General features: G+C 38.7%; 1 protein-coding gene across 1 annotated transcript; it reads left to right on the top strand.

Annotated features, from left to right (window-relative positions):
* Nucleotides 1–22720: 22720 nt before the first annotated feature.
* On the top strand, nt 22721–116714 carry MMP20 (matrix metallopeptidase 20). Its single transcript, XM_053705065.1, has 10 exons — nt 22721–22837; nt 27241–27485; nt 67801–67949; nt 77700–77825; nt 77915–78076; nt 79572–79695; nt 87352–87485; nt 89152–89308; nt 101721–101824; nt 116614–116714. Exons 1-10 carry the CDS (start codon nt 22721–22723, stop codon nt 116712–116714), a joined length of 1419 nt encoding a protein of 472 aa, XP_053561040.1.
* Nucleotides 116715–144179: the final 27465 nt, after the last annotated feature.

Consider the following 144179-nt stretch of genomic DNA (forward strand, 5'->3'; position numbering starts at 1 on the left):
CCCTTTGGCCCTAGAATAATGCCCAGTGTTCAGAGGCCACGTACCCCGAACTCGAACAGTTCTGAGGACATAGTTGACTGGCTAACACAGGACACCCAATCTTCTACAGCTTCCGCTCGGAACCTTGACGCACCATCCTCCTCCAGCTTAGCTTCGGGCACCTCTCATGTTACCACTCGCCCGCCTGCCGCCCCCACCAACACTAGCACCACAGCCGCTTCACTTGATCTGTCAGAGGAGTTATTTACACATCAGTTGGAAGAAATGAGTGATAGTGATGCGCAACCATTATTGCCAGAGGATGTAGATAAAAGGGATATGTCTCAGTCAGGCAACATTACACACATGGACGTACGGTGTGATGATGATGATGTTGTACCCGCTGCTGCTTCCTTTGCTGAGTTGTCAGATACAAGTGAAGCGGTTGATGATGACGATGTGTCCGTGGATGTCACGTGGGTGCCCGCTAGAAGAGAAGAAGAAGAGGGGGAAAGTTCAGATGGGGAGACAGAGAGGAGGAGGAGACGAGTTGGAAGCAGGGGGAGGTCGTCGCAAGGAGCTAGTGGCACAGTCAGACAGCATGCATCGGCACCCGGGGTCAGCCAGACAGCACGCCAATCAACGCATGCTGTTACCACCACCAGAATGCCGTCATTGCAGAGCTCAGTAGTGTGGCATTTTTTTATGTGTCTGTCTCTGACAACAGTGATGCCATTTGCAACCTGTGCCAAAAGAAACTGAGTCGTGGGAAGTCCAACACCCACCTAGGTACAACTGCTTTGCGAAGGCACATGATCGCACATCACAAACGCGTATGGGATCAACACATGAGTACAACATACAAGAGTATGAGCACAAACTCAAAGCCGCCATCCTCCTCCTGGTCCAGCATCTTCAGCCACGTCAACCACTGCTGTCCTCCTTGCCCCCTCTCAACCTTCCGCCACTCCGTGTCTCACCTTGAGCAGTTCTTGCTCATCTGCCCACAGTCAGATGTCTGTCAAGGACATGTTTGAGCGTAAGAAGCCAATGTCACAAAGTCACCCCCTTGCCCGGCATCTGACCGCTGGCTTGTCTGAAATCTTAACCTGCCAGCTTTTACCATACAAGCTGGTGGAGTATGAGGCGTTCAAAAAATTTGTAGCTATTGGGACACCCCAGTGGAAGGTACCCGGCCAAAATTTCTTTGCACAAACGGCAATCCCCAACCTGTACGTGATTGTGCAAAATGAAGTAATGGCATGTCTGGCACACAGTGTTGGGGCAAGGGTCCATCTGACCACTGATACCTGGTCTGCAAAGCATGGTCAGCAAAGGTATATCACCTACACTGCGCATTGGGTAAACCTGCTGATGGCTACCAAGCATGGAATGCGTGGCTCTGCAGAGGAGTTGGTGACACGGCCACGACTTGCAGGCAGGCCTGCTGCCACCTCCTCTACTCCTCCTACTGCATCCTCTTCCATAACCTCCTCGGCTGAGTCCTCTTCTGCTGCTGCGTCTTGCTCCACATCAACGGCACCCCCCCAGCTCCCCAGGTACTATTCCACATCCCGGATACGGCAGTGTCACGCTGCATTGGGGTTGACTTGCCTGAAGCAGAGAGTCACACCGGACCAGCACTCCTGTCCATCCTGAACGCACAGGTGGATCAGTGGCTGACTCCGCACCAACTGGAGATTGGCAAAGTGGTTTGTGACAACGGAAGAAATTTGTTGGCGGCATTGAATTTGGGCAAGTTGACACATGTGCCGTGCATGGCACATGTGTGTAATCTGATCGTACAACGCTTTGTGTATAAGTACCCAGGCTTACAGGACATCCTGAAGCAGGCCAGGAAGGTGTGTGGCCATTTCATGCGTTCCTACATGGCCATGGCGCACTTTTCAGATATCCAGCGGCGAAACAACATGCCAGTGAGGCGCTTGATTTGCGACAGCCCGACACGTTGGAATTCAACACTCCTAATGTTCGACCGCCTGATCCAACAAGAAAAAACTGTTAATGACTATTTGTATGACCGGGTGCTAGGACAGCCTGTGCGGAGCTGGGAATTTTTTTGCCACGTTACTGGAAGCTCATGCGCAATGCCTGTAGGCTCATGCATCCTTTTGTGGAGGTGACAAACCTAGTCAGTCGCACCGAAGACACCATCAGCGACATCATACCATTTGTTTTCTTCCTGGAGCGTGAAGAAGAAGAGTTGTGGTCACCATCACCACCAGAAACAGCCTTATCAGCATCGCTTGCTAGACCTGCAGCAACGCTGGAAGAGGATTGTGAGGAAGAGGAGTCAGAGGAGGAATGTGGCTTTGAGGAGGAGGAGGAGGAAGACCAACCACAACAGGCATCCCAGGGTGCTCGTTGTCACCTATCTGGTACCCGTGGTGTTGTACGTGGCTGGGGGGAAGAAGATACCTTCAGTGAGATCACTGAGGACGAGGAACGGGACATGAGTAGCTCGGCATCCAACCTTGTGGGGTCTTTCATGCTGTCGTGCCTGTTGAGGGACCCTCGTATAAAAAGGCTGAAGTAGAATGACCTTTACTGGGTGTCCACACTACTAGACCCCCGGTATAAGCATAAAGTGCCTGAAATGTTACTGAATTACCGCAAGTCGGAAAGGATTCAGCAGTTCCAAAAAAATTTAAAAAGTATGCTTTACAAAGCGTATAAGGGTGATGTCACAGCACAATGGGAATATAACAGGGGAAGAGGTGAAAGTAATCCTACTCCTCCCACACCACGTTGGCAAGGACAGGACGCTTTACAGATGTGTTGTTGATGGAGGACATGCAGAGCTTTTTAAGTCCTACGCATCGCCACAGCCCTTCGGGGTCCACCCTCAGAGAACGACTCGACCGACAGGTAGAAGACTACCTCGCCTTAACTGCAGATATCGACACTCTGAGGAGCGATGAACCCCTTGACTACTGGGTGGGCAGGCTTGACCTGTGGCCTGAGCTATCCCAATTTGTGATAGAACTTCTGGCCTGCCCCGCTTCAAGTGTCCTGTCAGAAAGGACCTTCAGTGCAGCAGGAGGTATTGTCACTGAGAAGAGAAGTCGCCTAGGTCAAAAAAGTCTAGATTACCTCACCTTTATTAAGATGAATGAGGGATGGATCCTGAAGGGACTGACAGTGGGCGATACCTTCAACTAAAAAAGGCCAGATGAGATGAGCTGCCTTGGGATAAAAATGGTCCACACGCTGCTGTATTTTATCTCTGAATGCCGGATGACTTGCGTGACTTATCCGCCACCAACTAGGGTTGAAGCCGCAAAGTTTTAGGGCAGTTTCTGCCTGGGAAACAAACATCAATTTTCCATCTCCCGGTTCCTAAAATCGATGCCATATACACATCCCCTGATAGGGGACGTAACAGGGATTAAACTGATAAGAATAGTACTACTTAACACACCACTCCTATCTGGTGGCACATTACATTGCACGCACAGTGCCGCAAATTTGAAGCAGGAGGACCGACCAAGCATCTTTTTCCATCTCCCGGTTCCTAAAATCGATGCCATATACACGTCCCCTGATAGGGGACGTAACAGGGATTAAACTGATAAGAATAGAACTACTTAACACACCACTCCTATCTGGTGGCACATTAGATTGCACGCGCAGTGCCACAAATTTGAAGCAGGAGGACCGACCAAGCATCTTTTTCCATCTCCCGGTTCCTAAAATCGATGCCATATACACGTCCCCTGATTGGGGACTTAACAGGGATTAAACTGATAAGAATAGTACTACTTAACACACCACTCCTATCTGGTGGCACATTAGATTGCACGCGCAGTGCCACAAATTTGAAGTAGGAGGACCGACCAAGCATCTTTTTCCATCTCCCGGTTCCTAAAATCGATGCCATATACACGTCCCCTGATTGGGGACTTAACAGGGATTAAACTGATAAGAATAGTACTACTTAACACACCACTCCTATCTGGTGGCACATTAGATTGCATGCGCAGTGCCCCAAATTTGAAGTAGGAGGACCGACCAAGCATCTTTTTCCATCTCCCGGTTCCTAAAATCGATGCCATATACACGTCCCCTGATAGGGGACGTAACAGGGATTAAACTGATAGGAATAGTACTACTTAACACACCTTATAATAATGCAGAGAGAGGCAATGCAGAGAGAGGAGTCTGAAGAAGAGGAGTCAGAGGAGGAAGGTGGCTTTGAGGAGGTGGAAGACAAAACACAGCAGGCGTCCCAGGGGGCTTGTTGTCAGCTTTCGGGGACCCTTGGTGTTGTACGTGGCTGGGTGGAGGAAGAGACCTTCAATGACATCAGAGGACAAGGAACGGGACATGGCTAGCTTGGTATCCAACCTTGTGCAAATGGGGAGTTTGCGGTTGTGCAAATGGACTGTTTGCAGTTATTTGCGGTGCGTTAAAGGGACACTCTAGGCCAAAATAAACTTTCATGATTCAGATAGAGCATGTCATTTTAAACGCTGGAAGAGGATTGTGAGGAAGAGGAGTCAGAGGAGGAATGTGGCTTTGAGGAGGAGGAGGAAGACCAACCACAACAGGCATCCCAGGGTGCTCGTTGTCACCTATCTGGTACCCGTGGTGTTGTACGTGGCTGGGGGGAAGAAGATACCTTCAGTGAGATTACTGAGGACGAGGAATGGGACATGAGTAGCTCGGCATTCAACCTTGTGGGGTCTTTCATGCTGTTGTGCCTGTTGAGGGACCCTCGTATAAAAAGGCTGAAGTAGAACGACCTGTACTGGGTGTCCACGCTACTAGACCCCCGGTATAAGCATAAAGTGCCTGAAATGTTACTGAATTACCGCAAGTCGGAAAGGATTCAGCAGTTCCAAAAAAAATTAAAAAGTATGCTTTACAAAGCGTATAAGGGTGATTTCACAGCACAATGGGAATATAACAGGGGAAGAGGTGAAAGTAATCCTACTCCTCCCACACCACGTCGGCAAGGACAGGACACTTTACAGATGTGTTGTTGATGGAGGACATGCAGAGCTTTTTAAGTCCTACGCATCGCCACAGCCCTTCGGGGTGCACCCTCAGAGAACGACTCGACCGACAGGTAGAAGACTACCTCGCCTTAACTGCAGATATCGACACTCTGAGGAGCGATGAACCCCTTGACTACTGGGTGTGCAGGCTTGACCTGTGGCCTGAGCTATCCCAATTTGCGATAGAACTTCTGGCCTGCCCCGCTTCAAGTGTCCTGTCAGAAAGGACCTTCAGTGCAGCAGGAGGTATTGTCACTGAGAAGAGAAGTCGCCTAGGTCAAAAAAGTCTAGATTACCTCACCTTTATTAAGATGAATGAGGGATGGATCCCGAAGGGACTGACAGTGGGCGATACCTTCAACTAAAAAAGGCCTGATGAGATGAGCTGCATTGGGCTAAAAATGGTCCACACGCTGCTGTATTTTATCTCTGAATGCCGGATGACTTGCGTGACTTATCCGCCACCAACTAGGGTTGAAGCCGCAATGTTTTAGGGCAGTTTCTGCCTGGGAAACAAACATCAATTTTTCTGGCTGCTGCTACAGCAGCGGCTGCAACAATACCTGATTTTTCAAGCATGTGTACATGCCTAATTTTTCTGGCCTCTGGTGCTGCACTGTGGCTTCAAAAACCAAACCAAAAAAAAGGCACGTAACAGGGATTAAACTGATAGGAATAGTACTACTTAACACGCCACTCCTATCTGGTGGCACATTAGATTGCACGTACAGTTCCCCAAATTTGAAGTAGGAGGACCGACCAAGAATCTTTTTCCATCTCCCGGTTCCTAAAATCGATGCCATATACACGCCCCCTTTACAGATGTGTTGTTGATGGAGGACATGCAGAGCTTTTTAAGTCCTACGCATCGCCACAGCCCTTCGGGGTGCACCCTCAGAGAACGACTCGACCGACAGGTAGAAGACTACCTCGCCTTAACTGCAGATATCGACACTCTGAGGAGCGATGAACCCCTTGACTACTGGGTGTGCAGGCTTGACCTGTGGCCTGAGCTATCCCAATTTGCGATAGAACTTCTGGCCTGCCCCGCTTCAAGTGTCCTGTCAGAAAGGACCTTCAGTGCAGCAGGAGGTATTGTCACTGAGAAGAGAAGTCGCCTAGGTCAAAAAAGTCTAGATTACCTCACCTTTATTAAGATGAATGAGGGATGGATCCCGAAGGGACTGACAGTGGGCGATACCTTCAACTAAAAAAGGCCTGATGAGATGAGCTGCATTGGGCTAAAAATGGTCCACACGCTGCTGTATTTTATCTCTGAATGCCGGATGACTTGCGTGACTTATCCGCCACCAACTAGGGTTGAAGCCGCAATGTTTTAGGGCAGTTTCTGCCTGGGAAACAAAAATCAATTTTTCTGGCTGCTGCTACAGCAGCGGCTGCAACAATACCTGATTTTTCAAGCATGTGTACATGCCTAATTTTTCTGGCCTCTGGTGCTGCACTGTGGCTTCAAAAACCAAACCAAAAAAAAGGCACGTAACAGGGATTAAACTGATAGGAATAGTACTACTTAACACGCCACTCCTATCTGGTGGCACATTAGATTGCACGTACAGTTCCCCAAATTTGAAGTAGGAGGACCGACCAAGAATCTTTTTCCATCTCCCGGTTCCTAAAATCGATGCCATATACACGCCCCCTGATAGGGGACGTAACAGGGATTAAACTGATAAGAATAGAACTACTTAACACACCACTCCTATCTGGTGGCACATTACATTGCACGCGCAGTGCCCCAAATTTGAAGTAGGAGGACCGACCAAGCATCTTTTTCCATCTCCCGGTTCCTAAAATCGATGCCATATACACATCCCCTGATAGGGGACGTAACAGGGATTAAACTGATAAGAATAGTACTACTTAACACACCACAGCCCTTCGGGGTCCACCCTCAGAGAACGACTCGACCGACAGGTAGAAAACTACCTTGCCTTAACTGCAGATATCGACACTCTGAGGAGCGATGAACCCCTTGACTACTGGGTGTGCAGGCTTGACCTGTGGCCTGAGCTATCCCAATTTGCGATAGAACTTCTGGCCTGCCCCGCTTCAAGTGTCCTGTCAGAAAGGATCTTCAGTGCAGCAGGAGGTATTGTCACTGAGAAGAGAAGTCGCCTAGGTCAAAAAAGTCTAGATTACCTCACCTTTATTAAGATGAATGAGGGATGGATCCCGAAGGGACTGACAGTGGGCGATACCTTCAATTTTTCTGGCCGCTGCTACAGCTGCAACAACACCTAATTTTTCAGGCATGTGTACATGCCTAATTTTTCTGGCCTCTGGTGCTGCACTGTGGCTTCAAAAACCAAACAAAAAAAAAGGCACATAACAGGGATTAAACTGATAGGAATAGTACTACTTAACACACCACTCCTATCTGGTGGCACATTAGATTGCATGCGCAGTGCCCCAAATTTGAAGTAGGAGGACCAACCAAGAATCTTTTTCCATCTCCCGGTTCCTAAAATCGGTGCCATATACACGTCCCCTGATAGGGGACTTAACAGGGATTAAACTGATAAGAATAGAACTATTTAACACACCACTCCTATCTGGTGGCACATTAGATTGCATGCGCAGTGCACAAAATTTGAAGTCTGAGGACCGACCAAGCATCTTTTTCCATCTCCCGGTTCCTAAAATCGATGCCATATACACGTCCCCTGATAGGGGACGTAACAGGGATTAAACTGATAAGAATAGTACTACTTAACACACCACTCCTATCGGGTGGCACATTACATTGCACGCACAGTGCCCCAAATTTGAGGTAGGAGGACCGACCAAGCATCTTTTTCCATCTCCCGGTTCCTAAAATCGATGCCATATACACGTCCCCTGATAGGGGACGTAACAGGGATTAAACTGATAGGAATAGAACTACTTAACACACCACTCCTATCTGGTGGCACATTAGATTGCACGAGCAGTGCCACAAATTTGAAGTAGGAGGACCGACCAAGTATCTTTTTCCATCTCCCGGTTCCTAAAATCGATGCTATATACACGTCCCCTGATAGGGGACGTAACAGGGATTAAACTGATAGGAATAGAACTACTTAACACACCATTCCTATCTGGTGGCACATTAGATTGCACGAGCAGTGCCACAAATTTGAAGTAGGAGGACCGACCAAGCATCTTTTTCCATCTCCCGGTTCCTAAAATCGATGCCATATACACGTCCCCTGATTGGGGACGTAACAGGGATTAAACTGATAAGAATAGTACTACTTAACACACCACTCCTATCTGGTGGCACATTAGATTGCACGCGCAGTGCCCCAAATTTGAAGTAGGAGGACCGACCAAGCATCTTTTTCCATCTCCCGGTTCCTAAAATCGATGCCATATACACGTCCCCTGATAGGGGACGTAACAGGGATTAAACTGATAGGAATAGTACTACTTAACACACCTTATAATAATGCAGAGAGAGGCAATGCAGAGAGAGGAGTCTGAAGAAGAGGAGTCAGAGGAGGAAGGTGGCTTTGAGGAGGTGGAAGACAAAACACAGCAGGCGTCCCAGGGGGCTTGTTGTCACCTTTCGGGGACCCTTGGTGTTGTACGTGGCTGGGTGGAGGAAGAGACCTTCAATGACATCAGTGAGGACAAGGAACGGGACATGGCTAGCTTGGTATCCAACCTTGTGCAAATGGGGAATTTGCGGTTGTGCAAATGGACTGTTTGAGGTTGTTTGCGGTGCGTTAAAGGGACACTCTAGGCCAAAATAAACTTTCATGATTCAGATAGAGCATGTAATTTTAAAAAAATTTACAATTTACTTTTATCACCAATTTTGCTTTGTTCTCTTGGTATTCTTAGTTGAAAGCTTAACCTAGGAGGTTCATATGCTAATTTCTTAGACCTTGAAGCCCACCTCTTTCATATTGCATTTTAACAGTTTTTCACCACTAAAGGGTGTTAGTTCACGTATTTAATATAGATAACACTGTGCTCGTGCACGAGAAGTTATCTGGGAGCAGGCAATGATTGGCTAGACTGCAAGTCTGTCAAAAGAACTGAAAAAAGGGGCAGTTTGCAGAGGCTTAGATACAAGATAATCACAGAGGTTAAAAGTATATTATTATAAATGTGTTAGTTATGCAAAACTGGGAAATGGGTAATAAAGGGATTATCTATCTTTTAAAACAATAAAAATTCTGGTGTAGACTGTCCCTTTAAACGGGGAGTTTGGTCTTTCACTGTGAAGTGGGCGTAACCCTTTCACTACCTGATCGATACAACATCATACCTGATGTTTTAAAGCACGTTATTCCAAACAATTTAGGAATGTTAGGTGATTTATGCCCTTTATGGCTTAAAACCAGACTCTGCATCAACTATGTAATTTTCCATGGGAGTTTTGCCGTGGATCCCCTTCCGGCATGCCACAGTCCAGGTGTTAGTCCCCTTGAAACAACTTTTCCAGAAAGAGTCCCTGTGGGTTTTAAAATTCGCCTGCCTATTGAAGTCTATGGCGGTTCGCCCAGTTCGCCTGTTCGCGAACAGTTGTGGAAGTCCGCGTTTGCCGTTCGCAAACCCAAATTTTTATGTTCGCGACATCACTACTTATATTTAATTTGTGCTTCAATGATACACTGATCAGACAAGAGACTTGCCCACCTGACATCTTAGGTCATGAATGGGCTAAGAAAACAGGTAAATATCCTCATCTAAGCAGGAAAACCTGACAGAAGGTCAAAACTTTGGCACTGAAGTAACCTACGAGGGATTGTTTCCCCCTGGCCAGAAGAGGCCAAAGAACAAAGAGTTTTCCATAAAATGGTATAATTATTCTGTACCTTTCTAAATATGTTCTGCATTTGTAATTTGAAATAATGGACATTAAATTGTCTTTCATGATTTGGATAGAACATGCAATTTTAAACAACTTTCCAATTTACTTCTATTATCAAATTTGTTTCATTATCTTTTTATCCTTTACGGAAGGAACAGAATTGTACTCCTGGCAGCTACCTGAATACATCTAGTTAGCCAATCACTAGAGACAAATGTGTGCAGGCACCAATCAGCAACTAGTGTAGGATATGTGCGTATTCTTTTTCAACAAGGGGTACCAAGAGAATGAATCACATTTGAAAATAGAAGTGAATTTAAAAGTGTCTTAAAATGACATGCTCTATCTGATTCTTGCAAGTTTAATTTTGACTTTCCTATCCCTTTAAATAAATCACTAAAATAAACAGAAGAAATATTTAGACTCCTATATTCTGCTGTAGGCTGACGTTTTGTTATAGCAAATTTTTCATGGTCTATTGGTTAATATTTAAAGGACTATTAAATACAGTCGAACTGTGTATTTAAAAAGTGCATAGTAAAAAGAAAATGCAATAAAATTTACTCCGAACTTTAAACAAGCTGTAGAATTTTTCAAACAACTTTCAAAATGTCCTTCAATTTGCCAGCCCCCTGTATAATGTGACAGTCATCAGCCAATCACAGACTCATATAAATATAAACTGTTAAATCTTGCACATGCTCAGTAGGAGCTGGTGTCTCAGGAAGTGCGCATATAAAAAGACTGTGCAAATTAATAAAGGAAATAAAGGAAGTAAATTGGAAAGTCTACTAAAATAGCATGCTCTATCTGAATAATGAAAGTTTAATTTAGACTGTAGTGTACCTTTAAAAAAATGCACAGTAGAAACTTTAAAAAACACTTATTTGATAAAAAGAAAAGTAACTAATTTTAAACAATTTTATGCTCAAAATGCAGATTTTTATATACAGGCTAATGTAGCACTTCTTGTGGGAGCTGATTTTAAACTAAAGCTACAAAGTGCCTCTATTCATGGGCAAAATATATAAATTTCTGGTATCTTGAGTCTAGGGGCTCAATGATTGAAAGCTCTCTGAGCTGGCGAGATTATTAAACAATGCTCACCAGTCCTTCTATTTCCCTGGTGATCTAAATACATTTTTTACCCTGAAAACAGGGTGCCTCGCTAAGGGTGTATACTGCATTTTCATATGAAATGTGCACAGTAAAATTTCTAATTCTAAACATTATACAAAACAAATATTTGAACCATTCACACAAAAATAAACAGGAAAAAATTGTATTGTTAAGGTGCATCAAAAATCGTAACAAAATTCCTTAACAAAAATTGTATGTTAACAAAAAAGTAAAAATTGTATGTAATTGACACAGGAATAAATCAAATTAAATATTCACAGCGTAAATCGTAATTGTAGTACACTGGATGTGCAAAAAAACACACCGAAATTTTAACGTATAAATACAAAATGCAGAGCGTAATTGTTGTTTTTTCGTAAAATGGGCTGAACATGGGCGTATATATGAAAATGTCTCTCTAATCCCAGCGTAATTCTAAAAAAAGATTTTCGCACTGCAGATATCACAGTTTTTTCTTGACAACTAAAAGGTGGCGAGCTTTTCTCAGAACTCTCAAAATAATTACAACCTCAATAGAAAAACACACACACACACATATATATACAAAAATATAGGTGAATGTAAGATGCTCTATGCAGAAAGCAGCATAATGTGAGTTATATTGGCTGCAGGATTTTAATTTTAATGTGCACCCCTGCTCACTGCTAATTTAACTCTAAGGAGCGAAGTGTCCCTATCCAGCGAGCTCCAATACTTTTAATAGGAGCCATCTCGCCACTCGCAGGCACTGTCCCTTTTTTATGATCATTCCACCGAGGCAGCCCTGCGAGAGTCAGTGAGAAAAAGCAGGCGAAGTTTATATCATTGAGCCCTAGGTATTTAGAACACAGCTGAAAAAGTGGATTGCAATACCAGTAATGATGCCCGCTGTACTATGAAAACATCCAGCAAGTATATAGAGCTGTGATTTTTCACCATGTATAGAGGAGCCCTACTAACAAATGACCTGGGCTCCAATTCCTCCCTTAAAATCTCTAAGAGATTAATAGTTTGCTGCCTACTTAGACGGAACCTTTCATGACTCTAATGCTGTTAAAGGGACAAAAACTCAACAACTTTCTAATTTACTTCTATTATCTAATTTGCTTCATTCTCTTGATATCCTTTGTTGAAAAGCATATCTTAATAGGCCCAGTAGCTGCTGATTGGTGGCTGCACATAGATTCCTCATGTGATTGGTTCACCCATTTGCACTGCTATTTCTTCAACAAAGGATATCTGAAGAATGAAGCAAATTAAAAAAATAGAAGTAAACTGGAACATTGTTCAAAACCGTATTCTTTATTAATGTGCGAGCGGACATGATACAAAGTAGCGTATCATCTCCGCTGCACATCGATATATGTCGACAACATACGCTGTCAGCATTTATCATTGCACCAACAATTCTTGTGAACTGCTGGTGCAATGCCGCCCCCTGCAGATTCTCGGGCCAATCGGCCGCTAGCAGGGAGTGTCAATCAACCCGATTATATTCGATCGGGTTGATTTCTGTCCGCCGCCTCAGAGCAGACGGACAAGTTATGGAGTAGCGGTCTTTAGACTGCTGCTTCATAAATTCTGTTTCCGGCGAATCTTTAGGGGCCTCAAGCTCCATACAAAGCTTGATAAATATGCCCCTTTATCTGAATCATGAAAGAAAACGTTTGGGTTTCATGTCTCTTTTATAGCTCTAGGATAGGCCGCTCCCTCTAAATTTTCACGCAACATTTCCACACTACCGGCCTGTGTATGGTATATTCAGATGGGTCAACATCTCCCAGAACCATGTTCTTCTTTGCATGGATTCTGTAGCTAGCAAGGATCTGCCCTACAGCTAATATCATTCTGCGTCTTCTATAACTGGTACTGGTTGTTGCTAATAATTACAATCTGCACAATTCATTTGGTGTCATGTACTGGTCTAGTCTCAAATGAGTTGGACAGGATTGAGATCATGTTTTGTTTTGTTTGTTTGTTGTTGTTTTTTAAATACAGGCTCTGCAAAAATAATAATAATAATAATAATAATGACTCATGGAGCAGTTCCACCAAAAATAAATATATTCAGCATTAAAAAATATACAATAAAAAAATAATAATTAACAAATGGACAAGATATGGACAGGCAAGAAACCAGAATGAAGTCACAATGACACTATGTACATTGGAGAATAAAACTCACTGATTTTGTGTTGTTGACTTCTACTGTAAAGAGATTTATGCTCTAACAAGATGCACATAGGTAAAAAATATCACCTGTATAAACAGGGCAATCTATCATTTGTTTTAACAAGACAGTTTAATTACTGTGTTTATATAATGTCATTATCAGCATTTTGTAGTTAAGAGAGTTCTGAGAGAGGCCGTCAGTTTTCATACGTTATAATTATGTCTCTCTATAATATATAGGTACAGACGAACCATAAACATCATTTTCTATGTAAATAATATAAATTAACTTGCAGCTGTGATTAACAGTTTTGCAAATGAAGAATAGAAAGTATTAAACTATAAGGACAGCAAATAAATTCAACCTTTAAATAGTATTTCTCCAACATTGGTGTGTCCGGTCCACGGCGTCATCCATTACTTGTGGGAAATATTCTCCCCCACAGGGAAAGGCAAGGAGAGCACACAGCAAGAGCTGTCCATATAGCTCCCCCTCTGGCTCCTCCCCCCAGTCATTCTCCTTGCCGCTCTGAACAAGTAGCATCTCCACGGGGATGGCGAGGAGTTTGTGGTGTTAGTTGTAGTTTTTTATTTCTTCTATCAAGAGTTTGTTATTTTAAAATAGTGCTGGCTTGTACTATTTACTCTACAACAGAAAAGTGATGAAGATTTCTGTTTAAGAGGGCTATGATTTTAGCACAAGTAACTAAAATCCATTGCTGTTACCATGCATGACTGTTGAAACTAGAGAACTTCAGTTGGGGGTAACAGCTTGCAGACTCATCTGCTTCAGGTATGACTAGTCTCCTTCTAACAACACAGGCTAATGCTAGATGACAGTCATTTTTCCCCTCAGGGAAAACGGTAAGCCATTTTTCTTTCACCTCAGCAAAAAAGATAACAGGCTTCCCCTTTTTGAATTTTATGCTGGTAGACACTGTTAGGGGCCAAATCGATTGGTTTTTATTGCAATATCATGGCATATGAAATGTTTTATGAGCTCATATACACTTGGGGACGTTTTTTATTGATCTGGCTTGTTTTAGACACCTAAATCTAGTCAGGAAGGCCCCTTCACTCTAGTGTACTGAGGGAGGAGGCCTCATTTTGGCGCTTCAGCTGCGCAGTTGATTTTCAAGGCAGTGCATGCAGTCTCATGTGAGAGGGTCCTGTGGCTCAGAAAGTGACTCCAGAAGGCTTATTTCTGTGGATGGTTGACCCCTAAGGAAGGTAAAAGCTACAGCAATCCTGTAGCAGGGATTGTGGTGTATAAAAACGGTTAAATCCAACAATTTGCTCCGGTTTGCTTGTTTTAAGAGCTAGAGTCTCCATATTTGCTGTGCTGTGGGGTCCAAATTTCATAAAAATCGGATATTGCCTTCATAGTCTTTTGAACATTCAGAAATAAAGTGTGTCATTTTATTATTTAAAGAGACAGTAACGTTTTTGTTTAAAATCGTTTTTATTGCATTGTTTGCCTGCCTAAATCTGTTTAACATGTCTGGGCCATCAGATAACCTACGTTCTGTGTGTGTAGAGACAAATATGGTTCCCCCTTCGAGTGTTTGTGATGATTGTGCCATAGCGTCCAAACAAAATAAGGACAGCTCTGTTACATTTCATAATGTTGCCCAAGATGATTTATCTAATGAAGGTAGTGGGGATAGTTCTAGATCCTCTCCTTCTGTGTCTACACCAGCTTTGTCCGCACAGGCGACACCTAGCGCGCCAGTGCTTATTTCTATGCAACAATTGACAGCAGTAGTGGATAATTCTATAGCAAATCTTTTATCCAAACTGCCAGCATTTCAGAGAAAGCGTGATTGTTCAGTTTTAAATACAGATAAAAAGGATGAACAATCAGACGCTGATGATGCCTTATCTATTTTACCCTCACATCAATCAGAATTGGCTGTGAGGGAAGGGCTGTCTGAGGGTGAAATTTCAGACTCAGGAAAAATTTCTCAACAGGCAGAACCTGATATAGTAGCATTTAAGTTTAAGCTAGAACATCTCCGCGCTTTGCTTAAGGAGGTATTAGTTACTCTGGATGACTGTGATTCTATGGTAGTACCAGAGAAGTTGTGCAAATTGGACACATTTTTAGAGGTCCCAGTGAACGACGATGCTTTTCCTATACCCAAGAGGGCAGCGAGCATAGTGGATAAGGAGTGGGAGAAGCCAGGTGTACCATTTGCCCCACCTCCTATATTTAAGAAAATGTTTCCCATAATAGACCCTAGAAGGGACGCATGGCAGACGGTCCCGAAGGTTGAGGGAGCTGTTTCAACACTAGCGAAGCGCACAACTATTCCTATAGAGGACAGCTGCGCTTTCAAAGATCCTATGGATAAAAAATTGGAAGGATTGCTTAAAAAGATTTTTGTTCAGCAGCTACGTGTGTTATTACTCTCACTTCAGCTGCGTCCTTTTGGTTCGAGGAACTAGAAAGGTCGCTCCAGAAAGAGACTTCCTATGAAGAAGTCATGGACAGAATTCACGCATTAAAGTTAACTAATTCCTTTATATTGGATGCCGCTTTTCAAATAACGAAATTGGCGGCGAAAAACTCAGGTTTTGCTATAGTAGCGCGGAGGGCGCTTTGGCTAAAATCCTGGTCGGCAGATGTGTCGTCCAAGACTAAGTTACTTAATATTCCTTTCAAGGGTAAGACCCTTTTTGGGCCGGAATTGAAGGAAATTATTTCAGACATCACTGGGGGTAAGGGCCATGCCCTCCCACAGGATAGGCCTTTTAAGGCTAAGAACAAGTCTAATTTTCGTTCCTTTCGCAATTTCAGGAACGGACCGGCTAATAACTCCACTGCCGCTAGACAAGAAGGTAACGCGGCCCAGCCCAAACCCGCTTGGAAGCCCATGCAAGGCTGGAATAAGGGTAAACAGACCAAGAAACCTGCTGCTGCTACCAAGACAGCATGAAGGGGTAGCCCCCGATCCGGGACCGGATCTGGTAGGGGGCAGACTATCTCTCTTCGCTCAGGCTTGGGCAAGAGATGTTCCGGATCCCTGGGCACTAGAGATAGTCTCCAAGGGATACCTACTAGACTTCAAGGGACTTCCTCCAAAGGGAAGATTCCACCTGTCTTGCTTATCTTCAGACCAGATAAAGAAACAGGCATTCTTACATTGTGTAAGAGACCTATCAAAGATGGGAGTGATAAACCCAGTCCCCTCTGGGGAACAAGGTCTAGGTTTTTACTCAAACCTGTTTGTGGTTCCCAAAAAAGAGGGAACTTTCAGGCCAATTCTGGATTTAAAGATATTAAACAAGTTCCTCAGAGTTCCATCCTTCAAAATGGAAACCATTCGGACAATCTTGCCGACAATCCAGCAGGGTCAATATTTGACTACCGTGGATCTAAAGGATGCATATCTGCATATCCCAATCCACAAAACTCATCATCAGTTCCTTAGGTTCGCTTTTCTGGACAAACATTACCAGTTCGTGGCTCTTCCATTCGGTTTAGCCACCGCTCCCAGAATTTTCACAAAGGTGCTAGGGTCCCTTCTAGCGGTCCTAAGGCCGAGGGGCATCGCTGTAGCACCTTATCTAGACGACATTCTAATCCAAGCGTCGTCTCTTTCCAAAGCAAGGGCCCACACGGACATTGTGTTGGCTTTTCTCAGATCTCACGGGTGGAAGGTGAACATAGAAAAGAGTTCACTGTCACCGTCCACAAGGGTTCCTTTTCTGGGAACAATAATAGATTCTGTGGAAATGAAGATCTTCCTGACAGAAGTCAGAAAGTTAAAGCTTCTAAACGCTTGTCGAGTTCTTCATTATATTCCTCAACCCTCCATAGCTCAGTGCATGGAAGTAATAGGACTAATGGTCGCAGCAATGGACGTGGTTCCTTTTGCTCGAATTCATCTAAGACCATTAGAGCTGTGCATGCTCAATCAGTGGAATGGGGACTATACAGACGTGTCTCCCCAAATTCAAGTAGACCAGGTAACCAGGGACTCACTTCTCTGGTGGTTGACCCAGGATCACCTGTCTCAGGGAATGAGTTTCCGCAGACCGGAGTGGGTCATTGTCACGACCGACGCCAGCCTCTTGGGTTGGGGTGCGGTCTGGGACTCTCTGAAAGCTCAGGGTCTATGGTCTCGAGAAGAGTCTCTTCTCCCGATAAACATTTTGGAACTAAGAGCAATATTCAATGCGCTCCTGGCTTGGCCTCAACTAGCGGAAGCCAGGTTCATAAGGTTTCAGTCGGTCAACATAACCACTGTTGCGTACATCAATCATCAGGGGGGAACAAAGAGTTCCTTGGCGATGAGCGAGGTGTCCAAGATCATCAAATGGGCGGAGGATCACTCCTGCCTTCTATCTGCAATTCACATCCCAGGAGTAGACAACTGGGAGGCGGACTATTTGAGTCGTCAGACTTTCCATCTGGGGGAGTGGGAACTCCACCCGGAGGTCTTTGCCCAGTTAACCCAATTATGGGGCATTCCAGACATGGATCTGATGGCGTCCCGTCAGAACTTCAAGATTCCTTGTTACGGGTCCAGATCCAGGGATCCCAAGGTGACTCTAGTGGATGCATTAGTGGCGCCTTGGTCGTTCAACCTAGTGTATGTGTTTCCACCGTTTCCTCTCCTTCCCAGGCTCATAGCCAGGATCAAACAGGAGAAGGCCTCGGTGATTCTGATAGCTCCTGCGTGGCCATGCAGGACTTGGTATGCAGACCTGGTGAATATGTCATCGGCTCCACCATGGAAGCTACCTTTGAGACAGGATCTTCTAGTACATGGTCCATTCGAACATCCAAATCTAGTTTCTCTGCAGCTGACTGCTTGGAAATTGAACGCTTGATTTTATCCAAGCGTGGGTTTTCAAATTCTGTGATAGATACTCTGGTCCAAGCCAGAAAACCTGTGACTAGAAAGATTTACCATAAAATATGGAAAAAATATATTTGTTGGTGTGAATCCAAGGGATTCTCCTGGAGTAAGATTAAAATTCCAAAGATTCTCTCCATTCTCCAAGAAGGTTTGGATAAAGGGTTGTCAGCGAGTTCTCTAAAGGGACAGATTTCTGCTTTATCTGTCTTGTTACACAAACGACTGGCAGCTGTTTCAGATGTACAAGCTTTTGTTCAGGCTTTGGTCAGAATCAAGCCTGTTTACAGACCCATGACTCCTCCTTGGAGTCTAAATTTAGTTATTTCAGTTCTTCAAGGGGTTCCGTTTGAACCTTTACATTCCATAGATATTAAGTTACTATCTTGGAAAGTTCTGTTTTTGGTTGCTATTTCTTCTGCTAGAAGAGTTTCTGAATTATCTGCTTTGCAGTGTAATCCACCCTATCTGGTTTTCCATTCAGATAAGGTTGTTTTGCGTACTAAGCCTGGTTTTCTTCCAAAAGTTGTTTCCAACAAGAATATTAACCAGGAAATAGTTGTTCCTTCTCTGTGTCCGAATCCAGTTTCAAAGAAGGAACATTTGTTCCACAATTTAGATGTAGTTTGTGCTTTAAAGTTCTATTTAGAAGCAACAAAAGATTTTAGACAAACCTCATCTTTGTTTGTCGTTTACTCTGGTAAGAGGAGAAGTCAAAAAGCTACTGCTACCTCTCTTTCTTTCTGGCTGAAAAGCATTATCCGATTGGCTTATGAGACTGCCGGACGGCAGCCTCCTGAACGAATCACAGCTCACTCTACTAGGGCTGTGGCTTCCACATGGGCCTACAAGAACGAGGCTTCTGTTGATCAGATATGTAAGGCAGCGACTTGGTCTTCTCTGCACACTTTTGCCAAATTCTACAAATTTGATACTTATGCTTCTTCGGAGGCTATTTTTGGGAGAAAGGTTTTGCAAGCCGTGGTGCCTTCCATTTAGGTAACCTGATTTGCTCCCTCCCTTCATCCGTGTCCTAAAGCTTTGGTATTGGTTCCCACAAGTAATGGATGACGCCGTGGACCGGACACACCAATGTTGGAGAAAACAGAATTTATGCTTACCTGATAAATTACTTTCTCCAACGGTGTGTCCGGTCCACGGCCCGCCCTGGTTTTCCTAATCAGCTTGAAATTTTTTTCTTTATACACTACAGTCACCACGGCACCCTATGGTTTCTCCTTTTTCTCCTAACCGTCGGTTTAATGACTGGGGGGCGGAGCCAGAGGGGGAGCTATATGGACAGCTCTTGCTGTGCGCTCTCCTTGCCTTTCCCTGTGGGGGAGAATATTTCCCACAAGTAATGGATGACGCTGTGGACCGGACACACCGTTGGAGAAAGTAATTTATCAGGTAAGCATAAATTCTGTTTTTGCATGACCCTTTTTGTTTGATTTTAATATTCAATAAAAGAAAAATATTCCTAAAGGAACAAGAAACCCCAAATAATTATTTCATTATTCAGATAGAGCATACTGTTTTAAACCACTTTTTAATTTACTTCTGTTAATTAATTTGCTGGTTTTTTTTGTATCCTTTGTTGAAAAGCATACCTAAGTAGGCTTAGAGGCAGCAGTGCACTGGGAGCTAGCTGGTAATTGATGGCTGCATATGTTCGCCTCTTATTATTGACTCACCAGATGTGTCCAGCAGGCTTACAGTAGTGCACTACTGTTCTTCTTACAGCTACCTGCTGGCAGTCTCTGCCCATGACTTATAGTCCCTGCTAATGTCCTGTCTGGGCTTTTTTCTGCTAGCCATTACTTGCTACTATGTTCTGCTTACCTGAACTGCTGATTATTACCTACATACTGTGCACAGAATGTCTATAGAATGTGTACCTTGCTGACTGTTCCCATCCTACATATAATGCTAGATTACACTCTTGCACGCAAACTCCCCTCGACATCGGTTCTTTGCGTGCTTCAGAAAGCACGTGTATTACAAGTTAAAAGTAATTGCATTTTTGCTCACTTGCTTTTTTCACACTACCCTATTCTAAAATACAGGTAACTCACCAAAAAAGGATATCTAAAAAACCTGCGCTAAAGATTGTCCTGAAAAGGGCATTTTGTTGGGTATTGCTCTTAGAAGGGCATTTTGCTCTTTTGCTGCCTAAATTTTTTCCCCTATTCTAAAAACAAAAACAAAACAAAAAAAGCCTATCACTGAACCCAAAGATAGTACTCACAAAACTTGCGCCAGTGGTCCTTGTTCATCCCAGCGGTTGCCCATCTTTTTGATGTCCTCTTCATGTGGTCACCTGCCGCACTCTTAATTTTGAATGTGAGGTACTCCCTGTAAATAGGGGCACCCTTGCATTCCTATTAGCTGATTTTCAAATTTAAATCAACCAATAGAACGAAAGCTTTTTCTAGTGGCTGATTTGAATTTTAAAATGAAAATCAGCCAATAGGAATGCAGCAAGGGTACCCCTATATAAAGAGGACATCGGGTAGGAAGATCCAAAAATAAGAAGAAAAGAAGATGAGTGAAGATAGAAGACTGCCACCGGGATGAAGATGGACCACCACCAAAAGGTTGAAGATAGACTGCCGCCACCACATAGGACCCGGATTCAAGTTTGGTGAGTACCATCTTTGGGGTTTGGTGATAGGCTTTTTTGGGTGTTTTTTTTTGTTTTGTTTTTTTGTTTTTTTGGACAGCAAAAGAGCTAAATGCCATTTTCAGAGCAATTTTTAGAGTAGTTTTTTTAGGATAGCCTTTTTGCGGGGTTACTTGTATTGTGGAATGGAGAAGTGTTTTCTTTTGTGAAAAAGAGCTAAATCACTTTAGGATAATGCCCTATAAAAAGCCTTCTAAGGGCTATTGCTATAGTTTGGTATCATTTTAGCATCATATTTTCATTATTTTGGGGGGTTTAAACTGGGGCTTTAGTTTTATAATAGGCAAAATTGTTTTTTGTTTTTTTTTGGCAATTTGTTTTTATTTTCTGTAATGGTGGGTTTTTTATTTTCTGTAATGGTAGCTTTTTTCATGCAATTATTTTTTTTTGGTAAGTTAGAGGGTGTTAGGTTAGGGTGATGGTGGCGTTAGTTGGTTAGGGGGTATTTTGCGATGGGGGTTTATTAATATTATTTTTATTATTATCAGTTATTTGTAAAGTACCAGCTATATAAGGAGAGGAAGGCCCTGCCCTTGAGGTTTAGTGGTTAATAGTGTAGAGGGGTATTTTGCGATGTGGGGGTGTGATGGTTTAGGGGTTAATAGTGTAGTGGAGTCCACTACACTATTAAAGGGATAGGAAAGTCTAAATGAAACTTGCATGATTTAGATAGAGAATGTAATTTTAAGACACTTTTAAATTCACTTCTGTTTTCAAATGTGCTTCGATATCTTGGTATCCCTTGTTGAAAAAGGATACGCACATATTCTACACTAGTGGGAGCTAGCTGCTGATTGGTGCCTGCACACACTTGTCTCCTGTGATTGACTCACTAGATGTGTTCATCTACCTGCCAGTAGTGAAGTGCTGTTCCTTCAGCAAAGGGTAACAAGAGAATAAAGCAAATTTGATAATTGAATTAAATTGGAAATTAGTTTAAAAGTGTATGTTCTATCCAAATCATGAAAGAAAAATCTGCGGTTTCCTGTCCCTTCAAGGGTTTTAGGGATTAATAGTGTAGTGGAGTCACTGAAGACAAAAAAGATATCAAAGATACCTAATTTTACTTAACACATGAATATTAGCAAGTGTGACATTGGGGCATATTTATCAAGCTTGAGGCCCCTTGTTTCAGATGTTATGAAGCAGTGGTCTAAAGACCGCTGCTCCATAACTTGTCCGCCTGCTCTGAGGCGACGAACAGAAATTAACAATACGATCGGGTTGATCGGGTTGATTGACACCCCCTGCTAGCAGTCGATTGGCAGCGAATCTGCAGGGGGCGGCTGGTGCATTCTGGTGCTGACAGTGTATGTTGTCGGCATTTATCGATGTTGTCAGCATTTATCGATGATACTTCGTATCATGTCCGCTCGCACATTGATAAATATACCCCTAAGCCTTTTTATTTGTTGGAATATCTGGAGGTCACAATTACTTAGTTAATAAGCTGACAGGTGACAGTAAAGTTGAATCCTTTATTAAGGCAGGATATAAATGGTCAAGTCCAGAAATTAAGAAACAGCAGAACTTAGACAGAATGAAGCTAAGTTGTTTAAAATAGCATGCTCTATCTGAATCATAAAGGAAACCTTTTTTTGTTTCATGTCCCTTTAAGTGTAATATTCAAGTCTCTTGTAAAGATTTATCAATAACGTTCCAGCCTAGACTAAACCTATAAATCCGCATGTCAGGACACTCACAAGGTAAAATATTTAATGGAAAAAGATACAAAACAAATTGTTGTTGAACATTTAATTCATTGTTTTGAGAATACAAGATGTCTAAAATAAAACTTGATTTATTGCGTTAATTTACAGATTTTACCAAATCAATCCTCTTCTTCCCATGAAGACAACATCATTTTACCAAGTGCTAAAATTATTGTTTTATTTTTTTCCCCTACAATTGTAATACTGTAATTATATACTGAGACGTGAATCATCGTGTTTGTGTTTTCGGATCATGTCTACAGTATAAAAAGCTGAACATCTATTTTTTTTTTCACTTTATATCTTTTACCTCTGCAGACTTCAACATTTTCAATCAATATTTAAAAATGAAGTTTTCTGACTTTTTATGGATTTTATGTTTTTTAATTATTTCTTGGAAATTGTGTTTAGCGGCACCAGCTGTATTTGCACTTTCAAACTGGAAGGACATTTATACTGCCAAGGTTGGTGGGAAATGTTTTTTTTTGGGGGGATGCCAAATAAAGGGGGGGGGGGAGAAAAATGAAATGTAATACACGTTAGTGTTTTTTTATTCCTTTTTAAACACTAATGGTGTTAATGTATTATTATTTGTAAATAGATATTATTTCAAACATTATGTATATAGTATTTGAATACATTGCTTGCAGTCATTTAAAAAAAAATACATATGAAATGATTTGTATGTGAGCATGAGTGTAGTTCCAGTATGTGTCGTCTGATTCTACTTAAAGTGATGGTAAACTCTTCTGCTTTTAAAAAACTGATTTGGGATGTTAGTGATATTTTAGGTGGAGTTTAATTCATCAGATGTAATGAAGATGAGCTATAACTTTTTAATATAGATATGAAATTACCCTTATTCCTGCCGGCCACTTCAAAATATTTCTGTGAGCTAAGGGTTTGAATTGTTATCCAACCAGCACTCTCCCCATATGGCCCTTTTGTTGTAACTAGGGCGCTGATTGGACAACAATTCAAACTGTTAGTTCACAGGAAAAATTGATTTTTGAAGTGGGCGGCTTAGTGCAGGGAATTTGAATTTCATTTTTAAATATTAAAAAGCAAGTTATATCGCAACTTTATTCAAACCTTTATTACAACTAATGAATGAAAATCCATCTAAAATTTCACTAACAGTCCAGATCTAATTTAAAAAAAGGGAGAGTTTACCATTACTGTAATCCAGGTTATCTCAGTCCTTGCTTCTTGTGAAAGGATTTTTTTTAATTCTATTTAATACAGTACTTACAATAAAATAATACATGTTACAATGTTTGTGGTCATAGAAATGCCTTTGCTAGATTTGAATGCAGTCGTGAGTTATTGTACTATGAGTGAAGTTAGCTAATGTTTAATATTTTAACACTTTTAAATTTGTTACATTAAAATAGCTGGATATTTCACAGGTTCAGTCTCAGGAATCTTGTAAATACTAATAACTAATTTCATCATGGATTTAGTTTAAGCTTTTATGTGCTTTCTCAAACATGGCAATGTCACAATAAAACATTAAATATAAAGTTAAAGCTACTTATATTGTATTTAACGTTTAATAGTTCTTTAATATGTATCAATTAGTATTATAACAATTAATTATACATACTTACTTTTAAGTACATTGATGGTTATGTTTGGTTTTGTGAGATCACAAAAATAACAATTGAATATACACAACCCAACTCACTCTTTGAAGAATACTTAGGGTAACTCCCTGTTAGTGAATGCATGACAGAGATTTTATTGTAGCATTCAATAATCAGAGAATTCTATAAATATAGGAATTCACTGCATTCCTACTTGACCACAGTCAACCATTTCAATAAGCATTCAGGTATTTTATTTTTTAAATCCTTTGGTATGTGAATGTCATTAATAAAAATATGTTTAAAATATTTTGATAATTTATTTTTTGTGCCAAATCACTCTTTTGTGAATTATTCATATATTAAATCTGGATTGGCTATGAGTTTGCAGCTCTTTTAAATTCGTATTAATACAGGACAGTATTACAAAGGGGAATTAGTAAAATATGTCACAGTAAAACAATCTCTAAACATTTCTGAATTCCCTGAATATAGAAATACATTTTTTCACTCAAAAATTCATCAGCACAGCTCTGCAAACAAACAGGGATCACTGTATAGAAGCAAACTTTTAGCTGAGAAAACCATCACTTATCTTATCTATTCATATGTTATGGCCATTATTTGCGCTGGCTACTACCAAATAAAGATTATAAGATTTGAGTATTCGTATTACTGACTTTATTATACATCCCCATGATGTCAAATTCCTTTAGCATGTAAGTCCACCTGTCCAGTCGATTTTATGTAAAAAATGGTTTACAGTTTATAGTGATTCAAGGGGCAAGGCCATTTACCCTTATGATTTACAGTTATATAATTGATTTCTGATTATTGTACTCCATAACTGTATATGTACAATTTATGTATATGTATTCTGTTTATTGTACCTCATAACTGTCTACTTAATGATACAGCACTGTGTAATCTGTTGCCGCTTTATAATTAAACGATAATAATAATACTGCTACTACTAATAATAATAATAATAGTAATAATTCTCTCTTTGCAGTATTTGGCTCTTTTAAACAGAGTTTAAATTATCTTTAAGTGAAACAGGCTATGGGTGCTGGACAAGGCAACTAACTCTTTCTAGTCATAAGAAAAAGTCACCTTGGTGCCAACATGGTATATACAGAAATCAGATCTCATAAGAAAATATTCTGAAAATTATTATAGTTCAATAATATTAGTAATGTGCCCCACTGATAATGTAATTTGATGGGAGATGTTGTCCTCAGAAACAAAATATTTTTTCTTTACTAGTAACCTAGTTTTATCATTGTACATGAGAACATTCTGAATAACATCTATGGTCTTCTTATTTTGTAAATACTACAGAGAAATACAATTAATTTTGTCAACAATGTAACATTCATATAATTTTAATGGAACATTACCACTTATAGTAACAATGTATCTATGCTCATACGTTAATTGTATCTCTTGGGGTAATTTGGCTAGTGGATTGCTATATATGAGATAATCATTAGTGTAACAGTCAAATCATTTTTTGTTGTCTAAACTTTTAGAAATGTATCTTTTGACTTCTCTAGGTAATATTCTGTATTTTAGTATAGCCAAACACAATAAAACAATTAAACACTTCTGTGTTCCTCTTCTCATATCGATGGTATATTTGTTAAAAAAAAAAACGTGCTAATCCCTATATATGTGGTTTTAATTTACATTAGGTGTTTGTTTTTCACAATTAAGTTTTTATACTTCTTAGTGAAAATGAATTGTTGGGAAGTGTGTTTATCGTTGAGATGTATTAGCTACTCTTGTGTATTATGAACCCATATATATTTACTGTGTATTTATAGGCACATAAAACCTAGATAGATCATAGACATGTGCGTTTCGTTTCGTTTCAAATTTAAATTCGGACGAATTTGTCAGATTCGTATCGATTAGAATTTCCAAATTACAGTAGCACCGAATCTAACAAATAAATCCGAATTAGTTTGGATTTATTCGGAACATTCGGATGGCCATGGACTAATCACAATTACACTAGTATTGTACTGTATATTAGGTTATATCACTCTGCTATGGGTTACAACTAATATTACAGTACATAATACTAGTCTAATACACAGCACATCCCACCTAACACATAACGAACTTCCGAATTAATGAATCGAATCCAAACTGAATACATCCGAATTTATTTGAATCCGAACGAATCCGAAACTAATGCATTCGAATGTATCAGAATTCGAATCGATCCAAAAACGAAATTCGAAAACATCCAAATCGATCCAAAACGAACCGAAACAATTTTTTTCGCTGCGCACAAGTCTAATAGAGAATACAATATTAAAAAGATTTCCAGTTTACTTCAATTATAAAATTTGCTTTGTTCTCATATTATTCATTGTTGAAGAGATATCTAGGTAGGTAGCGTGCACATGTCTGAAGCACTACATGAGAGGAAATAGTGCTGCCATCTAGTGCGCTTGCTAATGTATAACATTGTCACAAAACTACGGCCATATAGTGCTGCAGACACGTGCACGCTCCTGAACTTGCCTTCCTGCTTTTCAACAAAGGATAACAAGAAAACGGAAAAAAAAATTGGATGATAGAAGTAAATTGGAAAGCCCTTTAATCATTAGGTACATGGATTTCATCATGAAAGTATGGACATTTATTACTTAAAACTGATTTTATTTTTTTAAATCTTACAAAAAAGTTATTTTAGGAACCAGAAGAAAGATTTAGCAGTTGTTTTAGAATTCTTGAGAATGTTTTTATTTATTTGTTTGTTTTTTATGTGTAAATGAAAATAAAATACACTAGAAGAAAAAACACACACACACAAATAAATACAGTATGTTTCCCCTTCAATACATTCAGTGTTTATTGTTTACAAATAGTCCGTTTAACTTTATTTTGAAATTTAAAAAAGCTGTTTTTGGTTATTATTTGAAATAAAATATACTTTTATCAGCTAGTTGTTCCTTTAATGTTTCTCCAGTGGCTTGTTATAGCAACAGCATAGCATTCAATTTACTTGATTTGTCATTTATGGTTTATTCTAGCAATTGGAACTATGAGATATATATATATACACACACAGAGCAAATATTAAGGTTTCAATTAGCAAAAACATCATTTTTAAATTAAAAAACAAACCTAAAGGAACAACTGCCCATATATTTAATGCTGTGCTGGTAACATGTTATTAAAGGAAAACTAATTTTGCAGTAAACTGTCCCTTTGCCTACTTACACAAAGTCATGTAAAATTCCATGTTTTTCTTTTTCTAATTACAGGAATATCTTGATAAGTATTATAGTAACAGTGGAAAATTACAGATATCTGAAATGGTAGCCGGAAGCGTATCTCTATCAAGTAAGTTGAAGAAAATGCAGCAATTTTTTGGCCTCCAAGTTACTGGAAAATTAGATTATTCCACAGTTTCAATTATGAAGAAACCAAGGTGTGGCATGCCGGATGTAGCAAATTATCATCTCTTTCCAGGGGAGCCCAAATGGGAAAAAAAAACTTTAACATACAGGTACCTATTTTCTGTTATATGCAGAATCTAATGTTCTATGCTACACACATTACAGCTTGGGTTAGATAGTTATGGCATGAAAAAAAAAAAATGAATATGTAAGTTATCTTCACTTCATATATAAAAAATAAAGTAACTATCATTACATTTAAAGACCAGAAATAGTTTGTGTAGTAAATATCAAACATTTCTTTTACATTTATGATATCATTTTATTGTTGCTATTTCATGTAGCTAAACATTTCTGGGTGAATGGACTTTATAGTGATGTAATGTAATCAATGTATAAACATATTACACTTTATTGTAGGTTTTAAACAATTGCAAAACTTTGTTTACATTTGTTAAATAAACTTGTGTGTGAATTTTACTCAAAACAGCCTCTAAACACAATTAATACCCTTTTCTCGCTGACCACTACCTCTATATACCCCCTGCACTCCTCTGGTCACATGTAGCATATGTGCGTATGCTTCTGAAATAGTAATACATTTTACTAGAAGCATTTTTGCTAAACTAAGTATATTGCAAAACTGTATCTATTTCAAATTAAAATTCACTCAAGCACATTTCAATGTTGACATTTCTATCCCTTTAACCCTAATCTGTCCCCTCTTCCTAAATAAAATCATTCCTCATAAAATAAAATAGGATCCGACCTTAAAGGAATATTAAACCCAAAAAATATCTTTCATAATTCAGAAAGAGAATACAATTTAAAAAAAGTTCCAATTTACTTTTATTTGCTTCATTTTTCAGATATCCTTTGTTGAAGGAATAACAATGCACATGGGTGAGCCAATCACACAAGGCATCTATGTGCAGTCATCAATCAGCAGCTACTGAGCCTATCTAGATATGCTTTTAAGCAAAGGATGTCAAGAGAATTAAGCATATTAGATAATAGAAGTAAATTAGAAAGTTGTTTAAAATTGCATGTTCTTTCTAAATCTTGAAAGAAAAATTATTGGTTTAATGTCCCTTTAAAGTGATGATAAACGTTACATGTTTTAAAATCAGGTCTGGAAGCAATATCTTAGATGGACTGTAATTGATCACCTCTAATGATGTTGCACTGTAACTGACTTTTAAATCTAGCTGTGCCATTCTAATACCACGTGCTCTGGCTGCCCATTTCAAGTGTTTTTTTTTTTGTAAGCTAAAGGTTTGAACTGTTCTCCAATTGGCACATTAACCATACAGCACATTTTTTGTAACTAGTTAGAGAACAGTTCAAACTGTTAGCTTACAAAAAAAAATACTTTTGAAGTGAGCGGCCGGAGCACTGGGATTTACAATGGCACAGCTAGATTAAAAGTAAATAACAGAGAATCTTTAATAGAAGTGATCAATTAAAGTTCATCTAAAATATTGCTCAGATTCTGAGACTGATTTTAAAACATGTCAAGTTTACCATCACTTTAATACTCATTCCAGTCAAAGAAGAAATTAATGTTTTCTCTGTTAGGTTTGAGCTTATTCAGATTCCCTTATATATTTATTTATTTATTTATTTATTTATTTATTTATAAAATATTTTACCAGGAAGGATATATTGAGATTTCTCTCGTTTTCAAGTATGTCCTGGGTATGCATACAGTATATATACAGTATATATATATATTAAGAAAATAGAGGGCATGAGATTTCTATACTAAAACATAAAACATAAGACAAGTAGAGACAATAGAAAATGATATGATTCAAAGTCAATAATGATAAAAGTTATTTCTATAGAATGAAGAATCCAGTAGGATAACTAGGTGGAATAATATTCCCCTTACCAGAAGATACCTCAATCTGATGAGGTAAGTTACCGCAACTAGTAGAGGGTGGTAGAATTCCAGTGTGTATAGGTGGAAGTCAGTGACGTGTCATCAACCTCTTGGAGTAGATGTTCCTCTGTAGTTTTTTCCTCCCACAGGTGTTAGCCCATAGAAAAGAGAAAAGCTGTTAAAACAGGAAATAATGAGAATTCTCCTTATTATTTCCTGTTTTAACAGCTTTTCTATGGGTTAACACCTGTGGGAGGAAAAAACTACAGAGGAACACCTACTCCAAGAGGTGTAATGGAAGAAAGTCCCTCAAAAAACTTCCGACATCAGATCGGAAGTTTTTTGAGTTAATGGCGCTAAAGCAGAGGGACTTACTACAATGGACTGTGCTAAATCTTTTTACAGTGGGGCATTATCAAGTCTACTTGCCTTGCTGGGATGACAGGATATTCTTAATTTTCATTTCTACTACATACATATAATAAATAATATAAATTTATAAAAGAGTGCTGAATTCTTTTCTTTTGCACCTAGACTCGTATATCTTAGGTGTCTATCTTTTGCAATTTAAAAAAAAATATATTGTTTTTGGGGCTGCACCACTATGAGTAAATGATTTGCTCTTTTGAATTCCAAGGTACTTATTATATGTGTTAAGCTTGCCTGCTAAATTTAATTTACAGCTTTAGTGAATCAGTTACATTGCATTACATAGGAACTGGTGAAGCCAGAGAGGATGGAGGGAGCTTTAGTGAATCAGTTACATAAAATAACATATGAACTGGTGAGGATGGAGGGAGCTTTAGTGAATCTGTTACATAGAATAACATAGGAACTGGTGAAGCTGGAGAGGCTGGAGGGAGCTTTAGTGAATCTGGTGAAGCTAGAAAGGCTGATGAGTTTCAGCCAATAAACCCTGTTCAGCATCAATTTCTGTTAATTACAGCAGCAACTCAATCTCATCACCCTATCGAATTAGCTGCGGAATTCCTTAGCTGTAAAATGAAGTGCAGTCTGTGTGTATCTAGCGGGGCATTGTGATGTATAATTATCTTCATTTAAAGCTAATTAATATGAGCTCACGGCATTAACTGGAGATATTGATCAGGTGATCTATTTCATATGTAACCTGTGGCTCTAATTCTGCACAAACTGTCCAGGCATTGACTTTACATAAATCATTAAATAGTGACATTAACCCTCTCTGTGCTGTATAACTGATCGTGTCTGAACTGAATGCAAACATACCTGAATATCTAACCTCTATTGAACCTCAGACAGCTCACAGGCTTCTTAAACAAATCAGAGACAAAGCTTTCATCTCCCTGCCAACTGCCGCACATCATAAGTCACTAGTACAGCAAGTCCGCGGTTTGGGAACCATGCAAGACCCCTCTCCAAAGACTGAAACTTCTCCATATAGATGTGTCTTTTCCCTTAGTGCCTGGTAAGGTTTTATGTTAATGGGGAGATTCGGCACTACTCACTTAGGTACCGATGATCAAAAGTGCTACAAAGCGGCAAAATATTCTAAGGGATCCGCCGATTTGTCGAGCGAGCTTGTCGGAATATTCCAAGCTCTTGAGATAGTGGCATCACGAGAGACATATACTATACACGCCATTGGTCAGCGATGCTGGCTTAGGCAACACCCAGCATCGCCGACCATATTGGAGATGTATAGTAAAGGATCCCTAGAATAAAACTGCTATCTGCCTAACCGCTAATCCTAAAAACCCTAAACCGAAGTACCCCACAATCGCAAACTAACACTACACTATTAATTCTAAACCGCCACATACCCACCGCAAGTTGCTAACTCTTAACCTCTAAACCACCACAAGCCCACAGCAAGTAGCTAACTATTAACCTCTAAACTGCCACAAACCCACCGCAAGTAGCTAGCTATTAACCTCTAAACCACCACAAACCCACCACAAGATTCTAACTATTAACCTCTAAACCGCCACAAACCCACCACAAGTATCTAATTATTAACCTCTAAACTGCCACAAACCCACCGCAAGTAGCTAACTATTAACCTCTAAACCACCACAAACCCACCACAAGATGCTAACTATTAACCTCTAAACCACCACAAACCCACCACAAGATGCTAACTATTAACTTCTAAACGGCCACAAACCCAACGCAAGTAGCTATTAACCTCTAAACCTCCACAAAAATACAGAAAGTATCTAAATATTAACCTCTAAACCATCACAAACCCAACACAATCATCTATTAACCTCTAAACCTCCACAAACCCACCGCAAGTAGCTAACTATTAACCTTTAAACCGCCACAAACCCACCACAAGTATCTATTAACCTCTAAACTGCCACAAACCCACTGCTACTCGCTAACTATTAACCTCTAAACCACCACAAACCCACCACAAGTAGCTAACTATTAACCTCTAAACTGCCACAAACCCACTGCAACTCACTATTAACCTCTAAACCGCCACAAACCCACCACAACTCGCTAACTATTAACCTCTAAACCGCCACATACTCACCGCAACTCCCTAACGATTAACCTCTTAACCACCACTAACCCACCGCAGCTCACTAACTATTAACCTCTAAACCACCAAAAACCCACCCAAGTAGCTAACTATTAACCTGTAAACTGCCACAAACCCACCCAAGTAGCTAACTATTAACCTGTAAACTGCCACACACCCACCACAAGTAGCTAACTATTAACCTGTAAACTACCACAAACCCACCACAAGTACTCTCCCACTAATCCCTATGCTGCCACATACCCATTGCAATCAACTAACTATAAACCCCTATGCCAACATATACCAACCGCAAGTTGCTAACTATTAACCTCTAAACCACCACATCCCCATAGCAAGTTGCTAACTATTAACCTCTAAACCACCACATACACACCGCAACTCGCTAACTATTAATCTCTAAACCACTAGAATCTAAATATTAATCACTATCACCTAGATTTTGAGTTTTGCGTTAGCCATCCAAACCAGCGTTAAGGGGTCCTAACGCTGGTTTTGGCCCGCCTCTGGTATTTAGAGTCAGTCAGGAAAGGGTCTAACGCTCACTTTCCAGCCGCGACTTTTCCATACCGCAGATCCCCTTACGCCAATTGCGTATCCTATCTTTTCAATGGGATCTTTCTAACGCTGGTATTTAGAGTCTTGGCTGAAAGGAGTGTTAGAACTTTATGGGCTAACGCCGGTTCATAAAGCTCTTAACTACTGTGCTCTAAAGTACACTAACACCTATAAACTACCTATGTACCCCTAAACCGAGGTCCCCCACATCGCTGCCAGTATAATTAAATTTTTTAACCCCTAATCTGCCGATCGCACACCGCCGCAACCTACATTATCCCTATGTACCCCTAATCTGCTGCCCCTAACATCGCCGACACCTACATAATATTTATTAACCCCTAATCTGCCCCCCCAACGTCGCCGCTACCTACCTACACTTATTAACCCCTAATCTGCCGACCGGACCTCGCCGCAACTATAATAAATGTATTAACCCCTAAACCGCCTCACTCCCGCCCAGTGTTCCCTCTAAGGACAGTTTTGTGTGCAGCCCAGCAGTGAAACAGTTAACAAGAAAACCATACCTTGCCATCTGCATTGTGCAGTGTTTGCTAATTACAGGGTGTGGTTACCTAATTAACTGTTTCACTGCTGGGCCGCACACAAAACTGGCCTTAGAGGGAACACTTCTCCCTCCTCAAAAACCCTATAATAAATAGTATTAACCCCTAATCTGCCGACTGGACCTCACCGCTACTCTAATAAATGTATTAACCCCTAAAGCTAAGTCTAACCCTAACCCTAACACCCCCCTAAGTCAAATATAATTTAAATCTAATGAAATAAAATAAATCTTATTAAATAAATTAATCCTATTTAAAGCTAAATACTTACCTGTAAAATAAACCCTAATATAGCTACAATATAACTAATAATTATATTGTATCTATTTTAGGATTTATATTTATTTTACAGGCAACTTTGTATTTATTTTAACTAGGTACAATAGCTATTAAATAGTTAATAACTATTTAATAGCTACCTAGTTAAAATAATTACAAAATTACCTGTAAAATAAATCCTAACCTAAGTTACAATTAAACCTAACACTACACTATCAATAAATTAATTAAATAAACTACCTACAATTATCTACAATTAAATCAACTAAACTAAATTACAAAAAAAACCCCCACTAAATTACAAAAAATAAAAAAAGATTACAAGAATTTTAAACTAATTACACCTACTCTAACCCCCCTAAAAAAATAACAAAGCCCCCCAAAATAAAAAAATTCCCTACCCTATTCTAAAATAAAAAGTAAACAGCTCTTTTGCCTTACCAGCCCTTAAAAGGGCCTTTTGCGGGGCATGCCCTAAAGTAAACAGCTCTTTTGCATTTTAAAAAAACATACAATACCCCCCCCCAACATTACAACCCACCACCCACATACCCCTAATCTAACCCAAACCCCCCTTAAATAAACCTAACACTAAGCCCCTGAAGATCTCCCTACCTTATCTTCACCACGCCGGGTATCACCGATCCGTCCAGAAGAGGGTGCGAAGTCTTCATCCTATCCGGCAAGAAGAGGTCCAGAAGAGGCTCTGAATTCTTCATCCTATCCGGCAAGAAGAGGACATCCAGACCGGTAGACATGTTCATCAAGGCGGCGTCTTCTATCTTCATCCATCCGGCGCAGAGCGGGACCATCTTGAAGCAGCCGACGTGGATCTATCCTCTTCTTCCGGCGACTCCCGACGAATGAAGGTTCCTTTAAGTGACATCATCCAAGATGGCGTCCCTCGAATTCCGATTGGCTGATAGGATTCTATCAGCCAATCGGAATTAAGGTAGGAAAAATCTGATTGGCTGATTGAATCAGACAATCAGATTGAGCAAGTATTCTATTGGCTGATCGGAACAGCCAATAGAATGCTTGCTCAATCTGATTGGCTGATTGGATCAGCCAATCGGATTGAACTTGAATCTGATTGGCTGATTCAATCAGCCAATCAGATTTTTCCTACCTTAATTCCGATTGGCTGATAGAATCCTATCAGCCAATCAGAATTCGAGGGACGCCATCTTGGATGACGTCACTTAAAGGAACCTTCATTCGTCGGGAGTCGTCGGAAGAAGAGGATGTATCCGCGTTGGCTGCTTCAAGATGGTCCCGCTCCGCGCCGGATGGATGAAGATAGAAGACGCCGCCTGGATGAAGATGTCTGCCGGTCCGGATGTCCTCTTCTTGCCGGATAGGATGAAGACTTTGGAGCCTCTTCTGGACCTCTTCTTGCCGGACAGGATGAAGACTTTGGACCCTCTTCTGGACGGATCGGTGATACCCGGCGTGGTGAAGATAAGGTAGGGAGATCTTCAGGGGCTTAGTGTTAGGTTTATTTAAGGGGGTTTGGGTTAGATTAGGGGTATGTGGGTGGTGGGTTATAATGTTGGGGGGGGTTATTGTATGTTTTTTTAAAATGCAAAAGACCTGTTTACTTTGGGGCATGCCCCGCAAAAGGCCCTTTTAAGGGCTGGTAAGGCAAAAGAGCTGTTTACTTTTTATTTTAGAATAGGGTAGGGATTTTTTTTATTTTGGGGGGCTTTGTTATTTTTTAGGGGGATTAGAGTAGGTGTAATTAGTTTAAAATTCTTGTAATCTTTTTTTATTTTTTGTAATTTAGTGTTTTTTTTGTAATTTAGTTTAGTTGATTTAATTGTAGATAATTGTAGGTAGTTTATTTAATTAATTTATTGATAGTGTAGTGTTATGTTTAATTGTAACTTAGGTTAGGATTTATTTTACAGGTAATTTTTTATAATTATTTTAACTAGGTAGCTATTAAATAGTAAATAACTATTTAATAGCTATTGTACCTAGTTAAAATAAATACAAAGTTGCCTGTAAAATAAATATAAATCCTAAAATAGATACAATATAATTATTAGTTATATTGTAGCTATATTAGGGTTTATTTTACAGGTAAGTATTTAGCTTTAAATAGGATTAATTTATTTAAAAAGATTTATTTTATTTCGTTAGATTTAAATTATATTTAACTTAGGGGGGTGTTAGGGTTAGGGTTAGACTTAGCTTTAGGGGTTAATACATTTATTAGAGTAGCGGTGAGGTCCGGTCGGCATATTAGGGGTTAATACTTGAAGTTAGGTGTCGGCGATGTTAGGGAGGGCAGATTAGGGGTTAATACTATTTATTATAGGGTTTTTGAGGCAGGAGTGAGGCGGTTTAGGGGTTAATACATTTATTATAGTTGCGGCGAGGTCCGGTTGGCAGATTAGGGGTTAATAAGTGTAGGTAAGGTAGGGGAGACATTGGGGGGCAGATTAGGAGTTAATAAATATAATATAGGGGTCGGCGATGTTAGGGGCAGCAGATTAGGGGTACATAGCTATAATGTAGGTTGCGGCGGTGTACGGAGCGGCAGATTAGGGGTTAATAATAAAATGCAGGGGTCAGCGATAGCGGGGGTGGCAGATTAGGGGTTAATAAGTGTAAGGTTAGGGGTGTTTAGACTCGGGGTACATGTTAGGGTGTTAGGTGCAGACTTAGGAAGTGTTTCCCCATAGGAAACAATGGGGCTGCGTTAGGAGCTGAACGCTGCTTTTTTGCAGGTGTTAGGTTTTTTTCAAGCTCAAACTGCCCCATTGTTTCCTATGGGGAAATCGTGCACGAGCACGTTTTTGAAGCTGGCAGCGTCCGTAAGCAACGCTGGTATTTAGAGTTCAAGTGGCGGTAAATTATGCTCTATGCTCCCTTTTTGGAGCCTAACGCAGCCCTTCAGAGAACTCTAAATACCAGCGTTGTTTAAAAGGTGCGGGGGGGGGGGTGGGGGAAACACACGTAGCTAATGCACCCCTTTGGCCGCAAAACTCTAAATCTAGCCGTATGTCACTAACTATTAACCTCTATGTCGTTTACTATAAATCCTTCTGCCGCCATATACCCACCACAATCAACTATTAACCCCTATGCCGCCATTTACCCAAAGCAATCATTTATTAACACCTTTGCCACCATATACCCACTGCAATCAACTAACTATTAACCCCAAGAAAACCATATACCTAAGCAATCAACTATTAACCCCTATGCCACCATATACCCACGGCAATCAACTAACTATTAACCCCTATGCCGCCATATACCCACCACAATCAACTAGCTATTAACCCCTATGTTGCTAACTATAAACCCCTATGCCACCATATACCCTCCACAATCAAGTATTAACCCTTATGCAGCCATATACCCACCACAATCAACTAACTATTAACCCCTATGTCGCTAAGTATAAATCCGTATGCCGCCATATATCCACCACAATCAACTAACTATAAACCCCTATACCGCCATATATCCACCAAATCAACTAACTATTAACCCCTATGCCGCCATATACCAACCATAAGTTGCTAACTATTAACCTATATGCTGCCACAAACCCACCGCAAGTTGCTAACTATTAACCTCTAAACCGCCACAAATCCACCGCAGAGTAGCTAACTATTAACCTCTAAGCCGCCACAAATCCACCACAAGTATCTAACTATTAACCTCTAAACCACCACAAATCCACCACAAGTAGCTAACTATTAACCTCTAAGCCGCCCACAAATCCATCGCAAATACCTTACTATTAACCTCTAAATCGCAACATCCCCACTGCAAGTATCTAACTATTAACCTCTAAACCACCACAAACCCAATGCAAGTATCTAACTATTAACCTCTAAACCTCCACAAACCCACCGCAAGTAGCTAACTATTAACCTCTAAACCTCCACAAACCCACCACAAGTAGCTAACTATTAACCTCTAAACTGCCACAAACCCACCACAACTCGCTTTTAAACTCTAAACCGCCACAAACCCACCAAAACTCGCTAACTATTAGCCTCTAAACTGCCACTAACCTACCACAACTCCCTAACTAATAACCTCTTAACCGCCACAAACCCACCGCAACTCACTAACTATTAACTTCTAAACCACCACAAACCCACTGCAAGTAGCTAACTATTAACCTGTAAACTGCCACAAACCCACCACAAGTAGCTAACTATTAACCTGTAAACTGCCACAAACCCACCGCAAGTAGCTAACTATTAACCTGTAAACTTCCACAAACCCACAGCAAGTAGCTAACTATTAACCTGTAAACTGCCACAAACCCACCACAAGTACTATCCCACTAATCCCTATGCTGCCACATACCCATTGCAATCAACTAACTATAAACCCCTATGCCAACATATACCAACCGCAAGTTGCTAACTATTAACCTCTAAACCACCACATCCCCACAGCAAGTTGCTAACTATTAACCTCTAAACTACCAAACCCCACCACAATTTACTAACTATTATCCTCTAAACCGCCACATACCCACCGCAACTCGCTAACTATTATTCTCTAAACCACTACATACACACCGCTAGTATCTAAATATTAATCACTATGTCGCTAACTATAAACTTCTATGTAATTTACTATAAATCCCTCTGCCGCCATATACCCAACACAATCAACTATTAACCCCTATGCTGCCATTTACCCAAAGCAATCAACTATTAACGCCTTTGCCACCATATACCCACTGCAATCAACTAACTATTAACCCCTATGACACCATATAGCTAAAGCAATCAACTATTAACCCCTATGCCACCATATACCCACAGCAATCAACTAACTATTAACCCCTATGTTGCTAACAATAAACTCCTATGCCGCCATATACCCACGGCAATCAACAAACTATTAACCCCTAAGTTGCTAACTATAAACCCCTATGCCACCATATACCTACCACAATCAAGTATTAACCCTTATGCAGCCATATACCTACCACAATCAACTATTAACCCCTATGCCGCCATACATATTTACCGCAATCAAGAAACTATAAACCCCTATACTGCCATATACTCACCACAATCAACTAACTATTAACCCCTATGCCGCCATATACCAATCAGAAGTTGCTAACTATTAACCTATAAGCCCACCGCAAGTAGCTATCTATTAACCTCTAAATTGCCACAAATCCACCGCAAGTAGCTATTAACCTCTAAGCCACCACAAACCCACCGCAAGTATCTAACTATTAACCTCTAAACTGCCACAAATCCACCACAAGTAGCTATTAACCTCTAAACCGCAACATCCCCACTGCAAGCTGCTAACTATTAACCTCTAAACCGTCATATACCCGTCGCAATCAATTATTAACCCCATGCCACCATATACCCACCGCAATCAACTATTAACCCCTATGTCACTAACTATAAACCCCTATGCTGCCATAAACCCCAAATGCAAACTAAACTAATACCTAATCCCACTCCAAATTTAACCTTTAAGTTAAGTAAAAATAAAAAACTTAAACTCCCCAAACAAAATCTAACCCTACTCTACCTAACACCTAGCCCCCCTCTTAACTAATCCCCGTCTAAGATAAACCCCCTGCTAAATTAAAAACCCTCCAACCTAACCCCCCTCTAAACTAACCCCTTCTAAACTGTCTAGAGGGATAAGAAGAAACAAAGTCAGTGAGAGATATACATTGTATATAGAGAGAGGGAGGCTCATGAGGGGAGAATAACCAGCAGAGATAAGAAGACACAAAGTCAGTGAGAGATATAAATTGTATATAGAGAGATCGAGACTCATGAGGGGAGAATAAACAGCAGAGATAAGAAGACACAGAGTCAGTGAGAGATATACATTGTACATAGAGAGAGGGAGACTCATGAGGAGAGAATAAAAAGCAGAGATAAGAAGACACAAAGCCAGTGAGAGATATACATTGTATATAGAGAGAGGGAGACTCATGAGGGGAGAATAAACAGCAGAGATAAGAAGACACAAAGTCAGTGAGAGATATACATTGTATATAGAGAGAGGGAGACTCATGAGGAGAGAATAAACAGCAGAGATAAGAAGACACAAAGTCAGTGAGAGATATACATTGTATATAGAGAGAGGGAGACTCATGAGGAGAGAATAAACACCAGAGATAAGAAGACACAAAGCCAGTGAGAGATATTCATTGTATATAGAGAAAAGGAGACTCATGAGGAGAGAATAAACAGCATAGATAAGAAGACACAAAGTCAGTGAGAGATATACATTGTATAGAGAGAGAAGGAGACTCATGAGGGGAGAATAAACAGCAGAGAGAAGAAGACACAAAGTCAGTGAGAGATATACATTGTATATAAAGAGAGGGAGACTCATGAGGAGAGAATAAACAGCAGAGATAAGAAGACACAAAGTCAGTGAGAGATATACATAGTATATAGAAAGAGGGAGACTCATGAGGGGAGAATAAACAGCAATGATAAGAAGACACAAAGTCAGTGAGAGATATACATTGTATATATAGAGAGGGAGACTCATGAGGGGAGAATAAACAGCAGAGATAAGAAGACACAAAGTCAGTGAGAGATATACATTGTATATATAGAGAGGGAGACTCATGAGGGGAGAATAAAAAGCAGAGATAAGAAGACACAAAGCCAGTGAGAGATATACATTGTATATATAGAGAGAGACTCATGAGGGGAGAATAAACAGCAGAGATAAGAAGAAGCAAAGTCAGTGAGAGATATACATTGTATATAGAGAGAGGGAGTCTCATGAGAGGAGAATGAACAGCAGAGATAAGAAGAAACAAAGTCAGTGAGAGATATACATTGTATATAGAGAGAGTGAGACTCATGAGGGGAGAATAAACAGCAGAGATAAGAAGAAACAAAGTCAATGAGAGATATACATTGTATATAGAGAGAGGGAGACTCATGAGGGGAGAATAAACGGCAGAGATAAGAAGACACAAAGCCAGTGAGAGATATACATTGTATATAGAGAGAGGGAGACTCATGAGGGGAGAATAAAAAGCAGAGATAAGAAGACACAAAGTCAGTGAGAGATATAAATTGTATATATAGAGAGGGAGACTCATAAGAGGAGAATAAACAGCAGAGATAAGAAGACAGAAAGCCAGTGAGAGATATACATTGTATATAGAGAGAGGGAGACTCATGAGAGGAGAATAAACAGCAGAGATAAGAAGACACAAAGTCAGTGAGAGATATACATTGTATATAGAGAGAGGGAGACTCATGAGGGGAGAATAAACAGCAGAGATAAGAAGACACAAAGTCAGTGAGAGATATACATTGTATATATAGAGAGGGAGACTCATGAGGAGAGAATAAACAGCAGAGATAAGAAGACACAAAGTCAGTGAGAGATATACATTGTATATAGAGAGAGGGAGACTCATGAGGGGAGAATAAACAGCAGAGATAAGAAGACACAAAGCCAGTGAGAGATATACATTGTATATAGAGAGAGGGAGACTCATGAGGGGAGAATAAACAGCAGAGATAAGAAGACACAAAGTCAGTGAGAGATATACATTGTATATAGAGAGAGGGAGACTCATGAGGGGAGAATAAACAGCAGAGATAAGAAGACACAAAGTCAGTGAGAGATATAAATTGTATATAGAGAGAGTGAGACTCATGAGGGGAGAATAAACAGCAGAGATAAGAAGACACAAAGTCAGTGAGAGATATACATTGTATATAGAGAGTGGGAGACTCATGAGTGGAGAATAAACAGCAGAGATAAGAAGACACAAAGTCAGTGAGAGATATACATTGTATATAGAGAGAGGGAGACTCATGAGGAGAGAATAAACAGCAGAGATAAGAAGAAACACAGCCAGTGAGAGATATACATTTTATATAGAGAGAGGGAGACTCATGAGAGTAGAATAACCAGCAGACACAAAGTGCTAGATTTATCAAAGGACTTCTCATGTAATTACGCTCAAAATCTCGCATATCAAAGGATCCTCATATTTATTATTGTTCACTGCGCCTAAAATTGCGCTTATCTGAATAAAACTTTTTCGCAGCTCGCTTAACTTCGCTAGGCGCGTGGGCGTGCTCCCGAGAGCGCTAATACACAATAGGGATCAAGTCGTAATTGTACTTGCAGAGACAGAAATAAGAGTTGTCTGGTATTCAGCATCACTTCTCGCAAATAGTGAAGTGTAGTCTCGCAGTGAATTACGTCTTTGCATTTGCGCCATATATACATAGGCGAATCTTCAGTATTGCCCACTTTCACCTATCTGAAAATGGAATACTTTCTCATTTTAGCTCATTTATCCGCTGCTCGGCGTTCGGAAGAGGCTGATGATTGTTACAGAGATATGCCCTTACAAAGGCGCGAACGAGCGCCGAGACTTTTTCTGCCCCGTTGTGGCCTGCATGCTTTAACTGATTCTGAAATTAAAAAACGGTTCAGGCTAAACAGGGCAACTATTTTAGATTTATATGGACTTATAAAACATGACCTAGAGCCAAGCACAAGAAGGACAAGATCAATCCCTGGAATAGTGAAATTGTTGGCTGTGCTACATTTCTTAGCTACAGGATCTTTTCAATCAGTGTCCAGTCCAATTGTAGGAATGAGTCAGCCCTCATTTTCTAGGCATATGGTTGTTGTTTTAAAGGCAATTTTAAAACATTTACACAAATACATATGTGTTCCAAAGAATTCAGAACAGTGGCACAGAATAAAAATTGGATTTTATAATGTTGCAGGGATTCCCAATGTTCTAGGTGCTATAGACTGCACTCACATTGCATTGGTACCACCTTCATCAGTTGAGGAGCAGTATAGAAATCGGAAAAGTTTTCACTCCTTCAATGTACAAGCTGTGTGTGATTCCAAGCTTCAGATTTGGGAAGTGAGGTCTGGCTTCCCTGGGTCATGCCATGACTACCACATACTGAAGCAATCACAATTATATACTTCTTTTGAACATGGCGAAATGCCACACGGTTGGCTATTGGGTAGGTGCGACACAAATCGCTATACATATCTATCTATCTATCTATCTATCTATCTATCTATATATATTTATATAAATATAAATTACAATTTATCAATGTTGAGCAGTAGGCACAATTAAAAATGACAACTTGCATACTATACTTTTGCTAATATAGAACTAGATTAGGGCGCAAAATTTCGGTTGAATCATGATAAATATGGGGATGTACAATTGCGACCAGCGGGATTTATCAACATACGTTGCAGCTCGCCTGTTTTAAAAGGCGCATATTTACGGGCAGTTTTATGATAAATATGAGCGCAGAATTGCGCCGCCACAGAAGCGAGTAGAGGCGCAGTTTTAGGCGCACATATCAGACACTTTGACTTGCCTTTGATAAATCTAGCCTAAAGTCAGTGAGAGATATACATTGTATATAGAGAGATGGAGACTCATGAGGAGAGAATAACCAGCAGAGATAAGAAGACACAAAGCCAGTGAGAGATATACATTGTATATAGAGAGAGGGAGACATGAGGGGAGAATAAACAGCAGAGATAAGAAGACACAAAGTCAGTGAGAGATATACATTGTATATAGAGAGAGGGAGACTCATGAGGAGAGAATAAACAGCAGAGATAAGAAGACACAAAGTCAGTGAGTGATATACATTGTATATAGAGAGAGGGAGACTCATGAGGAGGGAATAAACAGCAGAGATAAGAAGAAACAAAGTCAGTGAGAGCTATACATTGTATATAGACAGAGGGAGACTCATGAGGAGAGAATAAACAGCAGAGATAAGAAGACACAAAGTCAGTGAGAGATATACATTGTATATAGAGAGAGGGAGGTTTATGAGGAGAGAATAAACAGCAGAGATAAGAAGAAACACAGTCAATGAGAGATATACATTGTATATAGAGAGAGGGAGACTCATGAGGAGAGAATAAACTGCAGAAATAAGAAGAAACACAGTCAATGAGAGATATACATTGTATATAGAGACAGGGAGACTCATGAGGAGAGAATAAACAGCAAAGATAAGAAGACACAAAGCCAGTTAGAGATATGCATTGTATATATAGAGAGGGAGACACATGAGGAGAGAATAAACAGCAGAGATAAGAAGACACAAAGTCAGTGAGAGATATACATTGTATATAGAGAGAGGGAGGCTCATTAGGGGAGAATAAACCGCAGAGATAAGAAGAAACAAAGCCAGTGAGAGATATATATTGTATATAGAGAGAGGGAGGCTCATGAGGGGAGAATAAACAGCAGAGATAAGAAGACATAAAGCCAGTGAGAGATATACATTGTATATAGAGAGGGGGAGACTCATGAGGGGAGAATAAACAGCAGAGATAAGAAGACACAAAGTCAGTGAGAGATATGCATTGTATATAGAGAGAGGTAGACATGAGGGGAGAATAAACAGCAGAGATATGAAGACACAAAGTCAGTGAGAGATATACATTGTATATAGAGAGAGGTAGACTCATGAGGGGAGAATAAACAGCAGAGATAAGAAGACACAAAGCCAGTGAGAGATATACATTGTATATATATAGAGGGAGTCTCATGAGGGGAGAAAAAAACAGCAGAGATAAGAAGACACAAAGTCAGTGAGAGATATACATTGTATATAGAGAGAGGGAGACTCATGAGGGGAGAATAAACAGCAGAGATAAGAAGACACAAAGTCAGTGAGAGATATACATTGTATATAGAGAGTGAGACTCATGAGAGGAGAAAAACCAGCAGAGATAAGAAGACACAAAGCCAGTGAGAGATATACATTGTATATAGAGAGAGGGAGACTCATGAGGAGAGAATAAACAGCAGAGATAAGAAGACACAGAGTCAGTGAGAGATATACATTGTATATAGAGAGAGGGAGACTCATGAGGGGAGAATAAACAGCACAGATAAGAAGACACAAAGTCAGTGAGAGATATACATTGTATATAGAGAGGGAGACTCATGAGTGGAGAATAAACAGCAAAGATAAGAAGACACAAAGTAAGTGAGAGATATACATTGCATATAGAGAGAGGGAGACTCATGAGGGGAGAATAAACAGCAGAGATAAGAAGACACAAAGTCAAAGAGAGATATACATTGTATATAGAGAGAGGGAGACTCATGAGGAGAGAATAAACAGCAGAGATAAGAAGAAACAAAGTCAGTGAGAGATATACATTGTATATCAAGAGAGGGAGACTCATGAGGAGAGAATAACCAGCAGAGATAAGAAGACACAAAGTCAGTGAGAGATATACATTGTATATAGAGAGAGGGAGACTAATGAGGAGAAAATAAACAGCAGAGATAAGAAGACACAAAGTCAGTGAGAGATATACATTGTATATAGAGAGAGGGAGACTCATGAGGAGAGAATAAACAGCAGAGATAAGAAGACATTTGTGCACAGTCACACGTGAACCCCCTGGGGCAAGAGGGGCAAAGAGGAAAAAAAAAATGAGCCAAAAAAAAAACATGAGAAAAAAAAAAAAAGCCAAAAAAAAAATATATAATTTTATTTTTTATTATCATTATTATTGTGTCATAAATAATCATTTCAGCACATAATGTAGGTATAATAAAGTTAAGGCTTAAAGGCAGGCTCTCAGACAGGCTGTGTTGTGTATAATATCATCACATTCACACATCATGTATTTAACTCAAACAGGAGGGGAGCTAGGACCGGGCGGACGCCGGACGACAGAGCAGAGCCCAGACTGCTGCACTGACGTCACCACCAGGCAGACCCACACCGCGTCAGTCAGTCTCCTCCTCCTGATTTCTCCCAACCAGCCAGCCCAGCCCCAGGCACTGCGGCTGCTGTCTCTTGTGCGCCGCGCGCCGTCACGCCCACGCCAGTCACCTGACCGCTCCTATTCTAAACCTGTTCGCACGTGCGAACAGAGAGCCCCTATCCTGCACAGTGATCTCTATGCATCACTGTGCAGGCGTAGCTCCTCCCAGCCCGGCAACTGTAATAGAGCCTTAACCGCACAGGCTGAAGTGTGCGATTCACTTCAGCCTGTGCTCTGCCTCCTCCCACAGTCTGCCTGAGCTTACCTCTGATACGCTGCTGCGTACACGTGACGGCCCCCACAAGGCTCCTCCCCCTCAACGGCGCGAAAATCGCATTGAGGAGATAGCCGTTGAGGGGATAGGAGCCTTGTTTAAGAGCTCTGTGTACAACTTGCCTCTCTTCTTAAAACAAAAACAATCTGAATCTACATAGTGTACTAATTTCTACAGTGGTTACTGCAGTGCTGCCTCACTGAGTCTGTGACTATTGTTGACTCGCAGTCAGAGACTGAGTTAGTTAGATCAGACATTAGATAGGGAAGGAAGGCCAAGGTCAGGGACAGAGTCAGACAGGGTAGGGAAGGTAGGGAGGTCCAAGGAATCTTGCCTTAAAAAATATATTTTGCTGCAGGCCTGCAGCTTATTAATTTGTGTGTGTGAGAAAAAAAAAAAAGGTCATTTTTATTTTTGCTTTAAAAAAAAAAAAGATACAGTCTCTCAGACAGTCAGATTAGAGTACTTAGGTAGGGAGTTCTTTAGTGGACTAGTGGAGTAATTTGGGAATAATAAAATAATATTTTTTAGCAGATTTTATCAGATTGCAATTAGAAGTTTTGCAAAAAAAGTTAACATCTGCTGTGCTGCTGTCTGATACTAGTTGTGACCGTTGACGGCTGTCACGGTTTCTTATTCTTACCATTAATACATTTAAGTATTTTAGCAGATTAATTAATTAGCAGATTGCAATAAGAAGTTTTGCAAAAAAAGAAAAAAAAAATTTTTATTTTAAAAAAAGCATTTAACTGCTGTGCTGTTGCTGATACTACTTGTTGACCGTTGACGGCTGTCACGGTTGCTTACCATTAATACATTTAAGTATTTTAGCAGATTAATTAATTAGCAGATTGCAATTAGAAGTTTTGCAAAAAAAGGTAAAAGTTTTTTTGAAAAAAAAAGCAGTTAACTGCTGTGCTGCTGTTGATACTACTAGTTGTTGACCGTTGACGGCTGTCACGGTTGCTTACCATTAATACATTTAATTTAAGTATTTTAGCAGATTAATTAGCAGATTGCAATTAGAAGTTTAGCAAAAAAAAGGTACAAGTTTTTTTTTAAAAAAACTGCTGTGCTGCTGCCGATACTAAAATTAGGCAGTAAACTGACATATTTAAGATTTTTTTTTTATCTCTAGTGAGCTATATTATTATAATTATTATAAGATATTACCTATTAGTTGTAGTTGATATTTTCTAACAGCTGCAGTATATTTTATAACAACCGGCACCGCAAAACTACTTGCCGTTGCCTACTAGTGTTGTGTTGTATAGTTTGCAACAGCTGCAGAGCTACCTACCTACAAGTTATATATTACATAACAACCGCCAAACTATTAAACTTTAATATATTTTCTAACAGCTGCAGAGCTACCTACCTACAAGTTATATATTAGATAACAACCGCCAAACTATTAAACTATTACTTCAAGTTGAGTTGTATATTTTCTAACAGCTGCAGAGCAGCAGAGCTACCTACCTACAAGTTATATATTACATAACAACCACAAAACTATTAAACTTTTAATATATTTTCTAACAGCTGCAGAGCTACCTACCTACAAGTTATATATTACATAACAATCGCCAAACTATTAAACTTTTAATATATTTTCTAACAGCTGCAGAGCTACCTACCTACAAGTTATATATTAGATAACAACCGCCAAACTATTAAACTATTACATCAAGTTGAGTTGTATATTTTCTAACAGCTGCAGAGCAGCAGAGCTACCTACCTACAAGTTATATATTACATAACAACCACAAAACTATTAAACTTTTAATATATTTTCTAACAGCTGCAGAGCTACCTACCTACAAGTTATATATTAGATAACAACCGCCAAACTATTAAACTATTACTTCAAGTTGAGTTGTATATTTTCTAACAGCTGCAGAGCAGCAGAGCTACCTACCTACAAGTTATATATTACATAACAACCACAAAACTATTAAACTTTTAATATATTTTCTAACAGCTGCAGAGCTACCTACCTACAAGTTATATATTACATAACAACCGCCAAACTATTAAACTATTACTGCAAGTTGAGTTGTATATTTTCTAACAGCTGCAGAGCTGCCTACCTACAAGTTATATATTAGATAACAACCGCCAAACTATTAAACTATTACATCAAGTTGAGTTGTATATTTTCTAACAGCTGCAGAGCAGCAGAGCTACCTACCTACAAGTTATATATTACATAACAACCACAAAACTATTAAACTTTTAATATATTTTCTAACAGCTGCAGAACTACCTACCTACAAGTTATATATTACATAACAACCGCCAAACTATTAAATTATTACTTCAAGTTGAGTTGTATATTTTCTAACAGCTGCAGAGCTACCTACCTACAAGTTATATATTAGATAACAACCGCCAAACTATTAAACTATTACTTCAAGTTGAGTTGTATATTTTCTAACAGCTGCAGAGCAGCAGAGCTAGCTACCTACAAGTTATATATTACATAACAACCACAAAACTATTAAACTTTTAATATATTTTCTAACAGCTGCAGAGCTACCTACCTACAAGTTATATATTACATAACAACCGCCAAACTATTAAACTATTACTGCAAGTTGAGTTGTATATTTTCTAACAGCTGCAGAGCTACCTACCTACAAGTTATATATTAGATAACAACCGCCAAACTATTAAACTATTACATCAAGTTGAGTTGTATATTTTCTAACAGCTGCAGAGCAGCAGAGCTACCTACCTACAAGTTATATATTACATAACAACCACAAAACTATTAAACTTTTAATATATTTTCTAACAGCTACAGAACTACCTACCTACAAGTTATATATTACATAACAACCGCCAAACTATTAAATTATTACTTCAAGTTGAGTTGTATATTTCCTAACAGCTGCAGAGCTACCTACATACAAGTTATATATTAGATAAGAGCAAAGGACTGTTATTTGTGTGTAAACTAACAGTTAAGATGGCACTTAGTAAAATTAGTGTGTCTGAGCTAAAGCAATTACATTTTTCAACGTTGCCCATTGAAAGAAAAATTGAAATTAAAATGCTCAGGCCAACACCTATGCTTAACCTTACCCAGGTGACAAAATGTAAAACTAGAGATTACAAAAGAGAATTCAAACCCGAGGTATATGATAAATATCCATGGATTTGTGGTTGTGAATTATCAAACAGGCTCTTTTGTTTTTATTGTCTACTGTTTGCAAAACAAAGTGGGGATTCAAGCTGGGTGAGTTATGGTGTCGCCGATTTATCACATTTAAGTCAAAAAACAAATAAACATAATTGCTCCCAATCACATTTAAACTCCACATTAGAGTTTAATTTGCTAGGAAGGGTTGATATTCGGCAACAACTTGACAGTGCATATCGCTTGAATATTAAAAAACATAATGAGCAAGTAACGAAAAATCGCTATGTTCTTTCCAAAATAATTAATTGTATTTTATTTTGCGGCGCATTTGAGCTTGCACTTCGAGGACATGACGAACGCGATGATTCATTAAATCCAGGCATTTTCAGAGGTCTTATAAACTTCTCAGCAGAGCTTCTAAAAGAACATCTCGCTAGTGCCACTGTTTTTAAAGGAACGTCAAAAGAAATTCAAAACGATTTATTAGACTGTATGCTTACTGTTTGCCAGAACCAAATAAAGAAGGAAATCTCAAATGCAAGTTTTGTAGCAGTGATAGCAGATGAAACTACTGATGTTTCATCTGCCTTCCAATTGGTTGTTGTTTTTAGATACATTATAGGTAACGGACAACCGGTTGAGAGATTCTGGGAATTCACTAATCCAGCTGGACATGATGCAGAATCTTTAGCTACGTGTATTCAAGCTACTTTGGAAAAAGTTATAGACAACCCAGAGAAACTGATATCGCAGAGTTACGACGGTGCAAGCGTGATGAGTGGTCAGCATGCAGGTGTTCAGGCTATAATTAAACGTACCTATAAGAATGCACATTTTGTGCATTGCTACGCACATCAGCTCAATTTAATTGTCAGCCAAGCAAGCAGTCAAAATCAACAAGTTCGAGTATTTTTTTCAAATCTAAGTGACATTACTAACTTTTTTAGTAACTCACCACAAAGGATAGCTATTCTAGATGAAACTGTTAAAAGAAGGATACCTCATGGTTCAGCCACCAGGTGGAATTTCAAGAGTCGAACCGTCAATACAGTTTTTGAAAACAGGGAACAGTTAATTGAATGCATGGAAAAAATAGAGTCAACATCGAAAAAAGAAATAGCTATAAATCAAGCAGGGGCTATTCGGCGTATGTTACAAGACTCGGTATTCGTGTTTTGGCTTACAGTTTTCCACAATATTATGCCACATGTAGATGTGTTATACAACCAACTTCAGAAAACACAAACAGATGCGGCACTTATTAGAAAACATATTAACACTTTCCAGCAGACAATGGAAAATGAAAGGAATAGAATGGACACAGTGACCATGACGATATCAGAAACAGAGGAAACATCTAGGAAAAGGAAGAGAGAAAATATTCACATTGCTCAGACTGTGGCAGCTAAAGAGATATGCGATGTTATCACAAATCAAGTAAAAGATAGATTTTCTTTTATAACTCACTACTCGGCTGTTTCTCTCCTGCAAGCGGAAAAATTTGCGGATTACGAGAAAATTTTTCCAAATCAGCTTCTTGACCAAACATCAGCTGTTTATCACACATTACAGAAAGATCGCCTGAAAACTGAACTAGGAGTAATTTACAGAAGACCAGATTTCAGAAACATGAATGGTGCCATTAGTCTTCTACAGTTTATAATTGAAAATAACTTGGACAGTACTTTCTCGGAGACCTACAAACTGTTGCAAATTATTTCAACTATTCCCGTGACAACTGCTGAGGCTGAGAGATGTTTCTCAACTTTAAAACGAGTTAAGACATTTCTAAGGAGCACAATGACTGAGGAAAGACTGACCGCTCTAGCCATGCTGACAATTGAAAAACAATTGATAAATGACATTCCTAAATTCAACGAAAATGTTATTGATTTATTTGCCTCAAAAAAAGACAGGCGGATTGACTTGATTTACAAAACTTGTACTTGAGTTATAAACATTGTTTTAATGTTTACCTTTGAAGTAAATTATTAAGCACTAGTGTAATAGAAAAAATCTTCTTTTGTACTAGAAAGTAAAATGTTGGTGTATTTATCTTCATGTTGCCAAGGCCTTTGGTTGCATTGCCTAATATTGAACACTGGGGGCTGGGGCAACAGTAATTGAAATGTGGTTGTATTTCTCTATAAAGTGGAAGGTTCTTTAAATCCAGGAATATATATGTTTTCATAAATGTACATTCAATATTCTTATTATTTTGCAGCTTTAATTAATCATTTGGTTAATATATATATATATATATGTTATTATATAATTTAACTGAGCACCATCATGTATATTTTAAGACTAGACATGGGCAGGTAGTGTAGGCTCCTCCATTTGTGCACTGTCGCACGTGAACATGGCTGTACTGAAGAGTATGCATTCATAGATTTAAGATGTCTGTGTCCACTGTGAGGAACACAGTGGGCAATGCATGGTGAGGATATGGAAGACCACAGGCACAGTTCTTGTTAAGGCCAGAAGTAGCAGGGCAAGTAAAATATCAGAGAGGGCCAGAGGCAAAGGCAAAGGATGTTGAGAACGGTCAAAAACAGCCCACAGACCACCTCCAAAGACCTGTACTACTGGTAATATTGTTGATGGTCTCATGGATTCCACTCAATATCAGCAGATACTTGAGAATAATGTTGAGGAATCAGTCACAAACTTCAGTTGAAGTTACCCCCAGGCAGTGGCTGGATATTTCAAGAAGACGATGACCAAAAACACTGCTGGTTGAAATTGGTGGGGCCATTTGAGGGGCGTGACTTTCGCAAAGGGATGTGGCTTTTAAAAATGGGTGTGGCTTGCTAAAAGGAGCGTGGTTTTTAAAAAGGGGCGTGTTTTTTCAAAGGGGCGTGGCTTTCTAATAGGGGCAGGGTCTTGTGCACCCCCATCCTAAAAATTCACCAGCCGCCACTGGAGAGAGGGAGACATGAGGGGAGAATAAACAGCAGAGATATGAAGACACAAAGTCAGTGAGAGATATACATTGTATATAGAGAGAGGTAGACTCATGAGGGGAGAATAAACAGCAGAGATATGAAGACACAAAGCCAGTGGGAGATATACATTGTATATATAGAGAGGGAGACTCATGAGGGGAGAAAAAAACAGCAGAGATAAGAAGACACAAAGTCAGTGAGAGATTTACATTGTATATAGAGAGAGGGAGACTCATGAGGGGAGAATAAACAGCAGAGATAAGAAGATACAAAGTGAGTGAGAGATATACATTGTATATAGAGATAGGGAGACTCATGAGAGGAGAAAAACCAGCAGAGATAAGAAGACACAAAGCCAGTGAGAGATATACATTGTATATAGAGAGAGGGAGACTCATGAGGAGAGAATAAACAGCAGAGATAAGAAGACACAAAGTCAGTGAGAGGTATACATTGTATATAGAGAGAGGGAGACTCATGAGAAGAGAATAAACAGCAGAGATAAGAAGACACAAAGTCAGTGAGAGATATACATTGTATATAGAGAGAGGGAGACTCATGAGAAGAGAATAAACAGCAGAGATAAGAAGACACAAAGTCAGTGAGAGATATACATTGTATATAGAGAGAGGGAGACTCAGGAGGGGAGAATAAACAGCAGAGATAAGAAGACACAAAGTAAGTGAGAGATAAACATTGTATATAGAGAGAGGGAGACTCATGAGGGGAGAATAAACAGCAGAGATAAGAAGACACAAAGCCAGTGAGAGATATACATTGTATATAGAGAGAGGGAGGCTCATGAGGGGAGAATAACCAGCAGAGATAAGAAGACACAAAGTCAGTGAGAGATATACATTGTATATAGAGAGAGGGAGACTCATAAGGAGAGAATAAACAGCAGAGATAAGAAGACACAAAGTCAATGAGAGATATACATTGTATATAGAGGGGGAGACTCATGAGGAGAGAATAAACAGCAGAGATAAGAAGACACAAAGTCAGTGAGAGATATACATTGTATATAGAAATAGGGAGACTCATGAGGAGAGAATAAAAAGCAGAGATAAGAAGACACAAAGTCAGTGAGAGATATACATTGTATATATAGAGAGAGAGACTCATGAGGGGAGAAAAAACAGCAGAGATAAGAAGACACAAAGTCAGTGAGAGATATACATTGTATATAGAGAGAGGGAGACTCATGAGGGGAGAATAAACAGCAGAGATAAGAAGAAACAAAGTCAGTGAGAGCTATACATTGTATATAGAGAGAGGGAGACTCATGAGGAGAGAATAAACAGCAGAGATAAGAAGACACAAAGTCAGTGAGTGATATACATTGTATATAGAGAGAGGGAGACTCATGAGGAGGGAATAAACAGCAGAGATAAGAAGAAACAAAGTCAGTGAGAGCTATACATTGTATATAGACAGAGGGAGACTCATGAGGAGAGAATAAACCGCAAAGATAAGAAGACACAAAGCCAGTTAGAGATTTGTATTGTATATATAGAGAGGGAGACTCATGAGGAGAGAATAAACAGCAGAGATAAGAAGACACAAAGTCAGTAAGAGATATACATTGTATATAGAGAGAGGGAGGTTTATGAGGAGAGAATAAACAGCAGAGATAAGAAGAAACACAGTCAATGAGAGATATACATTGTATATAGAGAGAGGGAGACTCATGAGGAGAGAATAAACCGCAGAGATAAGAAGAAACACAGTCAATGAGAGATATACATTGTATATAGAGAGAGGGAGACTCATGAGGAGAGAATAAACAGCAAAGATAAGAAGACACAAAGCCAGTTAGAGATATGCATTGTATATATAGAGAGGGAGACTCATGAGGAGAGAATAAACAGCAGAGATAAGAAGACACAAAGTCAGTGAGAGATATACATTGTATATAGAGAGAGGGAGACTCATTAGGGGAGAATAAACCGCAGAGATAAGAAGACATAAAGCCAGTGAGAGATATACATTGTATATAAAGAGAGGGAGACTCATGAGGGGAGAATAAACAGCAGAGATAAGAAGACACAAAGTCAGTGAGAGATATACATTGTATATAGAGAGAGGGAGACATGAGGGGAGAATAAACAGCAGAGATATGAAGACACAAAGTCAGTGAGAGATATACATTGTATATAGAGAGAGGTAGACTCATGAGGGGAGAATAAACAGCAGAGATAAGAAGACACAAAGCCAGTGGGAGATATACATTGTATATATTGAGAGGGAGACTCATGAGGGGAGAAAAAAACAGCAGAGATAAGAAGACACAAAGTCAGTGAGAGATTTACATTGTATATAGAGAGAGGGAGACTCATGAGGGGAGAATAAACAGCAGAGATAAGAAGACACAAAGTGAGTGAGAGATATACATTGTATATAGAGATAGGGAGACTCATGAGAGGAGAAAAACCAGCAGAGATAAGAAGACACAAAGCCAGTGAGAGATATACATTGTATGTAGGGAGAGGGAGACTCATGAGGAGAGAATAAACAGCAGAGATAAGAAGACACAAAGTCAGTGAGAGGTATACATTGTATATAGAGAGAGGGAGACTCATGAGAGGAGAATAAACAGCAGAGATAAGAAGACACAATGCCAGTGAGAGATATACATTGTATATAGAGAGAGGGAGACTCATGAGGGGAGAATAAACAGCAGAGATAAGAAGACACACAGCTAGTGAGAGATATACATTGTATATATAGAGAGGGATACTCATGAGGAGAGAATAACAGCAGAGATAAGAAGACACAAAGTCAGTGAGAGATATACATTGAATATATAGAGAGGGAGACTCATGAGGGGAGAATAATCAGCAGAGATAAGAAGAAACACAGCCAGTGAGAGCTATTCATTGTATATAGAGAGAGGGAGACTCATGAGAGTAGAATAACCAGCAGAGATAAGAAGACACAAAGTCAGTGAGAGATATACATTGTATATAGAGAGAGGGAGACTCATGAGGGGAGAATAATCAGCAGAGATAAGAAGAAACACAGCCAGTGAGAGCTATTCATTGTATATAGAGAGAGGGAGACTCATGAGAGTAGAATAACCAGCAGAGATAAGAAGACACAAAGTCAGTGAGAGATATACATTGTATATAGAGAGAGGGAGACTCATGAGGAGAGAATAAACAGCAGAGATAAGAAGGAACACAGCTAGTGTTAGATATACATTGTATATATAGAGAAGGAGACTCATGAGGAGAGAATAACCAGCAGAGATAAGAAGACAGAAAGCCAGTGAGAGATATACATTGTGTATAGAGAGAGGGAGACTCATGAGGAGAGAATAAACAGCAGAGATAAGAAGACACAAAGTCAGTGAGATATATACATTGTATATAGAGAGAGGGAGACTCATGAGGAGAGAATAAACAGCAGAGATAAGAAGACACACAGCTAGTGAGAGATATACATTGTATATATAGAGAGGGAGACTCATGAGGGGAGAATAAACAGCAGAGATAAGAAGACACAAAGCCAGTGAGAGATATACATTGTATATAGAGAGAGGGAGACTCATGAGGAGAGAATAAACAGCAGAGATAAGAAGACACAAAGCCAGTGAGAGATATACATTGTATATAGAGAGAGGGAGACTCATGAGGAGAGAATAAAAAGCAGAGATAAGAAGACACAAAGTCAGTGAGTGATATACATTGTATATAGAGAGAGTGAGACTCATGAGGGGAGAATAAACAGCAGAGATAAGAAGAAACAAAGCCAGTGAGAGATATACATTGTATAGAGAGAGAGGGAGACTCATGAGGAGAGAATAACAGCAGAGATAAGAAGACACAAAGTCAGTGAGAGATATACAATGTATATAGAGAGAGGGAGACTCATGAGGGGAGAATAAACAGCAGAGATAAGAAGACACAGAGTCAGTGAGAGATATACATTGTATATAGAGAGAGGGAGACTCATGAGGGGAGAATAAACAGCAGAGATAAGAAGACACAAAGTCAGTGAGAGATATACATTGTATATAGAGAGAGGGAGACTCATGAGGGGAGAATAAACAGCAGAGATAAGAAGACACAAAGTCAGTGAGAGATATACATTGTATATAGAGAGAGGGAGGTTTATGAGGAGAGAATAAACAGCAGAGATAAGAAGACACAAAGTCAATGAGAGATATACATTGTATATAGAGAGAGGGAGACTCATGAGGGGAGAATAAACAGCAGAGATAAGAAGACACAAAGTCAGTGAGAGATATACATTGTATATAGAGAGAGGGAGACTCATGAGAAGAGAATAAACAGCAGAGATAAGAAGACACAAAGTCAGTGAGAGATATACATTGTATATAGAGAGAGGGAGACTCATGAGAAGAGAATAAACAGCAGAGATAAGAAGACACAATGTCAGTGAGAGATATACATTGTATATAGAGAGAGGGAGACTCATGAGAAGAGAATAAACAGCAGAGATAAGAAGACACAATGTCAGTGAGAGATATACATTGTATATAGAGAGAGGGAGACTCATGAGGAGAGAATAAACAGCAGAGATAAGAAGACACAAAGCCAGTGAGAGATATACATTGTATATAGAGAGAGGGAGACTCATGAGAAGAGAATAAACAGCAGAGATAAGAAGACACAATTTCAGTGAGAGATATACATTGTATATAGAGAGAGGGAGACTCATGAGAAGAGAATAAACAGCAGAGATAAGAAGACACAAAGTCAGTGAGAGATATACATTGTATATAGAGAGAGGGAGACTCAGGAGGGGAGAATAAACAGCAGAGATAAGAAGACACAAAGTCAGGGAGACATATACATTGTATATAGAGAGAGGGAGACTCATGAGGAGAGAATAAACAGCAGAGATAAGAAGAAACAAAGCCAGTGAGAGATATATATTGTATATAGAGAGAGGGAGGCTCATGAGGGGAGAATAAACAGCAGAGATAAGAAGACATAAAGCCAGTGAGAGATATACATTGTATATAGAGAGAGGGAGACTCATGAGGAGAGAATAACAGCACATTTTGCTCTTAATTTTTGGCGGTTATTATTTAAAATAGGGGTCCCTTTGCTGTTGAAAGGCTGAGAATGGATAATTGGTTATTGGGGGGGGGGGGTTATTTGGTTAATTCTAGCGGAGGACCAGTGAAATAAAACTTTAATACAGGAGGTCACTGGTGTTAGAAGAAGCTAGAATTACTATGAGTATGGTATTAATAGGTTTGTTGTCGTGGAGGCTGCAGTGAAGGGTTAATTGTAGTTGGGATTTATAGTGGTTAAGGTTAATTGCAATTTGCTATTTGCTGTTTAAGTTACTGAGGGATCCGGGTATCTCCTAATAATTGTAAACAGAACTTTTCCCTGTGCTGTTATATTCAGTTCCTCTTACCCACATATTAACTTTATGACCATAAACTTTTGTCACATTCCCTTATTGTCCTGGGGATACCACACTGCAACCCACGCTTCAATAAACTTCCTAAATGTTTAGGTGTTTAGGCTACTCACTGCTCGTAGTTCCATTTGTGCTTGGTCCTAGGGGACTGCCCTCTTCATCCGTTCCATGTCGGGTGGGCCATCCTTGTACTGTTCCCCTCCTCAAGACTCCAAACTTACTCGAACTCCAGGTGAGCATGTGTGATGCCTGCGTGAGCTGTCTGCATCTGTGGACACACCTCCCCATTCATTATGGGTTATAACACTGTTTTTTCACTACCGCTGCTATTACGAGTCTTGTCAAAAAACCTGTACCGCACACTTTTTTGGCCGTAACGCAAATTAACTTACGCAATTTGCGTAAAGTCTTTTTTCAATGGGACTTCCATAGCGCCAATATTACAAGCTTTTTCTGGGAGGCTAAAAAGTGAGCAGTACAGCATATCCCGCAAGATTCGTAACGCAATCTAAAGTCAGTAGTTCTGAGTTTTATGCTACAACGCCGTAACATAAAAGTCATAACTAAAGTGCTAAAAAGTACACTAACACCCATAAACTACCTATAAACCCCTAAACCGAGGCCCTACCGCATCGCAAACACTAAAATAAAATTATTAACCCCTAATCTGCCGCTCCGGACATCGCCCCCACTATAATAAACATATTAACCCCTAAACCGCCACACTCCCACATCACAAACACTAGTTAAATATTATTAACCCCTAATCTGCTGCCCCTAACATCGCCGCCACCTACCTACATTTATTAACCCCTAATCTGCCGCCCCCAACGTCGCCGCCACTATACTAAATTTATTAACCCCTAAACTTAAGTCTAACCCTAACCTTAACACCCCCTAACTTAAATATAATTAAAACAAATCTAAATAAAACTTACTATGATTACCTAAATATATCCTATTTAAAACTAAATACTTACCTGTAAAATAAACCCTAATTTAGCTACAATATAACTAATAGTTACATTGTAGCTAGCTTATGGTTTATTTTTATTTTACAGGCAAGTTTGTATTTATTTTAACAAGGTAGAATAGTTAGTAAATAGTTATTAACTATTTACTATCTACCTAGTTAAAAAAAAGACAAATACAAATACCTGTAAAATAAAACCTAACCTGAGTTATACTAGCACCTAACCTTACACTACAATTAAATAAATTACATAAATTAAATACAATTACCTAAATTACAAAACAAACACTAAATTACACCAAATAAAAAAATAAATTATCAGATATTGAAACTAATTACACCTAATCTAATAGCCCTATCAAAAAAAGCCCCGCCCCCCAAAAAATAAAAAAACCCTAGCCTAAACTTAACTGCCAATAGCCCTTAAAAGGGCCTTTTGCAGGGCATTACCCCAAAGAAATCAGCTCTTTTACCTGTAAAAAAAATTACAAACAACCCCCCAACACTAAAACCCACCACCCACACAACCCAACCCCCAAATAAAAGCCTAACTAAAAAAACCTAAGCTCCCCATTGCCCTGAAAAGGGCATTTGTAAGGGCAATGCCCTTAAAAGGGCATTTAGCTCTTTTTCAGCCCAAAAGCCATAATCTAAAAATAAAACCCACCCAATAAACCCTTAAACCTAACACTAACCCCCGAAGATCCACTTACAGTTTTGAAGACCGGACATCCATCCTCAACGAAGCTGTGAGAAGTCTTCATCCAAGCGGCAAGAAGTCCTCAATGAAGCCGGGAGAAGTCTTCATCCAAGCCGGCAGAAGTGGTCCTCCAGACGGGCAGAAGTCTTCATCCAGACAGCATCTTCTATCTTCATCCATCCGGCGTGGAGCGGCTCCATCTTCAAGACATTTGGTGCGGAGCATCCTCTTCGAAGTCTTCTTCCAGAATGAAGGTTCCTTTAAGTGACGTCATCCAAGATGGCGTCCCTTGAATTCCGATTGGCTGATAGAATTCTATCAGCCAATCGGAATTAAAGGCTGATGCAATTAGCCAATAGGATTGAGCTTGCTTTCTATTGGCTGATTGGAACAGCCAATAAAATGTGAGCTCAATCCTATTGGCTAATTGGATCAGCCAATAGGATTGAAGCTCAATCCTATTGGCTGATTGCATCAGCCAATAGAATTTTTTCACCTTTAACTCTGATTGGCAGGGGGCGGCATTGCGACACTCACTAGTTCAGGGTGATTGACATGCCCAGCTCCAGCACAATTGGTTGTGCTAGAGAGGGGATGGTAATGCACAAGAAGCCTTTTGTGCAATGTTACATTTCGCCATACAATGCAGCATCACAAGTGGAGATTACAGGAGGACAGGTTCACTACTTGACTGCAGGCATGGTAACTTTTGCCCAGTTATAGGAACTGCTTATTTTTAAGCTCTGGCCTTTCCCTATCTCTTTCTCTGTTCAGCAATGCTGCATAGGTGACCGGGATTTATTTATTATAGAGGTACTAACCTGATAGAGTAGGTATAGACCGCTTTAGGCACAACAAAAAGCAAATGATAATATCAAATATTTAATCAGTTTACAGGAAGTATTAAACCACTCATAAACATGTGAAGACTTAAGAAATAGCATTTCAGGAATGGTTTATATTCAGAAAACAATAGTGATCAAATTTAATATTCTTCAATTCTAATCAAAATGTGTATTTACAATAATAGTGAATGATCATTTAAAGGGACAGTCTACTTGATTTAGATAACACCTTTACTACAAATTCCTCATTTTTGCACAACCAACATTGCTATATTAATATACTTCATAACCTCTAAATCCCTGTCGGAATTTAAGCCCCTACAGGCTGCCTCTTATCTCAGTGCATTCTATTAGCTTTTCACAGCCAGACTAGGGCTAGTTAATGTGTTCCATATAAATAACATTGTGCTCACTCTCGTGGAGTTATGCATGAACCAGCACTAATTGGCTAAAATGCAAGTTTGTAAAAAGCACTGAGATAAGGCCAGTCTGCAGAGGCTTAGACACAAGGTAATCATAAAGGAAAACATATTAATATAATAGTGTTGGTTATGCAAAACTGGGAAATGGGTAATAAAGGGATTATTTATCTTTTTAAACAATAAAAAAATAGGGGCGGAGCTTGGCCGCGCTGGGAGATGGCTGACTGATTCAAGAGCTCCTAGGCCCCACTACCCAAACCAAATAAAAATAGCCTAATATAACACACACATATACCGAGAGACTCAGCCTCACATTGGGGGAACAAGTATAGAAGCTGCCAGACCACCCATAAAAAAAAACAAGATCACCCTCGCTCCCGCAGCTGAAACTACGACACGGACGCTCTGGTGCCAGGCCCGCATAGACCGCACAGCAGACACGTGAGCGGCTGAACAACATAGACCCGTCCGGTACAGGATTTAAAAGACTGCAGCCAGAATTAGTACCGGGGGTTTACCGAAAGCAGTGACATCACAGGCTATGACGATCGGGGCCAGCGCAACCGACCAACTAGCCAAAACTCAGGCGATCACTGAAAGCACAGGTATCTAAGGACCTCCCGCAGGGGGACACGAGCCTCAATACCTCACCCACATAAAAATATAAATCCAGGGGGCTCAAACTAAACGGCTGTTAATCGGGAAGAATACAAAAGGGGGCCATATAAAAATTAGGCAGCCATAAGCCTAACACTCAAACTCCGCCACACAGCAGTGTTAGCCCCAGCAGCGATCCTCAGGCCCACATACAAGGACTATAAGTAAAGGGCACACGCTGTAATGCCACACTAATTGGTGCACACTATTAGGAGACAGACATCAAAAGTCATTAGCAGCAGTCTGACAGGGGAAGAACAAAGACCCAAGGTCAGAAAGAAAACAGTAAAACAAATACTCTCAACCCCTGCGACTGGCCATGCCAGGCCGCAGATCAGCTAAGCCAGACATCCCTATTAAAGTAAAACCAATACAGCAATTTCTTAAACTGCAAGATCCTATAGTCTCAGCACAAAAGATGGAACAAGTTAAAATCACAGAACAGCCTGACCAGCCTATACCTCCTGCTTCCACGTGTACAACACAAATTTTAACTAAAGAGGACATTAATTCACTGTGCACTAAAGAGGACTTTAAGGAATTATTGGGAGAAGTGAAGAGCTGGTATGGGGAGCTTAAAAAGGACATCTCAAAAGTCTCCAACAGAGTGACAGCACTGGAGGAGCATTACAACACAACAGATAATGATGTCCAACACATCTCAAAAATGGTCTACGACCAGCAGGAAACAATACATCATTTATTAGAAAAGGTGGAAGACCTAGACAACAGGGGTAGGCGCAATAACCTACGTATCCGTGGCATACCAGAATCAATTCAACCCTCCGCATTAGAGGGGTGCTTACAAGATCTATTTAGAACAATTAAAGGCAATAACAGCGCCCCAGACATAAATATTGAAAGAGCCCACAGAGCCCTGAGAGCTAAACCCCCACCAAAAGCACCCCCACGTGACATCATACTGAAGCTCCTCAACTTCAAGGATAAAGAAGAAATTCTTAGACATGCGAGGCAAAAACAGAAGATTACACATGCTGGTATCCACATCCAGGTCTTTGCTGACCTAAGCCCTACAACCCTGCAGAAGAGGAGAGACCTGCACTTCATCACATCAGTCCTTAGGGACAAAAATATACCATACAGATGGGGCTTCCCCGTAAGTGTCATCGCAACTAAAGGAGGTACCACGGCAGTTTTCAGAAATCTGGATGACCTCTCCAACTTCAACAGTGCCCTACAACTCAACATAACAGAGCCTGAAGAGGAACTATTTGGTCTGAGAGACAATCAACGTGCATTTGGTAAAGAAAAAGGCCCGCACATAAGAACTCTACAACCTCATGACCCCCCAAGTTCACAAGAAAGGATCTGCACAGGCAATTGAATTGCCTTTTTCAAAAGGCTGGACATTCCTCTCTGATGTTCCAATAAGGCTAAAGGTCGTATTATCTGTTATTTTTAGAGGGTTAACTTTGTTTATCACTCGTATTTTTTACTAAAATGGTTTGGGGGTGGGGATACTACTCCTTGTATAGTTAATTCTGATACTAACTGCCAATTCTATCACTCGTTTGCAATTGACAGTTATCAGAAACCAATTTTGTCAAAACCTTATTGCCTTGTTTTTCAGGTTACAGCTATTCCATATCAATACTGTGCTACACTACCTATAATAGATCACTGCTGATTGTACTGTTTTAATAATTATTGACACCTGTTTGCAAAAGTACTCCTTGCCGCATCAGCATACTCAAAAATAACAACAAATAATGACTTCACGCACCCACACGCTCTCTCTGACGACAGTAAATGTAAAAGGACTAAATAGCCCCGAAAAGAGATCTATAGTCTTTAGGGACTTGTACAAAAACACAGGGGACATCCTTTTTGTCCAAGAAACACACTTCAAAAGGGGGAGAGAGCCAAAGACACTAAGTCACAAATATAAGACGACATTCCTGGCCTCCGGTACAGCAAAGACAGGGGGAGTGGGAATACTTTTCAAAAACTCAGTAAACTTTCAAGCCACCTATGTTGAGAAAGATAAGGACGGTAGATACATAATATTAGTAGGTCTCTTATTTAATAAATCGGTCACATTTGCAAACATCTATCTACCCAATAAAGAGCAGCAACATACCTTCAGGACTATTTTCCAGTCACTTTTAGTCCATGCTAAAGGAACCCTATTCATTGGAGGAGATTTTAATCTACCTCTAGATCCCTCCATAGACACATCCACCGGTAGCACCAGCACCCCTCAGAAAGTTATTAGGTCAGTTAAAAACCACCTTCAACAACTAAGACTACAAGACATCTGGAGGGCATTTAACCCTAAAACCAAGGACTACACCTTCTACTCCCACCCTCATGCCTCATACACGAGAATCGATTACTTATTCACTGACCAAACAGGGCTAGCCTTGATAGTAGACTCTAAAATCCTACAGATCACATGGTCGGACCATGCACCTGTTCAGTGTGTTGTGGAGTGGCCAGAACTGCCGCAAAAACCATTTATTTGGAGGCTTGATGATTATATGCTAGATCATGCGTTGACTAGCATAGAGATAGAGAAAACATTGACAGACTACTTTAGAGAGAACGCTACAGAAGAAATAACACCAGCCACACTATGGGAGGCACATAAAAGCGTATTAAGGGGGGAGCTCATGGCCTTAAAAGCTAGGGAGAAAAGGGAAAAAAGGCAATTTATAAATTCTACACTCTCACAAATTGGCTACTGGGAAAAACAACATAAACAAGACCCACAGTCTAAGACTTTACTTAAATCCCTGACTAAGGCCAGACAGTCCCTCAGGGACCACCTTAATAAGGAACATCAAGTGAAATCTGCTATACTCAAACAGAAATATTTTGACGTACAGGACAAAGCAGGCACTTCCTTAGCTAGAGCTCTCCGGAGACGTCAGTTAAACACATACGTTCAAGACATACAAGACAAACAGGGAAGAGCACAAAAAGATAGTAAAAGTATCGCGGAGGTCTTCAGGCAATACTACTCTACACTATATAATATCCCAGGACATACCACACCACAAGACATAGAAAAATATTTGTCAGATCTAGACCTGCCCACCCTTGAGAATGAAGACACTGACAAGCTAGACTCTCCCATCACAATAGACGAAATTAAAAAGGCAGTTCAGGACATGCCAAGTGGGAAAAGCCCAGGCCCTGATGGCTTCGGCATGAAGTACTATAAAAAATACATAGACCATCTGGCAATATACTTGGCAAACCTATTCAATTCTTTCACACCCACCACAGGTTTCACTGAAAACATGCTAGAAGCACACATAACCGTACTACAAAAACCGGGAAAAACACCAGACAGACCAGAACATTTTCGCCCAATCTCATTACTAAACTCAGACATAAAAATCTTTGCAAAAATACTTTCAACCAGAATAAACCTCTATCTACCCAAACTGATTAACACTGACCAAGTGGGGTTCGTGCCAGGGAGAGAGGCAAGAGACAACACGATAAAGGCCCTTCAAATTATTTCTTACGCCAAAGTTAACAAAATTCCAGCGGTATTAGTCTCCACTGACGCCGAAAAAGCTTTTGATAGGGTCAATTGGCTATTTCTAAAAGCAACTATGCAAAAAATGAAATTCGGCAATAAATTTTTAGACCAGGTCTTCTCTCTATACACACACCCTACGGCCAAAGTAAAGGTAAACGGCCTACTCTCGGAGAGATTCTATATTAAAAATGGGACAAGACAGGGTTGCCCACTCTCCCCGGTGCTCTTCGCACTATCCATAGAGCCACTAGCTCAGAAAATAAGAAACAACACACAGGTTACAGGAGTCACTATAGGACACAGCGAGCACAAGCTGGCTCTGTACGCGGATGACATCCTCCTTACCCTCACGAAGGTAGATCTGACCATACCAAAAGTCATCCAGATGTTTAGGGAGTTTGGACAGGTCTCCAACTTTTTAGTTAACACCACAAAATCAGAGATGATAAACATATCCTATGAAGACAAGACATTAGACCAATTAATCCCCAACTGTCCCCTTAAAAAACAAAACACGACACTGAAATACCTGGGCATACATTTAGCACCAGACATAAAGACTGTATTTCTGGCCAACTTCAAAAAATTAGAGGAATCTCTATTAACGGATCTTTCAAGCTGGAGTAATAAATCTATCTCTTGGGTGGGCAGAATAAATGTAATAAAAATGAATGTCCTACCGAGGATCCTGTACTTACTACAGACTACGCCAATACACCTACCACTCCATTACCTAACCCGCTTACAATCACTGATTGAACAATTTATATGGAAAGGGATTAAGCCGAGAATTACAAAACAAACACTGTACTTACCCAGAGAAAAGGGCGGTTTAGGGGTCCCCGATGTCCACTCATACAAAAATGCCACTGCTCTACACAGACTGTTAGACTGGTGCGCAAACAGCGAACACAAGCAATGGGTTCAAATTGACAGACACATCCTGGGTGTATGCAATGTAGGAACAACAGCTTGGATCCAAGGCAAGCACCGACCTGACAGGATACACCAATACCCAATACTGACCGAATTCTTCACAACTTGGGACAGACTGATAGCCACCTCCACAGAGATCTCGCACACATACTCCCCAATGCTTTCACTTTGCCACAATCCTGCACTCCCTTGGACCATTAAAGACAAACACCTAGAGAAAGGCAGACACATTAAAAATAGTACGGTGGCAATCTTTTTCCAGGAGGGCAAACTCAGAACGTTAGACGACATTGTAGAATCCCACCCAGACATCCACTTGAACTGGTACTCCTACACACAAATGCGTCATTTTATCGCAACACACCAACATAAACAACACTTCTCCAGAAAAATAACTTTATTCGAAGGCCTTTGCCTACTGGAAAATACACCTAGACACGCTATATCCATCCTATATAAACTATTAACAACTAAAGATGAGACACAACTGCCATCCTACACCAAGGCCTGGGAGAGAGAGATGGGGATCAGTTTAAACCATAAGAACTGGTATAAAGCTTTCCAGATCACCAAAAAATCCTCCATCTCCACTAGGGTGCTGGAGATGAACTACAAATTCCTAACTAGGTGGTATCTTACCCCAAGCAGATTACACAAGATTTACAAAACGGCCTCCAATAAGTGCTGGAGGGGATGTGGGGAGGTGGGGGACCCAACGCACATTTGGTGGAAATGTGACAAGCTGGACTCATTCTGGGTGGAAGTACTCAAACAAATTTCAGACATTACAGACCACAAAATTCCTAATGACCCCCAAATCCTTCTATTTGTGGGAGTTCCAAAACTGTCTAATGCCATAGCAAGCACCCTACTTATCCTATTAATTAACAGTGCCAAAATGCTAATCCCAAAACATTGGAAATCCGTTGTAGTTCCCACAGTAATAGAATGGAGAGAGCAGGTAGAAAACTTGCTCCACTTAGAGAGATACCATCACCTTAGATCAGGTACCATAGAAAAACATGAGCTAATGTTAAATATGTGGAAGCAATACATGCCTGATACACCCACTGACGTATAAACAGAACCTCATCGATACATTTGAATGACTAGTGACTTCGACTGATATCACTCTTATACCACTGCTCATCGCTAACTCACCCCCATTACCCACAATAATTCTCACAAGCCTGACCGGGAAGAAGCCCGGTCGAGGCTGCCACTGTACTGTCAATTGTAACCTGTTAAGTGATGTTGTTATGCTTGCTTACCCCGCAATATGCCTATCCACCCAGCAATCGGCAAGTGACCCAGATAGACACTATACCAAAATAAACCTCAGACAACAGAGAGCCTGCCTAGCTACAATGCTGGACTTTACCAGAACTATTATCATGTGAAGAATGCACTTGCTTAACAGGAGTAAATTGACTTTATTCATATGTCATCAGCACAAGTATGGACACTCGCTCTATGCTGAGCGTAACAGAGAATATTATGTTAACAATTTGCAAATGGCTTTATACCTTTGAATTTTGTATCTGTATCTTTGAAAGTTTTAAATAAAGCTTTTTTGAAAACAAAAAAAAAAAAAAAAAAAAAAAAAAAAAAAAAAAAACAATAAAAAAATAGACTGTCCCTTTAATAAAACAAAAGGGAAAATATGCTATTGATAGAAAATGTGCTATTCCTTCTAATATAAGTAAAGCAATGAACTATCATCCAGATAATAATCGGTATGGCTAAAAGAGACAGTAAAGTCAAAATGTAACTTGCATGATGCAGATATAGCATAACTTTACAATTTATTTCTATTAACTAATGCTTCATTCTCTTGGTTTTCTTTGTTGAAAACCATACCTAAGTAAGCCCAGGAGCAGCAATACTCTACGGGGAGCTAGCTGCTGATTAATGGCTGCATATAAATGCTTATTTTCATTGGCTCAAACAATTTGTTCAGCTAGCTCCCAATAGTGAATTCATGCTCCTTCAACAAAGGATACCAATAGAATGTAGCACATTTGCTAATAGAAGTAAATTGGAAAGATGTTTAAAACTATATGCTTTGTCTGAATCATCAAAAATCAATCAAAAAGAAAACATTTGGGTTTTATGCCCCTTTAATCCATTTAAACAGATATGCTTCTAATAAATTGGAATCCCATAGAAAAGAAAGTTAAACAACACAAGAGTTGACAACACACATTAAAGGATTCAAATCCAGGCCTATATATTAAAGGGACATTAAACACTAAATAAATCTAGATAGAATGATGCATTAAAAAAATAGTCTGAGAATAACATATAGATGTATTTTTTTAAACTTTCATTAGCTTTTTAAATATTGACAAAATAAGTGTAAAGTTTTATTCTCTATAAAACAATGGGAGCTGCCATGTTGTAACTTAGGTTACCTTCTCTGCTGTGGCCAATTAGAAACAGTTATAAATAGGTCACTATATATATAGGATTTATCATTTTATATTATCTCAAAGTGTTTAATGTCCCTTTAATATACAAATAAAAAAAAACCTTCTGTTTACATTATATCCCAGCTACTACTGAGTTGCATTAAAATAATAAAGGACCATTAAATATATTATAATTGTATAATTATCAAGTGCATAATAAATATAAATATATATATATATATATATATATATATATATATATATATATATATATATATATATATATATATATATATATATATATATATATAATTAAACTTACTATGAATTTCAGATGAGTAGGAGATTTTTTGTTATGACAAAGGGCAAGGTTACTTCCATTTCCCTGTCCCCTGTATCATGTAAAAGCCATTATCCAATCACCAACACATACAGTATATTTATATATTGTTCACTCTTGTTCAGTAGGAAAGAAAGTGTGTATATTAAAATACTGTACACATTTTGAAAATGTAAGTAAAACTGAATGTTAAATTTTAAACTTTAATTTTAACATTTCTAAAATTTGCTTTCACAGAATTGCTAAATACACTACAAGCCTCAGCAAACTTGATGTGGATAGAGCAGTGGATATGGGTTTAAAAGCCTGGAGTGATGCAGCACCTCTGAATTTTGTGAAAGCAAATCAAGGAGAAGCAGACATCATGATTTCCTTTGAGAACGGAGGTACAGTTAATTGGAGCCGAAGTCATAAAAATACAATAACATATTTGTTGCTTCGGTTTCATTCATTATACAGTCAACATGTATTGAAATGGCATTTTGCTTTGTGAAATAATGGTTAGAATCTGAGAAAACTCATAACTACTGAAAGGGACAGTCTACACCAGAATTTGTATTGTTTTAAAAGATAGATAATCCCTTTATTACCCATTTCCCAGTTTTGCATAACCAACACAGTTATAATAATATACTTTTAACCTATGTGATTATGTTGTATCTAAGCCTCTGCAAACTGCCCCTTTTTTCAGTTCTTTTGACAGACTTGCAGTCTAGCCAATCAGTGCCTGCTCCCAGATTACTTCACGTGCACGAGCATACTGTTATCTATATGAAATACGTGAACTAACACCCTCTAGTGGTGAAAAACTGTTAAAATTCAATCTGAAAGAGGTGGGCTTCAAGGTCTAAGAAATTAGCATATGAACCTCCTAGGTTAAGCTTTCAACTAAGAATACCAAGAGAACAAAGCAAAATTGGTGATAAAAGTAAATTGGAAAATTGTTTAAAATTACATGCTCTATCTGAATCATGAAAGTTTATTTTGGCCTAGACTGTCCCTTTAAGGAGGATTTCTAAATCTTGCAGTTCAGAAAAATTCAAAATTCAACCTTAAATTTCCAAAAGATTCAACATTACACACACTGGTTTTGAAATTTGCTAACAGTTTGATGTGAGACAATAAAATTAAAAATAATTCATGTTTTGTGCATGTGGCCAGCATAAAGTAGGCAGGATATTATTTAGGCATTTAGCCAACATAAAGGTAGCTACAGGAACTATTCATCTGATCTAAGATATCACTAGAGCATACTGTATAGCTGGATTAAATTAAGCTGAATGGGGCATGCATCTTATTTGAGATCTCATTTTGGTAGAGAGCTGGTATAATAGGGGCATGTAGGTAATGTGAAGTACCATAAATGTTTTTAGCTCTCATATATTAGGCTATGCAATAGAAGTTGTAATTTGGGCAAATAACCAGCAAAAAGTAGGGTTTATGGGCAATGAATATGATTGGAGGCATCATTAGGGTTTATAACACCTTTATTAGAAAGTTGTAGAGACATGCATCTGTCAGAGTTTTTTTTTTTTAAATGGTTATGCAGCTAACAAACACCTAGATTACGAGTTTTGTGTTCGTGTTTAAATGCTGGAAAAATTGCCATTTCAGCATTAAAACAGCAATGCAGCCATTATGAGTCTTGACGGTATAACTGTATCGCAAGCCTTTTAGCCTGTAACGCAACGTCAGTCCTGCAGTAGAAAAAATAAAGTTTTTACATGGGATTTCCCTAGTGCTGCCATTATGATTTTTGCGGTGAGGCTAAAAGCTTGCATTACAGCCTATACCGACACGATCCGTTTTGCAATTTGAGACCTGTAGTTATTTTTACACAACAAAGCTGTTACACAAAACTCATAACTAAAGTATTACAAAGTACACTTACACCCATAAACTACCTATTAACCCCTAAACCAAGGCCCTCCTGCATCACAAACAATAAATTCAAGTTATTAACCCCTATTCTGCCACTCAACATCACCACCACTAATAACATTTATTAACCCCTATTCCGCAGCGCACCAACATCACCGCCACTAAATAAAGTTATTAACCCCTAAACCTCTGGCCTCCCACATCACTACCACTAAATAAACCTATTAACCCCTAAACTGCCAGCCTCCCAGATCGCCAAAAACTAAATTAAACTATTAGCCTAAACCTAACAACCCCCTAACTTTAAATTAAAATTACAATATCCCTATCTTAAAATAAATAAAAACGTACCTGAGAAATTAACAAAAACTAAATTTAAACTATAAATTAAACTACATTACTATTATACTAAAATTAAAATAACTACAAATTAAAATAATTAAATTACATATTAAAAAACCTAACCCTACTAAAAAATTAAATCTACAAAAAATAAAAAATACTAAATTATCAAAAATAAAAACAATTACACCTAATCTAATAGCCCTATCAAAATAAGAAAGCCCCCCCAAAATAAAAAAAACCTAGCTGGGGGGCGGAGCCAACTGCCTAAGAGGAAAGACATGTTCTAACAGAGCTCCTGAAGCCTGTTCCCTAGAACTTCGATTTTTAATGCCCTAAGTACCTATATCTTTTCCTTATATTGTTCCTAGAATGGAGATTTCCTCCATACACCTTACTCTTCTGCTGAGAGACATGTTGGAGAGAGCTGACAGCCAATTTAACAGCTTGAGGTCTATCTTCCTGGAGCTGCGTAGCCAAGATGGCGTCGCCTCCTTACCCTACTCAGACACCCATATGACTGGTCAGACTGAGGACTCACAACTTACCCGACATTTTACTGACCGATCGCAGAAAAGACAGCCTAGATGGGGTTTGATCAATGATTTACCTGGTCTTACCAGTGGGGACCCAGTGCAGCCGCACACAGCTAAACCGCTTCACATGGCAGCTATTTTACAACCAGGGGTATTTCCCTAGAACAAGGCTATACGGCGCCAGCTGCCCTTTCTCAATTCTCATCTAAGCCTACTCAGCATTTTTCTGCGGGATAAATACAGGGAAATCAGGATCAGCAAGAGGCAGATGAGCCCTTTCAAATATGGCGATTCTCATACCGGGATCTATACGCTAAGCAGACTCGCACTACAGCCTGAATTTGTCCTCCCCTCAAGTCACCTAATAAAAGCTGGAGTTGGGTGAATTTAGAAGTTGCGTTACTGAAGCCTTAACCACCCGCTCCAACATCAGGCTTCTACTCGGCAGTAACTTTTGGAGATCTGCATGAGCCTTATGCAGTAGATGATAACCTCATTTTAAATGTGCTGGAAGTACTAACATACTGCAATATTCTTGAGTCTCCTCCTGATAAGGTACGCTTTGTGTTGCTCCAGTTGTCTGTTCTCACACACGTACCATTCTCAGTTTAATAGAGATTGTTTGGTTTTCTACAAGTGGCTTTATGTTATTGCTGCTCTATTTCACTTATTTTTACTGGTTCAAACATGGCTGGTTGGAACACCCTTACCTACCTGGTTTCTAAACTTCAATGCCTACTGGAGCCCTGTGGGCACGATTAAGAATGAAGCAAAGAACGATATTATTGATCTTTATAGAACTTACTAGATGGCCCTTTTGTTCCAGGGGTTTAGTTTTGCCTCTAGTTTCCTTGTTTACTTCCTTGGAACGTTTAAGAGACCCTATCATGGAGTACCTGAATGGAACCTCATAAGACAGTCTAGATTAATAAGTCTGTGTGACGTTAGCTTTATATAATTTAATGTTACGTACAATAATATTAATTGCTTGTCTATATACACTGTCAATGTAGGACTTTTATAAAAAACAGTATGATTTCCTACCTACTTAGAGAATATCACCATGAAGAATTTACTAAGCTTGAAATCTGCTATCCCTCTTTTACTGCTATGCTAGGCAACCCCACATTGGGTCATTATATTGTAGCTGATGATCTCTTGTTAATCTATAGTTTTGTCTAGATTATATTATTGTATGAACAGGTTTTGTATTTGTTACATTAGATTAGCTTCTGGGGGGCTATGTGAATAGTTGTATATATATATAAACATACCTCCTGCATTCTTATTTACTGCACTTTCCCTTTAGATAAGTGTGCTACTAGTAAGCAGATAGCTTTACACTAGCTGTTTATATTTTACCCAAGTTAAGACTTTTTTTTTTTTTTTTTTTACTTTTTTTTTGTATTACTATATGAGGGTGATACTTTGTATTTGACCCTACCCTCTCCCTACATCAGGAGATACTCCACTATAGGGACATTATGATATATTTATGCATATTTTACTTGTTATAAATAACTTGTCCCTGATGTTCAATAGTTGAGCAGCCCAGACCTTGCACTACAACTATGTTATGCCCCACTATAACACCATTAGTGTTTATATATGATCACTAGCTCTGGTACAAATAACTATAAGCAAGGGCTGGACACTATGTATAGCTATAAAGCGAGAACCTTATAAAAACTACATTAATAGGCATATACCTATAAGTATTTGTCTTTTTACAAAATAGGTTCTCATTGCTAACTAATATGCGGGACCTTACATACCTCAAGAGAACTGATGCGGGGTAGCTTATTATTATCTTCTCTAATGTCCGGGAGACATATAGTGCTTTGTTTTACCTTCTGTTTTAAGGGTCACATTTGCACTGGTCGTCTCAGCTAATGGAGTCTGCTAGATTACTCACAGTGACTATATACCTAAACTCATATATGCTCTAACTTAGCTATGATCTGACTACATATTATTTCCTACATGGTAATGTCTAGCAACTACTACAGTTTTTGACTAATACAGGTCAGCCCTCTCTGAGTAGGTCCCACTTAGAGCTCAAGTTGTATTATATGTGTATTCATTGCTCCTGTGAGGCAGGTATGGATTCAATAGCAGTAAGGACTTCCACTTATTCATGGATCTACTTAGTCATTTTTGGATTCGTGTTGGCAGAGCTATTGTCCTCACTGTCTGTAAACTGTTATTGCCATGTTGGTATCTACAAGTTAATTATTTTCATATGTTCATATAAGTTCAAAATTAGTTATGTGTGATAGATAGAAAATTGCTAACATTCCGCTAGATTTAGAGTTCTGCGTTAGCCGTCAAAACCAGTGTTAGGGGCTCCTGCTATTTAGAGTCAGTCAGGAAAGGGTCTACCGCTCACTTTCCAGCCGCAACTTTTCCATACCGCAGATCCCCCTACGTCATTTGCGTATCCTATCTTTTCAATGGGATCTTTCTAACGCCGGTATTTAGAGTCTTGGCTGAAGTGAGTGTTAGAAATCTAACGACAAAACTCCAGCCGCAGAAAAAAGTCAGGAGTTAAGAGCTTTATGGGCTAACGCCGGTTTATAAAGCTCTTAACTACTGTGCTCTAAAGTACACTAACACCCATAAACTACCTATGTACCCCTAAACTGAGGTCCCCCCACATCGCCGCCACTATAATAAAAATTTTTAACCCCTAATCTGCCGACCGCACACCGCCGCAACCTACATTATCCCTATGTACCCCTAATCTGCTGCCCCTAACATCGCCGACCCCTACATAATATTTATTAACCCCTAATCTGCCCCCCCCCCCAACTTCGCCGCCACCTACCTACAATTATTAACCCCTAATCTGCCGACCGGACCTCACCGCTACTCTAATAAATGTATTAACCCCTAAAGCTAAAGTCTAACCCTAACACTAACACCCCCCCTAAGTTAAATATAATTTTATTCTAACAAAATAAAAAACTCTTATTAAATAAATTATTCCTGTTTAAAGCTAAATACTTACCTGTAAAATAAACCCTAATATAGCTAAAATATAAATTATAATTATATTGTAGCTATTTTAGGATTAATATTTATTTTACAGGTAACTTTGTATTTATTTTAACCAGGTACAATAGCTATTAAATAGTTAATAACTATTTAATAGCTACCTAGTTAAAATAATTACAAAATTACCTGTAAAATAAATCCTAACCTAAGTTACAATTAAACCTAACACTACACTATAAATAAATTAATTAAATAAAATACCTACAATTATCTACAATTAAACCTAACACTACACTATCAATAAATTAATTACATACAAATACCTACAAATAAATACAATTAAATAAACTAACTAAAGTACAAAAAATAAAAAAAGAACTGTTACAAAAAATAAAAAAATTATTTACAAACATTATAAAAATATTACAACAATTTTAAGCTAATTACACCTACTCTAAGACCCCTAATAAAATAACAAAGCCCCCAAAATAAAAAAATGCCCTACCCTATTCTAAAATAAAAAAGTTCAAAGCTCTTTTACCTTACCAGCCCTTAAAAGGGCCTTTTGCGGGGCATGCCCCAAAGAATTCTGCTCTTTTGCCTGTAAAAAAAAACATACAATACCCCCCCAACATTACAATCCACCACCCACATACCCCTAATCTAACCCAAACCCCCTTTAAATAAACCTAACACTAAGCCCCTGAAGATCTTCCTACCTTGTCTTCACCACGCCGGGTATCACCGATCCGTCCAGAGGAGGCTCCGAAGTCTTCATCCAAGCCCAAGCAGAGGCTGAAGAGATCCATCATCGGGCTGAAGAGGTCCATCATCAGGCTGAAGAGGTCCATCATCGGGCTGAAGAGATCCATCATCGGGCTGAAGAGGTCCATCATCCGGCTGAAGTCTTGATCCAAGCGGGGGCTGAAGAGGTCCATCATCGGGCTGAAGTCTTCTATCAAGCGGCATCTTCAATCTTCTTTCTTCCGGATCCATCTTCATCCTGCTGACGCGGAACATCCATCCTGGCCGACGACTTCCCGACGAATGATGGTTCCTTTAAATGACGTCACCCAAGATGGCGTCCCTCCAATTCCAATTGGCTGATAGGATTCTATCAGCCAATCGGAATTAAGGTAGGAAAAATCTGATTGGCTGATGGAATCAGCCAATCAGATTCAAGTTCAATCCGATCAGCCAATAGAATGCAAGCTCAATCTGATTGGCTGATTGGATCAGCCAATCGGATTGAACTTGAATCTGATTGGCTGATTCCATCAGCCAATCAGATTTTTCCTACCTTAATTCCGATTGGCTGATAGAATCCTATCAGCCAATCGGAATTCGAGGGACGCCATCTTGGATGACGTCATTTAAAGTAACCGTCATTGGTCGGGAAGTTGTTGGCCAGGATGGATGTTCCGTGTTGGCGGGATGAAGATGGATCCGGAAGAAAGAAGATTGAAGATGCCGCTTGATAGAAGACTTCAGCCCGATGATGGACCTCTTCAGCCCCCGCTTGGATCAAGACTTCAGCCGGATGATGGACCTCTTCAGCCCGATGATGGATCTCTTCAGCCTGATGATGGACCTCTTCAGCCCGATGATGGACCTCTTCAGCCCGATGATGGACCTCTTCAGCCCGATGATGGATCTCTTCAGCCCCCGCTTGGGCTTGGATGAAGACTTTGGAGCCTCCTCTGGACGGATCGGTGATACCCAGCGTGGTGAAGACAAGGTAGGAAGATCTTCAGGGGCTTAGTGTTAGGTTTATTTAAGGGGGGTTTGGGTTAGATTTGGGGTATGTGGGTGGTGGGTTGTAATGTTGGGGTGGGGGGCTATTGTATGTTTTTTTTACAGGCAAAAGATCAGAATTCGTTGGGGCAAGTATTTAGCTTTAAATAGGAATAATTTATGTAATAAGAGTTATTTTATTTCGTTAGAATAAAATTATATTTAACTTAGGGGGGTGTTAGTGTTAGACTTAGCTTTAGGGGTTAATAAATTTATTAGAGTACCGGTGAGGTCCGGTCGGCAGATTAGGGGTTAATACTTGAAGTTAGGTGTCGGTGATGTTAGGTAGGGCAGATTAGGGGTTAATACTATTTATTATAGGGTTATTGAGGCGGGAGTGAGGCGGATTAGGGGTTAATAACTTTATTATAATAGTGGTGAGGTCCGGTCGGCAGATTAGGGGTTAATAATTGTAGGTAGGTGGCAGCGACGTTGGGGGCGGCAGATTAGGGGTTAATAAATATAATATAGGGGTCAGCGGTGTTAGGGGCAGCAGATTAGGGGTACATAGGGATAACGTAGGTGGTGGCGGTGTACGGAGCGGCAGATTAGGGGTTAAAAAAATATGCAGGGATCAACTATAGCGAGCACGGCAGATTAGGGGTTAATAAATGTAAGGCTAGGGGTGTTTAGACTCGGGGTACATGTTAGGGTGTTAGGTGCAGACATAGGAAGTGTTTTCCCATAGGAAACAATGGGGCTGCGTTAGGAGCTGAACGCTGCTTTTTTGCAGGTTTTTTTTTTCAGCTCAAACGGCCCCATTGTTTCCTATGGGGGAATCATGCACGAGCACGTTTTTTAAGCTGGCCGCGTCCGTAAGCACCGCTGGTATTTAGAGTTGCAGTGGCAATAAATTATGCTCTACGCTCCCTTTTTGGAGCCTAACGCAGCCCTTCTGTGAACTCTAAATACCAGCGGTATTTAAAAGGTGCGGGGAAAAAAAAGCCCGCTTAGCTAACGCACCCCTTTGGCCGCAGAACTCTAAATCTAGTGGATTGTGTTTTGTACTGAGATGCTGTGCACGCCTCAAATTTGACTTTTAGGTTGCGCGCCTATTTTTTTTACTCATCTATTTAGCTGACTCAGAGCTCATGCACCCTCGCTTCTCAGTAATTCTTAACCAGGTAGAGAGAGAGGAAAAAAGGAGAGAAAAAAACACTTTTGAGATCCCGCCATGTACCTTAAATTACCTACATTTATCTATGGCTCCGCCCTCCACCCTTTCCCCTATATGCATAGCGGTGCTTACCCGCTGAATTCCCCCCCCCCCTACTATATACGCATTCTCTCTCATTTGGAAGCTCCCAAAGAGCTGCCCATCTGACTATCAGTTTCTTTTTATAATTATGGTAAATTGGGCCTAAAGCTATGTTATCAACTGATTAGTCATTTATACTATCTTATTGAAAAACTGAGGTTTCATTAGCCTATTATTAATGTTTTATATAACTGCTGAAATGTTTTGCTTAATTTTGTTTGTACTTTTTCCTGTTATCAAAAAGGCGTATTATGTTTTACGTTTGTTCTGCAAAACCTCAATAAAAAATTTTTTTTAAAAAAACCTAGCCTACAATAAACTACCAATAGCCCTTAAAGGGGCCTTTTGTAGGGCATTGCCCTAAAGAAATCAGCTCTTTTCCCTGTAAAAAAATACAAAGACCCGCCCAACAGTAAAACCCACCACCCAACCAACCCCCCAAAATAAAAAACCTAACTCTAAAAAAAACCTAAGCTACCCATTGCCCTAAAAAGGGCATTTGTAAGGGCATTCAGCTCTTTTTCATTGCCCTTTAAAGGGCATTTAGCTAGTTTAAGAATGCCCAAAACCCTAATCTAAAAAAAAACACCCAAAAAAAAAAGTTTAAAACAACCTAACACTAACCCCCGATGATCCACTTACAGTTTTTAAAGTCCGGACATCCATCCTCATCAAGGCGGCGAAGTCTTCATCCAGGCGGTGAGGTCTTCATCCATCTAGGTGGCGTCTTCTATCTTCATCCAGGCGGCTTCTTGTATCTTCATCCCGGTGGCGTGGAGCGGCTCCATCCTGAAGACATCTGGTGCAAAGCATCCTCTTCATACGGTCGCAAAGGAAGCCTTTTCAAAATGGCTTCCCTTGCATTCCTATTAGCTGATTTGATTTTGGAAATTCAAGTCGGCTAATAGGATGAGAGCTACTGAAATCCTATTGGCTGTTAAAATCAGCCAATAAGATGAGAACTACTGAAATCATATTGGCTTTTCAAATCATTGTTTATCAGCAAAAATTTCTGTACAATATAATGGCACATTTTCTAAAATAAATAAAGCTTAAGAAAATGTCTAATTACAATGCACCATTTAGAAGTACAAAATTCATATAGAAAAGTGACATTCAGAATCCACAAACCTGTGAATAAAATTTAGAATTATATTTTTCATGTATGTTAGAGTTTTAAATAGGTTTATTTTGTTGCTTATAATCAGGAGTGTAGGAATAAACCTATATCTTATACAGCACCCTATGCAGACACACACTGGATTGGATGAGGCTGGTGCTTTTCTTTCAGTATACTAACCAAAATAAGCACAGTTTTTTACTTTCAGACCATGGAGATTCCTACCCCTTTGATGGCCCACGGGGAACTTTGGCTCATGCGTTTGCCCCAGGTGAAGGGCTGGGTGGGGATACTCATTTTGACAATGCTGAAAAATGGTCAACAGGATCAAATGGTAGGTTTATAAATTGAATAAAATGTCAAAGGCAAGGGTAGTTATTTTGTTCATGCTGCTTATATAATTTACCTTCATTTTCTCTTTAGGTTTTAATTTATTCACTGTTGCTGCTCATGAATTTGGACATGCATTAGGCCTCGGACATTCAAGTGATCCTTCAGCTTTGATGTATCCAACATACAAATACCAACATCCCATTGGATTCCGTCTACCCAATGATGATGTTAAAGGGATACAGACTTTGTATGGTATATTGAAACTATTGGATAAAAAACAAATCTAAATTGCATTGTCTACTTGTACTCAAATTCAGAACAATATTATCCACAGATAACTCTACAGCAACCCTTACAAACATTTCAACATTCAGGTTTACAGGGGGTTATTGGGAAGCACTCTTGTTCTAGATATCTTAGCATCATTACTCAAAAAAATCTAGATTAGACTGATTTGTGTAGTCTTACTGTACATACGGATTGAATTTATACAATAAAATCAATATATTGGTATATGTCTGTAAATACACAAGTCTCCAGGAAAGCTTAAAGGGACATAATACTCATATGCTAAATCACTTGAAACTGATGCAGTATAACTATAAAAAGCTGACAGGAAAATATCACCTGAGCATCTCTATGTAAAAAAGGAAGATATTTTACCTCACAATTTCCTGAGCTCAGCAGAGTAAGTTCTGTGTAAAAAGTTATACTTCACCTGCTCCCAGCTGCAGGTAAAAAAAAAAAAAAAAATGAAGAAATGAACAGCAGCCAATCAGCATCAGCAGTGCTGAGGTCATGAACTCTTACTGTGATCTCATGAGATTTGACTTAACTCTAATGAGATTTCATAGTAAGCTTTCTTTACCTGATTGGTGAAATAATATGAGAGTTGACGAGGCTCATACTTTCAGCTGTCCCAGGACAGACACACTAATATGCAGCTTAGAAATCCTTTACAATGGGAGGTGGCTACTGAGGAACTTTTGAGGTAAAATATCTTTCTTTTTTACATAGAGATGTTCAGGTGATATTTTCTAGTCAGCTTTTTACAGCTATGCTGCAGCACTTTAAAGTGTTTAAACATCTGGGTATTATGGCCCTTTAATACATCCAATTTCCTAAAACAGCAACAAATAAATCAAAATTACCATCTTTTATTTCTGCAACCAGTTTGCGGCCTGTAATCTAAATTAAATATTTCCCTTTTAATCTTTTTTTTTGTATGGTAATGCTTCACACCTATTTTTCTGTCAATGAAGACTCAAATGAGCATCTGTAAATCCTGGACTGTACCTAAATGAACATGAACAGTTTTGTGTTCACCATTGTTGAGGGTTAAATTGCGTTTACTGGGGGTTTCTGGAGTTATTATGAACTTCATGTTTCGTTTTTTTCTTGTGTGCAAGGTAAACAAATTGTACAAAACGAAGGTGTTATCCTGAGCTTTATTGATCTATAACTGTAGATAAACATATGTCAGAAGCTATCAGTCAGTACAATTAGTGTACTCTTTACTTATTATTTTTACTATGCCCAAATGCAGAAATGTGTATTTTTGTCTTGATCTGCTCTTTTAATAGAAGCTTCTTCCCAAAATTGCCTGTCTAATAAATGTAACAAATACAATGTAATATATGTTACAGCTCCTGAAAATGTTATAATTGATTCATATATCATAATAGCTTTGTGTTTGGCTACTTTTTAAAATATTGTTGGTTTAACTTTAATTTTGTTTTATTTGTAGGTTCAAATGTATCTGGAAAAGAATTGCCAACTGTCCCAGCAAACAATCCAAATGCTTGTGACTCAAACCTGTCATTTGATGCCGTTACAGGATTAGGGAACGAACTTTTATTTTTTAAGGACAGGTAACAAATAATTTAATGAGCTATTGCACTTTACATTTAGAAATGTAAGAAAACGTTTGAAACAAACATTATGGATAGCTGAACTGAGAACTTTGATGATGACTACAAACCAGATATCCTGTCAGTTAGAATAAAGTCTCATGATGTTAGTTTGAAAGAAATGCATCTTCATTGATATGTGAACCAAGGACACTTGATACAAACCATGCATATTGCCACTAAGTTAAAGATTCTGATGCCTACACTTAAGATAGCATATTATTTATTATATATTACTAGTCCTAAAGCCCGTTCACACGGGCCATTTTTTGCAGTACAGCGGTCCCACCCCTTGCTCTCTCTCTCTCCCCCCCTCTTTTGCTCTGTCACCCCCTCTCTTTTGTGCTCTCTCTCCCCCTCTCTTTTGCGCTCTCTTCCCCTCTCTTTTGCGTTCTTTCTCGCTCCACCTCTCTTTTGCTCTCTCTCTCCCCCCTCTCTTTTGCTCCCTCTCTCTCCCCCTCTCTTTTGCTTTCTCTCCCCCCCTCTCTTTTGCTCTCTCTCCCCCTCTATTTTGCGCTCTCTCTCCCCCCTCTCTTTTACGCTCTCCCCCCCTTTTTTTGCGTTCTCTCTTTTGCGCTCTCTCTCTCCCCCTCTCTTTTGCGCTCTCTTCCCCTCTCTTTTGCGTTCTCTCTCGCTCCACCTCTCTTTTGCTCTCTCTCTTCCCCCTCTCTTTTGCTCCCTCTCTCTCCCCCTCTCTTTTGCTTTCTCTCCCCCCCTCTTTTGCTCTCTCTCCCCCTCTATTTTGTGCTCTCTCTCTCCCCCCTCTTTTGCGCACTCTCTCTTCCCCTATCTTTTGCATGCTCTCTCTCCACCTCTCTTTTGCGCTCTCTCTCTCTCCCCCTCTCTTTTGTGCTCTCTCTCCCCCCTCTCTTTTGCTCCCTCTCTCCCCCTCTCTTTTGCTTTCTCTCCCCACTCTCTTTTGCTCTCTATCCCTCTCTCTTTTGCACTCTCTCTCCACCCTCTCTTTTACGCTGTCTCAACACCCTCTCTTTTGCGTTCTCTCTCTCCCCCCTCTTTTGCGCTCTCTCTCTCCCCTTCTCTTTTGGGCTCTCTCTCCCCCTCTCTTTTGCGCTCTCTCTCTCTCCCCCCATCTTTTGCTCTTTCTCCCCCTCTTTTGTTGTCTCTCTCCCTCTCTTTTGTGCTCTCTCTCCCCCTCTTTTGCTGTCTCTCTCCCTCTCTTTTGCTCTGTCTCTTCCCCCCTTTCGTTTGCTCTCTCTCCTCTCGTTTGCCCTCTCTCTCCTCTCTTTTGCTGTCTCTCTCCCTCTCTTTTGCTCTCTCTCCCCCTCTTTTGCACTCTCTCCCCTCTCTTTTGCGCTCTTTCACCTCTCTTTTGCACTCTCTCTCTCCCCCCTCTTTGCCCCCTTACCCCCTCTCTTTTGCGCTCTCTCTCCCCCTCTCTTTTGCGCTCTCTCTCTCCCCCTCTCTTTTGCTCTCTCTCCCCCTCTTTTGTTGTCTCTCTCCCTCTCTTTGGCGCTCTCTCTCCCCCCTCTTTGGCTGTCTCTCTCCCTCTCTTTTGCTCTCTCTCTCTTCCCCACTCTTGTTTGCTCGCTCTCTCCTCTCTTTTGCTGTCCCTCTCCCTCTCTTTTGCTCTCTCTCCCCCTCTTTTGCGCTCTCTCCCTCTCTCTTTTGCGCTCTCTCCCCCTCTCATTTGCGCTCTCTCCCCCCTCTCTTTTGCGCTCTCCCCCCCTCTCTTTTGCACTCTCTCCCCCTCTCGTTTGCGCTCTCTCCCCCTCTCTTTTGCGCTCTCTCCCCCCTCTCTTTTGCTCTCTCTCCCCCCTCTCTTTTGCGCTCTCTCCCCCCTCTTTTGCGCTCTTTCCCCCTCTCTTTTGCACTCTCTCCCCCTCTCTTTTCATGTTTCCATGGTAAAATAAAACAAACATTGTGGATAGCTGAACTGAGAACTTTGAAGATGACTACAAACCAGATATCCTGTCAGTTAGAATAAAGTCTCATGATGTTAGTTTTGAAAGAAATGCATCTTCATTGATATGTGAACCAAGGAAACTTGATACAAACCATGCATATTGCCACTAAGTTAAAGATCCTGATGCCTACACTTAAGATAGCATATTATTTATTATATATTACTAGTCCTAAAGCCCGTTCACATGGGCCTTTTTTTGCAGTACAGTGGTCCCACCGCTTGCTCTCTCTCTCCCCCCTCTCTGTTGCTCTCTCACCCCCTCTCTTTTGCGCTCTCCCTCCCCTCTCTTTTGCATTCTCTCTCGCTCCACCTCTCATTTGCTCTCTCCTCCCCCCTCTCTTTTGCTCCCTCTCTCTCCCCCTCTCTTTTTATTTCTCTCCCCCCTTTCCTTTGCTCTCTCCCCCCTCTCTTTTGTGCTCTCTCTCCCCCCTCTCTTTTATGCTCTCTCTTTCCCCCTCTCTTTTGTGTTCTCTCTTTTGCCCTCTTTCCCCCTCTCTTTTGCGTGCTCTCTCTCCCCCCCTCTTTTGCACTTTCTCTCTCTCCCCCTGTCTTTTGCGCTCTCTCTCCCCCCTCTCTTTTGTGCTCTTTCTCCCCCCTCTCTTTTGAGTTCTCTCTTTTGCGCTCTCTCCCCCCTCTTTTGCGTGCTCTCTCTCCCCCTCTCTTTTACACGCTCTCTCTCCCCCTCTCTTTTGTGCTCTGTCTCTCCCCTTCTTTTGCACTCTCTCTCCCTCTCTCTTTTGTGCTCTCTCTCCCCCCCTCTCTTTTGCTCCCTCTCTCCCCCTCTCTTTTGCTTTCTCTCCCCCCTCTCTTTTGCTCTCTATCCCCCTCTCTTTTGCACTCTCTCTCCCCCTCTCTTTTACGCTCTCTCAACCCCCTCTCTTTTGTGTTCTCTCTCTCTTTTGCGCTCTCTCTCTCCCCCCTCTTTGCGCTCTCACCCCCTCTCTTTTGTGCTCTCTCTCCCCCTCTCTTTTGCGCTCTCTCTCTCCCCCCCTCTCTTTTGCTCTCTCTCCCCCTCTTTTGTTGTCTCTCTCCCTCTCTTTGGCGCTCTCTCTCTCCCCATCTTTGGCTGTCTCTCTCCCTCTCTTTTGCTCTCTCTCTTCCCCCCTCTTGTTTGCTCTCTCTCCTCTCATTTGCTCTCTCTCTCCTCTGTTTTGCTGTCCCTCTCCCTCTCTTTTGCTCTCTCTCCCCCTCTTTTGCGCTCTCTGCCCCTCTCTTTTGCGCTCTCTCCCCCTCTCTTTTGCGCTCTCTCCCCCTCTCGTTTGCGCTCTCTCCCCCCTCTCTTTTGTGCTCTCCCCCCTCTCTTTTGCGCACTCTCCCCCTCTCTTTTGCGCACTCTCCCCCTCTCTTTTGTGCACTCTCCCCCTCTCTTTTGCGCACTCTCCCCCTCTCTTTCGCGCTCTCTCCCCCTCTCTTTTGCTGTCTCTCTCCCCCCTCTCTTTTGCTGTCTCTCCCCCCCTCTCTTTTGCTGTCTCTTTCCACCCCTTTCTTTTGCTGTCTCTCTCCCCCTCTCTTTTGCTGTGTCTCTCCCCCTCTCTTTTCTGTCTCTCTCCCTCCTCTTTTTTGCTGTCTCTCTCACCCCTCTCTTTTACTGTCTTTCTCCCCCTCTCTTTTGCTGTCTCTCTTCCCCTCTCTCTTTTGCTGTCTCTCTCCCCCTCTCTCTTTTGCTGTCTCTCTCCCCCTCTCTCTTTTGCTGTATCTCTCTCCCTCTCTCTATCCCCCTCTTCTGCTCTCTCTATCCACCCTCTTCTGCTCTCTCTCTATCCTCCCTCTTTAGAGCTCGCTGTCTCTTGGCATCTGGCCCCTCCCACCCCCGCCCACCTCACGTCCGACCATGCCCACATTGCACCCACCTGGCCACGCCCACTACAAACTCGTCTGGTCACGCCCACTCCACCACACGACACCAGGTCGGTTGGAAGGCCAGGTGTGTTTGTCCTCATGCGCAGTAGAGACTGCGCATGACAGCTTCGGACAAACACACTTGGCCTTTTATTATATAGGACTAGTCCTAAAGCCTGTTCACACGGGCCATTTTTTGCAGTACAGCAGTCCTACCCCTTGACTCTCTCTCCCCCTCTTTTTTGCTCTCTCACCCCCCCCCCCTATATATACCAAAGTCAGTGGAATAGGCACTCCATAATCCAATAGTCCATCAGCTCCCAAGGTGCACTCTCAGAAAAATATCCAAATACAAAATGATGAAAAAAGGCACTCTGGTAATAGTATTAAAATATAACATTTCATTTAATCCATTAAAAAGTATTCTTTTTAATGGATTAAATTAAATGTTATATTTTAATACTATTACCAGTTAGTGCCTTTTTTCATTGTTTTGTATTTATATATATATATTTATTTATATTCATTTATCTAATCTGTGAGCTAGACTTCATAAATTGACCAAATATATTTAAATAAGTATTCATGTGTTCATGGCTTATCATTTGGTCACTACCTTATTAAAAATATATGTACATAGGCTTTAACATAGGGAGATATATTTTATATATCCACATACATACATATACATACACACATCCATGCCCACTTATATGCATGTATATATATTCATCAATATCTTTTTATGCATTACTGGAAGGGGCAATTCTCCAGTATTTAAAAACAATTTTTTTATTTGAGTTTTTAGGGCTCTATATGAGCAGATATTGGCCCCTATTTATCAAAGTCTGGCGGACTTGATCCGACAGTGTGGATTAAGTCCGCCAGACTTCACTGAATACGGAGAACAATACGCTCTCTGTATTCAGCATTGCACCAGCAGCTCACAAGAGCTGCTGGTGCAACGCCGCCCCTTGCAGACTCACGGCCAATCGGCCACCAGCAAGGTGGTGTCAATCAACCCGATCGTACTCAATCGGGTTGATTTCCGGCAATGTCTGTCCGCCTGCTCAGAGCAGGCGGACAGATTATGGAGCAGCGGTCTTTGTGACCGCTGCTTCATAACTGCTGTTTCTAGCGAGTCTGCAGACTCGCCAGAAACACGGGCCGTCAAGCTCCATTCAGAGCTTGATAGATAGGCCCCAATATGTCATATTCTCTAGTCTTCTTAATTTGGTTTCATGCGTGTAAGCAATGTATGTCTTAGCCTGTTAGAGTGTATAATTTGTTTTTTAGGTAACAACTAAGGGTTTTGTGGTCATACTATATATATATATATATATATATATATATATATATAATCCTGATTACACATATATACAGTATATATTATACATATAGTTATCAGATTTTTGAAGTAATTATCTGTACATTTAAACATAAGATTATTATACACACATAATGCCATACCTCCTTACACATTTAATTTGTCTATAAATTCAGATATGTGGTACAATATTTGTACAGCATTTATCACAATTTTATGTAACAATTTTTATATACAATTCTAACATTTTAACTTATATTTTAAAATCGTATTTCTTTTCCAAACAAACATTGTCTTTTGCTTATGGGAGTAGCCTGGAAGTCTCAATAACATATGAGTGAGGGCCCATTTGTTTGTAATTCTATTCACCAAAGCATAAACAAAATCTTAGACAATGGGACTCCATTCTTTTGAGTAGGGACAAAAGGTCTATTTTTGTGTTGACAAACACCCCAGGTGACTTCCTTTGGAAAGTTAACTCTTGGATAACATATGGTCCAAGATATTTTACATTGTTATCTTCTGAGTCATGGAGGTGTGGTAAATGTTAGCCAAATGCTCCTTTTAAATAATTTTTGTTTGTTTAAAGGGACATAATACTCATATGCTAAATCACTTGAAACTGATGCAGTATAACTGTAAAAAGCTGACAGGAAAATATCACCTGAGCATTTCTATGTAAAAAAGGAAGATATTTTACCTCACAATTTCCTCAGCTCAGCAGAGTAAGTTCTGTGTAAAAAGTTATACTCAGCTGTTCCCAGCTGCAGGTAAAAAAAAAAAAACAGAAGAAATTAACTGCAGCCTATCAGCATCAGCAATGCTGAGGTCATGAACTCTTTTACTGTGATCTCATGAGATTTGACTTAACTCTCATGAGATTTCATTGTAAACTTCCCTAATCTGAATAGGGAAATAACATGAGAGTGCACAAGGCTCATCCTTTCAGCTGTCCCAGGACAGACACACTAATATGCTGCTTAGAAGTCCTTTACAATGGGATGTGGCTACTGAGCAACTTTTGAGGTTAAATATCTTTCTTTTTTACATAGAGATGCTCAGGTGATATTTTCTAGTCAGCTTTTTACAGCTATGCTGCATCACTTTCAAGTGTTTAAACATTTGGGTATTATGGCCCTTTAATTAAAATACCAGATCCAAGATGATTTAAAATACATTTCCTCTATCAAATTAATTCTTCTTATAATTTGATAAAATAATTCTTCTTATATAGATAATTCCCCACAAGTGATGTAACAATATGGATAGGTTTTATTTGTGTGCACGAATATGCGAATACTATCTGTTGCCAGTAAGAACAATCTGTTATTTAGTATCTACACATGTGACTCTATAGTCTTGAGAGCAAGCTAAATATATACACATACCATATCTTACTTTTATAATGCTCCTTCTCTAGAACATTGGTTCAGTGCTTAGCTTACAGTGCTGGTGATGTCAAAAGCTGTTTACTATTCTTATCTGACTTGCCATATATATCCACATATCAGTTTCTAATTGGTGAAGTCTGAAAAAAAACAATAAAACACAGCAAAAGAAGCCAAATGCTTGATTAAACTTTATATAAAACAAACTACTGTGTATTACAGAGTTAGGGCAATATAAAGTATCTTAACAGTGCTCATCTGGATACTTTTTCACACATTTATGTAGTATTAACCAACAAATTATTGATCAAGTAAAAAAAAAATCCCATAGCCAGATATAAACAGCTAAATATTTTCATAATATAAACAAATAATTGGAACTGAATCTTTCCATCTTGTTCAATACAGAACATGGGGTAGATTTATTCGCTATAGCGAATCTTGTCCGCCCTGCATCGCTAAATGCCGACAGCATACACTGCACAAGCATTTCTGGTGAAATGCTTGTACAATGCCGCCCCCTGCCCATTCACGGCCAATCGGCCACTAGCAGTGGATGTAAATCATCCCGATCTTATCTAATCAGGATGATTGCAGTCCAGCAGTCTTAAAGGGACAGTCTAGTCAAAATTAAACTTTCATGATTCAGATAGGGCATGCTATTTTAAACAATTTTCCAATTTACTTCTATTATCTAATTTGCTCAATTCTTTAGATATCCTTTGTTGAAGAAATAGCAATGCACATGTGTGAGCCAATCACACAAGGCCTCTATGTGCAGCAACCAATCAGCAGCTACTGAGCATATCTAGATATGCTTTTCAGCAAGTGATATCAAGAGAATGAATCAAATTAGATAATAGAAGTAAATTAGAAAGTTGTTTAAAATGACATGCTCTTTCTAAATCAAGAAAGAAAAAAATGGGTTTCATGTCCCTTTAAGAGCCGGAAGGCTCGCGCGGAATAAGCAGCATCTGCGGATTGATAAATGTTCCCCTATATCTCTACCAGAGAAAAGTTTACATTTATTTCAAAAGATGAATGTTTAACTTGTAGTCAGGAGCAGTATAAAGCCACTAGGTATACAGGTAATAATTACAAAAGGATAACATCGGTATATATTTACTTTTTTTAAACAGAACCTTCTGGAGAAGACAGGCATATCTTGCAAACATCAGACCCAGCTCTATTGCAAGCTCGTTTCCACAGCTTATGGCTAATGTGGACGCAGCTTACGAGGTTGCCGATAGAGGAACAGCATATTTTTTTAAAGGTAGATATGATCAAGAATCATTGCATGTAAGATAAATATATAAAAGATAAAAGATTCATATAAAGTTGATATTGTTAATGTATTTGTATTTATATTTATTTAATTTTTATAACATGTGGCTAAATTTGTTGCAAAAGAAAAACTGAAAATAACCTATGCACATCAACTAATACCTTGTTCTGGTATTGACATCTAAAGGTTTATATTTTGGATATAAAAAGTACTAGTTAAAACTGAACTTTTTTTTCTCAGTACAGGAATAACTATAAAACATATTTAAAGGGACAGTCAACACCAAAATTGCCTTTACTACCCATTCCCCATCTTTGCACAACCAACATTGTTATATTAATATAATTTATAACATTTAAATCTCTACATTTCTGCCTGTTTCTAAGCCACTACAGACAGCCTCAATACTTGTGAAAGTTGCAAAGCGACTATATAGCGATAGAAAAAGAGTGCCCAGTCTGCCCATCCTGACAACCTTAAAGATGCCTTCAGATGGGTTAGTAGTGGTGCGGATGGAAACACATTGCAATGGTTAACTATGAATGTGACCTCCTTTAAAACACAATTTTATTAATGTCATTACTGTTTGTGACAATTAAGACAGTGCAAGTGAGACTTTTAATCAAATTTTACAAATTAAATATGAAATGACGCCATTTGTAGTTGTTGGTGTCCTGTGTGTTTTTCTCACAGATCCCCTTAGCTGTTAAGGATATTATGTAGTCATCACATATACATGTGTATATGAAGCTATACATATGTAAATGTGTGCCCTATTTTCTGTATACAGCCTCTCCAATAGGGATGAATGGAGCTTTAATGAATCAATACCATGTATGTTAATAAACCTCTTAAATGAATACTGTGGCCATTTCATATTAAAGACTGTTTGCAAATAGCCATGAAATAGTCTTAACCCCTTAATGACCACAATGTACCCTGTATGTCACTGGTCGTTAATGTTTTTTTCAGGACATAATAGCGCAAGTCTAGCAAAAACACGCTATTAATACCCTCCCTCCAGCAGGCTTTGTGGAATAGAGCAGTCTCAACGCTGGTGGCAAGACCGCGCTATAAAACAATCAAGTCCCAAAAAAAGGCCAGCGACATACAGGGTACGTCGCTGGTCCTTAAGGGGTTAAAGATGTTCAAAATGCCTTTTCGATGAGTTTTGCCTAGAGGTGTCGTATACAAAACCCCAACAATTGACTCAAAAAATTGTTAACCATTGTGGTAACCTAACCAATAACTTTTTGGCTACATAGGGAAAATAGGGTTTTTAATTGAGGGTCAGAAAACCCATTTGCACGTGATGGAATCAACTGAAATCACCCTATTGTGATCACCCCAAATTAAAAAGTGTTTTTTTCTGCCTGAAAAAGAACCAAAAAACTGCTGCCGATTGATTGTGATAAAAGCCTTTATTACCAGTTTCCATTAATTGTACCTATAAATAATGAGCAGTAGAATATTTTTTATCAATAACAATAAGAGAGAGTAAATCTTGTTAGAACAGCTTTGGATAACATTAAATAGCAATGCTACATATTTATAGTATATGGCTTTGATGTATAGCTGGGCTGGTTAGGAGTTGTGTATATCTACTTGTTGCTATAATACTTATGATTATTATTACTAACATTCTTTCTAACAGGTCCTCATTACTGGGTAACTAGAGGACTAATAACGCAAGGTTCTCCCCGTACAATTCAAGACTTTGGATTTCCAAATCATGTACAGAAAATAGATGCTGCAGTGTACCTGAAGAATACGAAGAAAACCCTGTTCTTTGTTGGAGATGATTTTTACAGGTATAAAAATATTAGTAATTGTTTGTCATTGAGTGTGTTATAAGAAAAATGTCATGGAAATGTTAAAGGGATATTGAACCCAATTTTTTTCTTTCATGATTCAGATAGAGCATGCAATTTTAAGCAACTTTCTAATTTACTTCTATTACAAATTTTTCTTCATTCTCTTGGTATCTTTATTTGAAAAAGCAGGAATATAAACTTACGAGCCAGCCCATCTTAGGTTCAGCATTCCTGCTTTTTCAAATAAAGATACCAAGAGAATGAAGAAAAATTGAAACAATAGAAGTAAATTAGAAAGTTGCTTAAAATTGCATGCTCTATCTGAATCAGAAAATAATTGGGTTCAATATCCCTTTAAGGTCTGTAACTGAGAATAAAAAAATTAATTCAGAATGTATACATGTTGGTGATAAACAACCTCCTGAATACTTAAATGTATTGCTTTGTGCCTTATATTGTACATTAGCGTAACAGTTGTTAATAATAATCCACTATTTGTGTCATAGCAAAACTTATTTACTGCTATAAATATCACATCAACCAAAATTTTGGATAATAAAATTACACAGGATTTTAATATTGATGAGATCATTAAGAGGACTACAAAGGTGTTGCAAAAGAAAATTTTAAATGAAAGTTAATCTTAAAGGGACAGTATACACCAATTTTCATGTAAGTGCATGTAATAGACACTACTATAAAGAAGAATATCCACAGATGCGGATCTAAAAATCCAGTATAAAACCTTTTAAAAATGTACTTAGAAGCTCCCGGTTTATCACTGTTGATGAGGTAGTCTGGGACCCCCACTGAAAGGGGCTGGGTAAATAAAAACAGTAGACATTCCCCACCTCCCCCTTCCCTGCATATGAAAAGACAGATAACATAGACAGGAGCCTGCAGGAGTCTGTAAACGCTTGTATACATCTGGCACTGTGGCGCTTGGTTAGGTATGTGAAAATCAGTACAAAAAAATAAAAAATAAGCAAAACTTTAAATTTTTAATAAAAACACTCCCAGATAGGCTATATAAATGGATCATCTACAAAATATTTATGCAAAGAAAAATCTAGTGTACAATGTCCCTTTAACTATAACTCTAAACTCTTAGGCCAAGATTACATATGCTGCGTTGCCGGCTTTTGTGAATCACATATACGGCGTAGCATACAAGTTACGTGCATATATATTTTACCCGTCGCCCGCATTTTTTACTACCATAAACTAACATAGAACTGGGGAGTATAGAGAAACAGAAGCGCCACATGGCCTAGTACTGTATAAATTCGTGAGAGATGGTGTATAGAGTGTTTACACTCACATTTAGTAGAGCACCCCTCTTGGTGCAAATAGAGCAGGCTGAAATCAAACATTCACCCAGCAGACTAACCTCCGGTATGGCTCGAACTCCAATGAGTCAGGATACGATATCTCAAAAGGTGGTTCACCAAAAGATAGGGTGTAAACCGGAATAAATGGTATGGTAGCAAGTAGTAATTGCAAAACTTACTTTATTTAAAACAAGTAAAAATAAGCAACACGTTTCTCAGTCAACCAGTGACTGTTTTATCAGCTTGTTTTTACTTGTTTTAAATAAAGTAGGTTTTGCACTTGCTACTTGCTGCCATATCATTTATTCCGATTTACACCCTATCTTTTGGTGTACCACCTTTTGTGATATCGTATCCTGACTCATTGGAGTCTGCTTGGTGACTGTTTGATTCCAGCCTGCTCTATTTGCACCAAGAGGGGTGCTCTGCTAAATGTGAGTGTAAACATTCTATGCACCATCTCTCACGTATTTATACAGTACTAGGTCATATGGCGCTTCTGTTTCTCTCTACTCTATACAGATTGCTGATCTTGGATCTTGGCCTTGATCCATCCACAGACAGCTGTCTGGACCTGGATTCACTACATACACCTGGGTTCTTTATCCAATACCCTACTTTTTGATAAATGGGAGTTTGTTAGTCTTGTTATATTCACTAACCTGTTAATTGCATTCTGTCACATTGTTTGACCCTTTGTTAGATAGATTGTATCATCACTGTGTAAAAATAGACAGTGATGATACAATTAATATTTTATTTTCATTACTCATTTGTTTCCTTTGACCAAGGGCGCCCCATATTCTTTTTTAAAAAAAAAAAATTTAACATAGAACTGGCGTTGCCATTCGGTATTACATATTCAGCACAAGGACTTGCGCGCGCAGAATTGAGAAAATCTACTCCATTTTCATCTTGGCACACGTAGGCAGGCGCAGCAACCCTTGCGCAGCTTTAAAAAACACTGTAACTCCCTGGAAGGCCTAACAAACAACTAACGCATGCGCAATCACATATCAGCCGCAAGTCTCAAACAGTTAAACCTTTTCTAAGCACTTTATTATTACAAACAGTATCCTCCCTCTGCAAGTGTGTCAAACCAATCACAAACAGCACATCCTCTCACCTGCAGCCTTAAAATACCTGACAATGCACACTCTCATTAGTCACCATGTTTTTCCTGCTTTATTCTAAACAGACAGCATTGTGGGGCACAAGGGGTGCTGGAAGGCTTACAAGCCCCTGCTGCTGCACTACCTGCTGTGGAGGATAGATTTCCCGGGGATGTTCTCCCTGCTGCTGGAAGACTTGCTGCAGCTGATCTACTTGCTGCTGATGTCCCTGGTCATGGTGCTGCGGGCGTCCCTGCTGCTGCTGTCCCTGTTCCTGGTGCTGCCCCTGCTGCTGAAGCTGGTTATAGGCCAGCAGGGCCTATAAGACGTTGGCATCAGCAGAGGGGAAGATCAAGGGCACCAAGGATCCACAGGGTTAGGGTCACCCTGTTCGGAATGACAGAGGAGAAGGTCAGGGAAAAGCATTGCTTGACTTCTGCAAGCCTCATTGACCTGTATGAGGTTTTGAAGGATGATATTGACCCTCAAGCGAATAGGAACTGAGCTCTGACTCGTATGCAGAAGCTATTGTGTGTTGTGCACTTCCTGGCATCCGGCTCATTCCAGTCAACAGAGGGCTTTGTGTCTGGCCTAGCGCAGTCCACTTTCTCCAGGCTCCCAGTCTCCAGGCTCCCAGGGGAGGTTTTGACTGTTCTATATAACCAGATACAGTGATACATTTATTTCCCCCGTACCCCCCCAGACATGCAACAGTCTTAAACAAGGCTTCTATAGACTGGGGTGCATTCCCAATGTCATGGGGCAATTGATTGCAAACGTGTGCGTATCATGGCCCCACATGAGGAGTCATTCCTCTATATCAACAGGAAAGGGTTTTATGCCTTGAATTGCCAGATGGTCTGTGATACCACTCTGAAATTCACACATGTGTATGCAGGCTTTCCAGGGAGTGCCCATAATTCCTACATCCTGCGCCAGACCTCCTTATTCCAGCTTTTTGAATCTGGAACACTGTTGGGAGGTTGGCTGCTCGGTTAGTATGCACTACCTTCATTCTGTCTGTGTTTTTCTCTTAAAGGGATACTAAACCCAAAACAATTTTCTAAATCATGAAAGAAAAAATGTGGGTTTCATGTCCCTTTAAGTTATTTTTTAATTTAAAGGGACATTTTCTTAAAATGGCATGTTCTATCTGAATATAAAATAGAATTTTGTCTATACTAATCCTGTCATCAAAGTATATTGCTTACAATGCACCAATTTAATGTTCTAGAAAAATCTATCTTTTAAATTAAATTCCTGTTATGTCCCTTTAGGCACATGATGAACCTGTATCAATCAGAATACATATGTTACATGACAGGTAACGCAGGGTACGGCTGCAGACCATGGCTGTTGACCCCCTTGGCACACCCCCTTACAGAGCCACAACTCAGGTACCAGGAGGCCCACATTAGGACAAGAAATATGATAGAAAGGAGCTTTGGCCTACTCAAAACCAGATTCAGGTTTCTCGATTTGATGGGCGGATCTTTACAGTATAACCCCAACAAAGTGTGTTCCATTGTGAATGCATGTTGTATTCTACATAACATTGCTGTGGACACACGTATATTGGGGGACATTGAACCAGAGCAAGATCTGCAGCTGGTTCCTGTACCTGAGGGTGTGGACAGGGGGACACTGAGGGGGAAGGAAGTGAGGGACTTTGTCATCAGTGAATACTTCCCCTGTAAGTTACTTGTTCATAAGCACAGTAAACTGTAACATTCACATTTACTATGATGTTTGACTGTACCTTACCAACCATTGCATGTGTATATATCATGTCTTGCAGAATTACAAACTGCGGATTCCCATTGCATGTAAGTGAAACTACTACATCCCACCCCTTTCCCTTAACCACCATAATTACTGAAAATTTCTCATTGTTTAATTCATGTTTAGGTCATAATGATTTTTGGAATATCATTCTGGAGAAGAATAGAAATGGATGTTTTTACCTTATGTTCACACCTTCTGTAAATACATAAATATAAATATATATATATATATATATATATATATATATATATATATATATATATATATATATACCCATGTGTCAATTTATATTGGATGTGAGAACCATTGATTTACATCTTATAAGTAAATATTACTATATGTACCCTTCATACACAACTATGTGATGTCAGTTATAGTACATGAATATGTCATAAACATGATAACCTTACCTGTTTTTTTATTGCTATTTCAACAGAGGTCATATTATCATGTTTTAACAATATTAGTGTTCTAAAACACATCGCACATTGATGTGTATGACAATTACATGGTAAATAACAAAGGACAATTTTTTCTGGTGAACTATAATATTTATTTTTTCTTTGGCTTTTTGGAGGAGAGAGCTGAGGTGCCTGTAGTGGACTGCCTTGTTCTCCTTGTTCTAGCAGATTCTAGTGTGCTGCTGACAGATGATAGGCTGGAGGCAGTGTCCTGCTGGTGTGTAAAGAGCTCAACCAATACACCCAAAAGTTGATTTTGTTCTCTCAATCTATTTTCCATCTGCATCTGCATATCAGACAGAATTTGCATAATCTGTGACTGGTTTTGAACACTTGCACTTAACGATGCTGCGATGTCCCTCTGCAGCTCTATGCTACATCTGTGTAACCTCTCTTGGTCTCTGAAGAACCTCACTTGGCCTCTTTGTAAGCTCTCAGTGCTTCTGATAAGCCTCCTCTGGAGTGTAATGTATTCCTCACCCAGGGGAGAATACAATGCATCCACAGACTGTTAACCAACAGGGATGGCAGTTGTTTGATGGCCACGATGTTGGAGAAGAGGTGATGCTGGTGTATGTTCTTCTGGTGCTTGATGGGCAGGTGCATCTGTAACTTCTGGTGCTTGACGGGCAGGTGCAGCTGTAGCTTTTGGTGCTTGAGGGACAGGTGCAGCTGTAGCTTCTGGTGCTTGAGGGGCAGGTGCAGCTGGTAGCTTCTGGTGCTTAATGGGCAGCTGTAGCTTCTGCTGTATTTTCTTCTGCAGATGTTGGAGCTCATCCCAGGAAAAAAGATGGTGGAGCTCTCAAAGTTGATTGGTATTCCCACTAATTACCAGTGTGTGACCACATCTTCAATAGGCACATCCTGTGACATTGTCTGTGGGTAATATCCATGGCTGACATGAGAATGTGATTGTGATGTGGGGCCATGAATGTTGCCAGGGGTCATATGGCAATGTCGGTGGCATCACTCCCGGGTCCTCAACTGAAGCCATCCAACCATGCTCATACCTGGGAGCACACTGTTCCTGCGGTTGCATGAAGACTGGTGGTGGTGGTGGCATGGCAGTTTGTATCCTTGTGACAGGAGGTTCTGTGGAGGAGTTAAAGGATGAGAGGGATTAGTACAGTCAGATATATGTCCATGTGGGCATATAATGTAAATTGATACATGCTAGGGCCTACACTGATTCATATGTCAAACTCTATAACATGCATGTGCACATTGTGAGTTGGTCTATGAGTAATTTGAATAGGAGCAGTATACAGGGATGTGTTTTATACAATAGTTATGTGTACATTTCAATGATGAAATAACGTGTTCTTTAAGTGACACAATGGTCACACAATTTACTTTAGCTTGATCTAGGCACAGAACCTGCTTTATAGGGCTAAATGTATTGGGATGGCTATAGTGTCCATTTAATGAAAACTCTACATGTGAATTGTGCCCTGTGTTACTCTGAGACATGTTAGTATTGCACTATTCCACCTCACATCATTAATTGCATTGTGTTATGTAGCAGTAATGTCAAGTATAATTGTAGATGTTTTTGTTAGTACTCCAAATACCATGCTCCTCATAATGTCTATGAATGTGTGATATTAAAGGATGTTGTATTGCAATTACATAATACAGGTGTGTGGGATGTTACTCACCAGCATGATGTGCTGTGGTTGCAACCCCTGAGTCAGGGGCCCCTGGAAGTCCACAGACTGCTGTGATACTCAGGGACCTGCGTATCATCTCCTGCCAGGTGTTGTACTCGATTTCCAGGGATGGTCCACTGCCTGTTCCCTTCTGGTGGACAGCTTTCTGCCCCATCTTCTCTTTGACCCTCCTCTTGCAATCATTCCACCTCTTTTTCAGGCCCTCTACAGTCCTCCTCTGTGGGGCCACGCTGTTGACGGCATCCTCTACCGCCATCCTTGCAGTTCTTTTTTTGGCACTGCCTTTGCCCTTCTCATGCCCAAAGAGGTCACTGTAGTTGTCCATGATGGCCTGGACTAAGGCAACATTTTTATCAAATGAGAAGTTGGGACATCTCAGCCTCTCATCCTCCATGGCCACTTGGCTTCCTCCCTGTGATGTCCCTGGCAGTGTGGGTTCCTCCCTATCCTCTTCCTCCCCTCCCTTCTGTCCCCATGTGCACCCTCTGTCTCTCTCATGGATGTGCCTAGTATCTGGGGCTCTCGTTCATCTCTCCTCCTATCATCCCTTCTGGCTCTCCCTCTCCCCACTCTATTTACTCCCTGTTGGGGGGCCCACTGCTTCTCCTGTCCTCTCCTATCCTCCTCTCCCTGCCACTCCTCTCCCCTCCTCCTCCCTTCCCTCCTCCCCTCATCCATACCTCTCCCTGCTATCCTCACACTAATCACACTACACACACTCCCACTCACTCCCAATTCAGTCACACACAATTACAACCAAACACTCAGCCTATCACACTGTAAAAATAAAATAAAATATGTGAGGTGTTAGGAAAAAAAGTTTTTGTATATGTATGTATGCAATGTGTGCAATATGTCAGAATATGTGTAAGTACTGTAAGTGTACAAGTGTGCTCAATCCAACAATATGACCTAACTATTTATTCTGTTTGTGCCTCTCTCTCTACTCTCACTAATCCTCCACTCCTGGGCCGTGTATTGTAGCTCAACGAACAATCCAAACACATGCAAGATAATGCCGGCTGTGCAGGGGTTTATATAGGGATTTTGAATAGCGTAATTATGTGTCGCTTTTTTCGTTTCGTTTTTACATGTGTTATCCTCATTTGCATAAAACTACTCTTTATTGACACTTTACGTGGACATAATACTGGCGTAAGTTACTTGCGATGAAAGAAATGTGTATTTTCGCACATTTCTGAAGATTGCCATTTTGTCCTACTTATGCCAGTCTAGCATCTGACGGCGCCGTATATGTGATACCCCGATGTGCGAGGTAAAATTACGGCCGGCACGGGTTTCAGAAGTTATGCTGAAGCCTGCGCCGTATACTGTATGTAATCTCTCCCTTAACCCCTTATTGGCCGAGGACGTGCCAGGAACAGCCTACAAAAAACACCCTTCCTGGCACGTCCTTTGGTCTTTCAAGCGGAGGAAGCGATCCTGATTGCTTCCAGCCGCTTTTATGGTGTTGCCGTGATGCCTCGATATTGAGTGATGCCTCGATATTGAGGCATCCTGCAATACCAATTTTTTACAAACCGATGCAGAGCGAGCCACTCTGTGGCCCTCTCTGCACCAGTAGCAATGGTGCCGATCGATCATCGTTGGTGGCTGGGAGCATCGGCGGGTGGGCGGCCCACCGCTACCCGGCATCCGGTTCCTCTATGTGCAATGTGCACGCTGGGTGCCGGGCGTGCACATTGAAGGTGAATTACAGTGCTTCGTATATATGTTTGATGCAGTGGGGTCTATTTATTAAGCAGCGGATGCTGCTTCCGACCCTCTCTGCTTCAGTTCCGACTGAAGCAGAAGTTAAGAAGCAGCGGTCCTAATACCGCTGCTCCTTAACTCGTCCGCAACCTCTGAGGTGGCGGACGAGTTAAGGAGCAGCAGTCTTAGGACAGCTGCTTCTTAACTTCTGCTTCGGTCGGAACTGAAGTAGAGAGGGTCGGAAGCAGCATCCGCTGCTTAATAAATAGACCCCACCGCATCAAACATATGTACGATGCACTGTAATTCACACATCTTCACTCTCTTTCTTGCCTCCGCCTGGGGGGTTCAAAGGGGGCGAAGCCCCCCTTGTAAACCTCATTCCCCAAGGTTCACCTAGGGTGGATGCCAGAGGATCGGCGGGGCACCTTCCTTGAACCCCCAGACAGGGGCAAAAGAAATAGTGTCGATGAGGGAAGTACATTACATCAGGCTTTACCCACAGCCGCTTGGGTAATGTCAGGTTTACTGACTTTACCTGTAACATATATAATTATATAAATATATATTTATATTGCAGTCTATAAGAACACACAGTTCCCATAGACCGTAATGTAAAGGCACTTTTAATTTCACCCCACTTCCACCAACCCAAAATTGTCTAGTGCAGTTTTTTTTATTTAAAAAAAATGCTAGATTTTTTTTTTTAACAAAATAATATAATGCCCTCTATTTTGAGGGCCTTTGGGGCACTTTTAGAAAGCTTGTGGTAGCAATAACCAGGACTTGTTATGGCTGGTTAATTATCATGCTCCCGCAAACAGGCAAATTTGCCCATTTGCAGAAGCATGATAATTTAGCGCTCCACTTTTAATCTAGCCCAGAGTGCCCTCCACTAATATTGGCACCCTTGGTAAATATGAGCAAAGAAGGCTGCGAAAAATTGTTTTTATTGTTTAAGCTTTTGATCTTTTGTTAAAAAAAAAAAAATACTCTGCTCTCATGGATATCAAACAATTGCAAACACAACACAGGTTTCTAAAAAAAAAATCTTTGTTAAATATATGTGTGACACAATTATTGGCACCCTTTTAGTCAATACTTTGTGCTCCGTCCCTTTGCCAAGATATATGCAGTATAGATACATATTTTACATGCATAAAATACATCAGATATATAGAGAGATATCTATTTAAAAATGAATAGAACATTTTCTTCTAAGAAGAACATTGGAATGTAAAATATTCATAACTATCTTCGAGTTAGCGCTGTAGGTTGAATACGGTGTAGCGCAATAACTTCATTCTTTCTAGTTTGCGTGCTCTGTGTTCTAAAGTCTATGGGGAGAAGTTAAAAGGATATGAAACCCAATTTGTTTCCTTCATGTTCAGATAGAGCATGAGATTTTAAACTACTTTTTTAATTTACTTCTATTATCAATGTTTTTTTAGTTTTTTTTTCTTGGTATCGTTTGCTCAAAAGCAGGAATTTAAGCTCAGGAGCCAGTCCATATCTGGGGCACTTTATGGCAGCGGTTTTGCAAGAATGTTATCAATTTGCAAGAGCACTAGAGGGCAGCACTAGTTCCTGCCATGTAGTGCTCTGGATGCCTACCTAGGTATCTCTTCACCAAAGAATATAATGGGAAGAAATCAAATTTGATAATAGAAATAAATTAGATTGTTTTTTTTTAAATTGTATGCTCTGTCTGAATCACAAAAGAAAAATGTTGGGTTTCATATGCCTTTAACGCGGTTGCGATATACAAAATCCTCAAGTTAGTGTGGATAAGCTTTTGCTTGTGGCTAAACATTTTGCTTTCAACTTGTAATATGCAAGATAACCCGCGCACGTTAAAGTTTACTTCTGGTTGTGTTAGCGTGTTAGTAAAAGCACTAAATAGGGCACCATTTGTAATCTGTGCCATAGTCTTTTTAACTCTTATATTGAATCCATAGTAAAAAATGTTTAAATACATTTGCCTAGATTACGAGTCTTGCGTTAGGGTTAAAAAGCAGCGTTGGCCAGTCCCAACGCTGCTTTTTAATGCCCGCTGGTATTACGAGTCTTGCAGGTACAGGTATACCGCTCACTTTTTTGGCAAGACTCAGAAATACCGCAAATCCACTTACGTCAATTGCGTATCCTATATTTTCAATGGGACTTGCATAACGCCGGTATTACGAGTCTGTCAAAAAGTGAGCGGTAGACCCTCTCCTGTCAAGCCTGGTACCGCATTTAAAAGTCAGTAGTTAAGAGTTTTACACTACAACGCCGTAGCATAAAACTCTTAACTAAAAAGCTAAAAAGTACACTAACACCCATAAACTACCTATTAACCCCTAAACCGAGGCACTGCCAAACCGGACATCACCGCCACTATATTAAATACATTAACCTCTAAACCGCCGCACTCCCGCCTCGCAAACATTAGTTAAATATTATTAACCCCTAATCTGCAGTCCCTAACATCACCGACACCTACCTACATTTATTAACCCCTAATCTGCTGCCCCCAACGTCGTCGCCACTATATTAAAGTTATTGACCCCTAAATCTAAGTCTAACCCTAACACCCCCTAACAAATATAATTTAAATAAATCTAAATAAAATAACTATCATTAACTAAATTATTCCTATTTAAAACTAAATACTTACCTATAAAATAAACCCTAAGCTTGCTACAATATAACGAATAGTTACATTTGTATCTATCTTAGGGTTTATTTTTATTTTACAGGCAAGTTTGTATTTATTTTAACTAGGTAGAATAGTTATTAAATAGTTATTAACTATTTACTAACTACCTAGTTAAAATAAATACAAAAAGTACCTGTAAAATAAAACCTAACCTAAGTTACAATTACACCTAATACTACACTATAATTAAATTAATTCCCTAAATTAAATTAAATTATCTAAAGTACAAAACCCCCCACTAAATTACAGAAAATAATAAAATAATTACAAGATTTTTAAACTAATTACACCTAATCTAATCTCCCTAGCAAAATAAAAAATCCCCCCCAAAATAAAAAAGCCCTACCCTACACTAAATTACAAAAAGCCCTTAAAAGGGCCTTTTGAGGGGCATTGCCCCAAAGTAATCAGCTCTTTTACCTGTTACAAATACCCCTTAACATTAAAACCCACCACCCACACAACCAACCCTACTCTAAAACCCACCCAACCCCCCTTAGAAAAACCTAAAACTAACCCCTTGAAGATCACCTTACCGGGAGATGTCTTCATCCAACCGGGCAGAAGTGGTCCTCCAGACGGGCAGAAGTCTTCATCCAAGCCAGGCAGAAGTGGTCCCCCAGACGGGCAAAAGTCTCCATCCAGACGGCATCTTCTATCTTCATCCATCCGGCGTGGAGCGGGTTCATCTTCAAGACATCCGACGTGGATCATCCTCTTCTTTCGATGGCTAACAACAAATGAAGGTTCCTTTAAATGACGTCATCCAAGATGACGTCCCTTCAATTCCGATTGGCTGATAGAATTCTATCAGCCAATCAGAATTAAGGTAGAAAAAATCCTATTGGCTGATTGGATAAGCCAATAGGATTGAAGTTCATTCGTATTGGCTGATCCAATCAGCCAATAGGATTGAGCTGGCATTCTATTGGCTGTTCCAATCAGAATTCTATCAGCCAATCAGAATTGAAGGGACGCCATCTTAGTTTTGTCATTTAAAGGATCAGGCTGATTGCTGTCCGCTGTCTCAGAGGTGGCGGACGAGTTAAGGAGCAGCGGTCTTAAGACTGTAGCATTGACGGGTTGATAAATCGACACCTAGGCCTGAACAGAATGTAGTGTTGTGTTCCACTATGGTAAGCCTGGAGAGTGCTAAAATTAGGCAGGAGAGATTACAATGATACAGAAGGGTGAGGTGACAGGGTTCTGCCATTTAAACAAATCTAAATCACTTAATAGTATGTGAACTAGGTGATATGAAAGTGTTTTGTAGTCAGCTTATTTTGAGTTACTAAAAACCACAATATTAAAATGAAATATAGTACCATGGATTAATTGATTAGGACTTAAAGGGACAGTAAAGTCAAAATTAAACTTTTATGACTCTGATAGAACATGCAATTTTAAACAACTTTCCAATTTACTTCTGTTATCAAATTTGTTTTCTTCTCTTTGTATCTTTTATTGAAGAGTAAAACTAGGTAGGCTCATAAGAGCTCAGGAGTGTGCACGTGTCTTTAGTACTCTAGTGCAGCATTGTTTTGCAACAATATTTAACAAAGCTTACTGTCCATTTAAGGCACAACGTTGAATCACCTGTCGATTTTCTAAATCATGCTCAATTTTTCATCAATAGTTATGATGAATCCCGGAGAATAATGGAATATGATTATCCTAAAAGCATTGATGATGAGTTTTCTGGAGTTGAGGGAAAGGTAGATGCAGCTGTTGAAGTCAATGGTGAGTCATCAGTCTTTTTCATTTGTTCAATCTGTAATTAAACACATAACATATACAAATAATTGCAGCATTATCTTTTTTGTCAGATTGATAATAAAAGAATAATTAATGGACTTAAAGGGATATTAAACAGTAAATACATGCTAGACAGTATATACATTATAATTATGTATTCAAAGCAAATATTAGCCTTATAACAATATGTAGATGTAGTTTTACCATTATATTAGTTGATTAAAGGGACCGTTCTTTCTCCTTCAACTCCACTCAAATGGAATCCTGATCCTGGAAATGCACGAGTACAGTACATGTTACAAATGTTGAACCCTAGCACCCTGTGAACGGTGATACCTGCGGGAGGCTGGGGCTTTGTAGATTTAGTCCTGCCCCCTCCCGCGAAGGCTGGCGTGTGAAATGTTATGGAAAAATTCAGAATGCATATTTTATCTCAGTGTTTGTTTTTTTCTAAGAACATTGCAAAGGGCCATGGTTCTAATACTCTGCAGTCTTGTTTTCTTTCTATCTAGATCACACCTGCTATGAAGGGTACAATAGGTTTAGAATCCTGACAGTTGCTTTATGATTCTTTATTTAAGCAACCATGGCCCTTTGCAATGTTCTTAGAAAAAAAACAAAGACTGAGATAAAATATGCATTCTGATTAACAGATTAAAATAAAAAATAAATAAATGAGGAAGCCTTCAGGAATTAACAAATGCATAACTAGTGCTCTAAGACAGGATGTTTTCTGTTCCCAAGTCTACATCAGTCAGTTTTATGATACAATTACTTAGATAAATTGTAAGAATAATAGCACTGAAAAAATATCTGTTTTATGCCTTCAGTGGTAGCAGTAATCTGATAGACAAATGCATATCACTTTATAAAGTAAAACATCATGAGGGGGTTGAAGGAGATATCTGTAAAACTCTACAAGTCCCACGAACCTCTGGTCACAGACCTTTACTTTTGGCTGTCAGTAAAACATACAGATTAGTATTTTACACCTTTTCTTGGTTGTTAGTAACACACAGAGATCAGTACACACTAACGCACATGCATGTATGTACACATATCCCAGTGGGGTGTAAAAGAGAGACAAATATTTTTCTATTTAAAATAGATGGTTGTGCTAAGCCATAAAGAGCATATAAGGTAAACTTTAGCCCATACAAATAGGCTGAACCTACAGGTAAAGCAGACTTTTTGCTGTTCCCAATAGTAAGGTATTAAAATGCTCTGTATGGGGGGCGGAGCCGGCCATAATGTGGAATGGCCGCACATTAGAGTGAGCTCCGATTGCCGATGCCCATATTCGCCTGAACTATAGGACAATCAACATCCCAAAGCCGATGTCTTGCCCCTAACTGCGCACAGGACAAGTGCCGGTCCCGGTGGTGACCAATAAAGTAAACTGCGCCCGACATCTAGACACGCTTCGTATTGCGGCCTACACTGCTGACGCCATCTTTACAACCTAACAGTGAGTAACACGGAGCTACCCGTACACGGACATAGCCAGCACATATATTCAGCTGTCAGTGGCTGCTAGCCACACGTAACACTTAACTTAAGCTCTGGTTTAGACTTTGGCAACTCTCAGCTGACAAGTATACTGAGAGGAACCTGCGCAGCTATATTTCTGCTACAGGGCCAGGACTTACTAAGTGATCAGTGTGATACTGGGCAATTAAAGGTCAAAGGGAAAACAAAATCATGCCAGTGTTTTTATTTCACACATAAAAGTGTAGCTGCCATCCCTAATCCCCATATGTCTTAGGTGCAACATAACAAAGGGTCTTTTGTGGTGCAGATGTCACATTGGCCGCTATAAAGACAGAACTATACTCTATCATAGCAAAAGAAGGTTATACATATAATATTATTCTGGTGATAAGAGGAGCTGTTCATCACAGGAAAGCACAAATTTGCTGCGAATTCCTTGTCAAATCCAGGACAGTAAAATATTACAATCTACACTGCAGATATGTCACCAAAAAAACTTCTAAAAGCAGGAAAGGAGGCTAGGAAGTCAGCAGTGAATCGGCCAACTGTCAGCTCCTTTTTTAAATGATCAGAAAACCTGCAACCAGCTACACCTGACTCTATCAAGCCACAACAGGCTGAAATGTCTCCATCAGGTAGTGAGGACATTGACACAGAAGAATCTATTCAGCTCTCCAAGGCTTTTCTAGCCTCAATCCCGTCTAAACGTGATCTGGATGATATAGTAGTTAAAGTGCGAGAATGCATCAAGGAGGAAATTGCTGGTCTGAAAAGAGATATTACAGAAATTGGTAATCGTGTTGAGGCGTTGGAGGAGGATAATGACTTTAACCAAAATGAGATATCTACTTTGCAAACCACAGCTCAATCCCATGATCTACAGATTACACAGCTACAAGATAAGTTGGAGTACTTGGAAAACAGGGAATGCCGCCAAAACCTCCGAATTAGGGGGATTCCAGAGTCAGTTCTGCCAGACACCATTCCTGAGTTTCTCAAGGGTCTCTTTTGTTTCCTTCTGGGGCCTTCATCAACCATGGACTTATCTATGGACAGAGCCCACAGGGCTCTCCGACCAAAACCCCCAGACCAAGCGCCTCCACGTGACATAGTTTTAAAACTCAAAGAATACCAAACCAAAGAGGAAATTCTCAAGGCTGCCAGACGTCTTAAAGGAACAGTACACTGTAAAATTGTTTTTCCATAAATGTATTTTAAATGACTTGTTATACCAACTGCAGAGTATTAAATATTTGAGAAATTGCATTTTCGGGTTTATTTATGTATCTGAAGTAGCTGGTTTAGTGCTTTGAAACCACAGCCTATTACAATGGGTTGAGCTTCAGGTAATATCAGATCTCATTATGTTATCACTTTTATGTACACAGACTAGCGTCCTTATCTTATATTTGTCTGGAAAACCAAAGCTCAATTCATAGAGAGAACAATGGAAAATTATCATTTTATTACTTAACTATCTTGCATCCCACTGGCTGTGTTTACTTAGGCTTGTTAATAGCGTATACGCCAGTATCAAAACTTTCAGTATAGGTTGGGAAACCACAAGCTAAATCAGCTATTTCAAATGCTGAAATAAGAGTAAAGGAGCTAATTGCAACCAATTTAATACACTCTATCATGTAAAAAGGATCATTGAGAATAATTTAAAGGGGAGAAAGTTTTTGGGTGAACTGTCCCTTTAAAGACATCTGCTTTCAAAATTACCACCTGCAAATCTTTGCTGATATAGCACCTCGCACTCTTCAGAGACGGAGAGAATTTCAACCATTGACATCTCTGCTTAAAACAAAGGAGATTCCTTACCGTTGGGGTTTCCCCTGCTCCCTGAACATCATTTATAAAGGCACGAAACACATATGTAAGACCCCAGACGACATTGCAGATACTTGTGCCGCTTTGGGACTGACTCCTCCATCTGCCACAGCTACAGAAGAAGTTCCTGATCTTCCTACCAGCTTCAGCCCAACAAGACCACCCAGATCTCCGTGGCAGCAACACAAGAACAAGAAAACTAAGAAGGCGCAGGATACCCCACAGAACAGTACTACCTGAGAGATCCAGCTCATCAGATGGGTGAGATAACTCTGTGTTTAGTCCAGGGGGGAAATGTGATGAACGTTTAACCCTTCTTTTATATCCGGGCTCTGCAAAGGTTGAGACTGAACTATTTATATATTTATTGCAATACAGCCCTATTTTAACTGTCGGTTTAAATTTGAAAATTTGTCCTCTAAATGTTTTATTATCGAATTTATATTGGGATAGGCTATTCTTCCCTACTGTGTGTGTGACATTTTATGTCAAATTGTTTGTTTGAATTCATGTTATTGTTCTATTGTTTGCATGTTGTTTATCTTTTTCAACCACAGATAATTGCTGCACAGTTTGAGAACAGGTATGATATTACCACAATACTGTTTGATATACTTCTATGTATATATGTTTATGATAAGCTTAGAAATGATGGGTTCCCAGTCTTACCCAACATAAATCGACCTCTAACTTGGTGTGAGTAATGACAGCTCAGAAACAGATTACATTCATGACACAAAATGTCAGGGGTTTTAACAACCCTCATAAGAGACTAGTTGCTTTTGCTGATATTGTCCATAAGCATATTGGAATTTTATTCTTACAGGAGACACATTACTTAAAAGATCAAGAGCCTAAGTTTTTCACAACCTCATACCCCATCCATTATCATAGCAGCCACTCAGACAAAAAGATCTCGGGGGTTAGCATCCTAATCCACAAGTCCTTAGCATTCCATGTACAGCATGTAGAAAGAGATAATGAAGGGAGATTTCTGGCTATACTGGGATTACTGTATGGCAAACCTGTTACATTAGTCAACATTTACGCCCCCAACACCTGTCAGGCATCCTTTATCCACAAGATTTCCATTGACATTCTAGCTTTTTATAAGGGGCCATTAATCATTGGAGGGGACTTTAACACACCATTGAACCCATCACTAGATAGCTCCACTACACAATCCCAACTTTCGAAAAAAGCCCTTAAATCCATTAAAGATGACCTGACACTTTTAGGAGTACATGATCCATGGCATATCCAACACCCCAGGGGGAGAGACTTTACCTTTTATTCCGCGTCTGAAAGTTCCCACTCACGCATCGACTATATCTTCATAGACCACATAACTATTACATCAGTCGTACACACTGATATCTGCCCCACTGCCTGGTCAGACCATTCAGCAGTCATCTGCACCACCCACTGGACATCCCTTCCTTTCAAACCCTACCAATGGCGCTTTGATGACACCTTACTTAATGATACCCTTATTTTGCAAAAAATAGAAACATCGATAAGTGAGTACTTCTCAATTAATACCACCCCAGACATGGCCCCATGTACTATCTGGGAAGCTCACAAGTGCTTCATAAGAGGCGAGTTGATAAAGATTAAGGCAACACAATTCAAAAACCATAAAATGCATCACCAAGACCTTACAGACAAATTTCAGCAGCTTGACAGGTCCTATAAACAGAGTCCCCAAGATGACTCACTGAAGTCTCAAAGAGAACAGGCTAAAAACAAATTGACAACATTCTTGGAACACTCAGCCCACACACAAGCTATGAGGTTAAAACAGAGATTTTTTGTTGAAGGCAATAAACCTGGCAGGCTGTTAGCCAGAGCGCTTAAAGTTAGACAAGCGACACATTTTATTAGCATGCTACAAGACTCAAATAGAGAAAACACTGTGGAATCCCATAGAATGGCTGAAATATTTAGAGATTATTATTCCACTCTTTATAATTTGATTCCTAATAGAAACATAGAGGAACATCAAGCACAATGCCTCCGATATTTGGAGCGGGTGACTGTGCCTTCTATCCCATCAGATGACCTAGAAACCCTTGCCTCACCAATCAGCTCAGAGGAGATTAGCGCAGCTATACACTCTCTAAAAATAGGAAAGAGTCCAGGCCCAGATGGGCTAACAAGCTCTTACTATAAAAAGTTTAAACATTTATTAATACCGCAAATGCTTGCAGTTTTCAATCCGGTTGACCGAATGTCTGCGTTCCCACCCTCTATGCTTGAAGCGATAGTAACGGTTATACCAAAACCAGGTAAAGATCCTACAGTCCCTTCGAACTACCGCCCGATCTCGCTTCTAAATGTAGATGTGAAGATGTATGCAAAGATCTTAGCTACTAGGCTCAATAAACTTTTGCCCTTGCTCATCCACCCAGACCAGGTGGGTTTTGTGCCGCAGAGAGAAGCAAAAGATAACACCGTAAAGGTCCTTCATCTAATGCAATATGCTATAAATCATGACATACCCTCCGTTTTAATCTCGACTGATGCTGAGAAAGCCTTTGACAGACTAGACTGGACTTTTTTGAAATTGACCTTAAAGAAATTCGGCTTCCCTGACAGTTTTATCTCAAATATATTTGCCCTTTATTCAAAACCAACAGCTAAAGTTAAGGTAAATGGGATACTATCCACCCCATTTCCAATTCTAAACGGCACTAGACAAGGCTGCCCATTGTCCCCTCTATTATTTGTTTTGTCTATGGAAATCCTGGCAATAACTTTACGAAATGACCCTAACATTCACGGACTCACCATAAGCTCCACTCCTCATAAGCTTGCGTTATACGCTGATGACTTGTTGTTAATTTTGACGCGTCCAAATACTTCTCTCTCTGCGGTACGGAGCTCCCTGGAAGCATGTGGCCATTGTTCCAATTATTCGGTAAACCAAAATAAGTCAGAGATTCTCCCCATCAACTTAAATAGCACAGATATACAAAACCTTAGATCACAAGTACCCTACCAAATACAGCAATCTGCTTTAAAATATTTAGGCATTTATCTTACGGATGATAAACAGAAGTTAATCGACCTAAATTATGAAGCCCTAATGACCAAGGTTTGCGGAGATACCTCCCTATGGTTACATAAGCAAATATCCTGGTTTGGTAGAATTGGAGTAACTAAAATGACTATCCTCCCTAAGATACTTTATATGTTCCAAACCCTCCCCGTACCCCTTCCGGAAGCATATATTTCTAAACTGCAGAAGGTTCTGAACTCCTATATCTGGAGAAAGCGCCCACCCAGAGTGGCTAGATCTACCCTCTACTTACCAAAAAAAATTGGAGGTTTGGGGGTTCCAGACTTATCCAGATACCGTAATGCAATATTTTTAAGAAGAGTGATAGATTGGTGTACACTCCCCATAAATCATAATAGACTCTGGGTGATGCTGGAACATGACCTTACCAATTCAGCACAGTTAGGAACATACTGTTGGCAGCCTAAGGGAAGCCAACCATCACTAGTTAAAGATTATCCAATCATAAAAGAAACATTTGATACTTGGTATAGCATACTACATAGATATCCACATATATCCACGATCCCTTCCCCCTTGACAACTGTGTTATCAAATTCTGACTTTCCCATAGGGTTACCATTGACACCGAAAGTACCGGGTGGATTGGATGGCCTAATCCCATTATACTCTCTACTTGAAGAGGGTAAACTGATCTCGAAACAACATCTAGAGGAATTGGAAGTCACACAATTCATGCACTGGTTCAGATACCTCCAACTCAGTCACTTTGTTGACTCTCACAAATTCAAACATCAAATCACAAGAGAGCGTACCACACTTGAGAAACTTTGCATTCAGGACTCCCCACAGACACACACCATCTCCCTCCTATATCAACTCCTAATCACTCCCCCTGAGACTTTACACACTTCAACAGTCAATTCCTGGCACAAATAACTTCCCTACACTCTTACAGAACAAGAATGGCTAAAGATCTTTCAGAATCCGCCCATTCAGCAGCCCTACTGGAGAAAAATTACAAATTCCTACTCCGTTGGTACCTTACCCCTCACAGGTTGAAATTTATATTCCCCGAAGCATCTGATAGATGTTGGAGAAAATGTGCAGGAAAAGGAACCCCTTTCCACATTTGGTGGGAATGCCCCAAGATAGCAGATTACTGGAAGAACATTAACATAGAGATGAGTAAATTGCTGAATTTTAACATTCCATTAGACCCCTTGGTATACCTGTTTCATACAATCCCTAAATTCCCCTTCAAGCAGTACACGTCACTTTTCCAATTAGCCATATATAGTGCGAAGCAGGTCATCCCTAGACTTTGGAAATCAGATACAGAACCCACAGTAACTATGTGGATAACGCAGATGAAAACTAATTTATCATTAGAAAGATTCTATTATTACACGGTAGGTAGATTAGATTACTTTGCAGAAATGATGTTCCTCTGGGACTCCTACTACCATCCTAGAGCCGAGGAGGGGGAGGACCTGCAGGATTAAGCTTGTGTACTAGTGTAATGTAAATGCAAAACAGCCAAATATCTACCCATAATGAAATTATTCTTGCAGAACTAACTGTCTCACTGTTAAAGACAAGAAAACTGTAGATAAACAATCTTGTAAGCAACTTGTTGACGTAATAATCTGAGTGTATTAGTCCATGACTGTCTATTAATATTGTTATGTGGTATTATACCTTGATGTTACAAAAAATTCTGGGAAATTTGAACTCTGGAAGTAAAAACAAACTGATGGACTTGAACAGAAATGCGAACTTGACAAAGCAATAATTTTATATTCTGTGGAAATTTTTTGAAATGTTTTGAAATTTTTTGGTTGTTTGTAATTTTCCTTTTGTTTCTTTGTTGTTAAATAATTTTTTGAAACATCTAAATAAAGAAAAGATTAAACTAAAATGCTCTGTATGGCTTAGCACAACCAGCTATTTTATATGCAAAAATCTTTGTCTCTCTTTTACATAGCTTTTGTCTCCTGTGTACATAGCTTTTCTACAAAAACAATTTTTTTATTATTTATTATTTTTAGTGTAGGAGGTGGCAGTAGGGTAGAGGAGGGGCAGAGGAGGTAGGTAGGTGGAGCAAAGAGGAGGTAGGGGGCCCTGCCATACTTTTGCCCGGGGAGCCCTGGTTGGTCTCAGTCCGCCTCTGGATCTGAGTGTGATCTATCCATCTCATATGTGGATGCGTGACGGCCCGGGTATAATTACTACTATATTCTTTCTCTTCTGAATCGTTGTGTATGGTTTTATTTATTGTAGATAAAGGAGGAGTTTTGTGACAAAACTTTCCCTTTACCTGCAATAAATAAAAACAGACACAATTCAGAAGAGAAAGAATATAGTAGTAATTGTAATACCCGTCACGCATCCTCATATGAGAGTCTAAAGCCCTACAGTGACAGTGAAACCCCTGCCTGCCCCTTTGTTTAACTGCATAATCCATGATGGAGCGCATTATCTTGTGCGTAGCTTGTGAAAAGGGCTTAGAAAGGAAAGACTGAGGCTGAGCTAAATATACAAGGAAATGTACAGTACAATTTTGTAATTTGTAACTGGTAGAAGCAGCACAATTAATAGGATGAAAATTATGTTACTCAAATATTGAGTACATTAAAGTATTACCAAAATTTATGATACCATGATTCCCAAACAGCCTTTGGGATTTGTTTTAGCTTAAAAAGGCTAACCTTACTTTGGTTGCATCTTCTACAACTGACTGTGAAAAGAATACATTTAGATTTATAGTTTTAACACTGGGAAAAGAGACACAGAGGGTTGCATACAATTTTCCTTCCATCTACTGAATGGTCCAACTTGTATGTGGGATGGTGATTTAAAGCTGGAATATTAAGAACATTCCCAATAAATTTGAACCCAGGCCCCAGACATTCCCTATACACTTATAGTAAATTGCTTGTGTGTGAAACATATCTTCTGTGGTAGGGAAGAAATATCACAAGGAAACTTTCTTTTTTACCTCTCCACCTGTCACACATCTGGCCTGAGATGCTATATTGCCATATATGTGGCATAGGGTGATGGGGCCCAGAATCTGTAAATGGTATAGATTTTACACAAGAGGTATTAGCACTTAGGTGCCGTTTTCCAGCAAGGATTCTGCAGGCAATTTTGAGATACCTAGAGTGGCGGATACCTTGGAGACGCTGTCTATATCAGAGTGGGATTCTGTACTCCTAAATGTGAGTATGGATTGTTAAATTATCCATCTGTGTCTCCTTTCCACAGGTGCACTACTGAGAAACTGCTGAGACTTGCCATATCAATCAGTCGTTTCAGGCTGATCGGACAGTAAAACTCCAGCCTTACCTTTTGGATTTTCATGAACTTTATTTATTTTATTGATTGATTTTTATATATTCCGTTTTGTATGAATTTTGCGGTTTGGTATTTTATATGTTGATTTACTATTTTAGCCATTTATCATATAAAGTTTGCTTTTTAATTGCCACATATCGTTTATATGTTTGAACCCTTTCTCTAAATATACACTTAGGCATTTTTTGCGCTTTCAAGTAATTAAAACTTTTCACTCTTTTCTAAGAAACAGCAATCTTGAACAGTAGGACTTTGCGGGACCTTACAGAGACTATACTAAAAGATGATTAATGAGCGAAGTTCTCAACACTGTCAGAATTTTGAAAATGTATTAAGCATAGAATATACTTTGTATAATTTTACAATGTCCTGTAATCTTCTTGGAATATTTCAATAAAGCTCTTTAAAAAAATAAATAAATATATATATATATATATATATATATATATATACATACAGTATATACTCTATAAAGTATATATAAACAACTATGAAGAGATAGGGGTAGATTTATCATGCACCGTATGCTGCTGTTTCTGCGTGAGCCTTCAGGCTATTTTCAAGGTTAAACCAAAATTCATTAAAATTATGGGGGGAGGTAAAAAAAACTGTTAAAAGGATAGCTGTGTTTGAAGCAAAAAAAATGAGAATTTGCATATCCAATTTGCATATCTTACCCAGAATTCTCTTGTGCATTGGTAACATTGTATATGAGGTATTTCTGGGGAAAAGCGAGCGGGGAATCTTGCCTAGATGTGCTAATTTCCTATGCAAATATTTACATTGATTGAATTTTGAGACATGGAGGATTTTAATTTCAATTTTTATCTCCCCCCATAATTTTAATGAATTTTGGTTTAACCTTGAAAATAGCTTTACCAATGCAGCAACCAGAAATCTATCTCCTACTGATGAGTTTCAAAAATAACAAAACAGGCTGTCTAGTGAGTGATTTCTGGTTTGCTGCAATAATCCTGTTAAAAGGATAGCTGTATTAAAACAGTATTTTGAAGCAAAATAAACTGAGAATTTGCATATCTAATTTGCATATCTTACCCAGAATTCTCTTGTGCATTGATAACATTGTATATGAGGTATTTCTGGGGAAAAGCGAGCAGGGAATCTTGCCTAGATGTGCTAATTTCCTATGCAAATATTTACATTGATTGAATTTTGAGACATGGAGGATTTTAATTTCAATTTTTATCTCCCCCCATAATTTTAATGAATTTTGGTTTAACCTTGAAAATAGCTTTACCAATGCAGCAACCAGAAATCTATCTCCTACTGATGAGTTTCAAAAATAACGAAACAGGCTGTCTAGTGAGTGATTTCTGGTTTGCTGCAATAATCCTGTTAAAAGGATAGCTGTATTAAAACAGTATTTTGAAGCAAAAAAACTGAGAATTTGCATATCTAATTTGCATATCTTACCCAGAATTCTCTTGTGCATTGATAACATTGTATATGAGGTATTTCTGGGTAAAAGCGAGCGGGGAATCTTGCCTAGATGTGCTAATTTCCTATGCAAATATTTACATTGATTGAATTTTGAGACATGGAGGATTTTAATTTCAATTTTTATCTCCCCCCATAATTTTAATGAATTTTGGTTTAACCTTGAAAATAGCTTTACCAATGCAGCAACCAGAAATCTATCTCCTACTGATGAGTTCCAAAAATAATGAAACAAGCTGTCTAGTGAGTGATTTCTGGTTTGCTGCAATAATCCTGTTAAAAGGATAGCTGTGTTAAACAGTATTTTGAAGCAAAAACTGAGAATTTGCATATCTTACCCAGAATTCTCTTGTGCATTGGTAACATTGTATATGAGGTATTTCTGGGGAAAAGCGAGCGGGGAATCTTGCCTAGATGTGCTAATTTCCTATGCAAAAATTTACATTGATTTAATTTTGAGACATGGAGGATTTTAATTTCAGTTTTTTATCTCCCCCCATAATTTTAAAGAATTTTGGTTTAACCTTGAAAATAGCTTTACCAATGCAGCAAACAGAAATCTATCCCCTACTGATGAGTTCCAAAAAGAACGAAACAGGCTGTCTAGTGAGTGATTTCTGGTTTGCTGCAATAATCCTGTTAAAAGGATAGCTGTGTTAAAACAGTATTTTGAAGCAAAAAACTGAGAATTTGCATATCTAATTTGCATATCCTACCCAGAATTCTCTTGTGCATTGGTAACATTGTATATGAGGTATTTCTGGGGAAAAGCGAGCGGGGAATCTTGCCTAGATGTGCTAATTTCCTATGCAAATATTTACATTGATTTAATTTTGAGACATGGAGGATTTTAATTTCAGTTTTTATCTCCCCCCATAATTTTAATGAATTTTGGTTTAACCTTGAAAATAGCTTTACCAATGCAGCAACCAGAAATCTATCTCCTACTGATGAGTTCCAAAAAGAACGAAACAGGCTGTCTAGTGAGTGATTTCTGGTTTGCTGCAATAATCCTGTTAAAAGAATAGCTGTATTAAAACAGTATTTTGAAGCAAAAAACTGAGAATTTGCATATCGAATTTGCATATCTTACCCAGAATTCTCTTGTGCATTGATAACATTGTATATGAGGTATTTCTGGGGAAAGCGAGCGGGGAATCTTGCCTAGATGTGCTAATTTCCTATGCAAATATTTACATTGAGATATATATATATATATATATATATATATATATATATATATATATATATATAAAAGTACGTTGGTGCCTTTTGAAGTTAAGTAGTTGAAAACATAAAAGTATAATTAAATGCATTATTCATATTTAATAAAGTGTTTAACAGTTTTTGTAAATATTTCACATTCCAATGTTCTTCATATAGGAAAATATGTTCTAAGTATTCTAAATCGATATTCCTATATATCTGTATATGTCTATACCTACAGCAGGGAGTGCAGAATTATTAGGCAAGTTGTATTTTTGAGGATTAATTTTATTATTGAACAACAACCATGTTCTCAATGAACCCAAAAAACTCATTAATATCAAAGCTGAATATTTTTGGAAGTAGTTTTTAGTTTGTTTTTAGTTTTAGCTATTTTAGGGGGATATCTGTGTGTGCAGGTGACTATTACTGTGCATAATTATTAGGCAACTTAACAAAAAACAAATATATACCCATTTCAATTATTTATTTTTACCAGTGAAACCAATATAACATCTCAACATTCACAAATATACATTTCTGACATTCAAAAACAAAACAAAAACAAATCAGTGACCAATATAGCCACCTTTCTTTGCAAGGACACTCAAAAGCCTGCCATCCATGTATTCTGTCAGTGTTTTGATCTGTTCACCATCAACATTGCGTGCAGCAGCAACCACAGCCTCCCAGACACTGTTCAGAGAGGTGTACTGTTTTCCCTCCTTGTAAATCTCACATTTGATGATGGACCACAGGTTCTCAATGGGGTTCAGATCAGGTGAACAAGGAGGCCATGTCATTAGATTTTCTTCTTTTATACCCTTTCTTGCCAGCCACGCTGTGGAGTACTTGGACGCGTGTGATGGAGCATTGTCCTGCATGAAAATCATATTTTTCTTGAAGGATGCAGACTTCTTCCTGTACCACTGCTTGAAGAAGGTGTCTTCCAGAAACTGGCAGTAGGACTGGGAGTTGAGCTTGACTCCATCCTCAACCCGAAAAGGCCCCACAAGCTCATCTTTGATGATACCAGCCCAAACCAGTACTCCACCTCCACCTTGCTGGCGTCTGAGTCGGACTGGAGCTCTCTGCCCTTTACCAATCCAGCCACGGGCCCATCCATCTGGCCCATCAAGACTCACTCTCATTTCATCAGTCCATAAAACCTTAGAAAAATCAGTCTTGAGATATTTCTTGGCCCAGTCTTGACGTTTCAGCTTGTGTGTCTTGTTCAGTGGTGGTCGTCTTTCAGCCTTTCTTACCTTGGCCATGTCTCTGAGTATTGCACACCTTGTGCTTTTGGGCACTCCAGTGATGTTGCAGCTCTGAAATATGGCCAAACTGGTGGCAAGTGGCATCTTGGCAGCTGCACGCTTGACTTTTCTCAGTTCATGGGCAGTTATTTTGCGCCTTGGTTTTTCCACACGCTTCTTGCGACCCTGTTGACTATTTTGAATGAAACGCTTGATTGTTCGATGATCACGCTTCAGAAGCTTTGCAATTTTAAGAGTGCTGCATCCCTCTGCAAGATATCTCACTATTTTTGACTTTTCTGAGCCTGTCAAGTCCTTCTTTTGACCCATTTTGCCAAAGGAAAGGAAGTTGCCTAATAATTATGCACACCTGATATAGGGTGTTGATGTCATTAGACCACACCCCTTCTCATTACAGAGATGCACATCACCTAATATGCTTAATTGGTAGTAGGCTTTCGAGCCTATACAGCTTGGAGTAAGACAACATGCATAAAGAGGATGATGTGGTCAAAATACTCATTTGCCTAATAATTCTGCACTCCCTGTATATGTAATTATCTTTATATAGCTATTATATATATTTTACCAAAGAAACATTATATGCATATATAAAAATATGTATTTATGAATAAATAGAACATATTCTGCTATGTGAAGAACATTGGAATGTGAAATATTAATATTTCTTGTCGGGTTAGCGCACTTCAGAAAATGCAATTGGGTTTGCGCAACTTGTTAGGTTGTTTTTTTCACTTTTTGCACTCTATTGAAGTCTTTGGGGGAATATGTTAACGCAATTGCAATATTCTAACTTTGGCTTTTTGTGCGCACAAAAAAGCTTATTTCTAGCAAGTTAGTGTGCGACCGGGAGCGATGAATACAGCTCTAGTCGTAATCTAGCACTTAATCAGTAACAGTTGTTTTCGAAAGTTAATTTGTTGTATCTTTCTTCCCATTGCTTTGACAGTAATGTAAACAGCAGTTATTGACTTTGCATTGAGCCATACCTGATGATGCAAATAAATTTAACGAACGTTATGAATATTGCTAAAGGGAAGAATCATTTTGATGTCATAATCTGTATTTTTTTCAAGCTATTTAAACATACATTTGTTTTTAATTACTGTCTGTTTTTTTTTCTTTAGGATATATTTACTTCTTTTCTGGACCAAAGGCTTACAAATATGATACCGAAAAGGAAGATGTGGTTAACGTTGTGAAATCCAGTTCCTGGATTGGATGTTGAGACAGTCTTGCACTAACTTTATATATTTCATCATCAGAGCCTGTGTATGAGACACAACAACAAGACATTTTTAATTGTATTATGATCATAAATATTGTTGTAGAATGAAATAAAAATTGACACTGTAAAATATAAATACAAAAATTATCCCTATTATTTTAATATTTAATTGGGTTTAATAAATCAAAATTATTTATCCATAGAGCCTCTCATCTTCTCATAGGAGTCTCCCTATTGCAACCCTATCTAGGTCTAGAAATGAGATCTATTACTTAAAACCTAATTTGTGCATTAGTATTTCCCTTTTTTTTTTTTAAATGGTTAGCAACAGGTGCTGAAAAATCTTTACCTGTATTATTGGCTCTGTTTTGGACAATTCTAACCCAGACCCTTTGGGTGGTCTCAGCAACACAGATTCACCCACAGAGGCATTTAATGAGATACATTTCATAGGAAGTATTACATGCATAAAATCCCTGAATCCAATTTTTTTTTGTCAATGGATGGAAAAAATCCCTCCCTTTAATCATACTGTTACAGCTGTTGCAACCGAAACATGGATGGCATCCAAAAAAATTTCAGTATTAAATCACTGGCACTTCTTAATGATCCCTATGTCAACTCTCATTTATTGATCTTTAAAATTCATTCCACTCCTATAAGCTGGCATGGGTAAAAAGCTGACTAGAAATGCCAAATTAACTTTTCTATGTAAAAAGGAAGATATTTAACATTTACATATACTGTATGTATGTAGTATGTATATATATATATATATATATATATATATATATAGACAACCCAAGGCGTTGATCTAGGCTCATTTTGGTATATTTCATGCCACTATTTGGCTGCCAAATGCCATCATATAAGAAACTTTGGGTTTCTCACTTAAATTATTCACATACCGCTTGTGCAATCATGGCACAAATGGTTGTAAAAGTTTATTTGTGATCCACTTTGCTCAGAAATAGCAGACATGCATGGCTTTGCATTGATTTTTGGTAATTAGAAGGCCCCTAATTGCAGCTGCGCGCCACACTTCTGAAATTTCAAGAAGTGAAGGAGTTAACCAGTTAGGTGTTAAGGTTAATATTTATTTCACTGAAAACATCTGGTGAATCAATGGCAAGTGCATAGCCACCAATCGCCAACTAGCTCTTGGTAGTGCATTGCAGTTCCTGAAGCTACCTAGGTATACTTTTCAACAAAGGATACCAAGAGAAATAAGTGAATTTGATAATAGAAGAGAACTGAAAAGTCTCTTAAACTTGCACAAAAATTCAATTTTGACTTTCATGCCATTTTAATCTGATAAATCTAAAAGTATCTACATTACTCATTTTTAAGGGGCAAAAAACTTGTAGGCAATCACCTGCCAAAGTTTAAAAATCATTCTACATGTTCATTCTTTTAGTACAATTTAAAAGCTTTTGCAAACCAAGATTCAAGGATCACTTAAAAAGTCTGGTGGTATCTGTGTTCTGGGTCACATTTGCTGGGGCCAGTGAGGGACAGATATACTTACATGAGTATGTGCTCTGATTTAAACAATCACTGTATAAAATGTTAGAGGCTCAGAATATAACTATACACACATATGATGGAGGAACTACATTCTTGCTGGATGGAGTGTAACTAAAACAATATTAAGAGGTATTTTACAGCAAAATATATCATTAATGTATATTGCAATGTTATATATTTTGCTTAATTAAACATTACAGCCTAGATTACAAGTGGAGCACAAAAATATTATTGCTATTGAGTGTTAGCAATGTGCAAGTTAAATCAATAGCGCTCCTATTCTTACACTTATATTAGAAGCTGAAAGTAAAAAGTTTGCACTCAAACAAAAGACTCAGGCAAATTGACATCTGGAGGTCAGATAGCGCTGCTGCATTAACTACCTTTTTTCATAGACTTCTATGGTGCAATATATGTATATCTTTACTATAAAAGTCTCCAATAATTCGGCACTCACAGGTCTTGAAAAAAACACATGTAAAACATATAAATAAATATATACACTTTTAAAACCATCAAAGTCAAACATCTTGACATATACCATATCCATTTAAAACACATTTTATACATTAATTTGAATAATCAATTTATATTGTATAATCTAGACATATAGATAGATAGATAGATAGATAGATAGACAGACAGACAGACAGACAGACAGACAGACAGACAGACAGACAGACAGACAGACAGATAGACAGACAGATAGACACAATGATGAAGATCCGTGCTCTCTGGACTTTTCAAAGTGGATATTTTATTTCAAACTGTGACGTTTCAGGGATCAAACTTTCCCCTTCATCAGACCAATCTAAAACTGTGTGTTAGTTTATATAGCATGAAACCCCAGGAACTGACAGAGGCACTAGAAATGAATCAAACATGTATGCACAATAGTAATAATAACAACAACATAGGTGATTAACTTTGTCTGTGACATAAAAACATTAGAGATATGTTATCCTGTGCCATATACTGTATGTGTAAATATGTGAAACAATGTAATGAGGAATCTCATGAATCATGATAGAGTATTATAAAGTAGCCTTACACTCCAATCCTATAACTTTAGCCGTCCTGACTTTAATCATCTAGATCTATATTGGCCTGATGACACAGCATGTGAGCTGAGAAACGCGTCGCCTGTTATTTTTCATAAACCATTTTTTATACAATTACCATCCCTGCAGTTCTGCTTGTTTGTTTTATGATACAATTTTTTTAAAGCTGTTGGAGACTCCACTCCCCCGTCTTGGAGTATGTTGGGCTACCAGTCAACTGGGAGGCTGTAAAATCCCAGTCTGCTCTTACAGCACCTGGCAGTACTATTACCCCTTATTTCCAGCTGTGCTAGGCCATTGGTCGTCCGTTGTGTTTTGTTATATTCCAGTTCACACGGAAGTCACTGATCCTTCTTGGAGACTGAACGGTGACCAGTCAGCTGGGAGGCTGCAATATCTCAGTAGGCGTATATAGTACCTGGAGGTGTAGCCTATTTGTAAATATTTAATCTTCACCTGCACACTACCATCCGCTGCTACCAATTTGCTAGGCCATTGGACGCCCCTGTCTTTTGCAGCTATTATCAAGTGTAACCAACCTGTCTGACCTTCAATAGCTGAAACCGGAAATAGCAGCCCAACAATAAACACCAATGCACATTATTATAATATTTTTATAACATTTTCTCTACAATCTTGGTAAATATCATTCTACTTTAATTATAATTTTGTTTGTAGTTGTTTGCTTTAGTATTTGCTTTGATATAAGAGCACAATGTAGAACATGACCTTTAAGATAACTGTAACAATTCTGTACTCAATGTTGGATGGTAACTAAGGAATGGTCTAAAGACTAGAGTGGTATACAACTGGATTTGTATTGGACCAATTTAATTGTGACTCAATGCCTTTAATACTATAGTAGAATGTTTTGTTTATGGTCTGCTCATTGGATGAGCACATAAGGTGATCATGTACTTATTAATTTTTTGTGATTAACCCGTATATATGTTGTAATCATATAGCACAAAACAGTGCTTTATTCTATGTGCTTTTGTTGCAAAGTATTTTCTTTACATAATGTATAGTCTCCTCCCATTGGAAATATGTATTTACACATAAGGTTATAGTGACCAGCGCCAAGATTAAAATACTACAAACTCCAACTAGAAAATAGGACACCCTCTAAAGACCTATAAAAGAGAACAATGTATAACTAAAAAATACTAGGGAGCGCTCAAACCAGAGCTAAAGAGTATAGCCAAACAGGATCAGTAAAAATATTTCAGCTTTAAATTTAAATTATCATATGTTAAAGGTAAACCTATATCTCACAAGCGCAGAAGATTAACCACAAAAGTGGACACAGGATTAATCACAAACATTAATAAAAAGAATATAATAATATTGCCAAAACGAACACAACAATAATTGCCAAAAAGAAGATGCCGGTTACAAAGACAAATTTATTCAAATGGTAATAAAATATATATTAATACTAAAACATAAAATGTAAAAGTTTTAATTGCACAAACAATTATAATATATATAGGTCGACCTATTACAAATTCAATACACAAATACAATTAATTGTTAAAAACAAATAAGGTATAAAAGTTCTTATATATCCCTAAAAAAGCAGCTGTGTAATACACCCGTTAAGCTTAAAAGTTTGTTTCAGGGCCGTAATTACAATGTGGCAGTCTTATTCAGCTTGTTTTATATGTCGATCCACAGATCTTTATGCGGAGGTGCATGAAATTAAATGGAGCCGTCCGATTGGTCGTAATAGATGACGCTGTGCTCCTACAGACAGAGAGTCCTCTTAGTGTGTTTATCAATAGCAAATAACAAATGTATATCCGTACTCACATATCAGAGAACAGGAGCCGGCTTCAAGTATACAAACACTGACCGTGCCGGGGACCACCCACAGAGATTACGGATTAGATGTTTGGGCAGGGGTGCTAGGCTGTATAGATATACAGGATTCGGCTGGAAACCCAGGTGACACAATGTAGTATTCTTTTACGGGTTTAGAATTGATCTTATAACATACAAACAGGGGAATGATTCAGGTGTGTGCACTGTTGTTCATCTAAAGATAGAAAGAGTCTTTGTTGTTAGAGGTAACTTGTGAATATGTCTTTGAAAAGCCACTGCATAAATTTGGCTGTTTGTAAATATAGAAATGTGACGGTGTTCCCCAAACAACCCCCACAATTTTGTTCACAAAGGAAACACTCCCAGACATCTGTATATCAAATATATATACAAATTGACTCACCACTGTCTGGTCCCTTGGTAAGATACCTCCTCAGGTTCGGATGCTCTGTCCAGTGTTTGTGTGAACAGTTAAGCCAGGTTTTTCACCTCTTCCATATGTGATCCAGGTATCCTTATTTTCTGCCTGGCAATTTTACTTTTTAGCGCCTGAAAAACCACACAAATCCCTTGGAAGTAAACAGTCCAATGCAGCGTGCTGCCAGCTCACCAACCGCAGTTAATATCCATAACCTGTGCTCACTGTTTGGCCAAATAGTAAGCAAAACTTCAGAAAAAATGTATAACAGGAGCACCAGGTATAAGGATAAAACATTAAACTTTATTTGAATACAAAGGGTGTCATAACCCCTGGGTAAGAACATACAAATATAATAGTCAAACAGCCGAAACCGGTCAGCCTTTTTTCATCTGTTTGACTATTATATTTGTATGTTCTTATCCAGGGGTTATGACACCCTTTGTCTTCAAATAAAGTTTAATGTTTTATCCTTATACCTGGTGCTCCTGTTATACATTTTTTCTGAAGTTTAGAATTGATCTGGCAAAACTAAACTTCCAAGACCCACTTCAAAGGTCAGTACTGCTGTTTTCACCGTAAAAGGGTTATTGTGCCTGAATCTAAGGATAAGAATATCAAAAGCTCCCGTGCTGGAGCAGTTAAAAGAGCAACGCGTTTAAAAACCGAAGTTTCTTTCTCAAGCTCTAATTAGATCTGTCAGATTGATTCCTTTTAACCCCTTAATGACCACAATGTACCCTATATGTCACTGGTCGTTAAGGGTTTTTTCAGGACATAATAGCACAAGTCTAGCAAGAACACGCTATTAATTCCCTCCCTCCAGCAGGCTTTGTGGAATAGAGCAGTCTCAACGCTGGTAGCAAGACCGCGATATAAAACAATCAAGTCCCAATAAAAGGCCAGCGACATACAGGGTACGTCGCTGGTCCTTAAGGGGTTAAACACAGCTCTTACGCCTATTCTAATTAATTATCCTTCACCTGTTTCTTAAAGAAAAACGCACATTATAGTGCAATTTTTAGGTTTATAACATCATGTAAATGGTCTTTTCAAATAATGCAAACAGAGTTGTATTACAAAACAATAGGAAACAGATATGATGTTTACACAAATCGGTCTAATATCGGCCATAAATCCTAAATAATTTATATTAAAACATTCCTATAAAAAACATTCCTATACAAAAAATCTTTATATAATTTTTTTTTCATAAAGACTAGATACACTTAATGGATTATATCCTTAAAAAGACAAAAAAATTAAATATGTTACATAATTATTAAATCCAGCACCTTCAAATTGGCAACCTTACTATTAGAAATCATTTAAAAATACTAAAAGGCTAGAAAACCTACCAGGGATTAAACCCGCGACCTTCAGTTCCCAGAGCAATAGACCTAACCAATGCCCCATCTTCCCTTAGATAAAAAATATCTGTACCTTTAGGATATTTAAGAATAAAAGATATAAATAAAGACATATTTTATTGTCCAAGCTAAAAAATTAAAAAATTACTTCAGAGAACATAGCAGGGATTGAACCCTGGACTTTCAGTTCCCAGGACCATAAACCTAACCACTATACCATCTTCCCTTAAATGAAGGGTTCTAAGCCTTTAGGGTATTTAAGAATAAAACATTATTTAGTTCTCAGGTATTTCGAATCTTACTCGGGGTATTTTTAAAACTCATCTACCTCTGCTTATTTTGTGTATTATACAAATTTCTAAAAATAAATTTAGAATAAATATTTCTATAAAACAATGATTATAAAATAGTTATAATTATAATAGATTTAGAACAAATGTTTGTATAAAACAATTATTATAAATAACTATAATCATAATAATTAAAATATTTGTGGATTCTCTCCGGTTCAAACTCACGACTCTAAATGACTGAAGCAGTAATGCTTACCATTCGGCTACCTATCCCAATCATTTAAACACCCTTATTAGGAAATTCTATATTCCAAATATAATTATAGGAGTTCTGTTTTCCAAGGCCTAGATTTGGAGTTCGGCGGTAAAAGGGCTGTTAACGCTCCGCGGGCTTTTTTCTGGCCGCACCATAAATTTAACTCTGGTATCGAGAGTTTAATCAAATGCTGCGTTAGGCTCCAAAAAAGGAGCGTAGAGCATTTTTACCGCAAATGCAACTCTCGATACCAGAGTTGCTTACGGACGCGGCCGGCCTCAAAAACGTGCTCGTGCACGATTCTCCCATAGGAAACAATGGGGCTGTTTGAGCTGAAAAAAAACCTAACACCTGCAAAAAAGCAGCGTTCAGCTCCTAACGCAGCCCCATTGTTTCCTATGGGGAAACACTTCCTACGTCTGCACCTAACACCCTAACATGTACCCCGAGTCTAAACACCCCTAACCTTACACTTATTAACCCCTAATCTGCCGCCCCCGCTATCGCTGACCCCTGCATATTTTTTTTAACCCCTAATCTGCCGCTCCGTAAACCGCCGCAACCTACGTTATCCCTATGTACCCCTAATCTGCTGCCCTAACATCGCCGACCCCTATATTATATTTATTAACCCCTAATCTGCCCCCCTCAACGTCGCCGACACCTGCCTACACTTATTAACCCCTAATCTGCCGAGCGGACCTGAGCGCTACTATAATAAAGTTATTAACCCCTAACCCGCCTCACTAACCCTATCATAAATAGTATTAACCCCTAATCTGCCCTCCCTAACATCGCCGACACCTACCTTCAATTATTAACCCCTAATCTTCCGATCGGAGCTCACCGCTATTCTAATAAATGGATTAACCCCTAAAGCTAAGTCTAACCCTAAAACTAACACCCCCCTAAGTTAAATATAATTTTTATCTAACGAAATAAATTAACTCTTATTAAATAACTTATTCCTATTTAAAGCTAAATACTTACCTGTAAAATAAACCCTAATATAGCTACAATATAAATTATAATTATATTATAGCTATTTTAGGATTAATATTTATTTTACAGGCAACTTTGTAATTATTTTAACCAGGTACAATAGCTATTAAATAGTTAAGAACTATTTAATAGTTACCTAGTTAAAATAATAACAAATTTACCTGTAAAATAAATCCTAACCTAAGATATAATTAAACCTAACACTACCCTATCAATAAAATAATTAAATAAACTACCTACAATTACCTACAATTAACCTAACACTACACTATCAATAAATTAATTAAACACAATTCCTACAAATAAATACAATTAAATAAACTAGCTAAAGTACAAAAAATAAAAAAGAACTAAGTTACAGAAAATAAAAAAATATTTACAAACATAAGAAAAATATTACAACAATTTTAAACTAATTACACCTACTCTAAGCCCCCTAATAAAATAACAAAGCCCGCCAAAATAAAAAATTCCCTACCCTATTCTAAATTAAAAAAGTTACAAGCTCTTTTACCTTACCAGCCCTGAACAGGGCCCTTTGCGGGGCATGCCCCAAGAAGTTCAGCTCTTTTGCCTGTAAAAAAAAACATACAATAACCCCCCCCAACATTACAACCCACCACCCACATACCCCTAATCTAACCCAAACCCCCCTTAAATAAACCTAACACTAATCCCCTGAAGATCTTCCTACCTTGTCTTCACCATCCAGGTATCACCGATCCGTCCTGGCTCCAAGATCTTCATCCAACCCAAGCGGGGGTTGGCGATCCATAATCCGGTGCTGAAGAGGTCCAGAAGAGGCTCCAAAGTCTTCCTCCTATCCGGCAAGAAGAGGACATCCGGACCGGCAAACATCTTCTCCAAGCGGCATCTTCGATCTTCTTCCATCCGGAGCGAAGCGGCAGGATCCTGAAGACCTCCAGCGCGGAACATCCATCCGGACCGACGACTGAACGACGAATGACTGTTCCTTTAAGGGACGTCATCCAAGATGGCGTCCCTCGAATTCCGATTGGCTGATAGGATTCTATCAGCCAATCGGAATTAAGGTAGGAATTTTCTGATTGGCTGATGGAATCAGCCAATCAGAATCAAGTTCAATCCGATTGGCTGATCCAATCAGCCAATCAGATTGAGCTCGCATTCTATTGGCTGTTCCGATCAGCCAATAGAATGCGAGCTCAATCTGATTGGCTGATTGGATCGGCCAATCGGATTGAACTAGATTCTGATTGGCTGATTCCATCAGCCAATCAGAAAATTCCTACCTTAATTCCGATTGGCTGATAGAATCCTATCAGCCAATCGGAATTCGAGGGACGCCATCTTGGATGACGTCCCTTAAAGGAACAGTCATTCGTCGTTCAGTCGTCGGTCCGGATGGATGTTCCACGCTGGAGGTCTTCAGGATCCTGCCGCTTCGCTCCGGATGGAAGAAGATCGAAGATGCCGCTTGGAGAAGATGTTTGCCGGTCCGGATGTCCTCTTCTTGCCGGATAGGAGGAAGACTTTGGAGCCTCTTCTGGACCTCTTCAGCACCGGATTATGGATCGCCAACCCCCGCTTGGGTTGGATGAAGATCTTGGAGCCAGGACGGATCGGTGATACCTGGATGGTGAAGACAAGGTAGGAAGATCTTCAGGGGATTAGTGTTAGGTTTATTTAAGGGGGGTTTGGGTTAGATTAGGGGTATGTGGGTGGTGGGTTGTAATGTTGGGGGGGGGTATTGTATGTTTTTTTTTACAGGCAAAAGAGCTGAATTATTTGGGGCATGCCCCGCAAAGGGCCCTGTTCAGGGCTGGTAAGGTAAAAGAGCTTGTAACTTTTTTAATTTAGAATAGGGTAGGGAATTTTTTATTTTGGGGGGCTTTGTTATTTTATTAGGGGGCTTAGAGTAGGTGTAATTAGTTTAAAATTGTTGTAATATTTTTCTTATGTTTGTAAATATTTTTTTATTTTCTTTAACTTAGTTCTTTTTTATTTTTTGTACTTTAGCTAGTTTATTTAATTGTATTTATTTGTAGGAATTGTGTTTAATTAATTTATTGATAGTGTAGTGTTAGGTTAATTGTAGGTAATTGTAGGTAGTTTATTTAATTATTTTATTGATAGGGTAGTGTTAGGTTTAATTATAACTTAGGTTAGGATTTATTTTACAGGTAAATTTGTTATTATTTTAACTAGGTAACTATTAAATAGTTCTTAACTATTTAATAGCTATTGTACCTGCTTAAAATAATTACAAAGTTGCCTGTAAAATAAATATTAATCCTAAAATAGCTATAATATAATTATAATTTATATTGTAGCTATATTAGGATTTATTTTACAGGTAAGTATTTAGCTTTAAATAGGAATAATTTATTTAATAAGAGTTAATTTATTTCGTTAGATGTAAATTATATTTAACTTAGGGGGGTGTTAGTGTTAGGGTTAGACTTAGCTTTAGGGGTTAATCCATTTATTAGAATAGCGGTGAGCTCCGATCGGAAGATTAGGGGTTAATAATTGAAGGTAGGTGTCGGCGATGTTAGGGAGGGCAGATTAGGGGTTAATACTATTTATGATAGGGTTAGTGAGGCGGATTAGGGGTTAATAACTTTATTATAGTATCGCTCAGGTCCGCTCGGCAGATTAGGAGTTAATAAGTGTAGGCAGGTGGAGGCGACGTTGTGGGGGGCAGATTAGGGGTTAATAAATATAATATAGGGGTCGGCGGTGTTAGGGGTAGCAGATTAGGGGTACATAGGGATAACGTAGGTGGCGGCGCTTTGCGGTCGGAAGATTAGGGGTTAATTATTTTAAGTAGCTGGCGGCGATGTTGTGGGGGGCAGGTTAGGGGTTAATAAATATAATACAGGGGTCGGCGGGGTTAGGGGCAGCAGATTAGGGGTACATAAATATAACGTAGGTGGCGGTCGGCAGATTAGGGGTTAAAAATTTTAATCGAGTGTCGGCGATGTGGGGGGGCCTCGGTTTAGGGGTACATAGGTAGTTTATGGGTGTTAGTGTACTTTAGGGTACAGTAGTTAAGAGCTTTATGAACCGGCGTTAGCCAGAAAGCTCTTAACTCCTGCTATTTTCAGGCGGCTGGAATCTTGTCGTTAGAGCTCTAACGCTCACTTCAGAAACGACTCTAAATACCAGCGTTAGAAAGATCCCATTGAAAAGATAGGCTACGCAAATGGCGTAGGGGGATCTGCGGTATGGAAAAGTCGCGGCTGAAAAGTGAGCGTTAGACCCTTTAATCACTGACTCCAAATACCAGCGGGCGGCCAAAACCAGCGTTAGGAGCCTCTAACGCTGGTTTTGACGGCTACCGCCGAACTCCAAATCTAGGCCCAAGAAAATTAAAAACAGCTATACGATTAAAACTGATATCTAAAAAACGATGGAAATTTAAGTCTAAAGGGACTCTCTGAAGTTATTTCTAATATACCCTTATGTAGCCCTTCATGTTGAACTTTTGCACCTGTATACAGTCTGCAGGAGAAGTTGCCTAGGCAACTATTAGACTGTTTGGTCATGTGATCAAGTGAAACTGAAAGAAGAGTGTAAGACACAGGAGGAAGCAGACATGTCAGAGCAGTGAAGGTGTGTGTGAGGCCTGGCTGTGTGAGAGCTGCAGACTTCATCTTGTAAAGTAACAGCATTCCTCTGCTGATTTAGTGTATGCTGCCAGCTGCAGTCTGACCCTGTTAGAGAACTGTGGAGAAGAATGCAGACAAAGTAAATGACTGGCAGACCTTGGAGTTTTCTTTCAGCCTGTGCAGAATCCTGTTTACTGGTAAGAAGTATCCTCTCTCCTTGTCATACTGACAGGGCATTCTGTCCATCACATAAACTTATAAACAGCTCTTCCTGTGGATTGCAGTTTCCTATGAGCTGTAACTGTTTAAATGCATGTGGATTACCTTAAAGGGCCCCAACATTTATGTGCACCAACTGGTACCCATCAGCCATTAGGGTGAAGCCTGAGGGTGGGTTCGCAGGTGGTTTGGGAGGGTGCTGGGCCTGGTTAGAGAGAGTCGGTGTGTTAGTTAGCCACTGTATTTCTTGCCTTATTTTTATTTACCATAATCCTTTAATACATGTTCATACTGTTTTACTGTTATTACTGTGTGTGTTGTAGTTATTTATTATGTTCCTGTCTGGGAAACCCATTCTTGCCCTGGATGCCCAGTCAGGTGGAGGCACTGCCACAGTCATGTACCCCAACTCCCAGGTAGCGGAGACTCAGGATCAGCCTGCAGAGCACATGGAGGTAGCTGGGGTAAAGACCCACAGGGGTAATTGTGGGCCTAGGCCAAACCCTGTTACACTTATAAAAAACACCCTAAATAAAAATCTAAATTCAGACCATATGGTGTGAGTGTTCTTAATTCAAAAATCCATTTTGCTTCTAGTTTAAGAATCTCTTTTTTTGTATTGCAACCCCTCCAGTTGGGTTTAATTTTGTCTATTACTGTATAGGACAGTTGTGTTATATTCCCATTGTTACATATTTTAAAGTGTTTAGGGACAGGTAATTCTTTATTTCTCTCTGAATCCATATTCTCAATGGAGTTTATGTGTTCCCTTATCCTATCCTTTACGGCCCTTGTGGATTCTCCTATATACTGGGCTCCACATAAACATTCTAATAAATAGACAACATTCTGTACACCTATAGATGTCCCTAATCTTATACTCTTTGTTGGAAACATTTGATTTAAGTTTTACATTTTTTTGAATTTCTACAGGCTTTACAGCTCAAACAAGGGAAGACACCTGTAATTTTATTTCCTCTTAGATCTTTGTCCCTACTTATACACTGTCCTATATTCTTCAAATCAGTTGGGGACAATCGGGTTTTTAGATTCCTACATTTTCTATGTACGACTTTGGGAATACTTGACAAGAATGGCCCTAAAGTCTCATCTGACCTAAGAACATGCCAATGTTTTTTTTAAATTTGTTCAAGTTTTTTACTGTCATCATTATATTGATTAATAAATGGAATATTGAGGTCCCGAACATCTAATCCGTAATCTCTGTGGGTGGTCCCCGGCACAATCGGTGCTTTGTATACTTGAAGCCGGCTCCTGTTCTCTGATATGTGAGTACGGATATACATTTGTTATTTGCTATTGATAAACACACTAAGAGGACTCTCTGTCTGTAGGAGCACAGCGTCATCTATTACGACCAATCAGACAGCTCCATTTAATTTCATTCACCTCCGCATAAAGATCTGTGGATCGACATAAAAAACAAGCTGAATAAGACTGCCACATTGTAATTACGGCCCTGAAACGAACTTTTAAGCTTAATGGGTGTATTACACAGCTGCTTTTTTAGGGATATATAAGAACTTTTATACCTTATTTGTTTTTAACAATTAATTGTATTTGTGTATTGAATTTGTAATAGGTCGACCTATATATATTATAATTGTTTGTGCAATTAAAACTTTTACATTTTATGTTTTAGTATTAATATATATTTTATTACCATTTGAATAAATTTGTCTTTGTAACCGGCATCTTCTTTTTGGCAATTATTGTTGTGTTCTTTTTGGCAATATTATTATGTTCTTTTTATTAATGTTGTGATTAATCCTGTGTCCACTTTTGTGGTTAATCTTCTGCGCTTGTGATATATAGGTTTACCTTTAACATATGATAATTTGAATTTAAAGCTGAAATATTTTTACTGATCCTGTTTGGCTATACTCTTTAGCTCTGGTTTGAGCGCTCCCTAGTATTTTTTAGTTATACATTGTTCTCTTTTATAGGTCTTTAGAGGGTGTCCTATTTTCTAGTTGGAGTTTGTAGTATTTTAATCTTGGCGCTGGTCACTATAACCTTTGTTCTATTGTCTCTTTTTTCCCTCTTTGTGATTGTCAGCAGCCATTATGGATAGAGAATCAATTCTATCAGATTTGCGAAATGACTTTTATAAAGATATTATGGCGAATATCCAAGATAGGGTTAATAATGGTGGTCTAAATGTAGAGACCCTGGAATCTATGATGGTAGAATTGGAACATTATTTAAGATTAGAAATGAAATACAAATTGGATTGTGCTTTTTTTTATATATATACATAAAAGAAGAAAAAGTACCTAGGGGTCTTAGATTTAAGAAAGAATGTGCCTTTAAGAGTGATGATATTGAATTCAAAACAAAGTGGAGAAACATTCTTGAGGAAGCATCAATTAAATTGATGAAGTTGATAAAAGAGTTCAGAAATAAACATTTTAGACACTAAACTAGTTCCTTTTAAGACAAGTAAAGAATTTAAAGATTTGGAACAAGAGATAAAAATATGTCTAAGTAATAATAGAGAAGAGATTCTCATGAATAAAAGTAAAAAATTAAAAAGATATAGAGATGATTATGCAACCTATGAAAATGAACCTAATAGTGAATGTTATATCACACACACTTGGAGACACAATAGAAGCTTAAGTCCTAAAAACACAGATAAACTAGATAAAAAATCCTGTGGGAAGACAGCATATACAACTAACCCGGTAGCACCTCCCTCATTTACCAAAATTAAACAAGTGTCGAATAACCATAGTAATAATATAAGGCAAATGAGTAATAGACAAATACAGCCAATTAATAGTAGAGAAAACCCACTATTCCCAGGGCAATTATCAACCAAAACTACAAACTAAATCAACAGATTCAAAACAAGTGGGACATAGACACTTTAACCATAAGAATAGAGACCCATCATATAATAGGCAGCAAGATCATCATTATTTAGATAATAGACACTATCAAAATGAGGATAGAGAGTTGAATAAAGGTCCCCTATGGAACCAAAATTGGAGAAACAATAGACAATCTGATAATAGTTGGAGATATAACACAAACACAACAAGAAATTATTGACAGAATGAACAGGACAGATCTTGGGGACAGTACAATTAGAATGAGGCCTCATTATGGCTCAGGTAATAGAGATCATTTTGAATTTTGAATCCCCAAGAAATTTTACTACAAGAAATAGGTTTCAACCCCTCACATTCCCTGATTCAAATATGAAAGAGAAATATTATACACAAAATGACCCAATACCGAGTACAAGTAATCAAGGGAATTTCAATAGTCATTTTTTAGAGAAGGAGTTAAATTGGAGAGGAGACAATCCAAACTCCCCCCTCATAAATCAAAGAAAAAGAACGACCAAACAAAAGGAAGTGCTTAATAGGGGATTATCCTTCGCACCGACACAAAGAATTAATAAATTCAATGCTTTCATTGATGCACATAAATTTGTAAGAAATTTGACAGTGAAAAAATGGTTCCTTCGTAACCCTTACGAGAGAGGTACTAATGTGGAGTAGAAACAGATAATGCACCATTATTCAAACATACTAACCTAAAAGAAAAGTCACGGTTCTATCCTAAATATATAAAAGGTGGGTCCTTTGAAACTTTCGAGAAACTGGTCACGCATGATATACAAAACCTAAAATCAGATAAAAATAAGATTAGGAGAACTAACCTGACTAAAGCACAATTATCTGAGATTAAAGACTTAGAGGATAATAATATGGTGGTTGTAAAACCAGCAGACAAAGAGAAATATTTGGAGATGTGTAACCAACTCTTAAATGGTAAGGACACATATAGAATCTTAACGAAAAACCCAACTAATAATTTTCTGTTTGAGTTAACTACACTTTTAACAGAAGCAAGGGATCTAGGCATCTTAAATGATAAAGAAATGGGCTATCTGCTTCCCAAAGAGCCTAAGATTCCACTTATGTATTGTTTACCTAAAATCCATAAAGATAATTTTAACCCTCCTGGAAGACCAATCGTTTCCGGAATCAATTCAATTACTGCTAACCTGTCGGAGTATATAGACTTATATCTCCAAGACCATGTAAAAGCCCTGCCTAGTTATCTGAAGGACTCTACTGATGTCCTTCGGATCCTAAAAAATATGGAATGGGAGGAGGATTTTCTCCTTGCCACTTGTGATGTATCAGCATTATATACATGTATCAAACATGATTTGGGTATAGCTGCAACTGACTTTTTTCTAGATAAGGATTCAAGTTTATTAAAGGAACATAATAATTGTATTATTAATAGTATTAGATTTATTTTATCACATAATTATTTTAACTTTAATGGTAAATATTATTTGCAAGAATGCGGTACGGCTATGGGGACCAGATTTGCCCCTAGTTATGCAAATCTTTTTATGGGTTTATGGGAGTTAATTTTTCTGGACTCTACTGATTTAGGGGCAAATCTGGTCTCCTTTAAGTGGTATATTGACAATATATTAACCCTTTAAGGACACAGCTTTCAGTTTGCTCAATTGTTTTATGACGGAAAAATTCCGTCATATGTCCTTAAGAGGTTAATTATATGGCGAGGTACGAAGGAAGAATTAGAATGGTTCTTCTCCAGAATGAATTTGAATGATAAAAATCTAAAATTTACCTACGAAATTAGTAATACCAGTATTAATTTTTTAGATCTTAAAATATATGTGGAGGATGGAAAGATAGTAACAAAAACCTATTTTAAACCGGTCGATGCGAATGGCTATATTCACGCGGAAAGCTGCCATCTAGAGAGATAGAAAGTGAATATTCTGAAAAGCCAATTTTTGCGCATCAGAAAGAATTGTACGAAAAGATACAGATTTTGTTGACCAATCTGATGTTTTAGTTAATACATTTTTACAAAAAGGGTTATAACCCAGACCTAATAGAATCATCCAGATCAGAGGCATTAAGGATAAATAGGGCTAATTTATTGATTAAAAAAGAAGAAATTAATAAGAACAGAATGATGAACACCATAGGTGGTGCGGAGGACCTCAATATTCCATTTATTACTCAATATAATGATGACAGTAAAAAACTTGAACAAATTTAAAAAAAAACATTGGCATGTTCTTAGGTCAGATGAGACTTTAGGGCCATTTTTGCCAAGTATTTCCAAAGTCGTATATAGAAAATGTAGGAATCTAAAAACCCGATTGGGCCCAACTGATTTGAAGAATATAGGACAGTGTATAAGTAGGGACAAAGATCTAAGAGGAAATAAAATTACAGGTTTCTTCCCTTGTTTGAGCTGTAAAGCCTGTAGAAATTAAAAAAATATATAAAACTTTTAAATCAAATGTTTCCAACAAAGAGTATAAGATTAAGGACATCTATAGGTGTACAGAATGTTGTCTATTTATTAGAATGTTTATGTGGAGCCCAGTATATAGGAGAATCCACAAGGGCCGTAAAGGATAGGATAAGGGAACACATAAACTCCATTGAGAATATGGATTCAGAGAAAAATAAAGAATTACCTGTCCCTAAACACTTTAAAAAATGTAACAATGGGAATATAAAACATCTGTCCTATACAGTAATAGACAAAGTTAAACCCAACTGGAGGGGTTGCAATACACAAAAAGAGATTCTTAAACTAGAAGCAAAATGGATTTTTTAATTAAGAACACTCACACCATATGGTCTGAATTTAGATTTTGATTTAGGGTGTTTTTTATAAGAGTATATTAGAAATAACTTCAGAGAGTCCCTTTAGACTTAAATTTCCATCGTTTTTAGATATCAGTTTTAATTGTATAACTTTTTTTAATTTTTTTTTAATTTTCTTAGAAAACAGAACTCCTATTATTATATTTGAAATATAGAATTTCCTAATAATGGTGTTTAAATGATTGGGATAGGTAGCCGAATGGTAAGCATTACTGCTACAGTCATTTAGAGTCGTGAATTTTAATTATTATGATTATAGTTATTTTATAATAATTGTTTTATACAAACATTTGTTCTAAATCTATTGTAATTATAACTATTTTATAATAATTGTTTTATAGAAATATTTAGTCTAAATTTATTTTTAGAATTTTTTATAATACACAAAATAAGCAGAGGTAGATGAGTTTTAAAAATACCCCGAGTAAGATTCGAAATACATGGATAACTAAATAATGTTTTATTCTTAAATATCCAAAAAGGCTTAGAACCCTTCATATGAGGGAAGATGGTATAGTGGTTAGGTTTATGGTTCTGGGAACTGAAAGTCCTGGGTTTGATCCCTGCTATGTCTTCTAAAGTGATTTTATAATTTTTTAGCTTGGACAATAAAATATGTCTTTATTTATATCTTTTATTCTTAAATATCCTAAAGGTACATATTCTTTTATCTAAGGAAAGATGGGGTTGTGTTTAGGTCTATTGCTCTGGGAACTGGAGGTCGCGGGTTTGATCCCTGGTAGGTTTTCTAGCCTTTTAAGTATTTTTAAATGATTTCTAATAGTAAGGTTGACAATTTGAAGGCGCCGGATTTAATAATTATGTAACATATTTTATTTTTTTGTCTTTTTAAGGATATAATCCATTAAGTGTATCTAGTCTTTATGAAAAAAAATTTATATAAAGATTTTTTGTATAGGAATGTTTTTTATAGGATTTTTTTAATATAAATTATTTAGGATTTATGGCCGATATTAGACCGATTTGTGTAAACATCATATCGGTTTCCTATTGTTTTGTAATACAACTCTGTTTGCATTATTTGAAAAGACCATTTACATGATGTTATAAACCTAAAAATTGCACTATAATATGCGTTTTTCTTTAAGAAACAGGTGAAGGATAATTAATTAGAATATGCGTCAGAGCTGTGTTTAAAAGGAATCAATCTGACAGATCTAATTAGAGTTTGAGAAAGAAACTTCGGTTTTGAAACGCGTTGCTCTTTTAACTGCTCCAGCACGGGAGCTTTTGATATTCTTATCCTTAGATTCAGGCACAATAACCCTTTTACGGTGAAAACAGCAGTACTGACCTTTGAAGTGGGTCTTGGAAGTTTAGTTTTGCCAGATCAATTCTAAACCCATAAAAGAATACTGCATTGTGTCACCTGGGTTTCCAGCCGAATCCTGTATATCTATACAGCTTAGCACCCCTGCCCAAACATCTAATCCGTAATCTCTGTGGGTGGTCCCCAGCACGATCAGTGCTTTGTATACTTGAAGCCGGCTCCTGTTCTCTGATATGTGAGTACGGATATACATTTATTATTTGCTATTGATAAACACACTAAGAGGACTCTCTGTCTGTAGGAGCATAGCGTCATCTATTACGACCAATCGGACGGCTCCATTTAATTTCATGCACCTCCGCATAAAGATCTGTGGATCGACATATAAAACAAGCTGAATAAGACTGCCACATTGTAATTACGGCCCTGAAACGAACTTTTAAGCTTAACGGGTGTATTACACAGCTGCTTTTTAAGGGATATATAAGAACTTTTATACCTTATTTGTTTTTAACAATTAATTGTATTTGTGTATTGAATTTGTAATAGGTCGACCTATATATATTATAATTGTTTGTGCAATTAAAACTTTTACATTTTATGTTTTATTATTAATATACAGTATATTTTATTACCATTTGAATAAATTTGTCTTTGTAACCGGCATCTTCTTTTTGGCAATTATTGTTGTGTTCTTTTTGGCAATATTATTATGTTCTTTTTATTAATGTTGTGATTAATCCTGGGTCCACTTTTGTGGTTAATCTTCTGCGCTTGTGAGATATAGGTTTACCTTTAACAATTAACATATGATAATTTGAATTTAAAGCTAAAATATTTTTACTGATCCTGTTTGGCTATACTCTTTAGCTCTGGTTTGAGCGCTCCCTAGTATTTTTTAGTTATGCATTTACACATATTGCCCCTCAGGGGCTTTCCGCCAATAGCGTATGACTTGCTAGATACACCCAATAAGATGCTGGGGGGTGTGCAGGGCTATAAACAGTGGATTTCTGAATAATATTAAGAAGACGTTAATAGACGATCTTACATAAGTAAAGACTGTATGGGTCATAACAACATTACACTAAAATTAGTATCAGCGATAGTTTATAGATACGTTTTGTACGATATATGATACTGGAGGTGAGCAGAGCGGCACATATTTATTTACTGTTATACGGTATGGTTAAAACCATGTTCCAGTACTTATTGGACAAATTTAAAATTTGGTGTTAGCCCCATTATTGTTTAGAGATGATATGAAGTGCTCATCGATTATTTCAATTTTACACATTTTTATGGTAGAGTTAAACAAATGGTGAGCAAATTAAAATAAACAAAAAAAAATGATGCAGTCGGGTTTCACAGTATGGTCTGAGGAAGCATATTGTGGAACTCGACTATGTCAGCGTTTTTTTTTTTTTTTTTTTAAATTTGCTCACTATTTGTTTAATTCTTCTTAAAAGTAATTTAAACAATGGTTTAATGAGTCTATATATTATCGTAGGGACAAAGAGAAAGACATTTTTGGGTTTCATATCCCTTTAAAGGAACACTAAATCAAAATTAAAGCTTCATGATTCAGATAAAGCATGCAATTTTAAACGTTAATAATCACCTGATCAAGAGGCGTGTCCCTGAAACGAGTATTAATAGTTATCCCTGTCTAGCCAGGCAAGTGTTTGTTGCTGTATTCATAGTTTTTATCACTTATATGTTTTTTCTTATGCGATTTTATTCTTCAGTTTTTTGCAATGTTTATGTATGAGTGACCAGTTCATTGAGTGCATCAACATTTTTGCTACATCAACAGCTGAACTATGGTATCACATTGTAAGCGTGTATCTACAAGTGTGTGTATGTTTGTTTTAACCACAATTAAAAACCTTTTGTGGCAAACTACTATTGATAACTTGTAAATACACTTATCTACATTTTAACATACATTGTATAGGTTATGCCACATCTATAAGCTTATTGTGACATAATATAATTGTAATGTACTGCACATGAATCTATAGATTATAGTAGGGACATAGGAAAAGTGCTAGAGGGGAAGGTGTAGCGTTTCTGTTTACTAAAGTATGATTCTATATCAGTCAAACCTGTTAAGATAAAAATGTATTTAATTCAGGGATAATAACCCTTTGAAATGAAGAAAACCCTTCTTACAGGTGTTTGCTGTCACATAATACTGACACCAACGCTAATTGTGGATAATCCTCACTAGTTCTCACTAAATACATTATTTCATCTTACTTAGATATAAACATTGTTCTCTGGTTACTAACTAATGTTACAGTATCAAGTATCAAGTTAGCAGCGCAAGAGACCATGCATTTGCTGTTTTTTTTGTTTTGTTTTTTTGTAAACAATAATAGTGGAATAACAGTTATATTTTAAATACTCTTAAACAAAATATAAGGTTTTGATAATCTTTTTTGTGCGTAGGTGCATTCTAGTAAATACCTAGCTTCTAGGTTTACTATTTGTATATATATATATATATATATATATATATATATATATATATATATATATATATATATAGGAATATCTATTTAAGAATACTTAGAACATGTTCTGCTATATGCTGAACATTGGAATGTGAAATATTTACAGTAAATACACACTATGGGGCCTAATTATGAAAGCATCAACTGAAAATACGCTGGAATTCCGCGTCATAATTGTAGCGAGATTGATCTGCCATAGTTATCAAAGCATTAAGATCGGCAAATGTTTAAATTTGTGAAGTAAAATATAATCCGACGCAGAACGATGCCAGTTGAAAACCATGGTATTCGAGCGGAATTGTGTTAATTCGCCCTCCTATTCGACACTATTTGAAGCTTTCACGAATTTATCAAACATTTTACATTTACGCTTGCGTCTTTTCCGACTCAGCGTACCTAGTTTTCAATCCACCACACTTGAGGTCGCAGATGCCATAGAAGTCAATGGGAGTCTGAAAACACAGAAAGCTTATGTTCGATGCTGCAAGAGAATGAAGTATATTACATAATACAAGTAAATTAGAAACTTTAATAAATTTGTATTCCCTTTCTAAATCAAACAATATTATTACTCTGCATTTGGAGCACTAGCAGATATAGGGCTAAAAATGACTACTTATGGATTATGCTACAACTTTGTCTCTCATTACAAAGCAAGGGGACAATATTATTTTTACATATTTGGTGCAATGTTTTGCCCCAAACTTGTTGCACTAATAGATATAGAGATAAAAATGAAATAAATACACAACATAATAAAGCTAACTTCATTTTTATTCTTTCTGAAACATCTATGTGCACATGTTTAAGCCATGTAATACAAATCCCACTCTCCACTTCGGGGCATATTTGACTCAACACTTTTCACACTAATTATGACGCAAACTCCTAAATAACCCATACATTAGTGAATTTTCCCACCACTTTTGATTGGAATATGCATAATCACATGATTTATGACATCTGCCAATCTTATTCTAATACACATTCCAAACTATCACTAACAAATCAAATTGCTTGATACTTCTGTTATTGATCACTCATCAGAACTCGTAAGTGCCATTTGTTACATTGTGTATTATACTTTGAAAGTATGTATATGTGAAATTAGTATTAAATATAAACATTGACGCTGACATTAGGACACACAGTGTAATACTTTAGACAAAGATTTTAAATTTCGAATTGATGTTTGATTCAATATAATCTTAAACTGATAGCTCAAAGGGATAGCCCACCTAACATTAAACTGTCATGATTCAGAGACAGCAGAAATTAAAATCACCTCTTTACTGTCATGCTATTTTCAATGTATTTCTTTCTTCTCATGAATTTCTTTTTCAGTAAGAAATGTCATCTTATATGCCAGCCCATTTTATAACACCTGTGTAGGGGTGGATTTTAAAAATAGATTGCAATCAGGAGGGGATAGACAGGTGCAGAAAACTGGCCCAGCTCTTAAAGGGACAGGAAACCCCAAAATATTCTTTCATGATTTGGATAGAACATACAATTTTAAAAAACTTTCCAATTTACTTCTATTATCAAATTTGCTTCATTCTCTTGTTATCCTTTGCTGAAGGAACAGCATTGCACTACTGGCAGCTAGCTGAACACATCTATTTAGCCAATCACAAGAGATTAGCAATTAGCAGCAGCTCCCACTAGTGTAGAATATGTGCATATTCTTTTCCAACAAGGGATACCAAAAGAACAAAGCACATTTGAAAATAGAAGTGAATTTTAAAGTGTTTGAAAATCACATGCTCTATCTGAATCATGCAACTTAAATTTTTACTTTCCTATCACTTTAAAATATCCATTGATTGCAAATAAATACATATGATACTCTGATTACATGTTATATTCGCAATTATTCCTACTTAGAACGATAATACATTTACAATATATACATATAGTGGTATAAATAAACACAGATATGACAGACAACATTGTTTAAAACAAAAAAAGGAACTTAGGGACATGTAAATATGGTTGCAAAAGATTTCCTACATAGCACACACACACACATATATATACTGTATATATATATATATATATATATATATATATAAATATATATATATATATATGTATATACAAGTATGTGCAAGGATATATGTACAAATTCTAGCATTAATAATAATTTACAAAGTAAAGAAAAAAATATGACTCCTAGAAATAACTTTCTATGAGATATTGTTTGTTGGTGTATAAATCAATCTATTTCTTGGACATTAACAGTTAAAAAATAAAAAAAAATAGCTTTAGAGAAATGTGCTTGTTCATGGACAGTAATGAAATGGTATAAGTAAAGTTGGAAAAAACCCGAATACGCACTGTACTTGACGCGTATGTTTTTGACGGCGTTTTTGATAAATAAGGAGAACGTATTCAGGTCTACGGCAGCGATGTCTGGTGATGTCTGGCGAGTGTATTGACGCCGGCAAATGCAACATAGTTGATGCTTTGATAAATAGACCCCTATAACACTATATTAAATATAAATATTTCATAAATATGCTTTTTCATCTACGTGAATGTAAAAATGCTCCAATGCCTTTTACATATACATATACATATGTATTTATGTGTTTATATGTGTATCTATGTCTGTAAATACATATATACACATATAAATACACCTGTACACACACACACACACACACACAGTATCTCACAAAAGTGAGTACACTCCTCACATTTTTGTAAATATTTTATTATATCTTTTCATGTGACAACTTTGGAGAAATGACACTTTGCTACAATGTAACCTAGTGAGTGTACAGCCTGTATAACAGTGTAAATTTGCTGTCCCCTCAAAATAACTCAACACACAGCTATTAATGTCTAAACAGTTGGCAGCAAATGTGAGTACACCCCTAAGTGTAAATGTCCAAATTGTGCCCAATTAGCCATTTTCCCTCCTCGGTGTCATGTGACTCATTAGTGTTACAAGGTCTCAGGTGTGAATGGGGAGCAGGTGTGTTAAATTTGGTGTTATCGCTCCCACACTCTGTCATACTGGTCACTGGAAGTTCAACATGGCACCTCATGGCAAAGAACTCTCTGAGGATCTGAAAAAAAGAATTGTTGCTCTACATAAAGATGGCCTAGGCTATAAGAAGATTACCAAGACCCTGAAACTGAGCTGCAGCATGGTGGGCAAGACCATACAGTGGTTTCACAAGACAGGTTCCACTCAGAACAGGCCTCGCCATGGTCAACCAAAGATGTTGAGTGCACATGTTCAGCGTCATATCCAGAGGTTGTCTTTGCGAAATAGATGTATGAGTGCTGCCAGCATTGCTTCAGAGGTTGAAGGGATGGGGTTCAGCCTGTCAGTGCTCAGACCATAGGTTGCACACTGCATCAAATTGGTCTGCATGGCTGTCGTACCAGAAGGAAGCCTCTTCTAAAGATGATGCACAAGAAAGCCCACAAACAGTTTGCTGAAGACAAGTAGACTAAGGACATGGATTACTAGGACCATGCCTGTGGTCCGATGAGACCAAGATAAACTTATTTGGTTCAGATGGTGTGAAGCATGAGTGGCGGCAACCAGATGAGGAGTACAAAGACAAGTGTGTCTTGCCTACAGTCAAGCATGGTGGTGGGAGTGTCATGGTCTGGGCCTGCATGAGTTCTGCCAGCACTGGGGAGCTACAGTTCATTGAGGGAACCATGAATGCCAAAATGTACTGTGACATACTGAATCAGAGCATGATTCCCTCCCTTCAGAGACTGGGCCGCAGGGCAGTATTCCAACATGATAATGACCACAAACACACCTTCACTGCCCTGCTAAAGAAGCTAGAGGGTAAAGGTGATGGACTGGCCAAGCATGTCTCCAGACCTAAACCGTATTGAGCATCTGTGGGGCATCCTCAAGCGGAAGGTGGGGGAGCGCAAGGTCTCTAACATCCACAAGCTCTGTGATGTCGTCATGGATGAGTGGAAGAGGACACCAGTGGCAACCTGTGAAGCTCTGGTGAACTCCATGCCCATGGCAGTGCTGGAAAATAATGGTGGCCACACCAAATATTGACACATTGGGTCCAATTTGGACATTTCCACTAAAGGGTGTACTAAAGGGTTTAGACATTAATGGCTGTGTGTTGAGTTATTTTGAGGGGACAGCAAATGTACACTGTTATACAGGCTGTACACTCACTACTTTACATTGTAGCAAAGTGTCATTTCTTCAGTGTTGTCACATGAAAAGATATAATAAAATATTTACAAAACATGAGGGGTGTACTCACTTTTGTGAGATACTGTATATATATATATATATATATATATATATATATATAAATATATATATATACAGTATATATATATATATATATATAAATATATATATATATATATATATATATAAATACATATATATATATATATATATATATATATATATATATATATTTATATATATATATATATATATATATATATATATATATATATATATACACAACCTCAATTCTGAAAAAGTTGGGACAGTATGGAAAAAGTAAAAAAACTAACAAAAAGAATAATTTGAAAATTCAATTCACCCTGTACTATATTGAAAGCACATTATTAACACATTATTTGATGTTTATCTTTGTTAATTTAATGTGTTTTCTAAAATATACACTATTTTAAATCCTGATGACTGCAACACATTCCAAAAAAGTTGGGACAAGGGCAATTTAGGACTAATGTGACAAGTTGAAATAAGAAAGTGATGTGAAACAGGTGAGGTAATCGTGTAATCATAGTATATAAGGAGCCTCCAAAAATGTCAAGTCCTTCAAGAGAAAGGATGGGTTGAGGCTTGCCAATCTCACAACAAATGCATCAGCAAATAATCCAACACTTTGAGAACAACATTCCCCAAAGTCAAATCGGTAGGATGTTAGGCATTTCACCTTCTACAGTGCACAATATAATTAAAAGATTTAAGGAATACGGTCAAATCTTGGTGCGTAAAGGGCAAGGTTGAAAACCACTTCTGAATTACGTTATCTCCGATCCCTCAGATGTCACTGACTCAAAAATGTCATGAATCTATAATGGGTATCCTGACATGGGCTCGATAATTCTTTGGTAAACCTTTGTAAGTCAACACCATTCGCTGCTACATCCACAGATGCAAGTTAAGGCTTTACTAGGCAAAGCAGAAGTCATACATCAACACTGTCCAGAAGTGCTGCCGACTTCTCTGGGCTCGGGACAGTAGCACAGGGGAATCGTGTTTTGTGGTCCGACGAGTCAACATTTCAATTAGTTTTTGGAAAAAACAGCCGTTGTGTTCTCTGAGACAAAGAGGGAAAGGACCTTCCAAGCTGTTTTCAGCTTCAGGTCCAAAAGCCAGTGTCTGTCATGGTATGGGGGTGCCATCCAGATGTTGTCTTTTCCAGGGACATCCCTGCATTTTTCAGCAGGACAACACCAAACCCCATTCTGCCCAGATTACAAGCACATGGTTGCATAAGCAGAGAATGCGGGAGCTAGCATGGCCTGCCTGCCTGCAGTCCTGACTAGTCTCCGATTGAGAATGTGCAGCAATTTAAAAAGCGCAAAATAAGACAACGCAGGCCCAGTACAGTTGTGCAGCTGAAGACATGCACATGCAATGGATGAATGGGAGAATATTCCGCTTGCTAAACTTAACCAACTGGTGATGTTACACAGCGGTAAACAGTCGACTGTCCCAACTTTTTTGTAGTGTGATGCAGTTATCAGATTAGAAATGAGTGAATATTTTAAAAAATACATTAAATTCACAAAGTAAAACAATCAAATAATGTGTTAATAATGTGTTTTCAATATACTCTTTTTCCCCCCGCATTTTTCATACTGTCCAACTTTTTTGGAATTGGGATTGCACATTTTTAGACATGTATATATTTGTATCTCTATGTTAAAGCCCTTTTCCTACCTTTTTTTCTTCTAACACCTGAGACCTCATATATTTGAACACTTTTTTTGCAAAATTGTTTTAATAATATTTATTAGATGGTGTTATTATGAGTTTAACTATACTGTTTAATGTAATTTTGATGTGTTTTGTAACACTTTTTTTGTTTTGCAAAACAGTAAAGAGCTCTAAGAACGCTCTATCCTGATGCACGTTAATTTCAATTGCACTCAAGTGATCACATTTACTTTCAACTTAAAATATGAGCGCAACACCCGATGAGCGCAAACAGCTGTGATAAACCCCTTTTTGCTTGCATGTAGTTATTAGCGTGCCACTCATACTCTTACTCTAAATCAGCTATTTCAAATGCCGAAATAAGGGTAAACAATTTATTGCACTGCATCAGGTAAAATGGATTATTGGGAACAAATTAAAGGAAGACATTTTGGGGGTAAACTGTGCCTTTAAACAAA

The sequence above is a fragment of the Bombina bombina genome, chromosome 3, assembly GCF_027579735.1.
Source record: "Bombina bombina isolate aBomBom1 chromosome 3, aBomBom1.pri, whole genome shotgun sequence".
Taxonomy (NCBI): Eukaryota; Metazoa; Chordata; class Amphibia; order Anura; family Bombinatoridae; genus Bombina; species Bombina bombina.

Coding starts and splice junctions, on each gene's coding strand:
- MMP20 (XM_053705065.1), top strand. CDS start 22,721: ATGAAGTTTTCTGACTTTTTATGGATTTTATGTTTTTTAATTATTTCT. Junction 67,950..77,699: donor GATTTCCTTTGAGAACGGAG/GTACAGTTAATT, acceptor TTTTACTTTCAG/ACCATGGAGATTCCTACCCC. Junction 101,825..116,613: donor TGCAGCTGTTGAAGTCAATG/GTGAGTCATCAG, acceptor TTTTTTCTTTAG/GATATATTTACTTCTTTTCT.